This window comes from Lytechinus variegatus, chromosome 3 (genome assembly GCF_018143015.1).
Source record: "Lytechinus variegatus isolate NC3 chromosome 3, Lvar_3.0, whole genome shotgun sequence".
Taxonomy (NCBI): domain Eukaryota; kingdom Metazoa; phylum Echinodermata; class Echinoidea; order Temnopleuroida; family Toxopneustidae; genus Lytechinus; species Lytechinus variegatus.
Window position 1 is genome coordinate 744,982 of NC_054742.1, and position 144,179 is coordinate 889,160.

A 144,179-nucleotide genomic window follows, 5' to 3' on the forward strand; every position below is an offset into this window, starting at 1 on the left:
ATATTTATATTGTTATTAATACTTTACAAAAATTTTCAGAAAATTTCAAAGGGAAAGACTAACAAATTGTTATTCATTACTTAAAGGGTGCTAAGCAAAGTGAGGGTCAAATATTTCTGATCTCACTGCTTTTGCACTTTACTATTAACTCTTCATGCGTTCACCTGTAAACCCTGTGGAGCCGTGATATGTGCAAACGCCGGGATATGTGCAAAAAACGGTTTATGTGCAAAATGTCGCCGGGATTTCTGCAAACGCCACGCTGGGAAATGTGCAAATCTGTCAAAATTTATCAACGGCATCTGTGCAAACGTGACGACGGGATATGTGCAAATGAACAATTTTCAGGGGAAAAGTGCAAACCTCCGGGATATGTGCAAATCAGTTTTTATCCATATTAATGCTATTTCTCATGAAAAGTTTCATAACATTACTGTTAAAAATGAGAAACATGCCTGCATAAGGGAGAAGCTACAGTGCCATCGGCAATGAAACGCTTTTCAAAGAGGCAGTGGGGAGGGGGGGGCAGGCGTAAAGGGGTTTCCATGACATTTGCTCCGATGGAAAATCTACACATTTAGCGAAACATAAAAGCTAACCACCAAAACTAAATAAACCCTAATCGTAATCATGACAATATTCTGAACCAAAAACTCTATTACAATCCTGACACTAATCCTATGCCTTCTGAGATATTAATCGCAGGAGCATATGTCGTGTCACCTTAAAGGGACATTCAGTACTGTTTCGAACCCTGCATCGGGCAATTTATCAAGGGGGTGGGGAGGCAAGTATGATTTCCACTGATACACACATTGAACTTGATCTGTTGATTTAATTTCCAGATTTCATCAAAAGTTGTCGAATTTCTTTAAAATTTAATTATAAACCCAAATATCTTGATTACTATGGCATTTGATATTAATTTTTATGAATCTATGAATATACAAACAAGGCACTGTTTGCCATCTCTTTTTACACACCCAAAGTGATGAACAGACGGCAGCTATAACTACATGTGTAAAAACACTGTACCCACTAATGTACATGTATGTAATAATATTTCCCACAAATGTCATGGCGCACTTTACCAACAAGAGGCATTAACATATACCCACAGATGCGGTGCACTCTCAAAATGCAATATTTTTAGGTTGTAATTCATACACCTCCTCGATTTCACAACAAATGTTCCATATGATATGACTGCAGGGGCTGCGATCCGGGGGGGGGGGGGGTAGAGGTAGGGGTGAAAATTGCCCCCACTTTTTAAAGCATTAAAAAGTTTTCCCCTTTTAACCCAGGAACTTTGCCCCCTTTTTAACGTGTTCAGTGCCACTTTACCTTTTTATAAATATAAGTGCCAATTCTCGTATCAGATAAATTTCCATTCCTTAAAACCGCTCTTTTCATGCCCTATCATCGCCCGTTTTCCTTATTTCACGTTCTTATCCCTCCTAAAAGTGCATATTCAAATAATGAAAATCATTTTAAAATGTTCCTCTCGCCCATTTAAGTTGCCCCTTTTCAGAGTGAAATTCTTTTTCTCCAGTGCATGTGTACATTTTCACCTTTGATCAAGTGCCCCATATAAATATTCTGATAAATGCCCCTTCTCTTCTGATTTGTTCAAATGTCAAATTTGCTAAATATGTATTTGCAATTAGCGTCCTTTCTTTTATGCAGGAGCATCTGAGCCAGGGGAGGGGGTGGGAGGCACTTGCCCCCTTAAAAAATGGACCTCGATCCATGGACCCCCAAAAGTTTTCAAGACCAAGAAAAAGAAAAGAAAAGGAAATAAAAGTGGTAAAATATGATAGTGTTCTCTATGTCAAAATCTATCACAAATGCTATTTTTTTAATTAAAAGTTTCAAAATTTTGCTTGCTCGCTCGCAGCTTTTAAGAAATTTTGCCCCATACGCCATGTCTGCCCCCCCCCCGCAATCATTTTGCTCATTACCCTACTATGGTACATATGCTATTTTGTTTTTTAAAGAGGTTTTTTTTGTTTCAAGTGCCCTTTTCAAGAGGAAGTGCCCCCTTTTCGCTGTGCCCTCACCCCCCCCCCACTATCAATTTCGCTCTGCCAACCATGGATGAATGCTTATCTATTTTCTCAGACCTAGTCGAAGGTTCTGTATGAGACAGAGGGTGCTACTCTACTTTTGAGACCCTTTAATTTGTGACAAATCCATATGAAAGAATGCTGGTAGTCTCCTTTTCCAAACCCATTGAGATCTTACCATACAAGATGAAGGTTATTATAATATTCAGTCTTGGCCATATATTCTTCCAAGCAACAGGATTAACCCTATACCTGTTGAAGTTGTTGTTTTAGCTTATACTGGGCGTGTCATTGAGTAGTGAATATTTTTGCGCCAGTATATAGCGCAAATATATTTGCTAAGCGTAGTCTTTACTCAAGACCTGGTGGTTAAAAAGGGAAATAAACTTTAAAACTTAGACATCACCATAATCTAAAATCTAAACCATTGCCATGTAATCAAGCATGTGGATATAAAGTTATTCTTTTCTCCAGACCCAGTCATTTGAAATAAAATCAAAATCTTCAATATGACCCTATAATGGTAATGTAGCACATGGGTATGCAGCGTATACAGTGGGTGTACAGTGTATTTTTTCTCATAAATGGGTATGGAGTAGAGGCTATGCTATAAACCCATGCTTTATTATAAACTATGTTTGGAAGATGATGGGGTCTTAGTCTTTAATTTTTTTTTTCAAACACCACGTTTGGAGTAAAGACTACACTCTATATCCATTTTTTCCACAGGGATGAGACGGTGGGGTCTTCAAATTCACTAAAAAAACAGAAATGTTAACTTAACATTTGAAAGGTTGGAGGAGCGACAACATTTTCTAAATGTTGCATTTACCACTTTAAGTGGTTCTACCCAACTCTTAGAATATTGGTTTCAGCTTTTTACAAGGTTGGATGTAACATTTGGAAAAGGTTGTCACTCCTCCTACCTTCCAAATGTTGATTTAACATTCAAATTTTTGGAGTGTTGAAGATCTCCCAATTTTTTTATATAACAGCGTCTGGGGTGCAGACTATGCTCTTATGTCCATGCTTTATGACAGGGTCTTATTTTTTAATATTATAACATAATTTTTTAACGGGTCTGGACTAAAGACTACGTTATGTACCCTTGCTTTATAACGGAGTTTTAGTTTTGGTCTTAATTCTGAAGGTTTTTTTAATCAACGGTCTGGAGAAAAGACAACGCTTTATATCCATCTTTTTTTCACAGGAATGAGACTGTGGGGTCTTGAATATTTTTTTTTAATAAACGGGTCTGGAGAATTGAGAATACGTTATATACACTTTCTTTATAACACAGTCTTAGTAGTGGAAGATGGCAAGGCTTAAATAGTTTTGAATTTGTTTAATCACCCATCTGGAGTAAAGACTACACTTTAAACCTTATCTTATTCCACAGGAATTAGACGGTGGGGTATTAAATTTGATTTTTTTTTATTATTGATACAATAAGGTCTAGGGTAAAGACTACATTCTATATTAATTTCTACAAGGTCTTAATTTGGTAGACGGTGAGGTGTTGCAGTTTTTAATTATTTTTGAAAGGCTGTGCTCCTTATGTATTCTTTAGTACATGATCTTAGTTCAGAAGGATCTTCAAATTATTAAATGACCGGGTCTGGAGCAATAAAAACTACACTCTACTTCCATGTTATTCCAAACGATAGTGGGTCTTAAATTTTGGTCTGGTGCCCCCCCACTGCCTCTCTGAATAAAAGTTTCATTGCCGATGTCACTGTAGCTTCTCCATTATGCAGGCATGTTTCTCATTTTAACAGTAATGTTGTGAAACATTTCATGAGAAATAGCCTTAATATGCAAGATTTGGATAAAAAACAGTGATTTACACATATCCCGGAGGTTTGCACTTTTCCCGTGAAAATTGTTCATTTGCACATATCCCGTCATCACATTTGCACAGATGCCATTGATGAATTCTGACAGATTTGCACATTTCCTGGCGTGGCGTTTGCACAAATTCCGTTGTTTGCACAAATCCCGGGGAATTCGGCACCTATACCGTTGTTTGCACATATCCCGGCGTTTGCACATATCACAGCTCCACAAACCCCATGTGTGTTGCATTATTTTAGCATTGATCCCCTCTACGCTGTATAATACACTCTGTTATTTAGAGTGCCAGAACGTTTTATCTGATCATTTTGAAAGAAAATGTTGTGTAGCAAATTTGTAGAGTGTTTCCTGGGCTTTCTTATCGTTCATTGGATAAATTATGGAAAAATGTATAGTAAATTACATTTTCTAAATGCTTTCTCCTAATACTTCCAACAAAATTTAGCCCCTCTTTTACTTTTAGTCAGGTCCAGATTTGAGAAAAGTAGACTGCCTTAGGCAAATCGTGTTAATGCTGAATTGAGAAGTGTTTTAACATAATTTGAGGGCGCTGAGTCCAAATTTGCTGTTTGCCAACCTTGATTTTGATGTTAAAATCCTCAAATTGGCAAAAACAAAATGGCCGCCATTCTACACCCATTTTTACTCTATTCTGACCCCCAAAACTTGTAACAAAAATGTTTGTCAACGGTTTTTGGTAGTATTTGATCTAAAAAATAACATAATAAAAATCCACCATAATCCGTATCCGGGAAAGTGGTTATTTTCAAGATGGCGTCTAAGATGGCCGCCATTAACTGAAAATTACAATAACAAGCGCTTTATCTACCCTAGACACCTTTTCCGGTGCATACATGTATTCAATGGTGGAAGGCGAAAAGGGAAAGAGGGAACATAAGCACTCCAGGGTACCTGAAAATCCAAGATTGCGTAAAAATGGCTGCCATGGTCTAAAAAATCATATTTCATCTTTTACGTATTTTAGTGTCTTTTATTTGGGTTGTATTCATTGGTAATTTCAAGGGTCAAGAAGTAAACCGGGACAAGTTACAAGGACAGTCAACAGCCCACTATGTCAAAAAATCCAAGATTTCTTTCAGAATTGGAGTCTAAAATAGCTGTTGTTATCTAAAAAAAACCCAAATCCGACATATAGTTTAATTAATACCTGCCTTGGGCATATGATGTTGGTGTCTAACCCATAGTTTAATGGGTCAATAAATACGTTGGAACAATTAAGTAAAAAGACAGTCTATGGTCCTCCATGTTAAAAAATCCAGGATGGTTTGCAAAAATGGAGTATAAAATGTCTGTCGTTAATTAAAAACCGACAGTTTGTTTAATAACCGCCTGGAGAATATGATTTTTTAGTATGACGCATGGATTAAAAGGTCAAGTATTAGATTGGGACAAGATACAAGGACAGTTAGTAGTTCCATTATGTCCAAAAATCCATAATGGCTTCCAAAAATGGAGTCTATATAGGCCGTTCTCACCAAAAAACTGACATAGTTTGTTTATTATCAGCCCGGGTTATATGATTATGGTGTTATACCCATGGTTTAAAGGGTCAAGTAATAAATAAGGACAAGTTACAAGGACAGTCAGAGATCCAGCATGTCCAAGAATCCAAAAAAGGCTTCCAAAATTGGGGGTCTAAAATGGCTATTGTTACATAAAAACTGTCATAGTTTGTTTTAATAATATCCGCCTGAGGTATATGATTACATGTAGGTTGTCTAACCCGTGGTTTTAATAGTCAAGTAATACATTAGGATAAGTTACAAGGGCAATCAATGGTCCTGTAGGTCTAAAAATCCAAAATGGCTTCCAATTAAGGAGACTAAAATGGCTGCTGATACTCAATAATTGACATAATCTATTTAAAATCCATTTGGGAAATATGATGTTGGTGTCTACACTATGGTTTCAAGGGTTGAATAATACTTTTGGATTAGTTACAATGGTATGAAGCGGTCCATTTTTCCTATTATTTAAAGTTGGCTTTCAAAGTGAGTCTTAAAAGACTTCCATCAGCTAAACATAGTCATAATTAGGTGAACAAAATCTACACTACATGTATTGTGGTTTGAAGGCTGAAATAATAAATCGGAACTAATAAAAAAGATGGTCAGTTTCCTTTTCGTCGTAAAAAGTCCAAAGCGACTTCTAAAATTGCGTGAAAATGACTGTTGTCCTCTCATCATGAAACCATATAGGATAGTCCTGAGCACAAAAATGACGTGTCTTGAAATACTTATCTGTGAATTATGGAAATTTTTAGGTGAAAGTGAACCTTATTTTTCAAAGTTTGTTTTTGGATGTTTACTTATTGGTGCACCACCACCTAATTATTCACTAATTCTTGTAAAACATATTTTCATGAGTCTTAGAAACACAGACACCAAAACAGTGGCAATAGATGGAATATGAAGTATTGTCATTTTTGTAATAATGGTGGCCAATTTGAATGTAATTTTTGGAGCGTTCTTCAATCTTTTGACAAAATGGACATCTGTCTTCACCTATATCGACCCTTGAAATCATGAGAAAGGCCCAAAAATGTCTTTACATTGTAGGTAGATAGTATGTATATGAACTTTGCAGCCAGATTTTTAAGAAATAGCAACTATTTTTTAAGCCATCATTATTTTTGGGAGGCAAAACTGCACCACTGATAAACCTTGAAATGTTTCCAATGTACATGTAATTTTCCCCTTTGGAATCATGATTTTTTTTTATATGTTTTATTTTATTCTCGGTAGACCCCAAATTTATTTCTACCAGGTGGATATTATATGAATTTGGACCATTTCAAAGTAACAACGTCCATTAGACGCCATTTTTGGAAGGTAATCTTGGATTCTCTGACACACTCACTGACTTTCTTTCTTGTAAACATGTCCTGATTCATTATTTGCGTTGAAAGCTTTTTGATTATTTTGATTTTGAGGATTTACTTGATTTTTGGAATTGATGGTACAACGACTGCCGTTGTGGACGCTATGTTAGATTTCCAGGTAACCTTGACAACGTTTTGTAACTATAACCTTTGTCAATAGACTTTGTTTATTCCTAATATGCCTAAGTTTCATGAACTAAACATCTAAACCCTAAAAGTTATAAAATTTCAAAACCTTAACCTAGGTTAAGATTTGATGTTGACTTCGCCGCCGCCGTCGGAAAAGCGGCGTCCATGTCTTGCTTCTGCTATGCAGGCTAGGAAAAAATAGCGTACACGTTAAAGATATCCAATGTGAATATGCCAGCATCGCCCCCAAATTATCAAACATTTTGCCATAATGTTTATCAATCATAAGCAGCTGTGAATCATGGCAGTCATCTTGGAATTAAAGATGGCTGACGAATCAATCGGACACATTATGTTTGCAACCCTGGGTATAAAAAATAACGCATAGATCCCAATTTTTTTAGATATAATCACCCATAAAAATCGTTTAATATGGGAAACTGCATTAAAAATGCCGTCATTTTGTTTTTTGCCGATTTGAGGATGAAAACGTCGGAATCAAGTTTGGCAAACAGCATTTTTGGGTTCAGCACCCCTGAATTACCTTAAAGCAATTGATAAATCAGCATTAACACAAAATGCCTAAAGCACTTTTTCTGAGCACATTTTCTAAAATCTGGACCTGACTATTTGGTTCTTGTGTTAGTGGCATGACTTTCATTTATCCACTTGGACTGTTCATTACATTGATTGTATTGATACCAAAATCATGATAATCTGATAAAAATAGCCCATATATATAGTGGAAAATAAAAGAGAGTAAATTTTTGCCTGGTCAAGGTACTCTACTCCATTGAAAGGGTCTCATTCACATTCGTGCAATGAGTCACAGACTCCTAACAATAAACTTGGCTATGGTATTGTTTGTGAGGAGGGTTTTATTGATTTTCTCCTCTCCTTTTTCAATTAATGAACTTCCTGGCTGTGATCAGGATGTATTGATTTTTTTTGGGGGAAAATAAACGCGATATAAGTACTAATTTTCAAGGAAAACTCAACGATTCTGTAATTTGTAAACTGCGATAATCCGTCGAGCGCTAAACTAATGTCGCACGCGGGATCGATCGATCGGTACACATGTACGGTATACTGTACACAAACGCCGGCTATGCATTGTAGCTAGGCAAGCTAAGGGGCATGTAATTGTTCGAAAAACAATGGGACAGGGGACGTCTATGGGAAATGTGTGGTTGTGCAAAAATGCGAACGAAACACGCCTACGGATGTGCAATAATGCGAACGTAACGCATGAAGAGTTAATTGGGAGCTTGTAAAGAGTTGTTTCCATCTCCTTCATTTTTTGGTAACATACATATTTTATTTCAAAATAAGTAGTATTATATCATAATCAATATTTCAAGTTTATAATATGTTATACATACATGTATATATTTTCTTTACTTTATCTATGACTTATTTAGTATCAAACAACATTTATCAATTTACTCATCTATTCATTCAACCTATTTGATGTGGGAGAATTTTTAACTCAATCACACAATGGACAATATAATAATTTCCCCCTGCACATAGGGGCAGAAGAAATTGATTTAAGTGACGGAAATCATTCAGTGACGTGATATACATAAAAAATTCACCTCTTTGTAATAAATTGCTGTCTAGAATAAAAAAGAAAATTGTCTCTCATGACATTGCACAAGAGTACTGGTTCAGATTAGAGTACAAGATTATATTTTACAATTGATTTTAAATGGTTAAATATAAAATCTCACATGAAAGAGCTATTATTGAAGAGCTAGAAGAGCAAGGTTTTGAAGCATTATTTTCCATCAGAACATATTGTTGACTTGAATGCCACAGTCAAGAAGTCTTCCAATCATTACATCATTTACCTAATGTTATGGAAAGAAAAGAAAAGAAAGATATTGAGAGGAATTAATGAAGCAAAATTCATTAGGGTATGTTATGTTGGGATCGGTGATTATTGGAGGGAACTAAGCATAATAAGGAAACTTTGCAGAAAGTTATACAGTTCATATCACAAAGTATTTAATCATCAATATTCATCTACAGTTCAAAGTACATGAAGATTCAGATATAATAGGAGACGATGTATGAAATAGTTTCGAAGGATCAGAATGAGATTCGAAGTGAAGTTAAACTAATACTGGATGGACGTCTAAGTCTTGAAGTCGGTCAGTCATGATCAGTGTGGTCTAGTATTCTATCATTGGTATTCTCTTCTATCTCTAATAATCAAGAAGTCTTATTTATATCATTTGTTTTGGGGGTGTAACTATTTAAGGTGGGAGTCATCTAAACTTGTTCTGATTGGTCTACAGGTAACTGTCTATCAAACTTTCTCTGGTATAAGGGGTGTTGTTATTTTCTGTGCAAGTGACTGGGGCTGAAGTGTGAGTCATACTTCTTCCATGAAGTTAGCTGACGTCACTGAGGGTTGGTCTTTTTATGGTCAAGGCTTAGCAGTTAAATGGTATTGGGGGTTTAGGAATTCTTAGATGACATTGGGGGAGTTTGTAAACAAGTGAGGGTGAATGACTGAAAGGATAACAGGAAGTTAAATTCATACTACATAACAGGAGATGATTGATAGAGAGTTTAGAGACATAACCATACAAAAGTCAAATAGAATATCAGCAAAATATTTAAACTTGAATCTCAAAATACTTTGTTATTGTAAATTAGGCATACAATATTTAAACAAGTGGAATGCCTCTGGCCGTCTCACCTGCATCACGCGGTTCAATATAGCATCAGTGCTGACTTTGAAAACTACTCTAACTCGCACAAGATGTTCAGTGATACATGGTTACTATTATGTCCACTTCTTATGAACTAGACCAATAAACTTACAGAGATATGATGGTTATTCAACAAAAAAACCCAACATGGCCAAAGTTAATTGACCTTACATGACCTTTGACCTTGATCATGTGACTTGAAACTTGCACAGGATGTTCAGTGATACTTGATTACTCTTATGTCCAAGATTCATGAATCAGATCCATAAACTTTCAAAGTTATGATGGTAATTCAACAGATACACCCAATTCGGCCAAAGTTCATTGACCTTTGACCTTGGTCATGTGACATGAAATGCGCACAGATGTTCAGTGATACTTGATTACTCTAATGTCCAAGTTCAACGAACTAGACCAATAAACTTTCAAAGTTATGATGGTAATTCAACAGATACCCCCGATTCGGTCAAAGTTCATTGACCCTAATGACCTTTGACCTTAATCATGAGAGCTGAAACTTGCACAAAATGTTCAGTAATGCTTGATTACTATTATGTCCATGTTTCATGAATCAGATCCATAAACTGTCAAAGTTATGATGGGAATTCAACAGATACCCCCAATTCGGCCAAAGTTCATTGACCCTAAATGACCTTTGACCTTGGCCATGTGACATAAAACTCACGCAGGATGTTCAGTGATAATTGATTAACCTTATGTCCAAGTTTCATGAACTAGGTCCATATATTTTCTAAGTTATGATGACATTTCAAAAACTTAACCTCAGGTTAAGATTTCGATGCTGATTCCTCCAACATGGTATAAGTTCATTGACCCTAAATGACCTCTGACCTTGGTCATGTGACATGAAACTCTAATAGGATGTTCATTTATACTTGATTAACCTTATGGCCAAGTTTCATGAACTAGGTCCATATACTTTCTAAGTTATGATGTCATTTCAAAAACTTAACCTCAGGTTAAGATTTGATGTTGACTCCGCCGCCGCCACCGCCGCCGTCGGAAAAGCAGCGCCTATAGTCTCACACTGCTATGCAGGTGAGACAAAAAATGATGAATTATTCAATGGCTTTATAAGGCATGTTCTTTGCCTTGATGAAAGAGAAATAGATATTTTCAAAATATTGTACATACAGTAACAATATTTTCATTTTTTATGGGTTTTTACTCAAGATCATATAATAATGTATACCTCACCTTATGACAGGCCTTTATCCTTAGATTCTTCAGTGATGTTCTTTTTTCTCCAGTTTCCATGACAAATGGTTGTAGTCCTTTATTACTGACCCGATGGCAATAACTGACGTCTAATAGTTCTAAAGTATGGCATTTGTATGCAAGCTGACTTACACCAAAATCTGTTACTCCATACACACTTCCTACACAGAGTTCTCTTAATGAGCAAGCATTTTCAGCAAGGCCACATAATGTTCTATCCATGATCTTTAAATGCAAAAGAAAAAAGTAATATTAAACATATATCTTTTAATAATTGAAATGATGTAAGATGGTGTCTTGTCATTTGTAATCTTTAACATGAATGAAAAGGTCACATCAAACACATGTTAAATGAAAATAATAGTTTTCCGTCCAAATATCAAAGTGAAGAACTCACAAGATAAAGATGAAAGCAATTTGGAAATGAATAAATGAAATATGACACATAAATGAAATTGTTAAAAAATAAAATTTTTAATATTATTACAATAAAGAAGCTGAGATGAGACAAAAATAACAATTAATGTTATCTTACACAAAAATGCTTTATATAACAGAACTCAAATTTGATAACCAGAAGTCCTGCTAATATTACTTAAATATTTTGAGACTCATACAAAATGACGAAAAATTTGTACAGAAGAGGTCCAGGTTAAAAATGTTTAATGGAGAAATGGGAACAGAAGAGCGACAATGTAGCTTGCTGGCCTTGCTGGGGAAAGACAAACACAGGGTAGGCCTATGTTTATTTGGGGGATTGTTTCTTTGTGACATCCCATCCCTCATTTCCAGTTCCAACTTTGGTCTGTATCTTGTAGATACTGAGAGAAATTCAAACCAACTTGATAATCACCTTACATGTACATTTCACATCATTGTTTTGTGACACAAGGACTGTGACATTACAGAAACATTTGCCTTCTTTTTATGAAACATTCATTCTATCTTTTGAATTTTTCATCTGACATTAATAATTCATTTTTAAATTAAATATTATTTTAAAATAGTTTTAGTTCAATATTTAACTTTTCTTGGAGTTAGAGATTTTATTAAGTATACATACATGTATACACAGTAAATGCACACATAGGGTGGACATTTTATTAATTTAAAAAGGAGCAAACATAATGATTATATAGAATTGATACATATAGGGATACATGCATTCAAGAAACAAAAATTTAAGAAAAAGGTCATTTTGATCAATATGTTACATTGTTATTGAAATACTTCATAGTACCTACTTGATAACAGCTGCTCAGGTCCAACTCTTCCAGATGTTTCCAAGATTCTGCCAGCTGTATAACAGAGTCTTCCGTTAATTTTCCACACTTAGAGAAGGAAGCACATCTTACTTCTCTGCATTTATCTGCTGCTACATCCATGGTTTCCCTAACAACTGCCTTCCAACAATTATCTAACCTGAAAATACATAAACCAGCAAGAACTTTTTAAACTTAGCAGAAATATTTCAAACATTTGTATAAGCAATTGTATTTGTAGTTAAAAAAGACTAATAAAAGAATAATTATGCCACCCCCCCCCAAAAAAAAAAAGGGGAAAAAAGATTACATGTAGTTCATATTTGTATCAACTTTGCATGAAGTTTTTGTCAGTCTCCTCTCTCTTGCTTTAATTTTTAATACATGCAGACTGAGAGATTGACATTGTCTTAAGAATATCTAGTTGAAAGTCACAAAGGATGTGTCGGTTATAATTATAATCAAACTAAAAAATCTGCTGTTTCCGAGGAGTTGTTATCATTTTCTAATTTTTCTCATTTTTCCTCCAAAACAGACAGAAGTCTCCATTAGAACTCGAAACAGTGGTGGTTCGCACGCCACATAACTACAGTGTCTGTGGGGAAAAGAGTGAGCTGCCTCATCCTCTTCGATATCTGCTTAAATCACACTTTTGGGGATGGAAAAATAAAGCATCTGCATGCAAACTATAACCATCTTACCAGTTTCTTGAAATGTGTGATGTAAATGAGTGGAGTGAAATTGAAAAAAAATGAACAAAATTGAAAATACAAAATTTGATTATTCCAAACAGACAGGGTTCACTTGGTGTCATGTGCAGCTAGAACATACAAATATGCCAACCAATCATATTTGTGTTACATGATGTCTACCACCACCACTGCGGTACGTATGGGATACTTTGGTCTATGGAGGTAGAGGATGCTGCAAAGCCAGACAAAGCCTCAGCAGGAGCATACATTTATCCTGACCAAAATAGACTGATTTTTCTGTTTAACAATATATATTATAATGTATATTTACCTCAATTCCCTCAATGCCATTGCATGGGACAAGATACAATGGAGAAATTCTGGAGTTATTAGAAAGTCCCAAGGAGTAAGATCCAGCACTTTGAGCTGAGCAAAGTGAATGTTGACTAAATCAAACCACTTCTTGCAAACACCTCTCATAGCACAGATATCAGGCATTGGAAGTAATGGAATGATGTGATATACAATGATCTCTTCAGGGAGTGACAGAATTCTACACTGAATATCGATTTCATCCATAGCAAGGTCATTGGTCATTGGAGGATTCTACACAAAGAGAAAGAAATAGTTTATATTAGCACTTGGTGTAAGGAGTCTCTAGTATATACAGCTCAGCCGGAAGAGCGCCCTACATTACTTTTGAATACTGATCATACAGTATGTCATGAACACCACTCATTCAATGAACAAGGTTATGATATAACCTTACAATTAATAGCTCTATGATATAACCTTATAATTAAATATATTATAATATAATACAACATAATATAATATAATATAAAATGATATAATATATAATATAGGGACATTGATTTTCTGTTTTACCGGTAAATAGAACTGAAATTATGTTTGGTTCTTATACTTTTCATGTAAAAATTCATGGAGTTCACCTTTGCAAAATGGAATTTCAGTGACAAAACAGAATTTATATTTTTTCATCAAGTTGAAACAAAATTACAGATTTTCAGAAATGGAAAAGACCATTTTTTAGGGCCCCACTCACAAGCTCTGCTTTTTAGGGGTCCTCAAAAACCTCTCATATGTGTTATTTATCCTTTTGTATTATCTGTTCATTGATTTGTACTTATACATCAGTCAGTCGGCAAGCCCTGAAAAAGTAGCTTCTTTTATCCAAGTGATATTCATGACTATAGGGTTTTTGCATTATTAATGAGCTTGGTGCGAACCAAAACACCTTTTTTATTCTGCCACTGCTGCTCTAAATATTAACCAAATTTCATGTTTTTGGTATCTTTGTAAAGAAGAAGAATCATTCTTTCAGGTCATGTGTTTGGAATTTTTAAAAAATGTTGTAATATAGGGAAAACTTTTGATATAAAACATGAAACAAAATGATTTTTTTCATGCAACAAATGTTGTTGTTTTCACACTTGATTTCTGTTTGAGCACAAATGATTTTTAGATCATAATAAAGCTGAAGATCTACGCTTTAATATGATATAATTTGTATAAGAAGATGTATCTTAGATGGGTCAGCAGCCAGCTTTTCATAGGCCAAGTACATTTAGCAGCTCAAAAACAAGAATACTGCACTCTGATTGGTCACAGAGACCACACACCCATGCAAATTCCAATGTTCCCCACACTGGGCCTCTGCAAGGTCACACTCACCATGTGGTAATCTCTTCAAATAACCCGCGCCTGTTGTTGTGAAAACATTATTCAGCCAATCAGAACTCTGGATTTTATGTTACTCAGATATTTTAGAAATCTCGTCTTGCATCTTGATGGAAAAAGCTGGCTGCTGACCCATCTAAAAGATGCCACATATCAAGAGTGACATTGTAAGAAAGTATAGAGTTTGAGCTTTCTGATGATATAAATAATGTTGGTACCTAAAACACAAAATGTTGCACAATTTGCAAGTGAAAACAGAGGAAGAAAAATCTGTTTGATGCATCTTTTCTCTTGTAAAAAATTCACTTCTTTATCAAAATATTTTATTCAAAATAACCAATATGAAAGAATAACATTTACTCTTCCCAATGGTACAAAAATAATCAATTTTACTCCAGGAGAAAGTGGTTAAATTCTTTGAGAAAAAAGTCTCACAATTCACGAGATTTTGCAGGGACATGAATTCAGCCACGAGAGGACTTGGATAAATCTTGCCCATTTGCTCATTAACACAGGGGCTTGCCGACTGACTGACATGTATGTCTAGTTTTCTTAATAAATTAATCTTGAACTCTCTCTAATAATGATTCATGACATGGGATATTTCATCAATGCATATTTATGATTGCACTGATTTATTTTAGCATGTTTAGTGATAGAGACTACCTTTTTTATAGGTGTGTAAGAAAAACTGCATGATTTTTTCATCAGACTTCATCTAGACTAGACAGTCGGGGGGGGGGAGACTCACATATATTGGTGGTACGGGGAAGGTTCGCTTTGATGACACCACCCCCCCCCCCTGCATTTGATGACAAAAATCAGGCATTTATACCTAGGGATACCTAGTTTCTGATTGTAGGCATGTTATGCCTCTGTATTCAGTTCTTTTTCCTCCTCAAAATGGCTGGCTCACTTCCGGGAACAGAGGAGGAAATATGCAGTGCTATCAGTGGCGTTGTAAGAAACAACCCATCCTCGGCCATCTGGATCTCGGGTGATCTTAGTTAATTTGCCAGACATTAACTGGCAGACTGAGACTGTGACGGGCCATCAGTACAACCTCGGCGTTAACTCAACATTCCTTGCAACCTTTCAAGACGTATGCCTCAGCCAAATAGACTTTCCAACAAGAGGTCAATCAATCCTAGATGTCTTCCTCACAAATCGTCCATCTCTAATCAGGAAATGCATCCCCTCACCAGGTATCAGTGATCATAATATGGTCCTCACGGTTGCTGACATAAGGGCGAAGATACAGAGACCAATCAAGAGGAAGGTCTATCTTTGGAAGAAGGCAAACATGGACACCATCAGAGAAGCAATGGCAAGCTTTGCTGACAGCTACTTGGACCAGACTTCTCTAGATACCCCGGTCGAAAGTCAGTGGACAGACATAAAAAGTAAGATCTTATCTGCACTTGAGGAAGATGTACCATCGAAGATGACCTCATGCAGATTTAGCCAACCCTGGATCACGACAGAATTGAAACGTCTCTCCAGAAAGAAGAAAAGATCATTCAGGAGATCGAGAGCTGCCGCAGCCGAGATTGACAACACAGAACACCGTAATTACAAGGAACTTAAGAAAACTATGCAAAGGGAATGTCGTAAAACCTACCAGACCTACATCTCAGATCTGATATGTGGAGAAGGTCCCAGTGGAGGCAAGAGATTTTGGACATTTATTAAGAATAAGCGTTGTGACAACTCTTGAGTATCCCCACTCTTGAGAGATGGTGTCCTCCGATGTGACAGCAAAACAAAGGCTGCTGTCCTGATCGATCAGTTCTCTTCAGTCTTTACAAAAGAAGACATAGTCAACATTCCTGACATGGGAGCTAGTCCACACCCGAAGATCTGCAACATTGAAATTGGTTCTGAAGGAGTCTGGAAACTGTTGTCCAAGATCAACCCATACAAGGCACCAGGACCTGACGGCCTTCCTGCACGTATCCTGAAGGAGTGTTCATTTGATAAAGTACCACATGAAAGACTCTTGAGAAAACTAGCCTTCTATGGCATCCAAGGAAATCTTCTTTGTTGGATCAGAGCCTTCCTTAGAGATCGTGTTCAACAGGTGGTGCTTGAAGGAACTACCTCTCTCCCAGCTGATGTCAACTCGGGCGTACCTCAAGGGACTCTACTTGGCCCACTTCTCTTCTTGGCCTACATCAACAATCAGCCTAGCTGTGTCCAGTCCGAAGTGCGGATGTTTGCCAACGATTGTCTTCTCTACCGACACATCAGCTCGCAATCTGACGCAGACGCACTCCAAGAAGATCTCACTAACCTGCAAGATTGGGAAGCCAAGTGGCAGATGTCTTTCAATCCATCGAAATGTGAAGTTCTGAGAGTGACCAATAAGGTGAAAAATGTCATCAAATCACCTTATTCTCTTCATGGAGTTGAACTTCCAGCTGTTGACAATGCCAAGTACCTCGGAGTACACATCAACTCCAAGCTCAGCTGGAAGACGCATATTGACAGTACATGTAAAAAAGCAAATAGTACACGAGGATTCCTCCAGAGAAACCTGTATGGCTGCCCCAAGAAAATCAAGGACCAGGCATACAGGACATAGGGGGGGCACTCGACCAAAAAAGTGGTGGGGGTGTGCCGCGGGCGAGACAAAAAACGGGAGCCTTGGAGCGGGCTTATTGTAAAAAGGAGGGTCCTCGGAACGGGCTCCGGAACGACAAATGTTTGTGAAAACGGGGGTCCTTGGAACGGATCGCCAGCGTGTGAGTGCGTACATGCATCCCTATGGAACGGTCATGCGTGCATGATGCAGCTAGCGTGGCCTCCGCCGGGGAGCTCTGCGGCCGCTTTTCACCCAAATTGCAGCTCATTTAATGCGATCGGAGCGGCGTAACGAAAAATATGCAAAGCTTTGGAGCGGATTTCTCTCTTCTTTTTTCTCGATAAGAAGAAAATGCTATGCCTTGGAGGGGCTTTCTTTGTTCTTTTTCTCAACAAGACAAAAATGCTATGCCTTTGAACAGAAATTTGAGTGTAAAAATGGGGGTCCCCTCCGCGGCACATACCCACTATGCATTACATACTGAGTGCCCCCCCCCCCCCCGGGATATGTACCTAGGCTACATGTACACCTTAACCTCAAAAGCATATTACTGAGGTTTGGCAATGCAGCATGACACACTAGTTTTTCAGCACTGCACAAAGTACGAAAATACTCTACCCAGATGTCTTTACTGTTTACTACACCCGGAAGAAGAAGAAGAGCTTTTTGTAGTCATATTTTATTGGCTCATTTTTCCAGCATCTATGGATCTATCCAGGCCAGGGCAGCTTAAAAACTGCACACTTGGGGCAGTGACAACATTATTTAGGCTATTCTATGTCTTACGTATTCTAACATTTAAAAAAATCCGATATTTCTGGGTCTCTGTCCTTGGTATGAACATCTTTTAGTGTGACACCTCTGCTCTGGACAGGTATGTTCACTGTAAATTCTTCTAAATCTTCAACTCATGAAGAAAAAGTGAAATGAGCCAAACGTTGTCAATTCTAATATCTATTTCAACAAACAGAGAGCCCTAACACCCATAACAGAGAAAAGATATACCACAACTCAAAATCTAAGTTGCATTCTGAATGAGTGTCAATGTCATGTCACGTCACGCAGGTAGAGTTCTAATACATTACGTCAATTCCAATACATGGGACTTAGGATAATAATAGGTACAGTATGAACGTTTATGTAAAGGATTAAAACTAGTGAAACATAAATTTCTCAAATACTTGCATTATTTATGTTTTGTACAATGAAAAAGGATCATTTATCTCCTCAAAATGTCTGAAAGCTAACAGATATGGAGCGATAAATCAGCGGATAGTCAACGATACCCCAGCGATACGGACGACGTAAAAAATACGATTTAACGATCTTGCAACTGCAGAGGGCGTAGTACCGAACGTCAAGCTGCAAGGTATTGTCAGAAATTCTGTGATATGACTTGACTTTGTGAGGTTATTTTCTATGGAGCAAATTCAGCACAGAATATATATATATTGGCTACAATCTAAGCGAATATCAAGAAGGCATTAGGACCCAAATTTACGTATTTTCGTTTGACTTGACGGCCGACGGAGAGACCGAGAGCTCGGATCGACTTCCAGGTTCCAGTTGCAATTAGGATAGGAGCAGCAGAGGAGCGGGGATCATGGATGACTTCTCGGGCCCCAGTCCGCTAAGGATGCGGTGTCGCATTGCCTTCGCAGTCACTGGACTTATTGTTGGGCTGGCCATCTTTATTTGCTTCATCGCTGCTGAACAATTTTATAATCTACACATCGCTCTGTGGGGATTAGCAAGTGGTAATCTTATTTGTATTTTATCTGCAAGTGTCAGGGAAGTTTAATACTTGATAGCAATAATAATCTGATAAACAGATAAAATTAATAAATGTCAATCCAAAAATGTCTAATGTTAGGACACACAAAAAAAGAAACAAGAACACCATTCTACTACTAGTACTAAAATGCATAGCAATTAGCATTATCAATATCACACTCACAGACATTGCTCAAAACTTACCTCAAAATTTCCTACATAGTGAGTGTGTTTAAAAAAAAAACAGGACATATTTGAAAACTATAAAATTTTTGTTTCAAATTGTGATGTCTATATTTTGGTGTACATGCTCTAGGCCTAACTTCTAAGCCTAAGGTCTTGTCTTTGAAATGCAATTGAAAAAAAATAAATTTTGTTCATGCTCGAGCGAACACTGGATGTTTTTGTTGAGGGTTCAAAAAGAGGCTTGCGCCAGAATTGCAGAATATAAGTATTAAGTAATATGATGATCAAACTTCTTGCTAATCAGGAGACTTCCTCTTGACCTTTTCGCTATGGCACAATTTTTTATTTATGCTGTCAAAATTTATCTATTAATTTACTTGAATTATTCTTTTGTTTTTTTCACTTAAACTTCTCTTTTAATTCTCCTTCATAAGTAACTGAGAAAAGAAGATTTTTTGTCAACCCAAGCAAGAAGATTTGCATTATTAATTGGGAAAACTTGTGATTATTCAAATCCTTTTATTATTTGAAAGAAAAATTATGTTTGTACCTTTGAAAGAAATGAATCTATTTTTTCGAAGGGTCATTTTTTTGATTCCTTGACCAAGTTTAATTGCTTGAGTTTGACAGAGAACACAGGAAGGGATTCATGCCTTTCAATGACAATTGGTGTATTGAGTCAATTTTAAGCTAGATATGGCAGATCGCGTAAAATATGAGCGAGCGAAGTGAGCATGCAAATATTCCCACTTTTTTATTCCAATATCAAATTTTGTGATAGATTTTGACTTACATGTAATATTCAGAAAATATCATATTTTTCTTTCTATCTTTCCTTTTATTTCCTGTCCACTTTTTTTGTCATGATATTTTTAATTAAGGTGTGGGGGGAGAGCATCCCAAGCCCCCGCCCATCTATGTGGCACTGTTCAAAGGTACCATAACCTTTGTAGTGCTCACACAATGAAAGGATTTGAAAAGAATCCACCGCTCTCCCATAATTCAGTTGAAAAAAAATTGTTTTAGCCTGAAGAAGGAATATTTAAAGCTAACAGAGAGCAAAATAAAAAGAAACAACAGGACAATTCAAGTAAATAAATAGATCTGAAAATCAATTTTGACCGCATGATTTGAAAATTATGGCACAGATAATGAAAAGGTTAAGAGGAAGTCTGCTAATTAGCAAGAAGTTCGATCATCATATTTATAATTTTATGCCATTTTGGCGCAAGCCTCCTTTTTAACCTCAGACAAAAATATTCCGTATTCGCTCAAGCATGAACAAAACTGAATTATTTTTAACAGCATTTGAAAGATAAGACCTTAGAGCACCTATTAAAACCAAAATATAGACATTAAAATTTGAAACAAAAAATTTATTTAGATTTTTCAAATCTGTCCCGTTTTTTATACGCACTGAGCAGTATACTGTTTGGGCTAGTGGCCCAAATAGGCATTTTAAAGACTAAAGTCTTTATGCTGAACTAGACTGTTTGAGCCTAAATACTACTGTACGTTTAGACCAATACATGTAAAAGAAAATTTGAGGCCAACTTGTCTACCGGTATTGACTTTTTAAACACATGTCTGCAGCACAAATCTAGTACCATTACCTACATGTACCCTACCAATGAAAATTATGCAATGCATGACAATGCCACCAATGTGATGCAAAAACAAGAATGTGGATTGTTAGTATATAATAAGGTTCAGTTCTTCTGTTCCTCTATGTATGTCCAGCTCCTGGTGATAGCAGTGACGTCTGAACTTGGCGCGGTTTGGGGAGTGAACCTTATGGTTATGTCATACATGTACAGATCTAGATACACCAGTAGGCCTCATAAAAAATTGAAATTCTGCATTACATTACAAAAAATCAATCCTCCTCAAATTGAACAGTATTCCTAGACGCTGCTACAAGTACAAGCTCAGGAAGACTATTCCACAAGTTGCAGATTCTCTATCTTGAGTGCATGACCCCTTGTACTGGTGAGACATGCTGACATAGGGTAACATCAGGGTCATATTTGTGAATATATTAAAGGTCTCATCACCAATAGCTCTTCTATAAACAAGAGTAGGCAAATTAAGCTTCTTCAGTTTATCAGGGTATGAGAGCCCTTTCAAAGATTGAACGTAGGGAGCAGCTTATCTCTGCACATGTGCATCACTAGGTGGTTTCAGACCGCCTCGAAGTTCGCCAGTTCCAGGTATTCTCTGATCGGGAAATTTACCCCGATCAGAAAATACCAGGTATTTTGGTAATGTGAAAGCAAACTACGCGTAATTTCCCCGAAAGAAAATACCCGCTAAATAGTAGGTACTTGGCGAAATTACGAGAACTTTCGTGGGGATTTTTCCAAGGTCGCAGGTATTTTGGCGATGTGAAAGCAAATTACGGGAACTTTTATCCCAGCGTGTCGTTGGGCGCGGCGGCGTGGGTGGCTGCTGGGCTAGTGATTTTGAATCTCCCGCCTTGCCTGCTTATCAAACCACACTGCGCATGCTCGTAACTTCGAGAACTTATCCCGAAGGATGTGTTTCGGGGCGGTGTGAATGCAGGAATAATTAACGGGTATTTTTTAGCCTTAAAAAGTTCTCGTAATTTAACGGGGATTCTTGTGATCGAGGCGGTTTGAAACCGCCTACTATGCTTTACTTTGTTTGGATTCCACACAGTGAGACTGAGACCATACTCTTAGATGAGTCCAAACAATACAGATAAAATATAAGATAACTTCATCCAAAAACACAAATGACCTCCTTAACAAAACCCGGTAGCCTGTTTACTTTTGACACAATTTTTGTATGTGGGTATCAAAAGAAAGCCTGGCATCTACATGTACATTTAAGATCCATGCCCAGTTCCTTCATTGTATGAACATGCTCTAGATTGCAGCATTACCCTTCTTTGAATAATATGACCTGGGAGGGCAATTTGACACCTTGTTAACAGGACCAAATGTCAAAACTTTACACTTCTCACTCTCTAGATTGAAGTTCAAAAGCCTCTTATCAGACCAACTCTGTAATACATGAAGATCGTCTTGTAACTGAGAGGAATCACAATCGCAACTTCGCAAGTAATCTCACTAAGAAAAGAATCTTAGTACCAGTAATCTTGTCCAACATAGTAAGCAATTGAAGAGAAATGGACCTCCAGGAATGAAGCTATACTGTTTAGGACTAAACAAATCATTGCACTTCATGTGGTCAATAATTTCATCTTGGAGTATTCAAGGACTCAAGTACTTTACAAAGAATACAAGTTAGACTTATAGGCCGGTAGTTATTAGGCAAAGCTTTGTCACCTCTCAACAGCTAAAATATGGGCCTTCTTCCATACAGGGGGAAGAATACCCATTCTAATTGATGTGTTGTAAATGATGCTTTTTTAAAGGCTTAGCTAAGGAGAAGCTAGATATTTAAGAATATATGCATGGAAATCACATGGGCCCGAAGACTTGGAAATATCCAACTGAAGCAACTTTTTTAGAATCGTATCCTCACTAATCTCCATGGTATGAAGCATCTAAGTGACCACACGGTCAGACGGAATAGGAGCATCTCCCACCGGTTCATTCTTTAAAATCACTTGAGAAATGATTTAACAACACTTCAGCCTTCCCATGGTCATTCACATTGAGAGTTAGCCCACGCTCAAAATCAGAGATCCCAGACTGAACTTTAATCTTGGCACCAAAATATTTCCAAATTTCTTGGGATTAACCTGAGCTTCACATGCCACATTCTTCTTTTGTTTCGGGATATTTCTTGTGGCCTGAAATTTCTACAAGAATCATTTCATGTGATGTGATGCATAACTTGCATTGTATCTTAAGATGGTATCTCAATGTATTTCCTCCACTATGTCATTTAAAAAAACATGAACAAGCAAGTAAAAACATTAAACATTCCATGTGACACTCCTTATTATTTTATCATATGTGTGGTCAATATTGTCATAGATCTAACTTAGGCCTACTGCTAATTTCCAAATACATACATGAACTTTGTTATTTTCTGAAACATTAATATCCATAGTATATTCTATAATCATTAGAATACTTAATGTTGAGATGAAAGCAATTATAAATTCATGAATAATATACATCAGCAACATGAAACACTATTCCAATCCAACTTACTTCGTTGGGTGGACTACTTAACAACTTTAGGCAGTTGACAATAACAAAAGAATCAACGAAGACCAAAGGAGAGTCTCCTCAAATCAAATTTATGCAAAAGTGATAAAAATCAAACTGAAATAGTTATTCTTTGTTGCTATGGTACATGTAGCTCGTAGCTTATGCACAAGTGCATTCTCAAGGGCATGGCCAGGGGTGTGAGTACGGTAGCTACATGTTGACCTAGCCGAAACTGTGGGCAGCCACAGGTAAAAGACATACATGTAGTAGTAAGTAAAACATTACGACATCCCTTTGAGTGCAAGGCCCCTCATAGAAAACTAGGCCTACTGTAATTATTAGAGAGAGACCTTACCCATCTGTGTTGTAAATTATTTATATGTACTGCCTTTGCTGAAACAATAAATAGGCAGAAAAGAACAGTATCTGAGCACATTCCAATTTCATACATTTTTTTCACCCTGCACACACACACACATACTGTATGGTTCCCTCTTTCTTGTCTTCAGGAGTATTTGCTTTTCTCACACTCACTGTTCACATCCAACATATGAGAGGACATCGAGACCTGTGGGTTTATCGACTTAAATTCTTCATCGTTCTTGGATTCTTTGTCCAGCTTGGTTCATTGATTGCCTTGGTTACATATGTGGTACTTGGAGCTGTCAGAGGACAAGGTAAGTGGATGAGCAAAAAAAAAAAGGAATGAATATTTTCATGAGCATTACATTTTACTGAGTAATGAACTTAAGCTTGACTCCCTGTAGACCTTTGGTATTGCACCCTAAAATGAGTTTGTCAAATGATATTTCAGCCTTTTAGTTTTATTGCTTTACTATCATTTTTCATTTTGGGGAGTCATAGAACAAAAAAAGGGCATTGGCCTTTTGAGTCTCTTTCATATCATAATTTCTTCACATTGTACACCACATGATTTAGTTCATAAGAAACAAATTTTACAGACCTAAGTAAATTTATTTTGGTGATGTGCAAATGATAGTTGTTTTGTAGTCTCTTTGAATGATGTGCAACTCAACTTACCATTTTCTCTCCTGGTAAGGTATGTTTGAAGTGGATATTTACACACACTGGAGTGGAATGTAGAGAGTAGTACATTCAAACCAACCTTTAACATACGATGTCCAATAAATTGTAACTTTACACAATTGCTTGGACAGAGATCTAGATTTTATGTGGGGGTTGCAAATCAAAATGCAATAAAACGGGGGACTTGTGATGATTTAATTAATGCAAGGTCAACTGAACACCAGGGTTGGGCTCAATTACTTTCAATTACAATGACATGTACATAATTGAAGAAATGTTCAATTACAATTACTTTTCAATTAAATTACATTTTTTTATTATAATTAGGCTAATAAGGCCACCTATTACTTTTGTCAATTACAAATACAATTTCAATTACTTTCTATAAAGTCATAAATGAAATCAATTTAATTTTGTATGTAGTGCTGCCCATTTCAACATAATTCTAAGTAAGGAGAAACTTAAAAAAGGATGGTTTATTAGTTTAGCGAGCAATTGATACTGTCTATCGCTCCCTTTAATGATGTACAACATGTAAACTTGACTTGTGAGACGTGACCTCATTCATCAAGGACGGATCCAGCTTTTGCCTATAGAGGGGCAGAAAAAAATATTTTCATTCACATTTTCCCTGTTCAGCCACAAAAGCTGATTTTTTTTTCAAGGGGGTAGTCCCAACTTAAGTCTAAAGAACATCTTACATTTATTCTCACAAACAAAATGAAGCCACTGCATGAGTTTATAAGGAATGTAACTTTGCTAGTATGAAAAATTACATTTCTTGTTGGAACCTACATGTATGACCTTTTGCAAATTTTTGTATATATTTTATTTGTGCACTTCTTTATAGCAATAGTGTCTCCTCTTTCCTCCACATCATGGAAAAATTATTTAGTTGCATGCAAGAGATAAATACAGGTAGTTGCACTTTACAGAAAAGAGAAATAGGCAATCCACAGTAAATTGAATGATAATGTGATTGACAGTAATTTAAGTCAATTTCAATTACAGTTACATGTACTTTCCCTTTAAAAATTTCAATTACAAATTACAATTATTTGAAAAACTGTAATTAATTACCATATATAATTGATCAATTACAAGTAATCGATTCCAATTCTTCCAATTCTGCTGAACACCCTTAGATATTCATATTAGTATGTATTGCTTTGTAATCTATAATATTCCTTTTCTTTTTTTTCAGATCTGATGCCAGTAAACGGAAATGACAAGGGATTCTATCTTGCAGCAGTATGGGTGTTCATGACCTGGAAGTGGTCCTTTGCTCTGTTCATATACTCAAGGTCATACAGAAAAGGCTATGTTACAAGGTATGACACCATTCCATGAACTGGCTGTTAACCCATTTACTTCTGTATTAGAGTGTCTGCTGCACTTAAAATGTAGGTCTAAAGGAATAAAAGTTGCATAGCAGACTGGTTAATGGACTAAGTGGATGTCATGTTTATTGCAGGTGTGACTTTAATTAAAAGAAATTGTGTGTGCTTTCAAGCTTGAGGGTAGTTGTTAGTACTGACAAGCTGGAATTGTCCTGTTTGTCCTTTACAAACTTGTATTAAGTCTACATGTATAATAGATAACAAGAACACAAAGTACTTCTGAAAATAATGACCTGTTTGAATGTTCCCAGATATAGTAATATATTCAAATACTCAAATCCAATGATCTTTTATGTCATTTTCATTATGTCATGATTTATACATGTAATTGCATCACAATGACTGCCAGGGCATTCCATTTGTTATTCAAGTCATTTTTTATTTATTTTTTTCTTTAATTCACAAGTACATGTATTATATTGAGGGATTGTTTTTTTCTTTTTAGATCAACTTTGATAATGTGATTTTTTTTTGTGACACTTTCTGTTTTCATTCTCATTTTTCTTACTTTGAGGTAAGAAATTGATATTCCTGAATTACCTTGGCCAATTTATTTGGCACCCATTTGTCCCTTATAGCACTACCTTTGATTTTTCCATGAAAAATTAAAATTAAAAACAAAAATTTAATGTATTCTATAGAGCCCCTATATTAGTCTTGACTTTCTGTGAGAAGCTTTCAAGTAGAGTGATGTGGAAATATATTTTATATAACACTCTATGTCAGAAATTTATAATTCACAGTGCATTACATCTCAAAGATTGTACATGTAAAATTTAGAGATTTTTTGCCTTGAATTTTACCATTCAATACAGTAATTCTATTGATTTTGATACCTTTGTTTTTTTTTACTCAACGTTTTTTACGAATCAATTCGTTATCTATCAGAGATGGTCATTTTGAAAATGTATATTTCAGCATTGTGAAGATTCCTTGCATTAGACTGGTTTTGTGTTTTCTTTATTGTGAATTACTGTGATTGTACATTTCATGTTTTCTGTAAAAAGGACAGATCATGTGACAGAGTGAAAAGCTTTTGTAATATAGACTATTGATTGTATCGCAGTATAACCCTAATCATGACCAAGATGCTATTTATTGCATGTCAAAAGGTAAAGTTTTAAGAATATTTTGCTTTCATAAAGGTGTTGTATGGTTAATGTTATTAATTTGTGATTTTGTAATACATGTACCAGGTATTTTGTTGGTTTGGTTTCTTAGTTGGTGAAATCGTGAATCCATGAATCCAGCCAATTGATAATTGTGACAAAATTTTTTGTATATTTTGATTGATGAGAAAAAAAATATAGAAATTAAGTGAAAGATATTTATTAGACTGTGTTTATGCATACAAAACGTTTTTTGCTACATGAATTAGATGGAATTGATTCAAAATTGCAAATCAATAGCCCCTTCTTTTGTCGACATTTGACATCGAGTATATTAAAACAATATAAATCGTTGGTGATTACCATACAAAGAGATATTTAGTCTCCCATTTAGGATCCCTGTGTGTGATTTTCTTCAGTGCAATTAACAATCAATGATTTGAGATTTTCAACTCTCCTGCTTGTCTTTTTTTTGTCACTTTCCTTTGATGCATACAGTATATTATCTAGTCTAAAGTTGCCTTTATCTTTATTTTGTTTTATTTCAGTGATGAGAATCTCTTGATTTAAAGGATCCATTAAACAGGGTATGATAAAAACATGTGTTTATATAAAAAGGAAAGCATCCTTTACATCACCTCATGATACCATTATACAAAAGTTTATTCAAATGCACAACATTCTTGATTGATGAGGAATGATTCTCCAAGAAATTGGAAATTCATATATTTGGCATTTTGCTGTTGATGTGTGTGTAAATACTACATGTATTTAATGTGCATGTACACATGCTCATTGGATTATCACAGATGCTACATAAAGGTTTAAATGTTCTCTCAAAGTATCTTCCGCCATGAAAAAGGGAGTTTATATGCAGGAAAGGCAAAAAGAAACATGCCTTTTTATTATGCAACACTTCAATCATTGATCACCTTGGATATGTTCCTTGTGTATTACAACTTTGCTTGTATGCACTCATTCATCCTGCCATGGTTAAAGCAACTAGCTATATGTCATTGCCTTTTACTTGATCTGTATTGAACCATTATTTCATTCATTTCATAGAGATATAATTTTCATTAGAACATTTCCAAGGGGTGTTTCTTAAAGCTGTTTAGGAGTATATTAAAGCAACTAAAATGAAGTGCCAAGAGCCACAGTTATTTACTGAATCAATGATGCAATATATCCCATCATTTCCTGTGCTTGGGTTATATTTTTAATGCATTTCACAAACAGATGTGCACTTTTCAAAACAATCTTTTGGTCTTTCTATGAACTACCATGCAGCATTACATCTGTTTTGGTCAGTCCAAGAATTCATAGCATTTCAGCAAGAACTACAAATTTTTGTCATTTAGAATCTCTTTATGTTTGTGTAAAAGAGCTTTAAGCTATATAAAGAAAGAATATAACAGTAAAATTGTGTGAAAGTCTCAAGAGTATTATTGCTTAATATTAATGAGATATGCAAACATTTTGTTTTGCAATGTAATTTTTGTGTTTTTTAGAGGGGGTAATGTGAGACTCAATACTAAGATGTATGTGCACCTGTATTGTAATAGACAGCCAAGTTCAGCTTATTTTATCACTATGTTTTTTTTATACGCAGATGATTCTATTATTGACCTATGGAATGTATGACGTACTTTAAATCACATGATGGGTCACGGCATGGGGGGGGGGGCAGCAGCAAAAAATTTTGAGTCACTGATTAGTGGGCACACAAGATGTGCTCAATAACCAGGTATAGGCCCACTTACCTAAAACTAAAGACATTTTGAGGACTTTGCCATTAAATGCATATGTTTCTCACTGATTACATGTACATTTGTAAATTATGCCATATTCAGACCTAAAAAAGATAAATTTTGAGCAAATTTTTGTTATCATGATACGTACCTGTCTCATTAAACAAGCGTGAGCTAAAATTTTGTAGACCTTTATATTGAACCCAAGCAGGGACATTATTTTTTAAGGAATTCATGAAGAGCATACATTTCTCACCAGTCATCTCATGCGAGTGCCAAGCTCTTGCAGATATTTTTAGAATTACACTTACATTTTTCATATGAAGCACATTTGGTAGTCATTGTATTCTGACGTATCTCATTAATAAAATATTATGAGCCCGAAGTGCGAGCTGAAATCTTTTTTAATTTAGACCTGAAGAGGGGCATTCCAAGGCTTGTTTGTAGGAGGAATTCATTAAGACCATACATATTTCTCTAATAAATGATGTGAGATGTGAGCGCGAAGCGCAAGCTGAAAACTTCTGATACTCAGACTAGAAAAAGGGCCATGAGAGCAGAATATCTCACCAATGTGAACATAAAGTTATGAAAAAATTCTTATGTAACAATATTTCATATCATATACAATGATTTCTCCCACTAGGCCACTACCTTTCTCTTTTCCTTTTTTTTCTGTCAGCCGATGGGGGGATGTAGTTATGCCACTGCCTTGATGTATCTCAGTCATCATATGATACCCTTTTGATAGTCCTTTAATAACAACTCTTTATTAAAAATGTATTGTGTATGTTTTGTTTGGGAAAACTTTGGCTTTGTTCTGTTCTTTCATTTTAGTGGTTACCTCACATATGATATGATTCTTATGCGACATTGAATTTTTGTACTTTGTTATGCTCTAGAATTTCCATCCAAAAGTAGGCCTATCATACACTTTTCAAGTACTTCATTACATGTATGTGTTGCATATCATCAGTAAGCACTTACATTGAGTACATTATATAATTGCAGTCTATATGTACATACAAAGTATTTTTTACGTTTATAAATTTGTAGGCACTTGTGTATGTATTATCAGATTATTTAATGGCTGGTTTTTATTTTGGTTAAACTCCTTAGAAAGATCAAATCTTCAGTTGAAAAAGTATATTATGTAAAAAATTGTGATAATTTTCACGTTTGAGATGTACACGTACTTGTATGTATTTGTGATTAAATATGTGTCAGGAAATCTCTTGTTTATTTTGTCTCATTTTGTCCCATGTTCACCATATGCACTCAAGGTTCTTACACTTTTTATGCATAAGTATATATATATATATATATATATATATATATATATATATAATGAAAAATTACAGAACTCCATGGGTTTTAAAAACTGGGGAAATGTACATTGTAATGGGAAAAAAATATCATTTTGGTTAAAACATATTATCAAACAAGATAATTTTTTGAAAATCACATCTTGAAATTCTATAATTTTGGGAGAATTCAAAGACTTTCCAGGCCTGAAAAATGAAAAAAGCAAAATTTAATTTTCCAGGGCCTGTAAGAATCCAAGCAGCATACCTTCTGTTTCACAACTAAATGGATATGTACTTCAAACTAAAATTCATACAAATTGAATAATAGGTTAATTTAGTTGAACAAGCAAAATACCAACTTTCATTTAAATTTGGATTATAGCATATTTTGTATCTTTTAGAGTTAACTTTTAATACAAAAGAGAGCTGATGATATCATGTTACCTCGTTTTTCTCTTTGAAATTCTAAGCACTGTTTGAAGACATTTAAAATGTCTTCCCAGCAGATGCAAATACCGACGCTATACAAAAAGTTATGCAAGCTTAAAACTTGTCTTTTAAAATCTTAAATTGATCATGTATGTTTATTGGCCAATTTGATGGTATGTCTTTATTCATGATCTGGTGAGAACTAGTTGTAATTTGCAATATTAAAGGTCAATTCCACCGCAGTAAAATGTTGATTTGAATAAATACATGTAGGGAAAAATCAAACAAACATAATGCTCAAAATTTCATCAAAATCGGATGTAAAATAAAAAAGTTATGGCATTTTGAAGTTTCGCTTATTTTTCATGAAATAGTGATATGCACAACTCAGTGACATGCAAATGGGTCAGTCGGTGATGTCCGTCACTATTTCTTTTGTTTTTTATTGTTTATATTATACAATATTTCATTTTTTACATATTTGACAATAAGGACCACCTTGACTGAACCAATAGTATTAAACAATGCTAATTCCACATGTTCAGGGAGGAATTAATAGTTGTTTCCCTTGACAATATAGAGAAAATTATAATATTTCATATTTCACATAATAAAATACAAAAGATATACACTGTACATGTAGTGAGTGAATGATGTCATCAATCTCCTCATTTGCATACCGACCAGGATGTGCATATAACTGTTTTGTGAAATAAAGCAAAACTTTAAAATATCAGAACTTTCTTATTTTACATCCGATTTTGATGAAATTTTCAATGTTGTGTTTGTTGGATTTTTCTCGTTTTATTCAAGTCGACTTTTTGTTGGGGTGGACTTGTCCTTTAATTTTGATACATTTTGTTGTGCAAAGTATTTCTATTTCCTTTTCCTTTCATATTTCCTTTCTCTTAACCCCTTAAAGGCATTTTGCGAATTTGCAGTATATAAAATTATTATTATTATACCTTCCGGTGTTGGCTTTGTTAGTGTGATTGTCAAGGAATCCAACCCATATGGAATTTCATTCTTAAAATAAAATAAGTTCAAATAATTTTTCAAACAAAATAAGAAAGGTATCAGTTTCAATAAGTTTCATCAAGTTTTTATCTCTATTGCTATGGGGATTTCAAATTTCCTGCATTGATCAAATCATTTTGATGCAAGGTAACAGCAGCTTTGCTCCAATACACAATGACTACAATCTGCTTTTTTTTCTCAGAAGTTCTGATCAGAATGCATTAAACTGTATTTTCTTTTATGAAGACATCGTATACATGTAGGGTGTCCCGAACAAAATGCCCCTCTCATTTACCAGACCAAGAACTTACAAATTTCATTTTTATATGAAATTGAATTTGCATAAATAGAAAGGTCAATTTACATGTACATTCTAGCACCTGTAAAAATGTCACAGGTTTTACTTCACTGGTTAGAATTCACAAGCCAAAAGTAGTACTTTTCAGTCCATTCTAAGTTTGATAATAGGAAATGAGCTAACGGAGGCCCTGTTACAATCGGTTTGTGGCAGCGATGCCTAATGTTACAACAATGAATTACTTCCACATTGAAATAAATGTTTTGACTTCACAATCCAAAAGGTGTTACCGGGCTTACTGTTCGAGCTGTGTAAGGCTTTAAACGTTTTATGTGCAGCCAGCACTGGGTGTTAGAGTGCTAGGGAGAGAAATGCTGGTTTCTCATTACAAAAATGGGTAAGAAGACCTAGTCCCTGTCATGCCACAATCTACTCTCCAAATTCACAAATTGAGATGCACACAGAAAATGGTGATCTCATAAGGGCTTCTACTTTTGTTTAGTCCTGCTCTGATTCCCTTCAAATTTCACTGTTTTGTTTGCTTTTGTTTCACACAATCATTTCATTTTCATCACAACTGTTGGATTCCTTGATCTAGGATTGAAACAAATAGAATTAATTCAAAACTAAAAGCATTTGTTTAAAGCTACTTGGGAGATGGTATGCTTTAGAGTTGACAATTGCCGACCACTTATCTGTATGAATCAAACTGCAGAACATCATCATAATTATGGTAGTCAGACAACAATTTCCTCGTTTCAGTCCAGTTTACATGTATGTAAAATTGAAGGCTTCATCATGATAATGAATGCATCACTAATACATATTCTGAATAATCTCGAATTCCGTTTTCATTCCGATGCATCAATAAGAGCTTTTTGTAGGAATCATTGATCATTTTATATTACTTTATGGTCAATGGCATGGTCCCACATTATATTGTCAACTAAAGGCACTATGTGGGAAGTATCTTAATAGTAATATTCTGTGTAGTACTTGATATTAGAACTGTGTTTAGGCACTTAATAGATAACATTCATGAACATTAGCCTTTTCACATGAATCTGGCTTTAATCTACATAATGTATGTGGAAATGAAAGACGTGCGTTTATTTTCAAGGACTGTTTAGTGTGTTGAAAATGAAATCCTTACAGCTAAAAAGGGTCAAAGTCTGAGTAGAGGAAGGATCATGGTCACATCTTTGGAATAAATCGACCACACCAGGGTTTTGAATTCACTTGTTTAACTGTTAGGAAAATTCAGTACACAGGATATTTCAGGAGTGGATTCAAATTCACTGAAAAGTAAAAGCATATCCAGACAAAATAAGCTGTTACCAATTTAATTCATTTTACAAATAAAAAAGAAATGTGTTTCACAATTTCACATGTGTTTCTTCCAAAACAGCAACACACATATTCAAAAAGAAATGAGAATGTGCAATGGTGATTAATGTACAAAACTAGAACATCAAAAATATATACTTCTACATTTCAAATAATGAAAATTTCTTTCAATCCTTACATAGATTGTGAGTTTTTTTTATGACTGGAAGAAAATTCACAAAAAATTCTGAACATTACAGTAATTTTATTACAATATGGTTTCATTTAGTACTAGTATTAAACTCACATTTGAAAATGTATCACCACTGAAAGTCAATATACAGGGCATGAAGCTGAAAATACAGCTCATGAATGCACACATTACATGCATAAACAAATTCAACAAAATAATTTCCATTTTAAAAAAACTTTTCTCAATTATCATAAATGTTTGAGAAGCTCCTTTGACTAGTAATACTGTGGGTAAAGCTTAGTAGTACTGCAAGCTGACCAACAAACAAACAAAACAAAGTCTAAATTCCTTATGTAAACCACAAACCAGACACAACTACAGTGCAATGCAAATTCCAGTGTATGAATCAATTGAATTACATATGCCTGTTGAGGTAATAGGCTTTTTAAATGATGCAGCATTTTCCCAATTTAACATGGCAGGACAAGAGACGTTAATAAAGCAGAATATTGATTTTCACATATAAAATCTGCTTCATGATTGGACTTTGAAAATAATTAAATGCATCCAAATATGAGGAATACATGTATATGCCTTCAATGACAAGCAAAAATAGAATGATAAAGAATTAGATTGATATGTTGTTTTGGTCTTGTCAGTAATCATCAGTAAAATAATGAATGTGCTTTTTTTTTAAACAAAATTTATTCAAGTTGGTCATAAGAACTCCACAAACCACTGAAAATTCATCTAAGGGAAATGATAGAATGAAGAGCAAATACTGGTAAGCCTATTTCCTGCTCAAGGTGACCACATATTTTATTTGGAGTTTTATATGCTGAGCCCTAATCATACAAATACACAGGAAGAATCATTTGAAAAAAAAGTTCTGCATTTTGCTCTAAAAATATGCACAAGACTTCAAAGTAGAAAGTCGTTGAGCGGGGCGGTCAAAAAATGGTCACAGAAAATGTCGTGGGAGGGGTTGATTCTATAATAATAATAACAACGCAGTTCTTGTATAGCGCATATCACAGTATGTCATATCTCCCCCCCCCCCCTGGGTAAGGGTTAAAGTGAAAAGATTAGAAATGATAGAAAACTCCTAATTTTGTCGCATGAATTATTGATGTTGATCAAATAAGCTTTTAAACTATTCATTTTACAATAGGAGAAATACTGGTCACTTCAATTTTCTTATGAGTCAAAGAGCATTCATAGGTAACCTAATGAAGCTCAGGTTAGTACATGTGGGGTCAAACTCCATTGACATACATGTACATATAGATACTTGGATAAAAAGACCTAAGTTTATTTTTGTTAAGACATGACATTTTGGCAAAGTGATTAAAGTGGGTAGGATGTGAACGGGCACAGCTCAGCAACGAGGCTCAATATTTCAAAGTATACATGTATATCACATGGTGACAGCTGTAGGATTAATTTCGAACTCCTAACAAAAGCTGTGCAACAAATAGGTTTAAAAATCCCTTTGTCATGTAAAACTTTCAAAGAGAATCAAAGTGTTGGTATGCCAAGCTGGGTCTGAATATTAAATATGTTACAGACATGATGTGAAGTCTTGTTATATTATTTCTGAAGATCCAGACATGGCTTTACAGTCATGACTGGCTTTACAGTCATGACTCAATTTTATATATTTAAAAGAACTTCAATCTTGCTAACAGTCATGGTCTTGTACATATGAAAAGTATTTCCTTAATTACATACACACATTGAGATATGAAAGTATCAGATTATTCAAACTCCAATGTTCATCTCTATAATACACATTACCAGTAATTAAAATACAAAATGAGTGGACTATCACGAGGATAAAATTTCCAAAGCAATATTAAGTTAAGCATTGTCATACAGTAACTCCATTAAAGATACGTATTGCCATAATTTTCTTGGAAGACTAGTCATTTAGAACCTACAGAATGACCTGAATTGTGCATAGAGGTTGAATACATTCAATTTTGATTGCAGACAACTTTATTCAGTATTCACATTTTAAAAAATATAATTGCTTTGGCCATACAAGATAACAATGGTTTTCAAGGTGTCAAGATAAATGCACAATAACAGTACTTTTCATTCATCATTCAGATTTATGTATGAGACATCCTCTAATATGTACTCCAATACAAACAAAAGAATTACAAATATGACAATGGCAATTACCTTTTCAAGTCTCTATAAAAAAAATTATCAAATGCATTTATATACAATCCATAATCATTACCATTTTACAATGTTGATCTGGCAAATTATTTGGTTGTAGGCCTATTGATGGGCATTTAAATCTCAAATGCCCGTTACATGATAGTTTTTAACATTCAGTTATGATTAATTTGGTTGTCGCAGCAAAAATCTCTATTCTCAGTATTCTCAATACCAACCCTGATTTCTAAAATGAAACCACAAATTCATCAAACTCTTTGTAGACTGCTGCTGAGCAAACAAAGGTGCTTTTCACATAACAGACATACCTACTAATTATTTGGATAGTCAAATGGTTTAAAGCTGGAAGAATTATGTTTTGGGCACATTTAAAAAACTTAAAATGGGATTACAAGTTGTGATGTCATAAGAAAACCTTGTTCAAAATTGTTTACTTCTGATGAAATTGTGCAATACATACATGTATTTTCAAAATAATTGTACACTTGTGTTTATATCTTATCAAAAATAATTTCAATTTACTCTGTCAACTTATTCGTACAATTTCATTTTTGTGCACAAAGATATGTGTGAGTGTTTAATTGCAATTATTTTGTAGGTGTTAACAGGTGTATAAGTATTTTTTTCATAACCAACACTCAAAAATGTTCAATTCACATCAAACTATGATTGGCAAAGTTCATAAACCTGATCGATTGATACAGTAAAGCAAAACGTCTACATGTAAATGTCTCATGAATAAGGCATGTTTACCTAATCCATCATCACCCTAATTCTAGCTTTTTGAAATTGAAATAAAACATGCCTTTATCATCTCAGCAAATCCAGTCATATCATAACATACATAAATTTCAATCACTTTCTTTTTTTTCTTGCAAAACTTACTTCCTTAATTCAAACAAATTTATTACTCATGTCGTTAAACAGTTCCTTATCATAATTGAAGCCTCATCGAAAACATGGCCAACACATCAAGGAATGTAGACCAAAAAAAAAAAACGTGTAAAAAGATAGCATAAGGTATGAAAACAGAAATATTCTTTAAATCTTTAAATGCTTCTTAATGCAATTTTGTGTCAATTACAAAAATCACAGTATTTACATTTTTTTAATTGTGATATTTTGATATACTTATTCTGTGAAATACTTTAGTTTTTTATCATTTTAAAGGTGGATATTACCCTGCTATTTGATAACTGATAAGGTAGGTATGAATATGCCATGAAACTACAATACAAACCAATAATGAATGTGCATCAATAAAAACATGTCTAAGTTAGTGTCTAAATCAGTGAAATATTGCAATGCAATGGTCATCCTAGCTAACATTATGACTGATAACGAAATAAAACAGTTCAAAACTACTGAATGGAAGGGAAGCTGAGAGACGACGGGAAGAAGAGGAAAACACAGGAAGAGGAAAGAGAAAACAATCTTCTTTTATAACCTTTAATATCAAATGTAATGGAGCATAATTATGGTTATTGTTGTTCCGGATCTGTAGTACTTGCTTAATATTATGATGGTGGGCCCCAAGTCTGCACACCTAACAATTTGAGTTAAGATTTAACATGAATTTCTTCTTATTTCACAAAATATTTTGGTTAATATTGTTCCTTACATTATTAAAAGTGTACCAAATTTATCATTAAAAAATGAAGAAAATATAAGATTTTCTTGAAAAAACCTCGGGCAGTCACTTTCAGATTGAAAAAAAAATGGTACCCCATGTCTGCGCACTCATTCGCTTTGCACACGATTTGGGGATTTTGATGACAAAGGCTGCATTTTGAGGCCGTCACATGAAATGCCCTGAATTCGTTATTTTTCCACCATTTTGAGTCGGATTTTTTAATGAATACCTGCCTATGTATTGCATGTGCAAAGTTCGTGCCTGTTGCGTATCTTCTTTTACTAGAATCGCGCAGATACGCGGGTGTGCAGACTTGGGAGACCGCGCAGACATGGGGGAACTGACCATAAATAGTATGGGAAATCAAACCATCAAAGACATGTGCATTGAATACTGATTAAAGCACAAATGTTCACAATTTTTCACAACTGAACTTTACTAACAACTTGGTGATGTTTCAAATACTAATTCTGACTAAGTGTCATGCTCAAGAGCTAATGTGCACATGATATAATGCATAATCTCATTGATTGAATATGATGAATTATGAGGTGACATGTTATACACAAAACATAGCATGCGCAAATGGGAATTCAAATACAATATTTAGTCATACTTTTCAGATTCAAACATCTTTGTGAAATATCCCCCCAAATGAATTGCCCATTTAAGCCTTAATATATTCTGTACAAAATCACTTTATAAACAAATGAAGTATACAACTAAGTTTCAGTGGTAATAAGTCCCAAAACTATTTTATGGGAATGCTCTTAAATTCAAGATCTAGTGGATCATAACAATGATGGCTTGAAATGTGCTTCATGGTAACAGCAAAAACAAAAAAAAAGCAGAAAATAACGAAATTCTTTTTTTGTTATCTAATAATATCAATGATTGTGCATTTATCATGTTCAGTGTGTAGTCAACCTCAATATAGACGATACAGGTAATTTTTTTACTCTCAAAAGCATTCATAATGCATGAAAGGAATATAATTTATTACTATGGCATTACAAATTCTTTTTTTTTTCTACTGAATAGCTGAGTGGAGAATATTGAACATTTGGAAACCAACAAAGAAAAACATATTAAAGCCCAAAGGTATTAATAATTTCCCTTCAAATTCAACTACCATGATTGAGGATTTGTTCTCCATCAAATTAAATCAGTAGAAAAAAAAATATTCAGGAACAGACACTCTATAAGCCAATTTTCCCCAAAACATTCACTTATCTTCTTCACAAATCAGTGCTGCCCATTACGCATTAATATTCATAATTTTAGTACATGTATTCTATGAATTATGAAAGATGGTGTCATTGGCACACTCACAGTTATAAAACAAGTGGAACACCTTTGGCTGTCTCACCTGCATCACGCAATTCAACATAGCAGCAGTGCTGACTTTGAAAACTACTATAAAATAATTATTCACAAAAAACATTCATATGATAAAATACTACGTTAATTGACAATAAATGACATTTGACCTTGATCATGCGACCTACATGTAAGACTTGTCAATGATACTGGATTACCCCTATATCCACATTTTATACACTATTGAAAGTAATGACAGCAATCTTATAAGTCCCTCCATAATGGATAAAGTTCAATGACCTTTAATGACCTTTGACTTTGGTCATGTGACCTGAAACTCGCATGAGATGTTCAGTTGTACTTGATTAATATGTTTTTCATGAATTTTCATGAATCAGATCCATGAACTTTCACTTAAGTTATGATGGTAATCTAACAGATACCCCCAACATGGCCAAAGTTCATTAACCTTTGAACTGTGTCATGTGACCTGATATTTGCACAGGATGTTTAGTGATACTTGATTACTCTTATGTCCAAGTTTCATGATTCAGATCCATAAACTTTTAAAGTTATGATAGTAATTCAACAGATACCCCCAACTTGGCCAAAGTTCATTGACACTGAATGACCTTTGACCTTGGTCATGTGACCTGAAACTAAGGCAGGATGTTCAGTAATACTTGACTAACCTTATGTCCAAGTTTCATGAACTAGGTCTATATACTTTCTAAGTTATGATGTCATTTCAAAAGATTTGGTGTTGACGCAGTCGCCTCCGCTGTCAGAAAAGTGGCGCCTACAGTCTCAATCTGCTATGCAGGTGAGTCAAAAAAACTAGTTGGTAAACTCTCATTTTTGAAAACCCTAACCAGCAGATTCATGGGTGACGAAGAACAATATTTTACTACTCTCTTCTACCCATCACTCTGCGCTTGGTAGGTTTCCCTACTAAACGTATCTTGCATCTTACACAGGATCAACAAGTTGGTGATACTCGTTAAATAGTATTCAATTACCTTTCTTCTAACAAAATATCCAACCACAAGAGAATATCTCTGCACCACAGCAATACATCTGGAACTTTTATCCTTTTCAGGAAGGTCTAGGAATGCAGTAGGAAAATATATCAGCTGCTTAACACCAAATGGCAAAATCCACTGCTTCCTAGCTTACAGTCTATTCAACATAAAACTGAAGACATCCGACACAAATCTGTATCCAATTAAAGTGCAATCGTGCAAATAAGTTTGACATGACCCAATTAGCAATATCAGGATGATTTCATGCTTTAGGACAACAGTCATCAAGTGTGTACGTACACACACTTACTGCTGTGTAAAGTCAATGGACGATATGAATCCTCATAGGCATTACACATAGTAGCTTCCATTATACAATGCAAATATCAGCCTCCAAAATTTGGAAAATACTGCAGGGTTTTTTTTCAACACCAAAACACAGGTTGAATCAAGCACCACAATTCAGCATTTCAAAGATATCTTGGCTAATGGCATTCCTATCCATGGATTCCTATCATCGCACATTAGTTGGTGTGATTTCTTGAGACTGTGAGTCGTCACTAACACCAAACTGTGAATGTGAACCAGAGTCGTCTGTAGAAAGGCTCATTCTTGAAGACGCTACCGATAGACTACGTTCTTGGCCAACATCAACCCCCTCATCATCATCCTCTTCCTCCACTTCGGTATCGTCATCATCTTCTTCCTCCTCATCACCCTGTTCATCGTCAAAGTAACTGTGTGACAGGCTTTGCTCAGCTGTGATCCGATGGTCTGGATTGAAACATAGCATTCGCTAAAAAGAAACAAAGGTGAGAATGTTTAAAATGGAAAATACAAGATTGTTTTTCAATCAAGCAACAAGCAATTTTGAATTTGGGTGCATTTTAAAGTCAGTTCATAACAAAACAACACTTGTGGAATTCTTGAACTGAACATGAATGGCACTCTGTGAAGAATGTTGCAAATGGATGATCTCAGAACTCTATCAAATGAGTCTATTTGTCATCAGGCATATAATTCAATAGCGCCATCTTGTGTCAAATATGTAGTTATTTACAATGGGTGTTGTGGCGTGCGCCTGTAATCCAAGCTGTGGGGAAGTTACAAATTGATGCAGAGGTTCGAGGTTCAAGCCCTGGTCAGGTCTTTCGGATGGTGACGTTAAAGGTCAGTCCCAGACGTAAATAATCATATCTGATTGATACACGTCTGACAAAACTCAAATACATACACACACACAATGGCAACCAATGCTATTCATATTCCTCTTATCACACAGAGTATGGGTTAGGAAGATACTCAAATTTCATGAATGATAAGTTATAATTGAAAGATTGCCTTGATATTTTCAGTCTAAAATATGTTCAATGTTTTTTTTTAAATATGTAATTGCCTTGTTTACGGCAAATTGTGATTTGAAAAAAAATATGATAAACCCTTTGTATCACTTAAAATGTGTGGGAAAAGTATGTTCAAACCACATAGGACCAAGATTAATGTAAAGAGCACACTACCCCCTACTCCCAATTCAACATACATGCAGAGAGTTGAAAAATACAACATTCATCAATGATAGATTAGTCCAATTATAATGAATTCTAAGAAATTACATGAAAGCCCATCTCCAGAATCTCTTCCTGACATGTCTTATCACTCCTAAGAATATTGCTTTAAATTCCCTCTCTTACCTCCAATAGATCTAGGCCATGATTGCATATCTCCTGGACAAGGTCTAGGAAAGATCGCTGTCCAGTCTGACGAAAGGAGCTCCATGGAAGTGCAACATCTGGCCATTGATCCTCCGGTGGAAGCCCAATAACCCTAACAAAAACAGAAAAGAGTTAGTTTAATCAGTAGTGCCTTCAGTAGAACTCACATCATCTCTACTGGAAGAAATATGATTTCACTCAAAACAGCAAATAAATAATGTTTTCCACAGGAGTGTGTAATAGAATTATTCAGAAAAGTAATAAAATAATATCAAATTAAAAGCAGAATTTAAAACTTAAAATTCCGAATTCTTCAATTCAAAATGAAAATTCAAATTAGAAGGCCTGCTCTTGAAAAGATTTAGTATCACACACTTTCAGTTTAATCTGGATATATGTAATCAATTAGAAATCATTTTACACACATGAAAACTGTTTTTATTCTTTATCTAAAAAAAATCATTAGTTTTTCATGAATTTAGTTTAGCCTTTGGCCAAATTTGGAACAAAGATGAAACATCTTATTCAGTAAATCATGATAGATTAATTTGTAAAAGACAAAAATAGTTTCAATCTGAGCAAAAAATGACGGGGGGGGGGGGATTTCATCTATTTTATCATACCTCTCATTGCTGATGTCACATATCTGTTTTTAAGTGAAGGCCTTTGCATAATGGTCGATTGCAAAGGCCATTTAAGTGGTTTTAAAACTTTATTAAAAGAGAAAATGTCTTGAAAATCTAGAGCTACTTCAGATAATTTTACAACAAACAGATTGAGTAAATAAGTAATTCCTTTACAATAATACACTAGAAATAAAATAGGCTCTATTTTGACGTACTCATTTTTAATCAACTTCACTGAAAAAGAAACAGATCTTTTTGGGAAAATCTACTACTACTAAGAAGAATAGTGTGTGTTTTACAATATGTTATGTACATGACATTGTACTGTAGGTCCAAACTATCAAAACCTTCATTCTTCAATAAAAAAATAAGAGTTTAATTTTTTTTTGGAAAATCTACTACTACGAAGAAGAATAGTGTGTGTTTTACAATATGTTATGTATATGAAATTTTACTGTAGTTCCAAACTATCAAAAGCTTCATTCTTCAATAAAAAAAATAACAGTTTAAATTTAAAACTTGAACATCAATGCCCAGTTGACACTGTAGTGAATTACATTGGTGAATTGAGGGAACAAATTGAAACTGATGAAGAAATGACGGAGAAGAAGCATTTTTTGTGATTTATAAATAAATTTCATGTAAGTTAGCATAAATAATTTTCTAGTCAATATTGCTAAATTCTGTATAGCACCTTGGTGAACCTCATGTAGCTCTCAGATGGAACAAAAAAAAATCCAAATTGGTCAACAAATACATAAGTATCAGAGTTTTGGAAAATATGTATAAATTAGCATATTAAATGAGTTTCAAATCTCCACCTAAAGGTATCATATAGAGCAAACAAAACTGAAATTGATCAACAAATGAAGAAGAAAAAGCATTTTTGTGATTTTTAAATAAATTTTGCATGAAGCATAAATAATTTTCAGGTCAGAATTTCAAAATTCTATTTGGAGGTTTGATGACCCTCAAGTAGCTCTAATAGATGGATGAAAAAAAAATTGAAATTGGTCAACTAAGTATTTTTAAAGAATTTTGAAAAATGCGCATAAATTAGCATATTTCCAAATTCTGTGTAGAAATTATGAATCCCCAACCTAGTGCTATCATATAAAGCAAACATAATTGAAATCAGACTTGAAATGACTAGGGAGAAGCATTTTCAAATTGTGGACGGACCATGAACGCAACGCCATGGCATAAGTTCATCTGGCCCTTCAGGCCGGATGAGTTAAAAACATTAAATAACATTTCCCCCAAGTTAATCAAACTATTGCACATATGTGAGACAAAATAAGCTGTCAATCAACTTGATGGGGGGGGGAGTAAATCAAATTTCACTTACTCAAATATTTTATGAAGTTGATCCTTGTCAGACTGTCCCCTGAACAGAGGCCTGCGGAGAAATAATATGAATAATTATTACATTTTAACTAGAAGGTTCTTCTCCAGTGGCCTGCTGTATCATACAAGACTGACTATACTTTTCCACAATAGTAAGTATCAGAGGGCTAAACAGCTACCTGTAGTCAAAACTGAAGTTCCCATGGAAAGTACCACAATGGCAAAGTGAGCATAATGTCTTTGTATAATAGGCCCAAAGGGTGTAGCACAGAAAATTTAAATGTGACTTCACTTTGCAATTAAATTTCCAGTTCTGTTCAACATCTAGTGCACAGAAGAATAATGCAAGACGATCAGTGATGCTTGATTACTCTTATGTCTAAGTTTCATGAACGATACTTTCAAAGTTATGACTCTTCAAAAAACTTAACCTTGGTGAAGATTTCCATGTTGATTCTCAAAACATGGTCGAATTTTAATGACCCAAAATGACTATTTACCTTGGTCATGTGATTTAAAGCTCATTTAATCTGATCATTGATACTTGGTTACCCTTAGGTCATATACTTTCTAAGTTTGATGACATTTAAAAAACTTGACCTTGGTTAAGATTTCAATGTTGATACCATCACTGCCATCAGAAAAGCGGTGCCTATAATCTCTCTCTGATGTACATGCAAGACAAAAACCAACTTGAATTTATGGTGGACCTCCCTTTTAAAAAAGTGAAACACTTCTATGTCCAGTACTTCTTTTTACAACCATCTACATGCATATAATGCAAGTAATTGAGATTAGCTGAAAGGTTTAATGCCTTGAACGTCACAATTTAATGTGCAGTTTATGATTACTTTTTTATCATGAATCCATACAATAGGAAAAAATGGATTGTTTTAATGACTAATGAAAAATTATCAAAATGTGACATTAATTATCAACGAGTCTTCCTGATCGATTGAGAGTATACCATTTCTCGATTTTGTGCTGGCAGGGCAAAGAACTTTTTTGCTTTGACTAAAAGTGACATAAAAGTGGATAAATGCCTGCATGTTGTATGGTAAGTACATTTCAGGTTCTTCTATCAAACATTATTTCAGATATTATTGGAAGGGCAAAAACCTTTAACTTTTGCTTGTAACCAAAAAATATTATCATATTTGGTAACTGCATGAAAGGTTTCTTCCATCCGATATTAAATGTTTAAATATTATGACAAACTGATGGTATTCTGATCATTGAAATGGAAGTCCAACCTTTGAAGTAGGTTCTTTATTATTAAAAAAAATGAGAAAAATGAATGAATAAGGGATTTGGAAGGAAAATTCAAATTTGAAAACAACCATAAAGAAATGGCACAATTTTGAAGTTTTCAAATTTTTGGTTTGTGAAGGTAAAAGCAGGAATCTACCAAGTAAATGTATAAATCTACAACATAAATTCCAAATTTGTAGTTCATGACTGAAATAAATTCTCATAGTAGCATGTATGAAATAAAATATATGATAAATGCACAGGGTAAATCATGGCAATATAATATCCAACACATTCTAGAAGTAGGCCTATACCAACCTTCTCCTATGAAGCTCAGCAAATATGCATCCAACACTCCACATGTCAACTGGTGTTGCATAGCTAGCCTGTAGAAGAACTTCAGGTGCCCGATACCACATTGTGACCACCTGCAGTAAGCAATTGGTAAAATGAGATTTATGACCTGCATAATCTTACATTACACTTCTTCACAAGATTCAGCTCTGTGTAGAACTAAATGCAATCACCATTTCCATACTGTACAGCATGATCATAACACTTTATTTTAAAGCCAAATAAGAACAAACCAGTTAAAGAATTTTTAATGGTCTCACTTTCATTAACAATTTCTACATGTCACTTTCATACAAAAAATTGTTACTACTGAATTCTATATAAATCTTTGCTTTATAAGCCACATTGTTATTTATGACTATAACAATAATTACAATTATTATCTTGGATCAGGGGTGGTATTCTGAAAATTGATTTAACTTTTCTTGTAACTCAGCAAGATAACAGCTCGCTAAAATTCTCTTAAATCGGTATTCTGAAAATTGTCTTATATCTGTAAAGACATCCCCCATTTTCTGGAAAAAGTTCTATTATTATTTTGATAAACATATTCCATACATAAAATCATTTGATAAGAAAAAAGGGAAGCGGCCTTGGATTACTGCTGGTATACTCCAATCTATAAAAAAGAGAAATTGTATAAAAGAAGTATCAAGAAACCATCCCCTGATAGTATTGACAAATACAGAAAATACCGCAACAAACTTACATCGATTATACGTTGCTCTCGAAAATTGTTTTACTCTAAGAAATTTGAAAAGGCTAAAGGCAATATGTCTTCAACTTGGAAGGTTGTAAAAGATATTTTATGCAAACAGGAGAAAAGTAAAATCCCAGAGAAAATTGTGATTGAGGATAAAGAATTGACTTCTGCAGAAGATATTACTAATGCATTTAATGTGTATTTTGCCAGTGTTGGCGAAAATCAAGCCAAAACAATAATTGGGAACGGGTGCAATTATAGAAATTTTCTTCATGAGCCATCTACAGTATCTATTTTCCTCAGACCGACTTGCAGTGTTGAAATTTTCAATATAGTCAGTTCGCTTAAAGCTAGTCACTCTTGTGGACATGATGAAATTAGCACAGTTTTATTGAAACAAATTATTAATTCCATAGTGACACCAATTGTTTACATTTGTAACATCTCACTCTTAACAGGAGTGTTTCCTTCTTCTTTCAAACTAGCCAAGGTGATCCCAGTTTACAAAAGAATGATGTAAATATTGTTTCAAACTATAGACCTATCTCCATATTGCCCACATTTTCTAAAGTTCTGGAGAGGATTGTGTATAATAGGCTATATGACTTCTTGGATACACACAAGTCTCTAAATCCTGAACAATATGGATTTCGGCAGTCACATTCTACTGATGTTGCCTTGTTAAAATTTTATGATCATGTTTCCAGTGCTCTTGCTGGTGAACATGTGATTGGTGTTTTCATGGATCTTAGTAAGGCTTTTGACACACTAGACCACACAATCCTTCTCTCAAAATTGGAACACTATGGAGTCAGGGGTGTAGCTTTAAAATGGTTTACAAGTTATCTAGCTATGAGAAAACAATTTACCTACTGTAACTCATTTAAGTCAGATATCTTGTCTCTGAGATGTGGCATTCCGCAAGGATCCATCTTAGGCCCTTTGTTATTCCTTGTATATATCAATGATATTTGTGATGTTTCTAATCTTTTTAAGTATACTTTATTTGCGGATGATACAAGTGTGTTCTTATCTCATCGTGAAATCAAAAGTCTTGAACGTACAATTAACTCTGAACTGCCAAAGTTGGATTCTTGGTTTAGAAGTAATATACTCTCTCTCAATGTTCTGAAAACGAATTTCATTCATTTTAGTGGTAGGAAATCTAATGATAAGCATTCGATAAATATTTACTTAAACGGCACCCCAATTGAAAGAAAAGCATGTACGAAGTTCCTTGGTGTATATATCAATGAAAAACTTAATTGGAAAGACCAAGTGAATCACATCAGTGCACCAATCTCTCGAAATATCGGTGTGTTGTACAAAGTTAGATATTACGTTGCCACCAATGTATTATTGATGATATACAATACTCTTGTTTTACCTTACATTTCATACTGCAATATTCTGTGGGCAACAGCTAAGGGTTTGACAAATAATATTCTTCTTCTGCAAAAGAAAGCTATTCGAATATGTACTCGATCTGGTTTTAGAGACCACACAAATCCTCTGTTTTACAACTATAGTGTTTGAAAGTTGACGACATACATTTTCTTCAAACTGCCATATTCATGTTTCGATATAACGCAGGACTCCTGCCGGTCTCTTTCACTTCTATATTTCAAACGAATAGTGCAGTTCACTCACACTACACAAGACAGGCATCTAATATGCACTTAAACACCGCATTAGCCCATAAGTCGATAAGGCATAATGGTCCAGATATTTGGAATTCTTTACCGCAAAGTATTCGCAATTTACGTAAAACATATTCCTTTAAGAAGGCAGTTAAGAGCATGCTCATCTCGAAACTATGATGAAAATGTAGGCATATAATGTTTTCTTCAAAGATAGTACATGTCGTTGTATTTGCTCGACAAATTATGCATATATTCTTATATAAATTGGGGTACCCTCCTTTCTATTCTTGTTTCATCTTCTCTGTATACTTCTATGTAAATATTGTATATACATGTACCTGTATACATACATACCCTTTCATCAGTTTTTTTTTTTTCTGGTTAGTGTAAAATAATGGTTTTGTAATGACTCAAGCTTCAAGCTTATGTTGCAAGACCTTTGTGTGCTCTGTTAATGAGAGATTATGTAATATTTTCTTTACGTAATATTGTCTTTATGTAATAATCACTAATGTATCACTCTATTTTCATATATGAGATTGTGGATGATGTGAACACACATGAAACAATAAATAAATAAATAAATAAATAAATAAATTTTATCTCTGACACGCCTAGTATTTTATCATCATCCAATCAGTAAAAATTCTTCTAGAAAATAATAAGGCGGATTGTTAACATGTGGCGTAATATCCTTTGTGCCACCAACGCTTATGCTTGTACACTAATGTGCTAAAATACATGTGGCTTTTCTCATATTTTCTCTGAAAGATTCATCATCTCGAATGCCAATTTTCAACTGCTGAAAAGTCTACCAATCCATCATTATGACGTCTTTGGAATGTCTCCTTTTGTAAACATGATGTTCTTGCAGCATGCAGCAAGAAATTATTATTGTTGATCGAGAAATATCGCATTCAACATTAATTTAAATAGACCCCAATCTCTTGTAAATTTTCTTGTATTTTGCAAATAAGTTAACAGAACGCAAAGATAAGATAATTTTCAGAATATCTTTTATCTCGATATGTTATCTCGCGCACAGAGATATATGCGCCATTTTTTACTTTATGCATCATTGTAACTGTGACGTCATAAGCCCTTAGTGAAAGTTACAAGAAAAGATACACGAATTTTCAGAATACTGATTTTATTGTAACTCTTTAAGATACAAGAATAATTCTCTTCAGACAATTTTCAGAATGCGGCCCCAAGACTCTTACTTTCAATGGCCTTTATGAGCTGTTGTTCCAGCAGGCAATGCATACCCTCATACCCTTCTAAATTCTTAACATGCTGAGCGCCGGGCCATTGTTTATGATTACCATCTCCCATTAATGAATTCTACCACCTGAATTTGGCGTTAGTTTGATAATAATAAAATTTAGAAAATATACCTGCATATTTGCCTTACACTTGCTTAAAATCAGAAGTCTGTATTGTGCTCATCAATAATACAGCATAGCTAATAACCCTAAAGGACTGGGCTATTTGAGATGCATTGAGAACTTGGGGGGGCATGATGCCCCTTCTGACCTTTGACCATGGTAATGTGACCTGAAACTCGCACAGGATGTTCAGTGATACTTGAATACTCTTATGTATAAGTTTTATGCGCCTGATCCATAAAATTTCAAAGTTATGATGGTAATTCAACAAATACCCCTAACTTGGCCAAAGTTCATGAATCAGATCCATAACTTTTCAAAGTTATGATGGTAATTCAACAAATACCCCTAACTCAGCCAAAGTTCATTGACACTAAATGTCCTTTGACGTTGATCAGAGAATCCCTGGTAAGACAGAGATTTCTCCTTGCTCCTTGACACTTGTACAAAATAAAATGTACTCATCAAGCTGCCAATTATGAATATTAGCGGTCTTATGCTTTAACAGCCATTGAGCTTTTTTATTCCTTGTATGATTACATGAAAATTATTCACCCTTAAGTTTTTGTCTCACCTGCATAGCAGAGTGAGACTATAGGCGCCGCTTCTCCGACCGCGGTGTCAACATCAATTCTTAACTAAAGGTTAAGCTTTTGACGTGACAGCGTAACTTAGAAAGTATATGGACCTAGTTCATGAAACTTGGCCATAAGGGTAATAAAATATTACTGAATATCCTGTTGAAGTTTCAGGTCACATGGACTCTTACAATGTACTTCTACAATGTACTTTGGGAATTTGTGGTTTTCTCCTATAAAGCACTTTTCCCTCATTCAGTAATCAAAATAGAATTTTCTAATATTGTATGTCCTCATACAAGAAAAAAGTTAATCAGTGTAGGCTCTTGAAAAAAGAGATTTTAGTACGCTACATATACCTTAAGTTTGTATACCTGAGTAAATAGACGAGATATCCATCCTTTATAACATGACTTCACTTACATCAATTTGAAATCCCTATAGGCATAAAGATTACAAATTTTCAAACGAAACAAAAATGATGACTTTCTTATTTTTTTTCTAATTTTGTTCAAAATTCCACCAAAATTTTTCTCTTTCTTGTTCAAGTAACTCTCCACCCACTTTACGATAATTCCCCTGTAACAATAGTTAATAGTTTAATGGTTTTATTACTGATAAAAATGTTATTTCAAGTATATGGTGTGAAAAATTCTTTATAAGTTAAGCAGGAAGGGAGAAATGATCTTTTAAAATGTTTTTGTTAACATGTGCACTTTTAATTATTTGGAGAATGGAAATAGTGAATTCTTACCACTGGGGTCAGAGCCATTTGAAAACTGTAAACACGTGACAAACCAAAATCAGTGAGCTTGAGTTTCTTATCACAAGCAATGAGAATATTCTGTGGCTTCAAATCTCTGTGAGTCACACGGTGGGAGTGAAGATATTCTACACCACTAAGAAGCTGTTGCATCAATACCTAGAAGGAAAGAAGACACAATGCAGTTCAAAATATGCAAACAATTACATGCACATTTCATTGGTATCAGAAATATCTACATGTATGACTAGATCATAAAGCAAAGGCAAACAAGCAAATTTGGGATTCATGACACAGGTATCAGGGCATTTCCCAAAGGTACGATAGAAGGTGGTGAAACTGATGATGAATGAATTACAAGCCAAGGAGTTAAACAAAGCTTCTCATCACAGTATGCATGACTTTACAAATCACTGAAATAATGAATACAAAGTGTGAGCCTACAGTATCTAAACAACCAATCCCAATGATTTCATGTAAAACTGACAATGGGATCTGAATATGTATTAAAAGTTAGAATATTGAATTACAAAGTTGTACTTCAACATAACCTGGGGAAATTTAATATTGAATGACTGGAAAACCCATTGGCTTGTCGTCTTGATGTTACTTGTGAAGTCATGCATAACCTCACAAGCAGCTTTATGAAACAGGTACCAGATTTAGTTCTCTCTGACTTACATTGTGTCATCAGATCACTTATTACTAACCTTGGCATGATTGGACAGTCCTTTGCTTCAAATGTTATATTCTTGGACCTACCATCACATCCTTCAATACTTACATCCATAGCATAAAGAGTTTAACTCTCAAGTAGAGGGTAAATCCTAATGTTATATTTCAATTGCTGACACATTAGCTCAAAGACCAAAGTCAGGTTGATCCTTCCTTGTTCTACCAACACACCCTTTGCTACCTCTGATAATAACATCCATAGTGCAAAGACTTTAACTCTGATAGTACAAAGACTTTAACTCCAATAGTAGAAAAACTATGGAGTAGTAAGAGGAGGTGGTAGAATCCCAAAGTAGATCTGTAAGTACTAATGGACTATGGTAGCAAACAGACCAGCAGAGTCAGGTTGTTCATTCACATTACTACCTTCATATTACTTGAAAATAATCCTGGGGTTTGGAAGGAGGGCATCTCACATGTAAATGTACTGGACTAATTCGTGAAAAACTAAGTCACTGACCAAAGTCAGGTAATTCTTTAATCTTTCTTCACATTAACAGTTATATAACATTTGATGTTACCATTAATGGTTACAACGTACAAATGGGAAGTATTTCATGAAATGGTTTATCATATACTTTATGTTGACAAAGTCTGTTTTATCCCACAGCTACCATAGAAACAGTCAGAAACCTGTCCTTCTCAGTCTATTAAAATCATAAAATGCTTTAAATGAAATGCCCTCCAGGAGGCGTATACCAGCTATATGACCATTAAAGTCATCATAAGCTATCAGATCAATGTCTAGATGGTGGCTGATCAATATACCATCACATCACTACCAACATTGATTATAGATTAAGAAATTAAACTCAGTGTAAAGTTATAGAGAACATATCTTTCAAGGTACTGGGCAAATTCTTACATATCAGATTCCGGTTAATAATTGATCTTCCATCACAGAGGTTGATACGAACTAGAAATTAATCACAGAGATCAAGGAGAAGGTGGGGGCATGATATGCATCTACAAAAATATTGGGCCAACTCCTGACTCATTAGGTCAATTATCAGAGTCAGATTGTTCTTAATTCTCTTACTACTTTAAAACTAACCTTGACACTACTAGAACATAGTCATGGAGGTCTAGGAGAAAGAATAAGGTACCAAGATACTGGGCCAACTCCCCACTCATTAGTTCACTAAATCAGAGTCAGGTCGATCTGAAATCCCCTACCACTTATCGTAGTCAAGGAAGTCTAGGAGATGGAGGAAAAGGCATACACTGAGATACTGGGCCAACTCCCGACACATCAGAATCAGGTTGATAATAGATTTCTTACCAAGTCATACTAACCTTGATAGTACTAGAACTTAATCCTGGGGGAGGACATCTCTCAAGATACTGGGCTAGGTCCTGGTCTACAAGCTCAAAGACCAAAGTTAACATCATCTCTGATCTTCCAACATCCATCACATCACAAACGTCAAGAAGTCTGTAAGACAAGGAGAGGTTATACAGAAAAATAAAAATATAAATCATTTCACCTAGTGTAGTAGTTATTTCTAAATTTCACTGTCTAAAAATTACAGTGTATCTGGTAAACAAATAAGTCTGATATAGAATAAAATGATAAAGCAATACACATTATCATTCACATGTGGTTTCAGTGTGTTTCCTATCTTGTACATTGCCTCTTGTATGATCTACTCAATTATGATAATACAAAGAGTTTAGGCAAACAATTTTTCTAATCATTCTTGAAAGCTTTAAAAGAGAGGGAGTAAAGCCGTAAAACATTCAACTAGCCTGAATATGAGAAAAAGCCTTCAAACACGAAAGGGTGAGTATATGTTCCTTAACACTTTTATCCATTCAACCATTTGATCAAAATTGTTTCTCCTGCCGTAAATAGTTCATTATTATGAACATGTAGAAGCAATTAAAACATACAAGTAGGCCTATGGCCCAAGATATATATAATCACTATTTTCATCCTTTAAATCTACCAATATTCAACCATTTGATAACTGATTCACTGGTTAATTCATCTTCACTTACACTATGTTTTGCTAACACAACACAAATATCCTTCTATAATTCTATCAAATTCAGTTATATTGAAATTAAAAGATTTTTTAGAAATTCAATAGGAAACTGAAACATGGGTAGAAAAGAATGCTATCAAAGTATATGAAAATGAAATTCTGAAGTCTGAAGCACTGTACAATATTAATTCCTTCCCCTCTTAAACATGTATCTATAAAGTGCATCACCACTCTAATTAAATACCAAATGATATTTGACAATCATTAACAAAGAAAAAATCTACACCTGCAAAAGCTGCAATGATCATTTACGAGCTCCTGAAACAGTTTACCGCCTCGCTATATGACAGTGATTAATCAAGAGAATTATCAGTGTCATTACGAAACGAGGGGAATCACCTAGTTTCTGTTTTGGTCTTGAGGCACATATGCTCAAAAATTTCCAATTGGGTATTCGATTTATGTGAAAATAGATATGCCATCCTCCATGCTATTGTGAGAGCTTTAGCGGTGCTTAAAACGTGCCATGCAGTATAACTGATTCTGCTATCTGAAATGCAAGCAACTACCTATTAATTACTGGTAAGTTTCTCTATTATTTTCTGCACAATTAACCATGATATTTCTAGACTAATTCAAGCTCTTATTAACAACAAAACCGTGTGCATAGTCTACTTGACAATGATAGCACATACTTATAGTTTTGCAACTGCAGGCGACTCATTGTTTTGTTTTCATTAAAAATGGAGAAATGTAGGTGTTGTTATGAGTCAGTAGAAAAAAAAGTTAAATTCCCAACTGAAATATTACAGGGACATGACATAAGTAGTTGGATCTCTATTAGCCAGAGTTGCTTCAAAGGCAAGATTCTTGTCTCAACAGCTCTTAGACCCCGTTCTCATTACCGCTCAATTTACTGGAAATTTTACTAGAATTTTACTGGAAAATTTATTGGAAACTAGTTTAACATGTAATGAGAACAGTGAAAGTGGTAAACCAGTTCGGAAAACCTTGCCATGTAGTTTTCAAGATCACTCTGACTCATTAAACTGGTTTTAGCATACATGTAAGTGAGGACACAACCGTTCTTCAGGAAGCAATCTTCGCACATTTTGAGTGCGCTACTCCACACACTGTCTGTAGAATGCTCGGTGCTGTTTCAAATTTTGTGTGAAACATGTCACCCCAACTGAGAGCAATCCCATAGCAATAAGACCACTTATCGTGAAGTTGTTTTATAAAACCACTTTCGGCTGATGCTAGCAAAGCAGTCCTCTCAACTGGTTTCCTGAACCGGTTTTCAGTAGGTTTTCAGTAAACTAGTTTTAGAAAGTATAATGAGAACGGTGTCTTAGACCCTGTTCTCATCTAGGTTCATAAACTAGTATAGTTGAAACCAGTTTTAGTGGAAACTTGTTTAACATGTAATGTGGATGCTCGAAGAGATCTTGCAAGTGATCTTCCAAATCAGTATTTAAAACTAACTTGCAATGTGGTTTTTAAAGAGCAACAAGACCACTTTACATGAAGTGGTTCTGGAAACCATTTCAAGAAATATTGATCTTCTAAACTGGTTTCCAAAACTGGTTTGAGGGAAACTGGTTTCCTAAACTGGTTTGAGGGAAACCAGTTTAAGTATACTGAGAACAGGGTCTTACACACAAAGTGCTTGATTATGAAGATGATTTTTATGCTTCATTACATTGATAATTATACATGTATGCACTCAATCAATCAATATAAATAAACCGTAGGATGGATAGCTAAATGCAAGCTTTGTGTTCTAGACCCCCTGATAACTAGATAATTTTTAAATTGGGGCTGATGCCAATGAGCCTAATTATCATGTCAAGGAAGTTTACAGGATGTGTATATTATAAATGTTGATGATATAATTACACCTCCATGTTATTTCTTGGGTATCTTAGGAGCATTGGCCTCCACAAGCAGCATATCAAATTGAAAGAAATAAAAAAAATCTTGATGAGTTCCCCTAACATGCATAGAGGGTGTGACATTAAACTTTATTGCTATAGAAACTACATACAGGAAGAGTCAATCACTAATGGAGTAAAAGAGAGGGTCCCATCATATTTCCATTACCGGTACTCTGCTAATTATCAGTGCTGGAAAGCAAGTTGGACGCTTCCACTGCATCCTTTTCATCAATTCCCTTATTGTTTGATTATTTGATACTTTTTAAAAATGTGCTTAAAAAACTTAATGCAAATAATTTTCTAAAAAGACAAAAACATGTATATTATCAAAAGATTCAATGACCTAACAATATTGTAAGATCGGAATATTACATGTAGATGAAATCTTCACCAAAGCTTTGATCAGTCCTTTAGCATGATAAAAACCTGCATTCAATCCTTAATAAAATTGCATAAATCAATAAAATATATTAAATCCTTGATAAATAGGATACTGTGTCAAGATCAAAGCCTTCAAAGTTTTCTCTCTGCAATGGTTATTTCCCTGTTCCCTCACAGGAAGTCATCAGTGGTTGCTTTTACACCTGCCAAATCACCAAAATACCTGTTATTTTGCAAGTGTCGAAGCAAGGTCCCATCATGTATGATATACCCTGTGGCCAGTTGCAGTTACAATCAAACTCATTTCCAAACATCAAAACAACTGGATTTTCAACTCATTGGAAGGATGCAAGTAGTTAGAACTTTATGATTTTCTGAGTTGCTTTCATTCAAATGTAACTCTTTTCTTCAACAGCCCCTAGAAAAAGAAAATGCCTGGAAAATTGTGGGTACTACATGTATTTAAAATTGCATCAAATATTGCAAGGAATATCTCCAAAAGAGCAGGTGTATTTGCACTGTGAAAGCAATTACAAGAACATAAGGTGTGAGGCAGGAAGAATGTAGATCATACGTCTATGATGTCACAATACAAGTCTTTTTGCAAGTTCAGAACTTGTTACAAAAACTTCATCTGGTTCAGGCTAGAGTGAAAGCAGAGAGGTCTGGAGAGAATTTATTAGTATTTATGTAATTGAGTGGGGGTATGAAAGCACCAACACTTTCTATTTCCCTCTACGGATGATCTGAATTTTTTTTTTCTTGATCACCTGACAATCGTTTTCAAGTCTCATAACCTTGGGGGGTTTTTTCCCATCAGTAATAAAATTTTATGGTCGTCCTCAAAAATCGTTTTTAAAAAGAGAAGTCACATGTATCTTATCTGACAAAAAATCTTAAAACACATAATTTTTTTTATTACTTTTTTTCTTCTACATTTAAAAACTAAAATGTTATTCAACCACCATTTAAAGAAAAGAACATTCTGATGGAAGCGCCATGCAGCTGCCAATTACAGCTAACGCAACAAAAACAACTGAAGATTTAAAAAATTTCCCAATGACAGAACACTGATCATTCTAGATTAAACACTGACTGTAATGACTAGATTCAGTGAAACAAATATGGTTTTCACACTGCATAAATTTTCCTTAACCCTGGGAAATAGGTGGGGCTAAGGGGGGGTGGTCTTAGCCCAACCTATTTCCCAGGGTTAAAGGAATGGTCCCGGCTGGAAGTATTTATAGTTGAACTAGAAATGCTCGGCGGGGTGCGCGGCCGAGCACATGTATCCCCGAACGCACCGCGCCATTCGTCATTGCGATATATAGAGCTCACACAGAAATTTAACAAATAAATACAATTATTAACCGTATCAGACATCTGAGCAGGGCAACTTTCAAACATTGTTGCCTGCTTAAGACTGGGATCAAATGGCCGGTCATTTAAATTCCAATTGTTTATCCACGGGCCCAATTTATTGCCCGCTCAGGAAAGTCAATGAGAAAATGCGTGGAAATGTAGCGGGCAATAAAAGACAGCGCAAATATCCGGGTATTCTACGAGTTTTTTGTACGCGTCCTTGAACCGCGCAGCGCTATACGTCATAATGGTAATCAAGTTGAGACAACGCTTGATACTGCATCCCTAGGCCAGGAACGCGTCATTTCAATTACGTCACAATGGTAAAGTTCAAAGGCCCAGTCGATCTGCTCAACATGAAAAACTAGATTCTCATTCTAAAAATTTTAAATATCGCCCGCAGGCCAGTCAATATTGCTTTATCATGGTGACAATGACCCTGCCCACATTTTGCCTATAGGTACCAAATTTGATGACAAGAATATGATGCGACACCTGTTGGGGAATACAATTATAGAGTAATCTGGATATATTTTGCAAACCTAACCCTAAGAGTACTACCCAAGACCCCCCACCAAAAATGATAATTGGAGAAGAAATGCAGACAGTACAGCACTCAGAAGGAAATCTCAGCTATTTCCACAAAAACTCTTGTTACCATGGCAATGATGTCTCCACCCACACCATAATCAATAGGTAGCTTTGCTTAACCATAATGGACCTTCATGCAACATTTGATGATGATCAGAGAAGAAATGCCGCTAGTAGAGCGATCACAAGGACATCTCTGCTATTCAAAAAAAACTCTTGTTAACATGGCAGCGATGTCTCCTCCCACATCGAATTCAATAGGCGGCTTTGCTTAATCATAATGGACAGGGTGACCAGATTTCACAAAATGAAATACGGGACAATTGACAAACGAAGATCAACAAAGAAGCCCACACAAAGTGTTAGACTTGTGAGAAAAATATAAAGAATTGGAAGGGAAGGTGACGAAAGAATGAAGGAGAGAAAGAAGAGATGATTGAGAAGGAAATAAAGGAAAACAGACAAAATAAGAGAAAGAATAAGATGAAAGAAATAAAAGAGATAAAAAAAGGTTTCCGTCATTCTTTGAAATGAATATAGAAAGAAAGAAAGAAAGAAAGAAAAGAAAAGGAAGGGGAGATGAGAAAGTGTCTGAAAGACAAAATAAAGGAGAGAATTAAAGGGGGAAAAGGGTAAGAAAAAGGAGGAAAGAGATAATGAAGGAAATAAACATATGTTTCTTTGAAAGAAATTAGAAAAAAGAAAATGGAAGGAAGGAAGGATGGGAAAGATAGAAACAAAAGAAAGAATAAGGGAAAAGAAAAAGAAGGGAAAAAATAAAGAAAGGAAGAAAGAGTGGAAGGGAAGAATGAAGGGAGGAGAGAACGAAAAAAAAGAGAAAATAATGGAAGGAGAGAAAGAACAAAAAGAAACAGGAGACGAAGAGAGAAGGAAGCCAAGGTAATTATATGGAAAGAAAGAATGAAGGAAATAAAAAAGGATATTTGATAAAGAAGGAAAGTACGAGAAAGAAGGAAATAAAGAAAAATGAACAGAGAGAGAAAAGAAAATGTCTAGGAAAGAAAGATAGGAAACTAATATATAGATAAATGGTTTATTAATAAAAATCATGACATCATCGCAGCTAAGGCCGAAGTGCGATGTATTCATAATTAATAAAGACACAAAAAATATTCAAACAATAACACAGATAATTCCAAAATAAATAATACGAATAAAGTATCGGGTATTGGAAATAAAGATAGATGGAACAAAAAAGGGCAAGCAGAAAGGATAGGGTATATATAAAAGAAATAAAAAGGGAAAAGTTCAAACTTCAAGTAAACAAAAAAATCCAATCATCTAATAAAAAACAACTAGATCTATAAAAACTCAATAACTTGTTCCTCTGATTACATCTTCATATCATTAATCTTAGAATCCATAGCATAATTATAAGAATTTCCCGCCGATTTTGTGATTATTTTGGTGGAAAAACTGTTTATCATGTGAGACTGTTTCACCATTGAGAATTTGCTTCGATCCTACATCGTGTACATGTCTCGCTAGTAGCCTGCCACACACAGGCAGGAGACCAGTTCGTTTGCAATGCATTGGGTTAGCAAGAAATCACCGCAGAACTTGCAAAAGTTTACAGTAAATATTGATTTAATTGTTGTCCCTGCTTCTTCAGCTGTTTGTTATTTAATGAAAGTTCGTCACTTTTAAATGTATTAACTACATTCTGTTCAATATTCTGAAATACGGGACAAATAGGCGTCCCGGGAAGGGTTTGTCGGGACGCCGGGACACAGGAGCAAAATACGGGACGTCTGGTCACCCTGATAATGGACCTTCATACCACATTCGAAGAAAATCGCAGAAGAAATGCAGCTGGTAAAGTACTCACAAGGACATCTCTGCTATTCCACAAAAACTCTTGTTACCATGGCAACGATGTCTCCGCCCACAGCAAAATCAATAGGCAGTTTTGCTTTACCATAATGGACCTTCATGCCACATTCAAAGAAAATCGGAGAAGAAATGCAGCTGGCAGAGCACTCACAAGACTTCTATGCTATTTCCACAAAAACAATTGTTACCATGGCAATGATGTCTCCGCCCACCCCAAAATCGATAGGCGGCTTTGTCATACCATACTTGATCTTCATGCCAAATTTGAAGTTGATCGAAAAAGAAATGCACCTGATAGAGGGCTCACAAGGAAATCTCTGTGGCGGCGGACGCGGCGCGATGAGGCCAAATCCATTATCCTCCGAACTCTGTTCGGGGGATACAATAAATAGAGTAGAATTCACTGAGCAAAATGCCAAAGATTTCATAAAAATCGGATAACAAATAACAAAGTTTAAAGAATTTTAAAGTTTAGCAATATTTTGTGAAAACAGTCGTCATGAATATTCATTAGGTGGGCTGATGATGTCACATCCCCACTTGTTATTTTGTATTTTATCATATGAAATTAGGTTTATTCAAATTTTTTCCTCCAAGAACTAGAAAAATGGGATTGACAACTTATTTAGTGCATTAGATAATTATTGCTGCAATTTATTTCATTATAAGGGAGACATATTATTCACACAAGTATGAAATGTCATATTTGAGATTGTTCTTCTCCTTTGAAGGTGAAAGGCCTAGTGCCCTGAAATTATATTCATCAAAATTCGCGATAAACATGTACTGTAAACAAGTATTATACTAGAGATGCTCGGCGGGTTGCGCAGCCGAGCACATGTATCCCCGAACCCACCGCATCATCCATCATTTTGACGAAAAAAATAATATAATAAAAAAATTATCATGGCGACAATGAACCTAGCATACAGGTCCCCCAAGTCCATCTACCATCCAAGTGTGGTTGAAAAGTGACTTATGGTTGCGGAGAAAGAGAGTCTTGCATGTTAACTTCAACACTGACCTGAAATGACCTTTGACCTTACCATGCGACCTCTGACTGCAGCTTAACATGCAGGTCCCCCAAGTCCATCTACCATCCAGGTTTGGTTGAAAAGTGACTTACAATTGCAGAGTTAGGTTCCATAAGAGAGTCTTGCAAGTAAACTTTAACGTTGACCTGAAAATGACCTTTGACCATACCATGTTACCTGCGACTGCAGCATAGTCATGCAGGTACCCCAAATCCATCTACCATCCAAGTTTGGTTGAAAAGTGACTTACAGTTGCAGAGTTAAGTGTCATAAGAGAGTCTTGCATATAAACTTTAACGTTGACCTCTAAATGACCTTTGATCTTTCCATGTGACCTCTGACCGCAGCATCACATGCAGGTTCCCCAAGTCCATCTACCATCCAAGCTTGGTTGAAAAGTGACTTACGGTTGCAGAGTTAGGTGTCATAAGAGAGTCTTGCATGTACATGTAAACTTTAACGTTGACCTGAAAATGACCTTTGACCTTACCATGTGACCTCTGACTGCAGCATAACATGCAGGTTCCCCAAGTCCATCTATCATCCAAGTTTGGTTGAAAAGTGACTTACGGTTGCGGAGTTAGGTGTCATAAGAGAGTCTTGCATGTATGTATGTAAACTTTAATGTTGAAAATGACCTTTGACCTTACCATGTGACCTCCGCCCACACCAAAATCGTTAGGCTTCTTTGCTATACCATACTCAACCTTCATGCTAAATTTGAAGACAATCAGAGAAGAAATGCAGCTGATAGAGCGCTCACAAGGAAATCTCTGAAATATCTTGAAAATTCACAATCTTTAAGTTTTTCTTGACAATTTACATTCATCCAAATGACCTTTGACATTCGCCTGGTGACATGAAATTTTATTCATGTACATGTATTTGCTGATAACAATTTTCAAAATTTGAACTTTTGTTGATACCAGTTTATTCCCCATAAATGACCTTTGACCCAGGCCTTGTGACATGAAATTACTGCACCCATTTACTGGTACTTAGTGCCCCCCCCCCCCCCCAGGGTTCTGGGAGTACTGTTTATGCTTCATTTTTCAGAGGCAACACAATCTGCAGCTGGCTTTGAATTGCAATTTTCATTGAGGAAAGCGAGGTCACATTGGAAGCACCCTTCATCAAATTTTTTTTTTATATGGTTGACTATTATTTTAACTTCCAACAACTTTCAATCTTTTAGTAATTGCATGGAGCTAGTTGACATACATGTAGCCATAGAATTTCCATCATGGTGAGGGTAATAGTAAGACAAAATTTTATAAAGCATATATAAGAAAATAATAAGAAAACAATTTGTTTATGCTACTGCAGGGCTTCTGGCTCAGCGATGTCTCTTCATCATAACTCATGTTCCACTTTTTTTATCCCTCAACATTCATCGTGATAGTACATGTACTTTTATTTAATTTTCACATGCGCGAATGTTCATTGATCATTATTAAAACCAGAAAGTTGAGAGGTAATTCTGTAGTCTATATAAATCCCTGTGATAGAACCATGCAACGGTATTTGCCCATGGATTTACATCTCATTGGAAGCATGTACCAAATGACATCATCTACTTCCCCAGCACCCCTGATTCATCTCAAACGACTTTTAGAAACGCACCTTTTTGTGAGTTCACGATCGGTGTTCTGAAACATTGTTTAAATGAAAGTAAGCATGGAAATTGGACGCAACCTTAATTTTGACTAATCAGAGAAGAAAATGCTGATTTTGGCCTGAAAAATGGAAGCATAAACATGCCCTTTGATTTTCAATACTATTCCACATTAATAAAAGTGGAACGCCTCTGCCAGTCTCGCCTGCATTACGCAATTTGACAAAGCAGCAGTGCTGCCTTTGAAAAGAGCTAATGAATAATTATTCACAGAAGAAAACACTAATATGAAAATATTATGTCCAGTCCATTGACCCAAAATGACCTTTGACCATGATCATGTGACCTACATTGTAAGACATGTGCAAAACAATCATTCATACTTGATTATCCTTATGTCGATGCATCAAAGTTTCTCAGTAATGATGCTAAGTCAACACATACTCCCAACATGGTGACAATTCCACAAATACATGTACCCCTGACATTACCAAAGTTTGTTGACCCTAAATGACCTTTGACCTTAATCACGTGAGGTGAAACTTGGGCAGGATCTTCCGTGATACACTATTACATGTACCCTTATGGCCAAATTCTATGAACTAGGTCCATATACTGTTAAATTTATGACAACATTTAAAAAAATTAACCTTGGTTAAGGTTTCGGTATTGATTTCCCCAACATGGTCTAAGTTCATTGACCCTAAATGACCTTTGACCATAGTCATGTGACCTGAATCTCGGGCAAGATATTCAGTAATACTTGATTACCCTTATGTCCAGGTTTCGTGAACTAGGTCCATATACTTTCTAAGTTATTATGACATTTCAAAAACTTAACCTTGGTAAAGATTCCAATGGTGATGATGCCGCCGCCAGATAAGCAGCGCATATAGTCTCAGTCTGCTATGCAGGTGAGGCAAAAATCTACCCTGGTTTAACAAAAAAAAATTTAAGTTGATAACTCAATGTGATCAAAGTTCATTGACACTAAATGACTTGTCACATAATGATCAGATCATCAGAAGTTCCATTTCAAAATAAAACTGAATATTCAAAAATCTAAAGCTTATCCTACTTCCATACCCTGTCAATTGCTTAAGCTATTTCACTTTTGTACCTTAGTTACCTGACAATAAATAAAATTGCATGCCCACACATTTTTTCAGTCAATGATTTCTAGGAAAAACTGAACATAAAGCAATCTATTAAAGGCTCAGAAAGCATGATACAATCAATTTTTAGCTATTATAAATTTAAGGGTATGTACATGTAGATGTATCTTAAATACATGAACATAAGGAGGGACAATCAAAGTGGTGTGAAAAGTCCCTCAAGTTGGTCCCAGAATTACAGAATCAAGTATTCACATGTTCAAAATTTCACAGAATGCTGAAAACCAGGCCCATTCACAGCATTTTAATTAGAATACTGGGGCCCGTTTCTCAACACCTGGACAAGTTAGTCATATCTTTATCCACCAACCACTGAGTTAGTTCCAATCTTACTAAACCCGTTTCTCGAAAGGCTTCCTAACTAAAATACCTTGATATCGATATTATCGGTAAAAAGAGCAGACGAGACGTAGCCTTAGTCACAAAATAGCATAATTTTCAAAAAGAAAAATTATAACAAAATTGCAAATATTGTGATGAATTGGGAATTTCATCTTTTAAGAATGATAGCACAGGTATATACCATACATACTTGGACCATGAAGACTTGAGCATTCAATTGCTGAGAAAATGGAATTATGAATAATTGATCTCGTGACTAAAAAATCACATGTGGACGTTGAGATGGGTACCCCCGGGATATCCAATTTTGATAGTTTACGAAAGTAAAACCATAACGGTTTTTGTTGTAAAATGATGATAATTATACGGTATTTTACGATTCCAAACATCATCAAAATATAGTTTAACAATTTTAATCTTTTAAATCTTAGATACTGAAACTTACTATTTGACAAATTCTATGCATAAATTAGAGATAGAATTTATCAAAATGTTAATAGGGGTCTGAAAACGACAAATACGAGTCCATTTATGGATGGCCTGACGTGGTAGAATCTTTATCAAATGAATTATTTTACTATTTCAAAATGAATGGTTTTGTGGAGTATTACCAACAGTTTTTTGTAGATTCTTTGTATTACAATAATCATAGAATGCATTATCCAACTTTTTTTTTGATGTAATTTCAACATCTTTGATTGATTACGTAAGATTATAATTTTCACATTTCTAGGCACTTTTGCATGTCATAGTCTACCCACGTGATGCCACTACGTCATTAAGAAATAAGTTGTGACAGGTTCGGAGGTGTCATAAATATTTAGTGAGGTTGTTGTACCCGATCTTCGGTAAAGAGGGCTTCGTGAAACGGTTAGCGGACAAGTTGCTCACTATGTCCGATTTAGTCAAGAAGTTAGACTTATGACGGTGTTGAGAAACGGGCCCCTGCTTCCAAGGATCCAAACTAAATGGGTCAATCATTTTGTCAAGACTTGGAATGGGAAAAGTGAGGGGTGAAAAAATTCTTTGAATTTTTTAAAGAGCATTCTACAAAATGTATGATCAAGATGAACTTATTATTTTCAAGATGACAGACATTATATTTCTGTCAAATATATCTCACAAATGTATGTCAATTCTATTTGAAAGAACAATACCAGTAATACTGCATTGTGCTTAACTGCCTGCATACATGAATAATCACACCCATATCTCTCAAGCAAGATTTGAACCTGGGTCAAAGTGGCAGATTGTGCTTCTAAAGATGAAAAAAGTAGCCACAAAGGGCAATACTCACTTAACAATATTAGGATGGTCTAGCTGACAAAGATGTCGGAGCAAGGATATCTCTCTTATGGTAGAAACAGGCATGCCCTCCTCACCAATTGGTATCCGCACACTCTTCAAGGCCACAAAGTGACCAGTTTCTGTGTCCCTGGCTTTGTACACGATGCCATATGCTCCACTGCCGATCTCTGCAGCCTGAACATAACGCTCAGGGGATGACTGGGAAGGCACAGGAGATGCCATCCTCTTCTCTGGTCCCTTATCAAAGGTTAGGCAGGTATCACCTTGGCATCATCATCATCTTTCTCCTACAGGTACAGTAATGACCTGAACCAGTCCACTCGTTTCTCTCACCAGACGTCACTTGTACTTCGCTAGTCTACAAAGAAAAAACAATAAAAGAATCATCCCTTGGTTACAATAAACTGAATTACCAATATCCAAAAGGTTTATTTTGTTTGAGTTCTTTCTCTGTTGAGGCACTGAGCTTTTGAAAGGTACAAACAGCTTTAGAGAGAATCAGTGCAAACACAACAGATGACAAGATAAAAATGAATGATTTATTGCTTTTATCATACTTTAAAACATGGGAATTCCAATGTTACCAAATAAGTTTTCCTGTAGTTCATGGGATAGTTGCCGATACTTTGATGCTCACATGACTTGAAATTTTAGTATCCAAAAAGAGACCAGGATCTTTGGGAGGGGATTTTGTTCAATTAATTTCAAATCATTATAATAAGGGTATTTGATAAGTTTTATTTATGTCTTCTAATCTACATCCTCCCTAAAGCCCCCCCCATCACACTTATTCTGAATCAAGCAGAATTGGCCGGAATGAAAGAACTATTGTTCGACCACCAGTTGGTCATTTAAATCTACTTCGAACACCGTTCGAAAATACCCCTCGAATGTTTGAACATGACCAAAACCTTCGGGATGGCCAAAAGAAATGACAAAAATATTTCAAATGCAATCAGAATATTTAGCATGCTCCTAGAATGTCCAAGAATGTAGCACAAATTATCAATATGACTCCATTGCGGTTTATTTTCACTAGTGTATGATGATTCACCTGGTCAATTTACTGAATTTCAACTCCAGTTTGGTGAATTCATAATTCATCCCAAAAATGTCGAGATTATTGAATATTTTTATTGTTCCAGCTTCTGCTTGATTCCTGCTGATTCCCAATATGTGATGGGGGCTTTAGTCTGCATCCCAGGGAAACAAGAATCAAATTAACTAAAAGAAAAATCTGTTGTGTCATTGTGGATATTGGTAAAGTATATTTTCATCATGGATATCCTTCATTCTACATGTATTGCATAACAATTGATCATTAAACATGAAATACAGAAACTGTGACTCCTTCATAACACATTATACAAGGATATCAAAAGCAAGGTGATTTATTTGGTATTCCAGTATCCTCCTTGCATTCTCCAAATAGAAAAGTAAAAGAACACCTACATGTATCAAAGTGAAATGCCTAAATATAGGCCTGGATATTCAGCTGTTGCACATCTAAAAGTTTTAAAAATTTATAACTGAAACCAGTATGCTGATGTATTGCATGTATCGTAACAACAGCAAGGGTATTTTCATAGTGCTTGTCTTCAAAATGTATTACATTTCTATTCAATGCTTTCTCTTGCATAAATAACCAAAAATGCTCCTGATGACCAAATCACTGTGTGTAGAAAACAATATCAGCACCAAGACCAAATCTAAGACCAGAAATTAATGTAGACACTAGAATATCGATTTATCCTGACCCTTTTGATTTTTGAGTTTGCTAGTGATTAGTAATTATACCACAATTAAATAAATGTATATAATTATTCATATGAGAATTTTCATCAATCAGGGATGTCACTCAGGTTTGATAATGAAGTCTGAAAGTCACAAAGAATGACATCTTTCCTCCATGAAAAAGGTGTTTTCTATGGCCAAAAATGTATTGAAAAAATCTGAATTCAAACTAAGTCTGAAAAATTGGCTTCTCTGATCAATTGAGAATAATAAGAATAAAACAGTTTGTTCCCACTGGAAAAAAAATGAGCAAGATTTGTTTTATGGAAGCTCATCACCACATTACATCAATAATGGAGAATGAAAAGATAAAGGAATCATACAGTTTTACAAAAACCATCACTCTCTGTATGATTGAGACTGGTATTTTCAAATTATCTCAATCAAAACAAAATGGAAATAAATGTTCTTGATCAAATATTTCTTTAAATATGTCTAGCAAAGGAATAAATACCATGATTTAGGGCCAAAATTTTATATCCATGTACTTGGCAATTCCATGGAGCTGCTGATAGCTCCATGGCAATACTCTTTGTGGAAATTTCAGTAGAGTGCAAACAGACAACATTTTAATAGAAAGGAAGTTTTTATTCTGATGAAAACCCTCAAAATGAACAACAAGCATCAGGTGACAGAAGATGGCGCGATTTCATTATTTGCTATATGGCTTCATATGTTTATAGGGAAATGGTTTATGCTCTTCTCTATGCACTGTTTTTCCTAAAAAGAGCCATCGACTAGAGTTTGCAACCCAGGTGAAAATGTGTATGTACTTGGATTGGAAGTTTCATCCTACTTGCATAAAAGTATAAGTTAAATGACAACTTATTACTCTCATAGAAAGGGAGGATTATCCTTAAAATAATTTGACCTAAAATGCATTCAAGAAGGATGTTTGAGCATGTTGCATTCAAAAGAGAGAACGATCTGCCATCCAATGAATTCAAAATGATCTAAAAAAAATGCACGCAAATAAAAGTACATTTACACAACTAATTATCAGAAACATCTCTATCACTAATGATACATTTAAGATATTATAACTTCTCACTCCAGTAAAGAACGGCAAATTGTGTCAAAGACAAAGCATATTATTAAACCTAACATACGATTTATTGATGCATGATTTCTGGGAGAAAAATCTATCAATTTAATCATGAATTTAACAATTTTCCATTTATTTATTGAAATAAATTTGAAATGTATATATACATGTATATCTGAAATTCATAGAAACTGTTCTTTTATTGATCAATTCAACTTCTTAATTTTCATAAATAAGATTATGAAATTTATTCCAGGAAAGTCACCAAATAAATATTACTCAACTATTTTGAAGAAGCCTTTTTTATCAAATGTCTTAAACTTACAGAAGATCTATTTCATTTCCTTTTAATGCACTCTTGATCTATTCATTCTTTTATTATGCAAACTATTCCTTCTTTTAATTGGTCATTTTCTCTTTTATTTTCATCTGACAGGGCTAAATTTGTATTTCTCCAAAATTGACTTTTTGTCCTAAATCACTCCTTGTTATGGTTGAGTAGTGATAATGCCAAAAAATATATTTTTGAAATCAACTAATATCTTGTATCAATACACTGAGCTCTCTACTCTGTTTGAAGTCCCTGAGGATTGGTTTACTGTGTAATTCCTTCACTTTTTCTTCTCATAAATAAAGTAATCTGTCATAAAGTTTTGCCTTAAATCAAAAGTAAATATAAAAGCACTGGTCAAATAATTCTCTGCCCCTCTATTTACAGACCATTTCCCTCTCAGTTAGGATATGGACTTAGGGATGGGAGTTGAAAGGAGCACTTCTCTCTCATTACATTCTAAGCAACCTATACGTTTAACAATAACCCTCCACACAGGCCTGATAATCTTGCTCATGACATGATTGGGTTCACTTCTCTTTCTCAATGAAATAAATCTCTCAATGACTGGATCATGTAGGAACACAAATTTAATAAAAGTGGAATGAATGAAAGATATCATGAAAGTCAAAAGAATTACAATTTTTCCCACGTACCATTTTTCATTCAAATGGAATGCCCCTGGTGCAGTCTAATCTGCATAAATTATGCAAGTCTATATAGCAGCATAGCTGACTTTGATGCTTTCTTTTTTTCAAGTGAGGAAAAACCCAAAACATTCATTTGATAGTAAAATCCTTAGTTCATTAACCTAGAATGACATTTGATCTTTACCTAATGATGTGAGATTGAATTTGTCCACTTGCTTATACCAAGGAAGCTCCTTGCGGATACGAGGTAAACATTATTTGAAGGTTTTATTAAACAGAGGCATACACATTGCAAAATTATTCGGACATTTCAAAATTTTAATCTTGGTTCAGTTTTTTATACAACATGGTCAATGTTTATTGACCTGGCAAAAAAAATATTAATGGATCATGTGACCTGCAACTCAAATCAGATGGTCAGTGTAACTTTATTACCCTTATCTCCAAGTTTAATTTTTAAATAGGCCCTTAAACTTTCAAAGCTATGATGACATTTTGATACCCCCAACACATCAAAGTTCATTGACCCTAAATGGCATTTGACCTTAATCATTTGACCAAAAAGTCAGAAACTTGGAATCAAGGTCAGTGATAGTTGATAACCCTTAAGTCCAAGTTTCATTTCTAAAAAATAGGCCTGTATACTTTCAAAGTTATGATAACATATCAAAAACTTAAAGGGGAAGTTCACCCTTAATTAATCAGTCTTAATTATTTGATTTGTGACATCATATTCAAGCAAATTCCTACATATCGTATGGTAAAAATATCAATGAAATGTCAATTTCTCAGAAAATTTAAAATGGTTTTTATTGTACCTTCAGTAAGTCAATACACAAATAATTTCACACCTGCTCCTGAAAATAAAATAAAATGAGTAATAAAGAATCATTAATAAGCTCATCTGGCCCTTCAGGCCAGATGAGCTAAAAAATTAGATTTATGTATTTTACATGGGGAAGCAGGCAGCTGCTTGTTAATGACTCTTAATCTTTAATGGATTTTCTTCAAACATTCACCAATATATTTTATCATTTTTCTGCTATTTTACAAGGTTTTTGCCAGGATGAACTTCCCCTTTAACCTTGTTTAAGATTTCCATGTAAACAATGCCATCATCTTGGTGCCAAGAAAGCCAATTTAAAAGGGGGGGGGGTTATAAGGTTAGCAAATAATGCATAATGTAGTGTACATGTTTTTTTTTTCCAAAACAAAGTAACTTCTGAATTACATCATCAATGTCTCATTCGCTAGTAATGATTTTTTCCCCCTCTTGATTTTATTTCATTGTGACAGGTAGGCTGACTGATGTTTCCCCAACATTTAGTGAAAACCTATAAGCTGAAATCAATAAAATAACTTTCGTTTGTAGTTAGTCAAAATGAGTCAATAATAAGGTTTATACATGGTAAAATTATAGGCCTATATAAACCCCTCAAAAAAGTTCTGCAACTAAAGTTTGAAGGGAAATAAACATATTAGTGTGCCATCATCATATGTGAATATGGTATCACTAGAAAGCATGATTATTCCTCTTTACAATGATGTGTCATTTGTAATGCTAACCATGGGATAAATAAATAAGTAGCAATAACAAAAATTAAAGGTCAAGTCCACCCCAGAAAAATCTTGATTTGAATAAACAGAAAAAAATCAAACTAGCATAACTCTGAAAATTTCATCAAAATCGGATGTAAAATAAGAAAGTTATGGTATTTTAAAGTTTCGCTTACTTTTCAGAAAACGAATATATGCACAAATCAGTGACATGCTAACGAGACAGTAGATGTTGTCCTTCACTCACTATTTCTTTGTTTTTATTGCTTGAATTATACAATATTTCATTTTTTACAAATTGACAATTAGGACAAACTTGACAGAACAATGTAGTAATAAACAATGCCTATTCCACTTGTTCACTGAGGAATTAATCGTATTTCACTTGACAAGAGGGAGAAAATTAGAATATTTCATAATTCATATAATAAAATACAAAAATAATGAGTGAATGTCATCAGTCTCCTCATTTGCACACCGACCGGGATATGCATAGTTATTGTTTTGTGAAATTTAGCAAAACTTTAAAATGTTATAACTTTCTTATTTTACATCTGATTTTGATGAACATTTCCGTGTTATGCTTGTTGGATTTTTCTCTTTTAATTCAAATCAACCCTTTGTTGGAGTGGATTTGTCCTTTAAATGTTGCAAATTTGTTAATACTATTCATGAATTTCTAATTGATTCAAGGATGGTCTGAGTTTGAAAGATATTGATGTACTGATGTGTGAAAGTCCACACATGGTGTATTATTCTCATGGTAACGGATGGGAAGTGTTTGGAATAATGTTGAACCCTGTCATTTCAAAAAGTTTTTTAAGATGTTGAATTTACAAAAGATAAGAATGTTGGTTTCAATGTTGTTGAACATTTTAAATTTATGAAAGCTTTCACTTCAAGCAACCACTAAATCATGCAAACAGTTGATACACATCTCTTCAACAACACAAACCACTCTTTTCAACCTTAATGACGCACTAGTTAATGAAGACACCCAAACATTCACTGTCACCTGCATCCTTGGCAGAATTCTGAAGAAATTGAAACTGGTTAAAAAACAATGAATTTTGCAACATTTCACTTCTGACATTGCCCTTTATTCAGGATAATTGCACATTACATGATTAATCACAACAAATGAAAATGGCAAATCATTTGAAAAAGGAATGATGAAACTTTCCAATAGGCGGTGCTGCACTAGCCGAGGTTTGCTCAATCTCAAGATTCAAGCCCAATCAGCCCTCTTCTCGATTAATCTCGAGATTCAAGAAACCCCATCTCCACCAGTGCAAGAAGAACAATTTGTGCTCAAGCAAGGCATTGATGCATTATGGTCAGAGGGCGTGAATGAATAATCCCAAGTCGAATCTCAGGTGCGTCTGCACCTGCAAATTAGCGGGATAATTTGAAAATATGTGCTAATTTGAAAATAATCATAATTGACTTAGGATTGCAAACTTGAGATTAATTCAGCAAATTATCACAATGATTACGTCTCCATTACAAATAATCTTGAGTGTTCAGATCGGGATAATTTGCAGGATCAGAAATAGCATGATTATTTGAAAACTCGGGCTGGTGCAGATGGCACTAATGGTACCATTTTCACCTTTAATACTTCAGTTCTAAAATATATCATCTCTCAAACTTGAGTTGCAAAACTTATTTGAGGGATTTTTAAGATCAGATTGTGTTCATTTTCATTATGAAACATGAAATAAACAGGAATATTTCAAACATAGATAGAATAGTTGAGTAGGGCTAAAAAAAATTACATATAAAAATCCATGGTTTTTCAGAGCCTAGGAAAAGTCTAAATAGCACTTTTTGTACTGGACCATTTTAGTAAAAAAGCAAGGTACAGGGCTACTGAAAATCCCCATACTAAAGAAGTCCACAGAAATGCCAAAATGGTGTAAAAGGGGCTTAATGTGATCACATATTTGACATGATTGCTATGTTTAGTTTAATAAGCAAAAGGAGATCAGTGTAAAAGCAATTAACAAAAGACCTGAAGAACATATGGGTAAGCACTTCCCATGTCATAAGAATGGGGCAATCATACAATTCATTTCACTAAAAGAAAGAAACATTGCTAATTTTCATATCTTAGTGTAGTCTCTCTTGTAATGAAACAAGTTTCAGCAACAAATCTGACGTCAATAATATTTTTTATATTCTAATTATGATGTCACGAAATTCTGTCACCACTATATTAAGATGACAATTAATTTTGATTTTGTGAAAGGGTACATGAGATGAAAGAGTATTCAAGCTTGACCTTGGAATAAGCACAGCTTCCACAAAATAATGTGCTTATCACATGATCATTATAACTGACCAATGATAATCTTGTTATTCTTGTGGGCAGAAAAAAATAGTCCCATTTAAAGAAATTAAACTGTCCAATATTCTTGTTGATATTGGCATAACAAATCACATGACCGTAACACACCTGTAAGTATTGTTGCCTCTAAAACCCAACATCCAAGGTCTTCTGATGATCAAAATATTGCGACAAGATCAAGGCCAAACATGTGCATGCCTTTAATTGAATTTCAGAAAATTAATGACATCCTAAAAAAAATTAACAAAAAACTGTAGTTCATATCAAATAAAAGTGGATCAATTGTGCTTGAAATGCCACTGCGGTTAAATTCTTTCCACTGATGAATTAAATTATATGTATGGGAGTCACGCTCTATTGACTGGAAAGAAAAGCTTTGAACAGATCATTAACTCTGACTTGAATGGTTGCGAATCTGTCATTGTAGATGCACCGCCAGTGGCACCTTTTGTAAAAGAAAAAGACTAAACCATGTGCTTCAAATGAAGCAAGGATTTCTTTTGATTGTCTATTGGATTTCCTGCTCACCCAGGGCCAGGGTACAATATTCTTTTAAAATGGAGGATTCCAATGATTTGGGATCATTGTCTAAGCTCCCTCTATTTTTCTTTGTCAAATCACAAAACAATTCATTTTCTTTCTTCAATGCAAGGTTCTATAAATCTCCTACTAACTAGATTCATATTATAAAGATTGGTAAAAAGTGAAACATTGCTAAGCTAACTGGTGTCTTGGGTGCCATGCCTGGTAAGTTTGATCATGATTTCACTTTTCCATTTATCTTACCTTTGTTCATGAACACACACAAAAACCTTATCAATAATCTAAAGGGCTTTTTAGTGTACTCTATTAGTTCTCCAACCTTTCGCTTTAACGCGAGTTCTAACAGGTTCCCACAGTTGAAATGGAAAGGACCTAGCCCTGTAAATAGTGCTTGGAATGTGACCTGAATGGCCCTTTCAGTCTCCCACATTCCTCACAAAACAAAGCCAACAATGGTGAAAGATATTTCCTTACAATCAATGCTCACTTTTCTTTTCTTTACAAAGGAATCCTTATACACTATACATCATGTAATAATGGGAATCAAATACAACTGTTTCTCCTTCACTTTCCAAAATGAAGCTCTGCTCTCCTTGATCCAAAAATGAATATACAGCATTTCTTTATATAATCGAGCCAAATTATAGACCACATCAATCTTATTATCCTCCTTCTATTAACACCCTGATATCTTATTTTTAATTGCTGGTTTTGGTCTGGATATGCTTTGATCTATTCTAGTCACCTATTGTCCAGTGAACCCAGTATTAATCTTTGTTTTTTAGTACGCTCAGTTCCCTTGAAAAATTGATTAATCAATCAGTTAAAGAGAAAGGTTTCACTGACAGCCAGTTCATTAAATCAGTTTTTAAAAATTAGATAAATAAAATGAAAATTTGACTATATCCCAAGTGCATAACAAAGATTTTTTAAGTTTTAGTTTTCTGATGTCACATGCCAAATTCCATAGATTGGGAATGGAATAGGCCTACCTTTTCTCCAAATGATCAGACTTATTCTACATGAACAAAACTCTGTTCATCTTAACATTATTTGATTTAAAAAAAATGCAATATACATGGGGTTATGGATTTTTTAACAATTTTTTCAATGTAAAGTTAATGCTTTGACAGATTTATGTCAAGCCTTCATCATTTATTTCTTTCTGGTTTCCAGGTAAACTTCTCCTTTAATTCATTATAGTGATCATTTAGCTAAAAGATACTGCACAATCAATATTTTAATAAACACCTAAGTCTACATAAAGGACTGTTCCACAAGTTACAATTTTTATGGTAATATTGTGCCATTTTACAAATCGTTCATGTTGCCAGGGGGCAATTTCAGGTATCAGCGGTTCAGCACTTACAAGTTGTTAACAGTCAGATTCCTGTGATTCCTAAACCAATACAAAATGATGATAGTTATCAGACCTATTAATAAACCTGGTAGTAAATGCTTAAAATCAAAATCAAAGGCTAGGCATCTCCCTATTAAGTGTTAATGATTTGCATTTAACCTGCTACAATTAAGTTGTAATTAATGTGACCATTGTAAAACAGATCACATTATTTCATTCTTTCACTCTTTGGAGTACCGTAATATGAAAACACATTTAATCATGGAAAACGAAATCATGGCCCTATACTCTAAAGTCTAAGCAGTACAAATTTTGTCCCTGCAGTTTATAAAATGACCTTTACAGAGTACAAATTTCTAGCTTCATTTTACGAAACAGCACCCTTTGATAGTCTACTCAATAGACAAGTACAAAGTCCTACCCATTATAAGAACTGCTAAGAACATGTACTAGTATTTATAGTAGTAGATTGTAATGTAGACTATTATCCCATGCTTTGTTTTATTGATCTACATTTCAAAACATACACTGCAAGTGCAAAGGAAAGTTTTCTTTATAAGTAATCAATTATTGATGGTAAATTGAGTAACTATAACCATTAAATCCAAAGAACAAAAAAAAGGTTGATAGACAACAGCTTTAATTACTTTTTTTCCATATTTTCATTATGGGGGGGCAACTTGGTGTTTGCAATTACTTTTCTAAAATATTTCAAGCCTGTATTAAAATTCAGATAGGTCAGATAGGAAGGGGTTGTCTTAAATATTTTGTCAATTCAGTCTGTGGCATGATTGGCTAGAGTTGTACTTGTAGTAAATCATGATGAACTGAATGAACCAATATTATAAAAATATCCTGGGTATGCAGGCCTTACACTGGATACAGTTATAATATATAAGCCATTTAATACTAATAGGCAGAATACATTTTTATTCTGAGCAATTTCCAATAGTAATTGGACTAAACAACTCTAAGAGCTCTGGACTAGACCAGAGTCAAACATGTCCACCACATACAGGTTCATGTACAGTAGCTTACCAATTGGCAATAAAACCACGTGTATACTGGAGAACAACCTAGCATGCATGCCCGACTTCATCGAGATTCTTTGTTGACAATTCTCCCCCTGCACAGCTGATCACTCAAGCGAATTTATCGTGCACTGCACTGCAGCTGCCACACAACTTTGAACGTTACACTATACACAGTTTTGTTAAAAACCTCTCGAAATCATCTCTGAAAAGGAGAAAGGCAACACGAAAACATGATGTTGACTCAATGATACAGTATGACATGAATCCATGGTAAAATTGAAATCTCCACTTACCCCTCCGAAAAAGAGCTAACCCCTGTTCCGACACTCCGAAGTCCGATCGAAGGAAGCACCTGTATTGATTGTAAAAATCGCAAGCTTCTTTTCAGCAGTGCATCTCTAGCTCTGCGAGTTTGAACAGCCTCATGATTGAGTCCTGTTTACAGGATTCTATCATCCTACCATATTACATTGTAAAATACCCCAAACTCAACAATTTAAAATCCTATTCAAAAGACACTTGAATATAAAACTCCTTTCTTGATTTTACAAAATAGGATAATTTGGGTTCATGGCAATGAAATAATTACGTAGCAACATTATTTTTGTGTTTGCGCTAGAAGACTATACCATGACAAATCACACTACCTATGCCCTCTCCACAGAAATGTGGGGGGGGGTCTAAATGTTACAGACTTACAGATAGTGAGAGGGTTTACAAAAATCTGAGCGAATTGGCTGACTACAAGGGCGGCGATCCTGGGGGCAGGGAGCACACCCCCCCCACACACACACACACTTTTCGAAGCATTGAAATAAAAGTCCCTTACAAACTTTTTTTTAAATCCTAACAGGAATTCTGAGCTAACGAATGCCCCTTTGCCTAGACCATATGAAGTGCCTATTCTCGTATCAATCAGATAAGTTGCCCTTCAACCATTCTTTTTCATGCCCGGTCAGCACCCGTTTCCGTTCCGTTCCCTTCAGCGAGAGCATTAGTTACTTTATTAATACTTTTCAAAATTGGTTTTATTGCCCCCTTTAGTTTCATTTTTCATGGAAAAATTTATCGTTTGCAGGGTGCCCCTTTTCACATTTTACCACGTGTCCCATTTTGATAAATTATGCTCTTTTTAAAAATCAAACTTGCCCTTTGTGAGGTTAAAATATCTTTTGGGGGGGATTCTTCCCTGAACTTAATTCACTATTTCATAACTGCATATTGTGAAATATTTCATTCCTTTTTTTTTTCTTTGGTATGTATTTCTGGGGCGAATCCGCCCCCTTTTTCACGCTCGTATATCGAATCGTAATTTCTTTAGCAGGAAGGTTGTGTTTTAGGATGTATAGAGGTCTAGGTAATATCTACCTTATAACTTATTTTCGTAAGGTTTTGGTAAAAATGTGCGGTAAAAAAATTATCGCTGCAGGGCGAACCTGCCCCAACCTGGGGCAAGTTCACCCTTAAAGGTATTGTTTAACTTTGTGAGCAGCTGATTTAAAAAATTCTCAAACCAAGATGAAACATGTGTACAAGTGCATGTATTAGAACTAATAAACCCTGAAAACAACCATTATTGAGAATGAAAAGCCAAAACTACAAGGCAAACCTCGATTTTGTAAACAGGCGTCTTATAGACACCTAAATAGTACACATAAGTGTATGGGATGAAATTAAGACGGTGTTTCCGGTCACTTTATATTTCAATTTTTGAAGCACTAAATAATCATTTTCGAACGCAATTTTTTCTGGGCTTCATTTTTGGAACATATCACAGACACAGGTGACAAGTGTGACCTTCTAGCTCAGATTTTTTAAAAGTCAAACCAATGTTAACCAATCACTTTAAGGAAAAATAGCGATATATGAAACAAAATGATAATTTCACCAAACATTTTTTTTCATATTGGAACAACGACTTCTATATAGTTCGATAATCTATGATAAGTTACCATGATTTAGCACATATACCGACATACTTGCATGTTATGTCATGTTTATAAGGATATTTTTGTAGGCCTATATTTATGTAGATAAAAGTGGGGCGGACCTGCATGCCCCCTTGCAAAAAGAGCGAACTAGCCCCCCCCCCCCCCGGCAGCTATTTTCTTTTCTCTTGTTTTTCGCAGTGTACAACATATTTTGAAGTATCAAAGGCATATTTCAGGAAGCAAATATCATAACGTTCTATAACAAAAAATATCATTACTGCATTCATGAGTGTCTATATCAAAAAGATACAAGAAATCTGAAGAAAAAAAAATGGCCTCAAAGTTGTCGAGTCGCCGTAATTTTCTGGAATTCCGAGCAGATAAACTCTCGCCAATTAACATTACATCATCAACAAAACCTACATCCATCCAGTCACAGCAAAGTGGAAAATCAAGTGGTGGGTGGACTTGCCCTGGGAGCGGATTAGCCCCGCTCGAGTCCCCTACCTGATGATGATAATGGTTGAATAAAATTGAAATGAAATTGAATCGAAATTGAAATGAAATTGAATTTTTCATTTATTTTCGTTTTCTGCACCTGAAGGGATCCGTATACAGTACAGAGCATAATTGGGTGAATTATATGTCAACGAATATTTTAAGTCTAACAAGGGCATTTGGCCTCTTGCCTTACAGTGCCCTCTGGGAGCAGAAAATGGCTCCCTTTGTCACTATATAATTATGTTTATCAGCAGTTATGTTCACTTAATTCAAGTGATAAAACTGATTTCCGTGAAAGAATTTTCCTAAGATCACTTTTTTCGTTAACTGTTACAAACTCATTTCAAAGAGATGAATTTTCTATACCTTTTTAATGAATTACAAAAAAATATCAGAATTGTAATTACCGCTAAAATAGATCACTCAGACCAGGGGAACAGGGGGCAAGTCCCCCCCCCCCCCCCCGCCCACACACACACACAAACCCATACATATCGAAGTCTTGTATACATGAATATTTCGGCATCGCTGGTTTATGCTGATACAAACGTATCAGCATAACGATTTCCCTAAATAAAAAAAAAATTGTTACTTTACAGGACTGTGTATATTTTTTATTCAGCGGGTGCGTGCGCATCATTATTTTGATTAGAGAGACACTAAAGGAATTCCTACAAAGAGTCCTTAAAATTGTCAGGTCCGAGTGTAGTAAAACTTTAAGCTCGCTCTTTGCGCTCGCGTTTAGGTCATATGAGATACATATTTTTACTTATACATATATACTCTTGTAAGTCTTGTTAATGAACAGAATGCAAACAATTCACACTTTAAAAAGAGTGAATAAAGAAATACATTTCAGCAAATACGAGTATTTACACGTAAATTGTTATGCTTTCTTGATTTGAAAAAAATCAATGTTAATTTTATATATATATAACATTTTATTTTATTTCATTTCAGAAGGGTATATCCCCATTAGTAACTGAAATACTGTTTTACATGGGCGCTCTGCATAACATAACATTTATATCACGTGGAGCGTTGTGGCCCAATGGATTAGTCTTCGGAATTTGAAACAGAGGGTCGTGGGTTCGAATCCCAGCCATGGCGTAATTTCCTTCAGCAAGAAATTTATCCACATTGTGCTGCACTCGACCCAGGTGAGGTGAATGGGTACCCGGTAGGAAGAAATTCCTCGAATGCTTTTGCGCCCGATCAAGGTAGCCATGCTAAGCCGGGGTAATAATAGCAGGGCCCGCTGGGAGAACAGTTTTCGGAACTGAAGTGGCTACCCTGGGTAAATATGCCGCCATTATTATCATTATTATTAATTCACAAACATTTATATATACAAAATAAACAGAAGATAGTGATAGAAAAATAACAAGCCGAAGTAATGAAAATCATTGACAAACTTTAATACTTGTAATGCTGATAAATGTACATGTATGCATTAAAATAATTAAATGGTCATAAAAGAAACTAAATAGCGCGAATTAGCTCGAGAGACAGAGAGGGGGCGATGGTGGGGGGGTATAACAATATAGGTATAACTTTTAAAGTAGCTGGAAAGCCGACGAGGTGATGTGTCCCCCAAGTTCAAGTTTAGATTGACGCCTATGACCATAAATCAAGTTTTACGACTAAGCATTTCCCTTTTTTTCAAAACCGCTCACAGTAGTATAGTAGTAGTAGTAGAAGTAGTAGTAGTAGTAGTAGTAGTAGTAGTAGAAGTAGTAGTAGTAGTAGTAGTAGTAGTAGTAGTAGTAGTAGTAGTAGAAGTAGGAGTAGTAGTATAAGTAGTAGTAGTAGTAGTAGTAGTAGTAGTAGTAGTAGTAGTAGTAGTAGTAGTAGTAGTAGTAGTAGTAGTAGTAGTAGTAGTAGTAGGAGGAGTAGTAGTAGTAGTAGTAGTAGTAGTAGTAGTAGTAGTAGTAGTAGTAGTAGTAGTAGTAGTAGTAGTAGTAGTAGTAGTAGTAGTAGTAGTAGTAGTAGTAGTAGTAGTAGTAGTAGTAGTATAGTAGTAGTAGAAGTAGCAGTAGTAGTAGTAGTAGTAGTAGGAGGAGGAGGAGTAGTAGTAGAAGTAGTAGGAGTAGTAGTAGTAGTAGTAGTAGGAGTAGGAGTAGTAGTAGGAGTAGGAGTAGAAGTAGTAGTAGTAGTAGTATTAGTAGTAGTAGTAGTAGTAATAGTAGTAGTAGTAGTAGTAGTAGTAGTAGTAGTAGTAGTAGTAGAAGTAGTAGTAGTAGTAGTAGTAGTAGTAGTAGTAGTAGTAGTAGTAGTAGTAGTAGTAGTAGTAGTAGTAGTAGTAGTAGTAGTAGTATAGTAGGAGTAGTAGGAGTAGTAGGAGTAGTAGGAGTAGTAGGAGTAGTAGTAGTAGTAGTAGTAGTAGTAGTAGTAGTAGTAGTAGTAGTAGTAGTAGTAGTAGTAGTAGTAGTAGTAGTAGTAGTAGTATAGTAGGAGTAGTAGTATAAATAGTAGTATTAGTAGTATAGTAGTACATAACCCTGGGAAGCGGGGATGCTGAAGCACCCCAAGATTTTCTCAGGGGGGGGGGCTACTGCAGGGGGGGGGCTACTGGATGTGGTAGGTGTTAAAATTTTGTTGTTGTCTTTTGTCACATTTCTCTGCGAAACAACCTCCGTTTTACACTCCCCCCTCCCCCTCCTCCCTTTCTTTTTTTGGCTTGTCAAATATCTCAGAATCAAAGTTACCTTCATTTTTTAGTGGACCCCCCCCCCCTTTTTTTAATACATTTATACAAAAGTTTTATTCAGGGATATTGTTTACTGATCGGTTAATTTCATTGCCAAGCAAATGGCAAATGCGTACAGATCTTTCCCTAGTTAGATCTCTCCCCCTCCCTTCTCTCTTACCCTCTCTATTTCCCATCCATCTCTCCCTTCTCTCTTCTTAAAATACTAATATTCATAAATACACCACTCCTTCTCTTTTCTCTTTATATTTTATTTATCTTTCCCTTTTAGTTTCTATCCCCATATGTCGATTGTACAATCCCCCAATTGTAGTTTAATGATAGGCATATACATTCCAAATTTCCCAATTTATATTTGTATCTTTCCCAATTAAGATTCCATTAAAGCGCTCCTTCAGTCTATATATATTCCGACCCCTATCTCCGTATCCTTGTTATTGGTTGCAATGACAGTCCTATGGTCTTTCTCATTCTTTCCATCCGGAACTTTGTTGAGATTCCCCTTCCACCTCCGTAATCCTTATTGACAATCTATATACAATATGTATTAATTACATTCTGAACAAACACAACCTGCCACGCGGGCCCCGCCCACGCCCAGGGGATGTTTGATGAAGCAAGACATTATGAACGGCACACTCATTCACTTTCATAAGAGATGGAGTCCTAGGCAGGGGCGTCGATCCATTTTTTCAGATGGGGGGGGGGGCAAAATCATAAATAGACATTCCAAAGGCACTCGATCACACAAAACAAACAAACAAATGAGATTTAGACCTAAAAATGGGACACTTATTCATGTTTTGTAAATCATGAAAAGGATAGGTAATTTTCCCACTTTATTAATGGGAGCACGAGAGTGGATGATTAAGCGTGTTACAAATAAAGAACAAGCTGTGTATCTCAATAAACAAGCATTTCTTTTATTGTGAAAATTGATTATGCGAGCGCGAAGCGCGAGCTGATTATTTCAAGCACTGTGTGGGTAAAGTTTGAAGTGGTTGCGGTTAGCATTTAATAAACGGTGCGAGCTGTTTTTTTTTTTTCATTAGTATTTTTGACCTAGGGTCGGGACAATTTAAGGACATTTTGTCATAACATAAAAAAATGACTACTTTCCTATCCCTGAGGTAATTATCATATTCATGGATATGTTATTATCTTATTCATATATCTAATAAGCCTTATGAGAGCGCGAAATTTGTTAATATTAAGACCTTTTTAAATTATGAATAGGACGGGAGCATATATTTTTAACAATGCGAGCAAAAATCGCGAGCCCGAAATTTATGATAAAACTGTCTGTGAAAAGCTGAATTTTAAGTAGTTTTTTTTAAGCCAACTTATACGTATGCATACAACTCACCTGGATCAGCCTATAAAAAAGCGTTTGCCATTTTCTTGTTTATTCATTGGCAAAAAAAAAGAATTCATAGGCCCTTTACATTGAAATTCCTGCGAAAATGTACTTTGATAAAAGTTCCAATGATAGATGGATAGATAGATAGATAATCATTTCCCGCGCGCGGAAAATCATAATTTTCTTTTGTACAATAAAATTTGCTAATTTACGGAATTATTGGGGGGGGGGGCAAAACGCTGTGCTTGCCACCCCCCCCCCCATATTTTCGTGGGTGGGGCGATCGCCCCCCCCCCCCCACTCCCCCAGGATTGACGCCTCTGGACCTCGGCTGGCCTTGACATTTCGTTACAGCCTTGGCCTCGGACCGAGCCACCTCTTACAAATTAAAACTATCACGGACTCGAGAGAAACTTTTATTAAGATCTCATGGTTGGTTTCCACCCCTCTCCTACTTTTCATTGGATTGTCCATGCAGCTGAATTTGAAAACATTTCTAAAAGTAATTCTAAATATTTTTAATAGGCCTACCAAGCTCCTGTACACACTAAGAAATCCCGGTGCAAATGGGGTGTACGATACGTGCGTACACCAAGTTAGCTCTCATGCGAGAGTACGTGTCTGTTGTACACCCATGTACTCTTTTGTGTTCACCCCATTAGTCTCGCTGATAAACGCGTATGGTGGGTCCCTATAGATAAAGTTGATTTGTGATAGATTACCCGAAATAATAATGCGCTAACGCCACACTTTACCAAAGTGAAATGATTTGTTAAATATTTAATATTTTTGTGATGATAATTGTTTCAAAAGCACATTTGATTACACCAAAGCTACTTCAATGCATAAGTCCAGTCTCAGCGCTTTGATCGCTGGCAGAGCGGGAAGAATCTTGACTACAGATAATACGAGGCGAATTCGAGTCCCAACCAAGGTAACTAAAAAGTCGATTCAGAAAGTGAATGGATCGGAAGTCTCGACAATCTTTTAGTTATTTTAGAAGGGGGTACATTATGCACCCTCAGGGGTAGACGTGTACTGTACACCCTCTAAGGTGCAGATGGACACCCCCAGATAGGGGTGCCCACTGTACACCCCTATTCTGGGTGTACGTGTGCACCGCTAGGGGTACTCGGAAAGGGACAAGCCTGTGCACCTATGGGGTGTAAAATTGAACCCGAATTTCAATAGTGTGTAGAAAACAGAATGTAACAAGTAAAAAAAAATGGAAAAAATTGAGCCATATGATTTGTTCTGCTGTTCATAAAGCGGGCGCCTATGTAATATAGTTCCAACAAGTATATGATTTTACCGAAATTTAATTAAATATACTAATGATATGCTTTTGTAAAGTTAGATTGTGAAAGCTATCTAAAGGGATGCTCCGGGCTGAGGATAATATGATTTAAACAGATAAAGAAAAATCAGACAAACAAAGCACTGAAGATTTGATCAAAATCGGACTAGGAATAATAAAGTTATGGCATTTTAAAGATTTGCATTATTCCAGTGAAACATTTCTAGACATGTCTTCATGATTATTCAATGAGCTACTTTGATGATATTCCCCATTTGCTATTTGGTATTTTATTGTATGAAATTAAGTTTATTCATTTTTTAACTAAGTACTTAAAAAATTGTTTGACGACTGATTAAGTGCATTAGATCATTGCTGTAACTTATTTCATTATCAAGGAGACACGTTATTCACAGATGTATGAAAAAGTGAAACAATATTATGAATCCAGGTCAGAGCATAACAAAAAGGAAGGTGGGATATGACATCATCAATCCACCTAATGAATATTCATGATGACGGGTTACCAAAGCAATGAATTGTTAAAGAGAATGAAAGAAAGTTCACGAAAAAAAAACATTTCCAGGAACATAAAATGGAAGGATAAACAAAATACAAGTAGCAATAATTGTTTAGCCAAAAATTGTGCGACATTGCATCCATAAATATTCACATTTGGGGGATGAAATGAAATTAATAGCCTGTTATGATATTAAAGGTCAAGTCCACCTCAGAATAATGTTGATTTGAATCAATAGAGAAAAATCAGACAAGCACTATGCTGAAAATTTCATCAAAATCGGATGTCAAATAAAAGTTTCGCTTATTTTTAACAAAATAGTTATATGAACGAGCCAGTTACATCCAAATGAGAGAGTTGATGATGTCACTCACTCACTATTTCTTTTTTTTTATTGTTTGAATTATACAATATTTCAATTTTTACGAATTTGACGATTAGGACCTCCTTGCCTGAAGCACAAAATGTTAAAATAATGGAATTCCACGTGTTCTGGGAGGAATGAAACTTGATTTCACATGACAATGACGAGAAAATAAAAATATTTCATATTTCATATAATTAAATACAAAAGAAATAGTGAGTGAGTGATGTCATCAGTTCCTCATTTGCATACCGACCGAACCGTTTAGTGAAATATAGCGAAACTTTAAAATACCATAACTTTCTTATTTTACATCCGACTTTGATGAAATTTTCAGTGTTATGCTTGTTGAATTTTTCTCTTTTTATTCAAATCAAGTTTTTGTTGGGATGGACTTGTCCTTTGAGATTGAAATATATATTAATAGCCTATTAGAATAAATTCTTTTTTTTTTTTGTTTTTTTTTTGCTGCATGGATATAAACATGTTTGTGTTGTGTAGGCGTGCATGATGGTGAGTTTAATAAGACATTTCGTCTATATTTTCAATGTAAAAAATTACATTTGTCATGGGTTCATATACCAATATTGGATAGAAAGGGAGCATGCATGTTAGCAGGGTATTTTCTTTTTGTATCCCATATTGGGCTATTTCATTGCAACATTGCTTAAAATTTACTCGATTTTTTCACCCAACCAACATGCATGTTCCCATTTTATCCAGTATTAGGTAAACCTATTTTAGTTTGTATTTATGACCAAAAATGGAAGAGGGTTATAATAATATATTTGTAATATAATTATAATTTCATAATTACCATCATAAAAATCTACTTTTCTAGAAGGTATAGGATTACATAATTAATAACAATGAAAAATCGCATAAACGTGAGCGTTCATTTCAATACTTTTGCCATTTGTAATAAAACGTATCTTCTTTTCTGTCTTTTTTCTATTTATTCATTCATTCCTTCTGTCGTCTTTGTTCCTTCTTTGTTTTTTTCTCTGAAAATCCATCAGATAATAAGAAATGCCAAAACGTTATATAAAGAAGATATCTGCTGGTCAATCGAATCATCATCTTAATTCTGCATCATTAAATCGTTGGGTATGATCGACGAGTCGAAGAAATGACAAATTGAATTAAATTTTGTTGTCAAGTTTGAAAAATATATCTGAAAATCTTATTCTAAAAAAAAATGTATGAAGCGAAAATTCATGCTCGTCATCTAATTTTGAGAAAACAAAATACAATAAACAAATTGATTTTTTCTTATTATAGTTCCGGAGGAAATTTTTTTTCTATCCGTACTGTATATAATATATACTTTGCTTGTGATTTTTTTTTTTTTTTTTAGATTTGGCGAATATTATGCATTGAGAGCTAGAGACGAATAAAACTAAATCAAAATGAGTAAATAAGCGGGAATGAAGGTGAGAGCACTGGATTATGTTTCACAGAATGTGTAGAATTCACTCGAATCGGCCGGCCGGCGCGGGGAGTAGAGAAAATAAAGTACTTGTGTTGATCGACGTAGATGGCGCTATGTCTAAATTAGTGCATTACTCTCTATTGAGGGACGAAAGTAATGTTCTCGTTTCGCCAAAAACAACACTCATGAGTAATGTCCATAAGTACAGAGATCAGCAATCATAAAGGACGTCCTTACCTCCTTCCTGGTGATAAAAAGATAGGAAAATTGATAGATGGACTCCTGTCTATCTTGAACAGACAGAAAAATTGAAAATTGATAACAAAAATTCGCACGACTTTATCCTCAACATGGTTATAAGAGGGCCGGCGCACCGTGGCGTTTTATCCGACAATCTTCTTGCTTCTACGGTAAAATCTTTGCATCTCAGCCAATCAAAAACAGGAACGTTGCCAGGCGAAAAGATGATTAAACGCTCTTCAAGAGAATATACGTGCAGATCTTAAATCTACAAGATTAGCTGTTCCGATAAAGGATCTGATTTTATAACCAAGGACAGTTCCCCAGTCGCTCGTAAAGTTATGCTTAACAGTAACGAACGGCTTGATTTTATCTCTATTGCAGATAGTGTAGGTTTACACCGAAGATTATGATACCGAACCAATAGTTCCACCCCCAAAATCTTAAAACTAGGTCGTGTAATACAAGACTTATAGATTGATCTTAATATTTTACAATATAATTGATTGCGTGTAGTAACCTATGCAATCAATCATAAAAAAAACAATCAACCCGACAATCATTTGACAGCTCTTTGTAACACTAGCCCTGATCTCTAACTGTCAACGTTCCTTGCATTTGAGAATGGGGTCTATTTTACAATTTTCAGCATTTCTACATGTTACAATTACTCTATTCTCGTGTGTCTCTGGTCAAGCTGTTGGTAACCCAGTAATCACTCTTAATGGAGGGGGTAAGTTAGAAGGGATCACCATACCATACAGTGAATCACAATTTTTAAACTTGAGTAAATCGATCGATGCTTTCCTTGGGGTGCCGTTCGCTCACCCTCCTGTCGGAGATCGCCGGTTCGCCAATCCGGTACCAATCGACATCCAGGGCACCTATAATGCGACTTATAGCAGGGCAGAGTGTCCTCAACTAACTCCTTTGACTGATCTACCTGGAATTGAGATAGGTCGAGAAGTTAATGAAGATTGCCTCTATTTGAGCATCTACACACCATCCCCGAAGGTAAGTGTTGCAAAACACTTGTCCTCCCTAGTAATGAGAGTCGTTTAAAAATAAAATCGTCGTTTAAAACATCGTTGTGAGTACTGGAAGGGACCAATAAGAAGATTAAGTCAGTCATTCCAAAAGCTCACTGTAACAGATGCCACCGATTTATAACATCTTACAAACAACAAGGCAGGCATCGTTTGCCTGTATCAGTTTGTGACAAAATCTGTTTTATTTTTTGTTTGTTTATTTGTTTTTTAACAATTTTTTTTTCGTGCTCTGTGTACTTCAATTTATGCGTTATCGTCAACGATCGTCGTGGTCGTTGTCGCCACCCCCCAAAAAAAATCCACCACAAAGAAAACATAGATAGAAAGAGGAAACGAAAAGAAAAGGGGCAAATTGTAATTTTTTCGGTATATTATGTTGAAATCATTCACAAAATTTTATTTTGAAAAGATAAATTCGCTCGTTTTTATCGCTCGCGACTATTCAGACAATTTTCCCGTGGCCCAAATGCTTCCCCAATTATTTTACTCATTACGCAGTTTTCAATATGTTAAAGAGACTCAAATTTGAAGAATTTGACGTTTGGACTTTTTGTATGCAATCTTTAACAGTATATAATTATATTCTTATCTGCTTATTACTAAAAAAAATCCGTAACATTTTTTTGATATAAATATTGTATATACATCAGGTAAAGCTAAAGAAATGAAATATTCTCTTCATTCATTTCTTTCACAATGTTAATATTATATAAACTTTCACCCTTTTCTTTCAGCCAACATCCTTGGCTCCTGTGTTTGTATGGATACATGGAGGTGGCTACATGATCGGGGGTGGATCTGAACTTATTTATCAGCCTCTACCTATGGTCGCACTCTCAAATATTATCGTTGTCAATGTCAATTATAGACTGGGAGCATTCGGCTATTTTACATCAGGTAAAGTTAAAATTGTACATTATTAAATTAATTAATGAAATTGTTGTATGATTCAGATAATTGTTTTTCTATATATATATACATGGTGCAAGGTAGCTCCGCTATCACCTGCCTATTTTGAATTGGGACATGATGTCTTTTAGAGTGAAATAAGAGAAAAGGGGTGAAAAAAATGAGAGAAAAAAATCTAGGGTGCCAGTCATAATTAAGAATGGAACGAAGTACACGCAGAAATAAGATAAAGAAAGATGCTTTGTAAATACATGTAGCTTATATGGATACGTATATGTTTGTAAAACGAAGGGGGAAACCACATGAAATATTAGAGTTCATAAGCCTACATTAATTTGTACATTGTATATGCTATCTTGCTGTGTGGGAGGGGCACGGGATTGGTTTTGTTTTTAATCACGAAGAATCGTTTCGTTTACAATCAACAAGTTGCATTTTAAGAAGTAAGGCATGCATGCACAATGTAGATTAATAGATAAAAATTTGATATGATGGTCAGTTTCAAAGTTCATTGTTGGTGTTTTGACAACTAGCGAAACGACTGAAACGCTGACTTGACAGATAAAATGCTTTATCTGTTTATAGGAACAGGATACACAAGATGTAACAGGACTATTATTTGGCCTATTTGTAGTATGTTTAATTTTTGTTGATGAATTTATTTTATGTGATTCCGATCGCTTAAAAAGTTGCTAGCGATTACGATTTTATTACGTTTTCAAGTCATAGTTTTAACAATAAAACTTCTTGTCGGTTGTTTAAGACGAGTTAAATACTTCATAAATGAATGTCATTCGGCTACATGAGCAAAATGCTTCTGTTCCATTTGGAAACAAATGTAAACACAGGGAAATTGAGAAGTTGGCCAATTTTTTTTAATGAAAGATTAAAATGATTCATTAACTACCCTATCTTATATAAAATGTTTCTCTTCCATGTGAGAAAAAGGTAGACCTACTCAAAGGAAACCAAAACCCAAGGAGAGAAGCAATCTTATTGGAAAGAGTAAAATGAGAGGAACAATTTAAAAAAAGTTTCATCAAAATCCGTTATGAAATTAGCAAGTTATGGACGATTTGAAGTCTTGTTGTACTGACTATGTGGATCCTCAAATTGGCAAACGTGCTTCAAAATGGCTGAATTTGTGGACAACTCTCCATTTGTTTTGTACACATATTTTCATATTTTCCCCTTTATTTTACATATTTCACATTCACTCCTGACCTTGACATAAATGGTGTGGATTATATTCTTCCATGACATATTTTGTGCTCAATAGGAGACAAGATGCAATTTGGAAGATAATGAGGAAAATCTGAAAATTTGTGTACAAAACAAATGGAGAAAAATCAGCCATTTTGAAGCACGTTTGCCAATTTGAGGATGCCCATAGAAAGTACAACAAGAATTTTCAAACTCCCATAACTTGCTTATTTCGTAACCGATTTTGATGACATTTTTTTTTAATTGTTCCTCTTATTTTACTCTTTCCAATAAGATTACTTCTCCTCTTGGGTTTTGGTTTCCTTTAATGTCAAATTGACGACTTTTAAACCTGCAGGTGATGATGTGGCTAAAGGGAATTATGGGATGTTGGATCAGGTTATGGCTCTTCAGTGGGTTCAAGATAACATAGAAGGTAAATAAAATTATTTCTACATTCATTAATAGATGAGTGGTTTATTGCATGACTGTCACGGTCTAACTTCTGTATTACATAGTCTTCCTAATCTCCGTTTAGTAGCTTTATTCTTGCTCTTTATAACCTTTTCCCCTCCTGTATGAGCTATTCCTGCATATATACATATTATATTGTGTGTATTTTATATTGTTTGTATTTATGCTGCATTTTTTTTTTTAATAAATGAATTGAATTGTTTTGGATGTCTATCATCGTCAAAATAAATAAACAATCTTTGTTCCCCCAGTTCAGTATATCCCATAGCTCCTCACCCTTAATCGTAAATTTCGAATATATAGCTTTCGGTGGAGACCCCAGGAGGGTAACGATAGGAGGAGAAAGTGCTGGTGGATCTAGCGTCAACCTACTGTCCTTATCAACTCTTACTGATGACCTTTTCCAACAGACAATAATGCAGGTAAAATAGAGGAATTTAGATACTTCCCATGTAGTATCGGTAATTTAGATTATAATGTTATTACTGTTGTTTTGTTAATACCATTAGTATGATAATGGTGTCATAATTGTCATTATGGTAGGATATTGTTAATACTATCATAAATGTCATTGTTGTTCCTGCTGTTTTGAAAGTGGTTTGTTTTCATTATCAATCAATCTTGCCAGATGTCATGCAATTGAATAATTTATATAATGTGTTTTAATTATGTTTAATTTCTGTCTTACATAGTCATCTGATATTGACCAATAGATGGATAAATTTACAGATGATAATCAAGGACATTTCGTAAGGATTACAAGCACGATCTGGGAAACCATCCTCATTTCAGAATCATGACCGGGCTGTGTATCATCAGTACAGCGCATTAGAATCTTTATGTTAGCTTACTTACTTGATTACCTGTATTGTCACATGAATGATTTCAAACAATCGGGTCAGAATCCATGTCACCGATCTATCATAATGTTGGGAAATTTCTTTATAAATTCGTATCATTTCAACAGAGTGGCAACGCACTTTGCCCTTGGTCTTGGACGACAAATGAACATGGAGCAAGAGCAGGTCGAGAACTCGCCATGTCTCTAGGGTGTCCGACTGAGGACAGTTCAACAATGGTTGCTTGCTTGAGAGAAGTACCTCAACGAAACCTTACCGATGCTATGGTTGTAAGCAACAATGATGAAGAAAAGAATTATTCAAGTAGAAGTGAAGAGTTTGATTGCAAAGGGGTTAGGTCCACTTTGGACCATTCCGAGAAAAAACATGTTTTTTATTCTCACTTAATGCAATATTCTTATGAATAACTGAATTGTTACGATGTACTACCTTATCATGTGAACATAAAATTGGGTATAAAAGAAATCTACCTGTCTTGATTTATTTTTCTATATATTTAAAAAAAATAATCATTGTGGGCCTAACCGCTTTTGTAAGCAAACAGAAATGAATCCAATCTCTTTTGATTTTGATGCCCCTTTTATTCATGTTTTCATTTGAATATCAAATTTTTTTGGTATCATCAGAGCGACTAAAAAGTTCGAGGTTTTGAGACAGAAAACAATAAAATTTACGAAAAATGGACCTAACTTCTTTTGACAAATGAGCTCTTCAGAAGAGTTTGGTTGCAAAAGGAGTTAGGTCCACTCCAAGAAAATCATTTTTTTTTAATTCTCCCCTATTGCAATATTCTTATGCGAAACTAAATTTTCACGATACCCTACCATGAGAACATAAAATTGGGTATAAAACAAATCTACCTGTCTTCATATTTTTTTTTAGAATATTCTTTTCCAAAAACAGAGTCTGTGTGGACCTAACTCCTTTCGCAACCAAACTGAGATGGACCTAACCCCTTTTGAAAGAAAAAATCTTTGCCATTTTAGTTCACTTTTAAATTGCTATTTAATCTTTTCTTTGGTACACTCTTAAAAAGAATTGGTCAAAATGACCAATCTGTTGGTTAATATGTGTCCGACCGATAAAATTGGTCAATATCAACCAAAATTTTGGTCGATTTGAACCAATAATTTGGTTGCTTTTGACCAATTTTATCGGTCGGACAAATATTAACCAACACATTGGTCATTTTGACCAATCAATTTTTAGAGTGTAGCATCTTGTACAGAGCATATACATTGAGACGAAAAATCAAATTTGATGAAAAATGGACCCAACCACTTTTGCAAGTGAGCTCTTCGAAAAGGTGGAGGGATACTTTCCATAGTAAAATTTGCCAAGCCAAGACCCCCCCCCCTCAAAAAAAGGTCTCCGCTTTCAAGGGGGGGGGCACACTTGTGCTAGAACGAAATATTTGCATTACAAATTTTGATTATGCTTCTCATAAGGGCTGGATATGCACCCCCAGTAATCTAAACGTAGATGGAGAAAAGGAAGGAGTAGACATAGAAGCAGAAGAATCAGTAGTAGACGTAGAAAAGTAGGGATAGACATAGATGTATATGCACCCAGAAGTCGTTAAGGAAGGAGTAAAAGGAGAAGAAGAAGAATCAAGAATAGACGTAAAAGTAGACGTAGAAGTAGAAAAGTAAATGTATTATACCAATAAATCGTAAAGGAAGGAGTGGACATAGAAGAAGAAAAATCAAGAGTAAACGCAAAGGAGAAGCAGAAAAGTAGAGATAGACACAGATGCATTACACCCAAAAATCGCTAAGGAAGGAGCAAAAGGAGATCAAGTGTAGACGTAAAAGTAGACGTAGAAGTAGAAAAGTACATTGTATTATACCAAGAAATCTTAAAGGAAGGAGTGGACGTAGAAGAAGAAGAATCAAGGCTAGACATTCAATTAGAAGCAGAAAAGTAGGCAGAGAAACAGATGCATTACACCCAGAAATAATAAGGAATGAATAGACGTAGAATCATCAGGAGTAGACGTGAATGTAGAAGCGGAAAAGTATGGACAGACATACTAAATTAGAGGTAAAGGTAAATGTAGATGCATGTAGGAGTATGAGTGGAAGTATACATTTACACAACTAATTTCTTTATTTGCATGACGTCGTGTTAATTCGAATTCATTAAGATGACATCGTGTTTTTATTTCTGCAAATCCCGACGTTATCATGGTTATACGTCTGTTTTAAATTGAAATAAAATACTAGTGTATGAAAGAGGGCATCCCTCATTATTAACGTCGTGATGTACTTCTGTTTGCAGCACGATGTTAAATATTTACATCGTGTATCGAATCAATGTGATTTCGACAGTCCCGTCATGAGGTCATGATTTTGATGGGTTTCTGATTCCATACATAGGCTGGAACTATAAGATGACTGTCAATTCATGGGAACATTTCAAAACACTTCACCGTAAGAACTCTGATATAAATAAATGATTTACAAAAATAAACTTTCTCAACTTTTCGTACTCCAACTTACTCTATTTCAGACCATCTCATCAGCGCTTTCTTCGCCTGTAGTCGATGGTTACTTTCTATTGGACACTCCCTTGGAGTTGATCAACCGTCGTCAATTTAAGGTACAACCAACCCTGATGGGTACAAACGAGGATGAGGGTGCAGGTGGCGCCTTGAGTCTGTTTCCCGGCACAGCTCGTTCAGAAACGCCCCCTCTCATGAACATCTCATTCTTTAGGTAGGACAAGTCTCACTTGACAGGTACTAGAAGTTAGTTGGATGTAATTTCTTTTGTTACACATCAGTGTGTACATTTTTACTGGTAGTCATCTGTTACAAGCTATATTTGGCCCTGACACAAGCTCTTAAACCCCAACGTGACTTGCTCATTTAAGAATATTACTGGCGGTTAGTTGAACACGATGTTTCGCACTCCATTAAGATGATAAATTTTCTGCTATACATGAGACAGTGATTATTTCCATTATTAAATGCGGCCAATTTATGTTTGAATTCAAAGTTTAATGAAGTTTGGATGTTTCCCTCTCTCTCTCATTTGTAGAGGAGCTTGTTTAATCAATTATTATATAATTATCTAAATTTTGAAGCCAAGTGTTAATTGCTTTAGTTGTCTGGAAAAAGGTCTTATGATTGATTCATGCACGGATATATATAAAAAAAATCCAACTGTTAAATCAGTAGGGTTTGACTGTTTACCATGACATCTTACTGATTGCTTCCGGTTTGTTAAGTAACTTTTGAACCACATAAGTGTACCCGATACTCCATATATTTTTCTAATTTAAATAACAACATTTCATGATTAATTGTGTCAAAACATTTAGATATATCTAAAGAAAACAAGCGCCTACCATTTCGAGATTATTTAGTGCATCATACCAGTCATCAATAAAACGATGGAGACAAGTTACTGTAGAATGTTTTAAAAAAGCAGACTGATCAGAAGTTATCAAATCATTTTCAATTAAATAAGAATGAAGACATTTCTGAACTAATTTTTTCCATAATTTTGGCAAGATGGCATACAACTGAAATCGGTCTGTAATTTGAACATGAATCCTTTGACCCCTTTCCTTTATAAATAGGTGTTACTCTTGAATACTTCCAGTCATGAAATACGATTCCATTTTTTAAAGAGTAAATAAAAATACAAGTCAACGACGAAAGTATGAGAGGTGATGATATATTAAGAAATTTACTATCAAAATCTAAAATGTCTAAGTTGCTAATGCAACTAAGATTAGATAAAAGCCTCAAAACCTCACTCTCGGATATAATTTTCATATCAAAAGTATGAATACATTTTGGGTTTTTCCAATTCGGTAATTTGCAATGATTAAAAGAATTAGTAATATTTCTTCCAACATTAGCATAGTGTTCGTTGAGGTTTTCAGGACTTAGGTCATTATGAACAGAGTTTGAATATTTCATATTACCAGTCGCCATATTAAGTTCTTTCCAAAGCTTCAACTTAGATGAAATTTCAATAAAGTATTTCCATTTTGCTTCACGAATAGACGAGAGAACTTTATTTCTGACTTTACGATATTCATCTTTAAAGTCATCATCATCATCAGACTTGTCTATCACGTTGATATATAAGTTCGAGAATGTCATTAGTCATCCAAGGATTATATCTATTCTTTACCCGTACTTCTTTAATAGGAGTATGTTGATTACATATTGATAAAAAATGCTTCCTTCCATTTGAACCATATCTGATCATTAATAACTGAACTGTCATATAACGGACTTTTCGCTGGAATACGCGGACGGACCTTTTATACGATGGTTGTTGATTTTGGGAGAGACTTTTGGGGCCGTGGTGAAAGACTGGCCTATAATGCAAGTTGTGTGACATAAGAATTTATTTTCCTTTCGCATCCACAACGGAAGCTTTCAATCTGCTGTTCGTGTGCAAATACTATGGAAGCAGCGATATATCCGATTTAGGATGAGTTTCTAGAGCCACATTTGGCTCCTCCTAGAGCTCGAGGTAGCCACCCGGAGGTCCACCATTGACGAAAAAAACACTTTCTTATTCATGTCATAATCTGTAAGCCTAGCGTTTCTAATATCTCCAGCCGAGCCCAACTGCTAGAGTACAATCGCGGGCTCAGGGGGCATGGTATGGTGACTTGTCGTACGTATACATGAAAACACGGAATTTAATCTCTCAACTTGGAATGACATAATTAAAGGTGTCGCATATAAGTATTTTGCACAAATCTAGGGCATGTAACACAAAGCTCAGCAATGATTTTAGAACAGTTGTCAACGATTGATTCCATTGACTTTAAGAAAGCGGTCCATAGCAAACTTAGCAAACAATTTGCTGGTTTTGATTTTGCAGAAGCCTTATACAATCTCAGACGTACAACGACGCAACCGACATTGAAGTTGCTGCCATTGAGAACGAGTACGTTGATTGGTCCGTGGCCGATGATCCAAACGGAAATCAAATCGATGGGTTCATACGACTAAGTACCGATATTGACTTTGCCTGTCCAACGGAGTATTTGGCCCGAGCTTTAGAATCATCCGGGGCTGATGTTTATCGATACGAGATGACACACGACCCATCATGGTCGATATATGCAGGTATCCTTCTATCTCTTACCGTCATGATTTGCTAGAATAAGAATAAATATATATATAATGCATGTTGATTGGTTGCCAGTTTGAAAAGAACGGTTGTAAGTAATCATGTTAGAATTTTATCACGCGGTTATGATATTGTGTCTGTAAGTATAAGTCAGTGATGTGTGGGAAGGGGATGGTTGTCTTTCTGGAGTTGCCTTATTCACTGGATAAAAAAAAAGGTTCAAAGAACATTTGAAAAGCAAAACAAAAAAGCGATAACGTCAATGCTACGTTATGAAGCACTTTTCTGTTTAAAATACAAAAATCCGAGGGTAGGGAGGGGGAATATTTGACTACTGCCCCTGCCCCCCCCCCTCGGGTATGCCAACGGAAGTTAATATTACCTGATTTCTCTAGCAGTGAATATACAGTATAGAATGAATTCTCCGCTTATATTCTTTCTGCAGGTATTCCAAAGTGGTTGGGGGCAGCACACGCAGAGGATCTTCAATACGTCTTCACATGGGGTTTGAATCCTGCACCTATCGCCCAAATCGTTGGTCAATCAGACGAAGAAAAGGCATTGTCCGTTCAATTTGTTCGTTACTGGGCAAACTTTGTGATATCAGGGTGCGTGCAGTCCCTTTCAGTGTTAGGTTTACTCATCTATTTTGAAATATTTAGGAATTAAACTTATTTGTCCTCGTTTATAATAAGTACGAACATCATTTTCCTGTATAAGAGTTAAATTGAGTAAGATTATGATTGTTTCAGAGTGCACAATCGGAAGAATGATCTTTCACATGAATACAATAAATAACAACAATATCAGTAGTATGAAGAATGGGGAGGGAGAGGAGGAGGAGAAGAAGAAGAAGAAAAAGGAGAAGAAGAAGAAGGAGGAGGATGAGAGGAGGAGGGACAGTGGAAAAGAAACGGGAGATGATCGCCACTGTCTTTTGTATTGAACAATTTCAGGAACCCTAATGGACCATTAGACACTGGAGACTACCCAGAATGGCCAAGGTATACGATGCCTGGTCAAGAATACAAGAAGTTATCTTTGGATATGGCAAATGACCGTGCGATGAGAGCATCGCAGTGTTCGCTATGGAGGAACTTTCTTCCAGGTCTCAGAATCCAAGCAGGTGCGTGCATGATTTACATTTTTAAGTAAATCTATAATAACGTTCACTTAACGTCGTCATCGGAGCCATCATCAACGTTTATGTCACCATTGTTATCATCATTGTTATCGTTACTGTAATCATTAATATACTTCAATATTAACCTTCTTTCTTTATTTCTTTATTTCTTGCTTGTTTTAATAGATTAGTATTCAGTAGTAGTAGTCGTAGTGGTGGTGGTAGTAGTAGTAAGAGAGGTACAAATCGTAATATAAGTCGCTGTGGAAAAGAGGAAAAGAGGTGGTTATAAAAATGAAACCTATATCATATACTGGTTTCATTACCCAAAAGGTAAATATAATAGCCGATTATTAGCCCCCCCCCCCCTCCCTAATTTGGCGTTATTTTTCTTCGGAATCAAGCTTTTCAATTTGAAAAGTAACTTTTATTCATATTTTTCAAACATTTTCTATTTATTTATCTTCAAACCCAGATCCTGTTGATGATATCTACGAAGATTGGCAGGACCAGTTTGAAAGATGGAAGACTACTGATCTACCATCCTGGACGATTGAGTTTGAAAATTATAAACAAAGTAATTCTTGCAACACAGAAGTGCCATAAAATATCGTCCATAAACTATTTGATGAAACCAACAATAAAATACTAGTAAATGAAATTCAGATTCGGTTATTGCTTTCATTTGTAATACATTTTCATGTTATTTTTTGTAAACATTTAGATAATCAGCATCTATTTAGGTCAGCACTGAGGCAATCGTCGTTATGTTTAAATAATTATTATTGTAGTAATTATGTACATTGAAATATAATTCTGATTTTCAGAGAGAAGATAGGCAGTGATGACTCTTCTGTTCATAATTCAAAATTATTTGTGATAGTTCTCATTATGATCAGTACTTAACTTCGACTTTCGTGATTCAATCAACACTTTGTCATTTGATTTTTAACCCTGAATTCAAAATGAATGTTTCTTTCAGTGCGTATTTTGGATGGTCCTATCATTCATCATTCTCCTCAGATTTTCTTCCAAAGCGCCCTCATTTAATTGAAATGGTGAAAAGCCATGTCGTGCTAAAAGCCCCCTCACACCTAATCGAATGTAGGTGGACGAAGAGAAAATGCACGAAATGCACGCGAATTCAAATAAAATTTCCGTCAAATCATGCGATCAGTAACTATTGTAAATTTTATCAACGAATGGTAAGCGAAAGATAAATATGACATGCGAAGGATATCGATTTTTCGGTTCACCTCTTTTAGTAAATTGCAGCCGGAGGCGAGCGAAGGGTTGCTTTAACCCCAAAAGAGAACGAACAGTGAGCAATGGTTTGATATGGCGTGCGATTAGAAACGAAGACGAGGGAATAGATCGGGCGTTCTTGTACGTTTGTGTGCACTCCTCGGGGTGTAAAAAGCGACCAGGTCCAACCGGATTTCAGTACGGCCAGAGAAGTCATCCACGTAACATGCCATATTATTCGTCTTCTCACTCGCTCGCATTTGCAATCCATAGTTTGTCTTAGTATAATTTAGCCTTGTTACAACCGATAATCCCGACCTTTCGTTTGAGGACGCGGACGCTTATTTACAACGGTAGTTGACTTTGGAAGGGACTTTTTGGGCCCGTCATCATGGTCGTAAAACTCAGTCCTGCAATGCAAATTGTGTGACATGAGATTTTTTTTTCGTTTCGCATCTGCGACGGAAACATTCAATATGCGTTTCGTGTGCAAAATTCTGGTTGCTACTATGGTAACAGCGATTTGTCCGATTGAGGACGACTTTCCAAAGCCACATTTGACTCCTCCTAGAGCTCGAGAGGCCGCCCGGGGGGCCCACTTCCATTGATTAGTGGATACCAGTAGCGACCACCCGTAAAAGGGGACAGAGTGGGCAGGTACGTTACGTATATAGGCCTATGTAACGTTATAAGGGTGTCAAAACGATGTTTAAAATGCTGAAAAAAGGGATATATATCCAATACTTGTAGGGTTTCACAAGCCAAATACTTGTTAAGAGATGCATTTTTATAATCTGGAAAAGAATTGCTTCCCTTGTTTAGCATGTTTAGGGTACTTTTCGAAACCCCATGGTCGTGCCTGGTATCCACTCATCAATGGAAGTGGTCCCCCGGAATTTGAATCTAATCCCATTTCTGGGGAATGTAAAACATAATGCCACTCACATCGTGTGCGAGAGGCATATCGTTTGTGTATAAGGAGTAAACAAAAGAAACAAAGAAACAAAAGGAAACGAGTTCAAAGGTATCGCATATGATGTGTACATATCAACGCATGCGAAATGTTCGGCTGGAGAGGTTGATCTTATCCATGAAATCAATTGCCAGTGATCCACCAATAATCCACATTAAATGTAATATTGATTCGATGGACTGTAATGATCTATATTTAAGCCTTCATTCAGTAAGTTTTTCCTCACTCAATATGTTCTCGGTTTGTTTGAAAAACCACTTTCTTATCCATGTCATAAATCTATTTTAGGTCCTGCATTTTGAATATCTCCAGCCATCAGTCGTAATATACATGCATGAATGCGGTACGTGTGTCGCGGAAAGGGATTTTGCACACGAAAAGCAGATTTGTCGGGCCTGTAACCCCCCTGTTACACAAAGCTTAGCATTGATCGTAGAGCAGTTTTCTACGTTTGATTCTATTGACTGTAATGCACAATCAATCTTAAAAATCAAGTGTGTGATTAAGCGTTAACTTTTGTGTTAGGGGACCCTAATACTAGCGTCCGTGATGATTGCGAAAGGTCCCAAATGTCGCACCAACGCATAATGTCGTAGATTGCGACATTCCCGACCTTTCGTTTGAGGACGCGAACGCTAATTTACAACGGTAGTTGATTTTGGAAGAGACTTTTTGGGCCCGTCGTAAAACTCTAGCCGGCAATGCAAATTGTGTGACATGAGATTTTTTTTTCGTTTCGCATCTGCGACGGAAACGTTCAATATGCGTTTCGTGTGCAAAATTCTGGTTGCTACTATGGTAACAGCGATATATCCGATTGAGGACGACTATCCAAAGCCACATTTGATTCCTCCTAGAGCTCGAGAGGCCGCCCGGGGGGCCCACTTCCATTGATTAGTGGATACCAAGAGCAACCACGCGTAAAAGGGGACAGAGTGGGCAAGTACATTACGTATAGACCTATGTAGCGTTATAAGGGTGTCAAAACGATGTTTAAAATGCTGAAAAAGGGATACTGACATATCCAATACTTGTAGGGTGTCACAATCCAAATACTAATTAAGAGATGCATTTTCATAATATGAAAAAGACTTACTTCCATTGTTTAGGGTGCTTTTCGAAACTTCATTGTCGCGCATGGTATCCACTCATCAATGGAAGTGGTCCCCCCGGAATTTGAATCTAATCCCCATTTCTGGGGAACGTAAAACATAATGCCCCTCAAATCATGTGCTCGAGGCATATCGTTTGTGTAGAAGGCGTACACAATAGAACAAAGAAACCCGTTAGCTCAAACCATGGACCCTATAGGGTCCGCGTGCTTAAACGTATTGTACATGTATATGCTGTGTACAGAAATGGTTTTGGCTAGAGAGGTTGATCTGACCCATGAAATCAATTGCCAGTGATCCACCAATAATCCACATTAAATGCAATATCGATTCGATGGAGTGTAATGATCTATATCTAAGCGTTCATTCAGTAAGTTTTTCCTCATTCAATATGTACTCGATCTGTTTGAAAAACCACTTTCTTATCCATGTCATAATCTATTTTAGGTCCTACATTTCGAATATCTCCAGCCATCAGTCATAATATACATGTATGTATAGTGCGGGTGTCGCGGGAAAGGATTTTGCACACGAAAAGCAGATCTGTAGGGCCTGTAACCCCCCTGTAACACCAAGTTTAGCATTGATCGTACAGCAGTTTTCTACGTTTGATTCTATTGACTATAATGTACAATCAATCTTAAAAATCAATTGTTATTGGCAAAGATACCAAGGTTTCGGTATAGTTTTTAAAAGCTAGTGAAATATTTAGATTTATTCAATTTTTAAAACAAACTGCACACAGTTCCTAGTTCTACAAGCGGGGATGACCAAGAAGGTAAATTATAGTGGTTAATCATCCGCTGAGTGTGGTATGTTTATGGGCCACAAATTAGGAATGTATCAAGAAATGAAACCTTACCAAACAAATCAGGTTGCTCAATCACTATATTACCCAATAGACCGTCTAACATGATATATACTCTCGTTGAATTATGCCAAAATCTGCCCGGTCAAAAGTCAAATCCCTTTTTTTCAACAACTTATCTTATGTCGACCCAACACCATAATGAGAATCATTAGCAACATTGCTGAATTCAAACTAGTTCTTAAACTTTTGACGAAGTTGGCATATCCTGCATGAAAGACGGAAAGTTGCAGAACTTCTTTTAAACAGAACTTACCGAAATGAGGCAACGACATGAACAAGATCTTATAGATTTAAGATAAAGCAGCTATAACATGTCTACATCTACATCTGAAAATAAATACATCGCAACTAATTTTTCGATGCCTGAAAAGGGAAAATTTTTGTAAATATCGGTAGCTGGTCTTCCTCCCATAATTCCTTAAAGAATCATCAGAATCACAAAACATCTGGAATCGTGATCGATTTTCTCCTCCTCGTTTGTCTAATTCTCACTCTCGACAATCATTTAAAGCTAGGGTTACACCGGAATTGAACAGCTGCGAATTCATCCGAATGCACGTATTCGGGTGGTTTCGTGAATATTCTGTTCTCCCTCCGCGAATGCGAGAAAGGTCGGAAGGGATTCGGGAACGTTCGAATTCACCGAAACCATCCGAATCAGGCCGTACTCGGGCAGAATCGGTCCGAATTTATTCGGGAGAATTCGGTTTGGTGTCGCTAACCCTATAGTTTAAGGAGAATTACAGTCTGAGTTTTCCTTGTAGTTTTCAAATTCTTCTGACCACTCTGGCATATGGACATTCTTCCATTCTGCATACTCTTGTCTCCATTCTTCATACAGATCATCAGAGTTTCCTGCATTACAATCATAAACATACAAGAATAATGACCATACTGTCATAATTAGCTGGGATCGAGAGCACCATATGCAACTAAAGGAGAAGGACAGAGAGATGAGAACGTTGATCAATTTTGATAGCCCATTTTTTATACAAATATTTTCAATTATTCATCTGAATATATACGCTTACACTAGAAAGATCGATTCAAATTACATTTGAGAAAAGAGGAGCCTGATAAAGAATCATAAAAATCTATGATAACATGGGACTTTGAAATATTCTGACCTGCATTTTGCTTCATTCACTCTTAACATGCTTAACTTGAAGCAATCGTGGTCAACAGTTTGGTACAAATATTTTCTAGTCACTTTGACTATCGAAATATCAGTAACTATTTATTTTATTTTATTGATATGTTCCACAATCATCAAAGTACATTTCGTAATCATGTTTACAATGAAAAAAAAATGCATAACATATGCAGGATTGAAACGTAGCAATGAAATGAAAAAAAGTGGAGGGGTCTACTAAAAAGCAGAGCTTGTAAAATGTAGACCCCCTATCAAAACACAAATAGAGTAAAATAATCAGCGAAATTCTATAAAATTATATAGATATAAACACTGTAACACAAATATATTTACACTATATACAAAATTAAATATTGACTTCAAAAAATAAATCAATACTACTGTGGATAAGTATGAAGTTCACAAATATTTGATTGAATCAATAAGAATTCAGTATACAGTATATTTTCATTTGAGGTTCAAATCAACTGAAAGAATACCAATATAACCATTCTGGATGGCTGCAAGCGTATATTTTGGAGTAAAGGCCAAATTAGTTTCAAATCGTAGCCATCCGTACGACTATTTAGATGATTTAGAACTTTAAGCTAGTGTAATTAGACCGGAACCGAATCAGCTGCGAATCCATCAGAATACTCGTATTGTGGTGGTTTCGGGGATATTCTGTTCACCCTCCACGAATTTTTCCAGATCCATCCCAAAGTTCCCGATTTCGGCTCGTTTTGAAATGTTCAAAACCAGCCGAATACCCTCCAAAATACTCCCGAATGTGACCAAAACGAATTTCGTTAGGACCACGTTTGGGATGTGTTCGGATTTGATTCGGTTGGATTAGGGGAGGCACTCGGGCAGCTTCTGGGCAGATTCAGACTTATTCGTATTATTCGACGCGTAACGGTCTGAGCTCGGCGATATTCGCTCCGATTCGGGGTCAGCATTCGGTTCTTCATTCGGCTGTAATCGGAACAATCGGGTCATATTTGGCTCGATTCTCGCGACTATTCGGGTGGCTTCAGGCTTTATTCGGAATGACAAAAATGTGATTTTGGTCGATTCTTTGCGATTCTGCGTTAAATCGGGATCTATTCCCGACCCATTCGTCTCTATTCCGGGAACTCCTCGAATCAGAGACGAATAGGTTCCGAAACAATCGAATCCATCCGAATCAGACCATATTGGAAAGAATTCGGTTTTGGTGTAACCCTATATAGCTTTATACAGTAAGATATTCTTCTTTTTATTAAATATCAGCATCAAATTCTACTACGCTTTATCCAAAAATCAGGTTGCAGACCAATCGTAAGGTGTGCTATGGCCTTTACTTAAATCTTTGACATTAAAAATCGAATTTTACTCACACAGCGCACTCTCTTGTAAATCAGACATTTTTACCATCGACAATGACACCCCTCTTGAAGACTACTTCACATATGACTTTATTTATTCTTTCCTAGTTCAGCTATTTTGTTCTCATGAAATAAATAATTTATTATCATACATACCATAATTATAGAGACTAGGGGCGTGGTTAAGCCAAAACGAACAAGTATCCATTCTCATTGCTTGGTCGTTTTCCATGGTTAATGACAACTTCTTGTATTCTAGCTCTGGTACGGTAAACCGGGGCCATTCGGGATAATTTTCGTCTGAATCCGGTGTGTTTGGGTCACTTTTGTAAAAAAAAAATCATGGATCGTTGATACAATGAATATTAATCTAAATCACTGCCAATTTATGTGTGTAGAATGGTGCTTTATTGATGAAGCATCCATGAATGCTTTTTGGTATAATTATTGAGGGAATTAACGCAGAGTCGAATATGGTTTATTTAGAAGTGATTTTATATTTAGAAATCATTCTTTATTAATATTTATAAGGCATTCATGAGAAAAATTAGAGAATAATGCATTAGAATGAAAATTTACATCAGTATAAGTAAGGGTTCTGTTCTGCTCGAAGTCCAACAAACTAATTTAAACCGAATAAATTGCTATTGTCAACCAAAGAATGTGAATCGCTTGTGATTAAAACAGTGTTGTCCTCCATATAGGGGCAATCATATATCACAAACATGGATCGGCGAGGTAGTAGAACGTGTCTCTCTGAAAGACGACTGATTCCATAATACTCTTCCTATATAGTCCCTTAACCCTAAAAGGAATGGGCTATTTGATGTACTGAGGACTCCAGAGGGGAGAATCATGTCCCCCTTCTCTTTTCTGTTGCTGTCCGCCCCATCGCACCAAAATTTGACACACACAGAACTACAAGCCAGTGGAAAAGATAATTACTTTAAATAAAAGAAATTGAATACATTTATGGAAAACATTAATTGCGTATACAACAATTTACATTTTGAGAATTTTTTTCATCCTTTTTTTTTCATTGTGCTTGTATGTGGCGAATTTGGTCAAGAAATTGCGTGAGACTTAATAAGTAAAAATGATCTCCCCACAATTTTTTCAAATATGTTTTGTAAAAACTCCTCCATACATGATTACCCAACGAGACAACGTAATTGTTATCATCTACCCCTAACCCGTACTCTTTGAGCAAAAAACTCTTTCGTCTTTTTTGGACCAGTGTATTGGAATTCACTGCCTAATGACTTTAAAGAATCACCAAGCATCAATATTTTCAAGCGCAAACTTAAAAAGATATTAATTTGTCAATACTCCACACCAACAAGTCAAGCTAATATATAACCGTAACTAAACGTATTTACAATTAGCATTTAATTATAAACAAATTTGTCTAACATTATATATTCTAAATAATGTCACTACAGTGCCCTATGACCTGTGCACCTGTCATGTTCCTCTTTTCATTTTCAGTTTATTTGCACCACCCCTTTCTCCTGTCTCTTTCCTCTGCCTCCCTTTTCCACTCTTATAATTTCTATCAAAAAAAAATTATCATTATCATTATCATGCCAATTATTATCCAAATTATTTTCCACTTTTTTGTTGTCGCGCGCTTATACGCTCTATTTTGGTATTTTGTAGATTATGTATTTTAATTTCGTTTTCCACCCGTCTCTTTTGTATAGGTTATGTTAATTAGTGTTGGAACTATGTTTGGGGACTTGCCTATTTTACAAGCTCTGCTTTTCTTGGCAAGTCCCTCCGTTCAGATAATTTTATCTTCAATTTTTGAAATGAAATGTTATAGAACTGTATTATTTTGAGTATGTATTATTTTGAACATGTATTACACTGTACTTGGATTATATCTTTTGTTTGAACGGAAATAAATAAATAAATGTACGTGCCCAAACAAAACCAACAAATGCGCGAAACGTCGGGGGGGGGGGGCATGGTAGCCCGCTTCCCCAGTCTTTTGATGATTATTCTCAACGGCACCATCGTTAATGTCGTGTTTGATTATCTTTAACTCACCCGGTTCTAATAAAATTAGTCCAGTAGCGCATAAACTGTACGGTCATCTCTTTTTCCTCTTCAGTCTGTCCCCTTACTATATTAGAAAGATTTGGGCTGAATGCCCAGCCAAAGACGAATTGCAGTTCCTCGGCATGACCGGCACCGAGCCACCCTGGTATCCCAGCTATTATAGACTGGGATGGATCATGCGTCATCTCGTAACGGTACACCGGTACTCCAGTATCTGCCATCGCTCGAGCCATAGCTTCAGTTGGACAAGCAAATGTCTGAAAGATATTAAGTCATCGTTGTCATAATATTATTAATTACGAACCAAACATAACAAAAAATCTTTGCAAAGCTACAATCTTTGAAATATAGTGTCAAATGGCATTACTCACCCCGTATACGTTTGGAATCCCTCAACATTCTAGCTAACTAATGTGATGGGGTTTCTTCAAAGTCTATCGGCAGATGTTCTCATATAGGGAATAGCACCATGGAGTCCAAGAGAAAGTTTAGGTTTCAGATAGCAGAGGCCCTCTAACACTAACAAGTTCAAAATCAATAAATCTCCCTAATCAACCGATCAATATCAACAAAGGGGCTTAACCGCTAACTAATCTTTCTAAAACAGTCAGGATGTACAAATGATATGTTTTGTGAAGAAAAAAGTGTTGGTCTACCACATAAATTTTAGTTTAAAGATGAACAAAAATATGGAACAAATGTATATATGCTCCTCCAGATAAAAGATGATATTTTGTTGTAAGTTTTCACCTGATCTGTGTTCCAATTGACAAATGAGCTGAGATGGCTTTCTGACGGGTCATCTGCCTTTGTCCAGTCAACGTACCATTGCTCTACTGCTAAAGCCAGCATCGGCGAGTAATAGAAAAGATAAATTGGTATCAGTTCCTTGAATTCACTTAGAGACATTTCTGGTGGTATTTGTCTTGCTACATATGATGGGTAAACTTTAAGCGCTATCAAAGTTCCTTCATCTTCGTTCGTACCGATCAAAGTTGGAACCTTGCTGAACCCACGTCTCCTAACGATCTCCATCGGGATGTCCGGTAGGAAAGCACCATCTACAACGGGTGCATACAACAGTTCCGCGTTTGTGAGATACTGTGCTGTCATCTGTTGAGTTAAAGATAATGTTGATCATAACACCGTTCATTAGATACTGTATTTTTATGTGTCCACGTCATGAATACTTCACAGAACAGTTTTATCGAATCATGTGATTCATGTGGTAACTTCTTTATTGATAACTAATTTGGATCAGCGCTCAGTGATCAAAGAATTTGAGTTCTCGGACAACTTTTCGGTAATATCATATTATATGATGTTCAGTGAAAAATGGCGAGTCAAAAACAGTCGTTTTAAAATATTTTGTACCAGCTACATATTAAAGTGGTCACTATAAAAAAGGACTCGCCGTACGGCCGCCGTATTACTGTGACATTAACTACGTCACCCATCCATGAAATAGAGAGATTGTGTGTGGGGGAGGGGAGATGCAGTGGCGAATTGTTTTTTTTTTTTGAGGGGTAGAACATATTAGGCGTTATGAGAAATTTCCAGATAATCGCGAGCGAGTCGACCCCCGTCCCCATCAGTACGCGAGTGGGATGTATAATGAAACTTCAAAACTCATGATATCTTAGGGACAGTGGCGTACCGTGGGTCACGGCATTGGGGGGGCACCAGCAAAAATTTTGAGTGACTTAGTGATCGAGCCTATAGGTCCATGGGTATACTGACCTAATATAGACATTTTTAAGGAAGCACTTGTAGTCATAGTAATCATAAATAAAAATACGCATCTCAGCAATCAAATAATGCGAGCGCGAAGCGCGAGCTGAAAATTTTTGATATTCAGACCTAAGAAGGGACATTATAATCGATTTTGTAATCATGATACGTACCTGTCTCGCTAAACAATGCGAGCGCGAAGCGCGAGCCGAAATTTTTGTATATATTGACCCCAAACATGGAGATCTTAATGACTATATATTAATAGTATACATATCTCACCATAGTCATCTAATGCGAGTGCCAAGCACTTGCTAATTTTGTTAGAATTACATCTGAACACATGAAGCACTTTGTGTAGTCATTGTAATCATGATTACCATACGCATCTCACTAATCAAATATTGCGAGCGCGAGCTGAAAATTTAGACAATTCAGACCTGAAGCGGGGCATTCTAAGGCTTGCTTGTAGGAATTCACTAAGACCATACGTATTTCACTAACCAAATGATGCGAGCGCGAAGCGCGAGCTGAAAATTTTTGATATTCAGATCATAAAAAGGGACATTTTAAGGAATGATTTTAGGAATTCACGGAGAGCAGACTTATCTCACCAATCCACTGATACGAACGTAATAGCGGACAGGAAATGTTTTATATTAATACTTTAACATGGGGCAATCATTTTAAGTAATCATTAAAAAAGAACCATATGTCACTACATAAAACAATAATATATTTGGTGTATGTTGACTTGAAACGGGAGTTTTTCGTACAACAGGTTTATATATCTCTCTAAACAGACAATGCGAGCACCAGGAACAATGACAACATAGGAACTGAGCAAATTATGTTTCATATATAGAGTTATGATAATGTTTCCTATGTAATATAGCATAACATGATTATAATGTAATATACCATTAGATTGAATAATAATTTCTTTCCCACTACGTTACTCTTCCTTTCTCCCTCTTTTTCTCCTTTTCCCCGTTTTTTTTTTTTTTGGTCAGCCGATTGGGGGGGCACGTGCCCCCATGCCCCCCCGTAGTTACGCCACTGCTTAGGGATACAGTTTTACGAGAAAAAAATTACCATTATCTGTGCCCTTGTCAGATCTTTCTCTTCAACTCCTCTAAGACATGTCATCATGGCTTCAGAATCGTCCTCCGTACAGTTCACCATGGTTGCTATTTCTCGGGTGAACCCAACCTGTCGTTCTATATTCGTATCAACTGCCCAAGGACAGAGAGCATTGCCACTCTGTGAAAGCAAATTTCACAATTGTCGTGCACGGTGAAAAGCGTGGCCAGTATACCACTAATAAAAAAAATCTCTCCCAAGAGATAAATCTCGTCATGCGTAACGATAATCATTAAAGTTTTCACTAAAAAAAAAGTTTGAGAGGAATTAATAAGGCCTACGGGGTCAACTTTTGAATAGTGAGTCAACGAAGTAAGAAAAAAGACAAAAAAAAATTGACCCTTCTAAATGAAAATATACAATAATTTCATATGTTATCCTTATCCCTTTCGATTCTTTTATTTTTCTCCATTTTGTTAGAAGCCTCCGTCTATAAAAACAAAGAAATGCAAATTAAAATTCATTTCGACTGAAATATAAATTAAAGTACGGAATTACTTAAGGTACAAACAAACAACTTTAAGAAAATGGCATCTTCTGAAAATTGAAGATGTCATAACATTAGAATTGTATCAGAATGTCTGAGAATTTTATTTGAAAATGAATGTGTAAATCTTAAGGGGATTTTGTTATTTTGATTAATATGTGTCTCAAACCCTAGGAATATTTGTATTTAACTGGTAATTTTATTCAAATTTAATATAACATTAAACAATTAAGCCTGCTTTTCATGGTTCATAGTTTCAAGGCCCTGGGAATCGGGGGTAATGAAGCCCCCAATATTCATCTGGGGGTGCTGTGTGTATTATTCATTATACAGGCACCACCCCGGAATTCATGGAAATCTGTTACATATGCTTAATAGTCAAAATGTAACCAAAATCACCTTTATTTTGTCGTATTGTGTGTGTGTGTTTTTTTTTTGCTTGTCAATTTAATCCAGCACCCCATGTTAAAAACCATTCACATGGACCAGATTAGGTTTAAGATTTTTTTCATGTTTTTGTGAGATCTAAAACTTCTTTTAAAAAAAATAAAAAAACGAACTGAATTGTCGTACGGAGTATTTTTCATTTGTTATTTTTCTATTTTTGAATATTTTTAAGTTATTAAACATTAAAGTTATTAGTCTTTTTTCTGCATTCACTTTTTGGCAAAAAAATTGGGACATTCCGATAATGCATATCCTTTTTTGGGGAGGGGGATTCACTAACTCACCTCCATAATGGCTTGATGGAAGAGCCCCTCACTTAACGGAGATAAAAGGTGAAGTCCAACGCTACCGGCTCCAGCACTCTCCCCCATAATCGTGACTCTATCTGGATCCCCACCGAACGCTCGAAGAAATTAAAAATAACCAAGTGCATACATAATTTATCAATTTAAGGTATATGTCTGTAATGAAATCACTTGAGTACTGGTATATCGTGCACTTTATAAAAATCTTTAAAGTGATAACATTATATTTATGACGCTATTTCTGACACACGGACTTTAAACCTAAGACGGTTTATATCACATTTCAACTTGAAGTCAAGTCGAAATAAGCACAATACTTGTGACTTCCTTAATCATTAATAGATATATCGCATATACAAACTGAAATTTGATAACTATTTTTTAAATAATATTGCGCTTTAATACATTCAGAATGAAAGTATACCTCCAAATTGTATTTTCAAGTAAGTGACACTATCATACAAAAAATTGATTGTTTGGTATGCACGATACTTATAATGATACCTGATTTTGGTTGTTGTTTCTTTTCTATTTTCTTCCAAGAATTAACAGGGGCCACGAAAATTTGAATAAATGAATGAATGAAAAAAAATATTCTTACCAGCAATGTTTTCATGCACCCACTGTAGAGCCATTAACTGATCATACATGCCGTAGTTACCAGGGGCTACACTGTCACCTTTTGATAGAACATTCAAAATGGGCCATTAGTAATCCTTTTGAAAAAAATAAAACAAGTGAAAGGCCTTTTGAAATTTTATCCCCTTCTCTCCTGTTTAAAAACTGTTTCCATCTCCTTCTATCTCATCAATCAAATAATTCGAGCGGAGCACGAGTTTAAAAATGATATTCCGACCTGAAAACTTGAAAAAAACATTTTCCTTACGTAGGCATATCACTACACATATAATAAGACATTTCTCGTGATTGAAACTACCACTTTAGCCTAAATATACATTACGTAATACAATATATTGCGTTATAGCACACGGTATAATATTACGAAATGTAACTATCGATGACTACTTGCACATAAAAACACATCCTTTGATAGAAAAATGTAATGTCAGATATAACGGCCATTATAGGCGTAACTCCTCTTTCATTTCTCTCTGTTACCCCTGATAAAGTGGTACTTTTCTCTTACATTTATCAATAATGAGAGTTGTCTTACCTGATGTCATGAATCCATAAACACCAAGACGGTAATTGACCCCGACGAAGACGATGTCGGGAGCGAAAGCGATGAGAGAGAGGGGTTCATATACAGTGTCTGATCCAGCACCGATCGAATATCCACCACCGTGTAACCAGACCACAACAGACACGTTATTAGGCTGTTTCGGGAAATTTAGGACGACACGCATTTTAAGTAAAATTGTACTTTCTGTATGATTTTATGTATTGGGGTAATAGAAAGTTATCTTTGTCTTGTCATATAACCTATAAAACAAGGCAATAAGAGCGAAAGATATATATTATGTGTCGAGGATAGACAGGACATGATTCCTCAGATGAGACAATATTCTAATCGAATTGTGAAGACGATACTGGAGATTGTAACAATTGCAAAACGCTTATTTTTATTTCATTATAGGCCTACCACCATTGAGAAAAACTTAATAAAATAAGCATAGTTATATAAATGTTTTTTTTATTCAGTCAACTTCTCAGTTGCTTACTTAACAAAAATCTTGTTTCGTTTCCTTTGCATATGTGATTCGAATCGTGCACTTCTTAAGTGATTATTTGGATCTATAGTTATCCTTGGTATTCTGTAATCTTGCTAATATAGTTTATGCGATAGCAATTTACGCTCCTATTACAAACAATTTATGGCAGTTGGACTACAATTCCTGACGATAATAAAAATAAAGATGGAAAATCAGACGTGTCTCTTCACAGTGTTCTATCTATCTGATATTCAGTTTCTTCCTGTCAGAATATTTTATTTCATATGATATCATTGAATCCAAACCTACTCTATTATCATCTTACCCTTGGAGACGAAGTGTGTACACTGAGATATAGACAATCCTCATCCAAATCCCTTCCCACAAGAGATATATCATCAACGGGACTGATCTGCGGACACATAGATCGGTCATATGTAGCGGGGTAAGTACTTGGTAGGTCAACCATCTTGATAGGATTCTTGAATCTAAGTTCTCCTACCGGTGGTTCAGCAAACGGGATGCCTAGAAAGGCTTCCATCCTGGTATCGACATTGAGGTATTGAGATTCATTGAAGGATAGGTAGATCCCTGTCAGCATTGTGTTGGTTCCAGGGAGTACAACCTGGGGTCCTTCTTGTGCGTCACACTGCCCCATCAGCACACCAACGACCGCGACAAGCAACGAAACTGCTGCATGATACCATAAATGCATCTTTGCTATGACTGATTTGTGATGACTCGAGAGAAATTTCGAACACCGTACACTTCGTTTATTATTATGTTTTAATAGAATATTCCCGCTCCTTAGCTTGATGGTCCCTCGTCAGATGAACAAACTGTTTGATTACTGTTGAAACCAACAGCCCTCTAAAAATTATCTTCAGCAAATTTTAATTGTTGAGAGTCTGATAACTAAGGTCGAGTGAGGACCAATGTTCAACCTCAGAGTAAGGTTCAACAATATTGATGCACTTATCAGATTATGTCTTGTTTTGGTTTCCCGTCGGCCCCTTCAATCCTCGATAAAATACTTTTTACAAGTCTTTGACAGACCCTCTACCTACAAAAATTCGAAAATTCTTAAAGTTAAAGTGAACTCTTAATGATGAATTGATTGCAATAAATAGTTAAGAAAAACGAAGAAAAAATGTGGTATAACATAAGAAAGTTGTATTTTAAAGTTTTACTGATTTTTGCAAAACAGTTATGTTCACAGCAAATGTGATATGTAAATGAAAGAGCCGGTCCTACACACGCACACGCACACCCGCACATGCCCACCTATAGAAAGCACTGAAATCATCTTCATTTGGTGTACTGTAATTATTTTCATTTTGAAATTCATAAGAGTACAGACCTATGTGTTGGACCTGAAACTCTTGATCCCTTTAACATAGTTTAAAATTTGAATGTCACTCAATAAAATACAAATATACAAAGTAATCCAGTGATATAACAAGAGAAGATAATGATATCAACGTCTGTTTAATGAACGATTGAAGTTAATGTGCTATTAGACGCATTTCCAGGTATGCTAAGTAATATTTTGAAAATCTGAATCCCCGAGTTTCAAAGATTATCAGAAATTGACATAAGTTAACCCAGTATAGATTGTCATCATCCAAAGTAGAATTGCGTTTTATGAGCAATAGGTGTTATGATGCCCCTGGTATTCAATTTCTCGTGTCAGTTTTGCAAAGGCATTATTCAATTTACATTGCTCGACATTAATGTCTATGATGGGACGGCTTATTTGGCTGAACCCCACGCAGCTACCATATTACTGCAGGTAAATTCCAACATGTCCAATGTAAACAAAAAAAGACGTCGGTCCCATTAAGGGTCTCCACATTGTTCGTTACTCTTGTATTCGTCAAACGCATCCGTCCATTGGACCATATGGACATCTCTCCACTGTGTGTACTCCTGTTCCCATTCCTTGTATAATCCAGAAAAGTCTCCTGTAATTTATATGTACATTATTTTTTAAATTACAAATCATAATTTGAACAATGATCAACACACTGTCGAAAGAAGGCATCACAGTTTATGTTAATATTCGTCATACCACTATTTCAAATATAATACAAATGTACAAAACCAAACTAAGAGATCGTAAGGAATATGACTTAACTTAAAATTAGAGTGGGAAAAAAGTAGGTCTGTGGCACCAAGTTATCAAGTTTGATACAACTACTAACATGGCAAATGGATAAAGCATATATGCACTATAGAGTATAATATCGTCTATCTAGTTTCACATTCATCTATTTCACATATCTTTAATAAGATACAAACATACGAAATTACATATGAAATATTGAGAACAAAATAGATAACAGGGATTGACAATGGTTGCACTCAGATGTGCACCAACACTGAGTAAAAAGATTAAAAAATAATTTAAATCATATTTATCATCTCTATACAAATGGTGTTAAATCTTCACAATATTTTGCTACTCTCGAAATACATACGTATGTGCTTTGAAAAAAAGCAGTTACTCACCATACGAGTTTAGTGCAGGGGCATAATGAAGCCAGAAAGTACAGTTGTTCATCCTCATAGCGCGACCGTTCTCCATGCTAGGTGATAGTTTCTTGTAGTTCTGCTCTGGTAAAGTGTATCTTGGCCATTCAGGATATTCACCAGAAGGTTGTTCTCCATTTGGATTTCTGAAAATTCAATGAAGTAATGACGCAAAAATACTATACATAATTTTCGAATTAAAAAAAAATCCACTTACAGGCGCGTATCCAGGGTTCTGCACCCCGGGACCTGATCTAATCTTGGCACCCCTGTGAACTTTTCGGAAAATTCCCCCACCCCCGCCAGGCAAACATAGGTAAATACATGTTGAATTATTTTATTTCAACTTCAATTCGGCACCCCTCGGTCGAACATCGATTCGGTGCCCCCTATGTCGAACATCAATTCGGCACCCCTAGGCAAAACATCAATTCGGCACCCCTAGGTCGAACATCCATTCGGCACCCCTAGGTCGAACATAAATTCGGGTCCCCCTAGGCATGCTAGGTCGGACATAGATTCGGCGCCCCTATATCGAACTTGAATTCGGCACCCCTATGTCCAACTTAAATTCGCCGCCCCTAGGTCGAACTTGAATTCAGCACCCCTAGGCAGAACATCAATTCGGCGCTCCTAAGTCGAACATCAATTCGGCACCCCTAGGCAGAACATCAATTCGGCACCCCTAGGTCGAACATCAATTCGGCGCCCCCCCCCCCTAGGTCGAACATCGATGCGGCACTCTTAGGCAGAACATCAATTCGGCGCTCCTAGGTCGAACATCATTTCGGCACCCCCCCCAGGTCGAACATCGATTCGGCACTCCTAGGCAGAACATCAACGGCGCCCCTAGGTCGAATATCAATTCCACACCCCTAGGCAAAACAGCAATTCGGCACCCCTAGGTGGAACATAAATTCTGCACTCCTATATCGAACTTGAATTCGGCACCTCTAGGTAGAACATTGATTCGGTGCCCCTCTAAGTTGAAGATTAATTCGGCGCCCCTATGTCCAACCTTGATTCATTGTCAGCTTTCGTACACAGCCCGCATTCGACCCTACATAACTGCCAAGGTGTGTGAACATGCTGTTCCAGCCATTGTATTGTCACGCCTTGATTATGCAAATTCACTCTTGTATGGAATCAACTCGTCACAGATGCAACGTCTTCAGAGGGTCCAAAACCGTGCAGCCAAGCTGCTTCTCAAAGCTCGTGAGAAAGATCATGTTACTCCTCTGTTAAGAGAGTTGCATTGGCTTCCAGTGAAGCAACGTGTTGCCTTCAAGACTATGACCCTTGTTTTCAAGATTATCCACGATGAAACTTCACACTACATGGACTCTCATCCGTCCACATCAGTCAGAACGTCCCGGGCTTCGCTCCAGTACAGACATTACTCTACTCCATGTTCCACGGACAAATCCCTAAGCTGGTGACTATGCTTTTCAGACATGTGCCTCAAGACGCTGGAATGACCTTCCAAGATATATGCAACTTCTCCTTCTTTGGAAATATTTAAGAAGCATCTCAAAACTCTGCTTTTAATCATTAATCTTTACATGTATTAGTTATTATCATTTTCTTTTCCATCATTGCGTAAAGCGCTGTGAAACGATGATATATTGTAAGAGCGCTATATAAATGAACACCTTATTTTTATTTATAATTTGGCGCCCCCCCCCAGGTCGAACAACGATTAGTCACCCCTAGGCAGAACTCCGATTCGGTGCCCCTGGGTAGAACATCAATTCGGCGCCCCCTTAGGTTGAAGATCAATCCTTAAATCTTGGACAGACATTTTACCCAGTTATATAAAGGGGCTGAGAACCTGGGTCATTTTAGGTTAGAATTACTTAAGCTCATGGAAAAGCATGATCACAATTTTTCTTTTAAAATTAATGGAAGACGAATTAAATACCTATTCCGCGCCATTGCATAAGATGTTGCCTCATAAGCTTCTTCATACATATCATTAGGCGACGAATATGGGATTACGTAAGATGTTGTCTCTTTAATAGGTAGATACTGCATGACATTTGCTCCTGCAAGAAATTAACTCCCATGGAAAATCATGTCCAAACATAATAATCTCACATCTAGCATTTATCCACATAATTATTATGTCTATCTCCAATAAACCGATCCACCCACACATGCACCCACTTGTCTTCAAAGACATTAAAAGTAAATATCATTACCCAAACTTCTTTGCCCGGTGTTTCCTTGGCTAAACTAAATTCATGCATACTGGGTCAAAATTGTGGTATAATAAAATTGATGGTAGGTCTTTGAGTATTCATTTTAAATATTCAGGGTAGATATTTGGGTATTTATTTAAAGATTCTGTTTCCCTGATTACGTTTAATGTCTAAGTAAGGGGAGACAAATTGCCGTTTCGTCTACTGACAAATCGTCCACCTACCACTTGGTCTACTTTCATTTAGTATAATGCAATTTCGTCCATCAACAGTTCATCTAACAAGCATTTGGTCCAATAACCATTTGGTCAATCATCACTTCGTCTAATCATCATTTCGTCAATGACTATTTCTAAATCATGAGAGACAAATTGCCGATTCGCCTATTGCCAACTCGTCCACCTACCACTTGGTCTACTTTCATTTAGTATAATGCAATTCGTCCATCAACAGTTCATCTAAGAACCATTTGGTCCAATAACCATTTGGTCAATCATCACTTCGTCCAATCATCATTTCGTCTATGACTATTTCGTTGATCTAATATCCATTCCATTTCAGTTCACTTTGCACAACTAGCATTCGTCCAATTAGACCAAATGTTATATGGACTAAATATCTATTCGACCAACTGGTTATTAGGCAAAATGGTGAGAGGAAGAATTTGCAATAAGACCATGTGGATAGTGGACGAACTGATGGTAGACAAATGATAGTAGACGAGTTGGCAATTGGAAGAATTGGCATTTAGACGAATTGGAAATAAACCATCAGGAGAGACCATGGGCTTACCCAGTTCGTATGAAATTGGCCCAATACTGCATAAATTGAATAGACATTGACTTCTCCTCATTGGTCTGCTCCCGCAAAACATCTGGTAAATCTTGATTTAGTCCCCAAGCGAACACGTATTGCAATTCTTCAGCGTGACCTGCTCCTAGCCATCCAGGTAGTCCTATGAATATTGACGAGGTAGGGTCATGTGTCATTTCATACCGGTAGACAGGGGCTCCTGTCTCCAACATGGCTCTCGACATTGCTTCTGTTGGACATGCAAACATCTAGAAATTAATGAATAAATTAGCAAATGAATAAACAAAAAAATGAATAAACAAGCGAATTTCGAAAAAAAATAGGTATATGATATGAATAACTATCTCCACCTACTAAAGTTTGGATAGCCAGGACAAAGTGTAACTTAATTTATTTGAAAAAAAAATCCTGTTCCTATCTTTTAAATTTTTTTAAATAAGCATACAATGCGTAATGAATTTCTTTAAAATAATTTAGTATCCCCAACCCCCTCCCCCTAGAAAATGACATTCACTCCTTACTTTCTTTCTACTATTGCATTTAACAAAAAGCTGTACTTTTAATCAAAATGAAAACATGTTCATTGCAATCCAATTCTAAAGTTCCCAGTACCTGATCCGTGTTTAAGTTTATAAACGCGTTGACTTGATTGGATGTAGAATCATCGGCCTGTGTCCAGTCAAGGTACCACTGTTCTACAGCTGTAGCAAACATCGGCGTGTAATAAAAGAGATAGTCGGGCAAGAGCTCGGTGAAGTCCTCTCGGGTCACCGTTGGAGGGATCTGTCTCAAGACATAACTAGGGTAAGCACGGAGAGTTATCAGGGTTCCTTCGTCTTCGTTTGTCCCAGTGAGCATCGGGACACTCTGAAATTCCTGACGTTTGAGGATTTCGACGGGCAGGTCGGGGATAAAAACCTGATCCACGACGGGGGTGAATAGCAGCTCGTTGGTAAGATACTTTAAAGTCAGCTGGTGGATGAAAATAAAGTATAATGATGAATAATCCAACTCAAATGTACGGAATCAATTAGGCATACAAACAGGATACACACAATATAAAGTCAGTCATTAAATGAGAATTCTAGATTATCACTTCGATAAAGACTGTAATTTAAAATCTACTTCATGTCAGCATTTTCTATTGTTCCTCCATCATTAGAAAGATTTCAAATCGTGTGTATTCCGATCAAATTCAAACCGCTGGGTCCCATAAAGTAAAAGTAATTTGTCGTTATTTCGGAGGTATATAACAATAAAAGTAATAAAGTACTCAAACTGTTTTAAGGAAGCAGATTACATAGAAATCCGTGACAGAGATTATTGATTTGTTTGATTTAATTCGGGCATTTGTCATACCTAGTTGAATGTCAATAATAGCAAAGTTTTTATCCTACAAATGAAAAATATTTCTTACGGATGCCTGAGCTTGTGTCAAAACAGGTTCATCTACATCTCTTAAACACTCGATTAGCAGTTCGCTGTCGATGTCAGTACAGTTGACTTGGTCCGCAATCTCTCTGGTAAAACCGACTTGACGGCCGATGTCCGTATCGACCGCCCAAGGACACAATGCATTACCACTCTGGAATGTCAAATAAAGCGGGACTTGTTCGAAAAAGTATACTTATCATGCATATACAACAAGCATTTAGCTCTTTAAATTTTGAAAACTTTTCATACAACTTGTGTGGTTGGACTCTCTAGTCAAACTTGCTTTGATTGCCAACATTTATGAATACCCGCAGTATTGCAACATTTCATTATCAAAGCATCCCTTTTAAACTATAAATAAGAACATTCAGCGTTCATACTACTTGGATATGAAAGCATTGGTTATGAAATCCTGACATAATCGAGATTAATCAGGTGTTTTCTTCTTGAAACAAACAAACAAAAAAATAAACAGAAATTGTCAGTCATACCTTGTTCTGTTATCGACGCATATGCAATTCAACACTATTACCTGTTGATTTTCTATGTTAGGGTTATTTTTTTTCCTTACCATGCTTCCTGTCTGTCATTTCTTCAATTTGAATACAAATTCTACAAAAATTATCATAAATCTTTAAATTGCGATTAATTCTAGAGGTATTTCTCATTGCTCACTGACCTGCATAATAGCTTGATGAAATAACCCAACACTAATTGGTGACATCAGATGAAGTCCAACGCTAGATGCCCCAGCACTTTCACCCATTATCGTCACCCTACTAGGATCACCACCAAATGCTGTGATTTTAGACGAGATATCATAAGGAAAGGTACATTATACTTCCTTGGAGATATTTCTTTAGTTGAATGGCAAATGGACCATTGACAAAGGTGAGGTTTTGGTCATAGAAACACATTAATGTTTCCAAGGATCTAAAAAGTGTGATAAAAGACGAGTAGTTTGCACATTGTGTTTACTATCATTGTTTATTAGAATTATACTTTTTTCAATCAAGCGATTTATTTGATACCGTAAGTCTTTTTCTGTAATTCACACTAGATAACATATGTGCAAATTTTGTGGGTTATGTTAATTATAGATGATTGTAATTGATAACTTACCAACAATATTATCTTGAACCCATTCTAGAGCCATCACCTGATCAAACATTCCATAGTTTCCCGGAGAAACGCTGTCACCTGCGTTAAATTGACATTTGATAAAAATGTAGATTTTGTTTTTACTGTGTTTAAGCTTTAAAAGATTTACCTCAATCATCCACCGTTTTCAATTTCGAATATTAAAAAAAAAAGAATCTGCGTATCAGAAACTCAACTTCGACTACAAATCCATAAGGGAACTGTCTTGACAAGACCTCAATGGTCTATTTAACAGCTGTACTTAATTTCAATGCACTATCTATACCAAGTTGTGTGTGCATATTATTTAATTGCTTTATTTTATTTTGAATTGCATGTTTTGTTTCAATGTGTTGCAATTTTTTTTTAATTGGAATTGAATAAAGTTGAACTGACCTGAATTATTAATTTCACCCTTATCTGGATTTCAAGATGTTTATTCAGTTCTATTTTCTATAGCTGATTACTCTTTAAGATTTGTAATGATACAGTTTTATAAATATGCCGAATATGACAACAACAATTATAATGATAATCACCACACACGCACTCACACAAATCTTCACGTTCTTTTGCTCCTCCTCATCATCTCTTCCCTACCTAGAACCTACCGGTTGTGAGAAAACCATATACACCTAGTCTGTAGTTGACGGTAACAAAGACGATGTCGGGAGCGAGTGCAATCATTGGAAGGGGTTCATAGAGGGTAGCAGAACCGGCACCTGTGGAATATCCACCGCCGTGAAACCAGACTACAACAGGTGCAGTAATAGGCTGCAAAAAAGATGAGTGGTAGAGGTAAATGTCCACCTAAAAATTATAATACTCAAATAAATCAAAATGAAGCAAAATATCTCACATTCAACCCAAAAAACACTCATCCATAACCTACCAAATTAGTTTTGAAAACCATCAAGTATGTTTTAAAAGCACCCACTGGGCACAAAAAAAAATGATTATTTTTTTTAATATAGTAAGAGACAAATGAATTGGGCGTGTACCTGACATTTTTTAAATTATTGTTTCATGTCATGACGAATTATAACACCGATCAGGTTGATTACATTAATCGACAATAAATAGACCATGAAAGCAAGAAATCCACTTGAATTCAAATTCTTAAACTTTAAGGTGTAATACATTTTGTTTAGAGACGAAACATGAAATAAGTTCATATAAGGATAATGGCATCACACGGAAAGGGCCACTGTAAATGTGACCTATATTCACTGAGTTGGTTATGGCTATAAAATCCTACCCGAGGAGAACTTGTGTGAACAGCAAGATATAAACAATCTTCATCGACGTCTCTTCCAATACCTGGGTTGCCAGGTATATCATCAAGCGGAGATGTCTGTGGACACTGTGGTCTGTCAGTTATTGCCAAATAGGTCCTACCTAGGTCACCTTTCTTAATAGGATTTTTTAATCTAAGTTCTCCCACCGGTGGTTCAGCAAACGGGATGCCTAGAAAGGCTTCCATCCTGGTGTCGACATTGAGGTATTGAGATTCATTGAATGGGATATAGATCCCTGTCAGCCTCGTGGTAGTTCCAGGGAGTGTGATTTGTGGTCTTTGTGCTTCACCCTGGCCCACCAGAAGACCTGATATAAACAACATGGAACAGGTAATCCGCATCAGAATCTCCATGGTATCTTCAATAAATATCGCTCTCTACGATGCGCTTTGTGTTCAGGAAACTTGCTCTCCTTGTCAATACATTTAGATGTGGGCTGAGTAGTATATTTTTCAAACTGCTTGAACATGCATGCTTCAAAATAAGAAACCAGAAGCCCGATGTTTTAGTCTTAATGATGTGATCTTTATGACCTCACTGGAGAGACTCAAACGCTGGTATGCACCATAAAGTATAGTGCTATAGGTTCCCGATTAAATACTTATTACATAATATCGAGCAGGGACTGGCGGACTTATATGAAAATCAAACACAGAAAGCAGGCTGTAATTATAATTGCTATCTTTTTTTTATTGTGGCCCTATTCTAATCAGTTACCTCGTGTGGTTTAACCAGACGATATTAGTCTCTATATTGTATATCCTTTGTGAAACACCTCGCACACGTTGGTATTTGAGTTGTGTAAGAGGGAAAACTAAACCGTCAATGTTCGCAGATCTTAAACTTAGAGAACGAGTAATGAAAGATCAAATCTAAATATCTGAAATCATAAAGATTTAATTAATCACTGACAATGCATTTATTTGGTTTGAATTCCAAAGAAATGTTACAGTATTAATAATTCATCTAAGCGTCTACTTATTATGAATTGGAGAAGTCTTAATGTGTTCTTCGCGTCAAACTCAACCAAGATGGTTTCGTGTTTCATTATCTCTAATGATAGGACTTCTGGCATTTAGACTTTATGCCAACAAATCTCAGTGATACAAGGGAAGGCGTGTGCCATTTGATCACGTGTATCTATATAGCTTGTTTTCAAACAAAGAGAGGTCGTCAAACGATATCTTCTTAGAGTAAGCAAATTTGATGGAACCAAACTTACTTGATATATCGAGATTCCTTGAGTCACGTAATGATTTTTTGACTTTTGAAAGATAGCTCGTCGAAGAATGATTCAACAGACATGAAATGTATTTTGCACCGACAATCAGAGATTAGCATAGTGATCAAGTTGAAAGATCTATAACAGTTTTATTCCAACAGGATGGATAAAGTACAACTTTTTAGTTTCTCAGTGAATATTGTAATACTGATTGCAGGACATGCACGGGGTCAAGGGCCACAGATTACCCTTCCTGGACCATCAAATACTGTCCTTCGAGGAACTTACGTAACTTTTAATGAATCGGAGTATCTTAATGTGGATATTACCATCGAGGCTTTCCTGGGTATACCGTATGCTGAACCACCTGTAGGAGACCTACGGTTCAGAAACCCAGTCAAGAAAGGAGATCTTGGAATGTTTTATCTGGCAGACAGGGATAGGTCGACTTGTGCTCAAGTGAATGGAGGTGAAAATGAAGATTGTCTCTATCTTGGAGTGCATACATCGTCACCTCGGGTAAAGCCTTCTCGATTAATACACGTTCAAATTCACTGACACTGAAACAGATGATTTCCTAAGTTGTCAAAGTGATGTATTATGATAAAAGAATATGAATATTTAGCTTCGTGTTCATCGATATTATCCATTGCTATATTTAATTCATGTTATATTATGTAATGGAGTGGATTCAGTTGTAGAGCTTATATTATTAATATTAAAGTATTTTATGTAAATATACCCATTAACCATGACAATAAATTAGAAAAGAGTAAAAACAAAGCACGCATCTTCTATAAACTTGTTTTATGTCTAAAACAATAGAATATGAAAGTGTAGAATAACTTTAAAACAAAGTTAAAATCACCCTGATGTGGAATGAATGGATTTTTTCCAATTATCTGAAGATATATTTCTGAGTTCGTTTTCAAAGAATGATGGTCGAAATGGGATCTTATACACTTTAAAGGATAATATTGATAAGGTATCTAAGGAAAACCATTCGGACTTTAGCTGATTATATATATATATATTTTATTTATTTATTCACGTCCATTAAAAAACATTGAGCATACAAAAACATCAAAAATACATTAAAAAAACAAGGAAACAAAGACACATAGCAAGATGCAAGTAAGATTTTAAAAAGGGTTCAGATTATATAAGGATAATTACAGTACATGCATAAACAATGAACATGAAATGGGAAGCTGCAAAAGAACAAAGCAAAGTTCTGTCGAGGCAGTCCCTATGGACAGTAAAATGTAAAATTCAAGACTTGTACTGATAATATAAACATATAATAATTAGGAAATATGATGGGATAAGTTCAATTAAGATGTTTGATGGTTTAAAAGAAAGTTTTTTAACTTGGATTTAAAGGAATTTAAATATGAGATCTGTTTGATGTTACGGGGAAGAGAATTCCAAATGCAAGGTCCTTTGAATTTAAAAGAAAAGGAAGATGCTGCATTTTTATATTCTTCAACATAATAATTTTCAGGATTTCTAGTGTTTTAACTGTGCATCAATATTTTACTTTTGATCATTGAGGCAAGATTATACGGCACTTTATTTTGTTTATGTTTAAAAACCATAAATGCTACAAAATATTGATTCAATCGATATACATTTAGGAAATTAAGTTTTTTTAAAGTGGTTTTGAGGGAGCATTAAAATCAGACATGCAACATATTCCAACAATCTTCTTTTGTAATTTGAATAATCCAAGGAGACTTGTGCAGGCGCGGATCTGGGAGGGGCCGAGCCGGCCCCGGCCCCCCCCCCTATTTTTTTGGCAACCTGCAGAAAAAAGTGTACTCTTTATCTTAATAGTTACTACGAAAAACAGAAAGAAAAGAGGTATTATACCCATAATATGCAATTTACAGCCTCGTAACGGCCGGCCCGACCCCGAAAGGAAACAAGAAAAAGATGAGGGAAAGAATTGAAAACTAGACTTTATATAAAAATTTTCGCTCGCGCTCGCATTGCCTGTGTAATGAATCCCATTTAAAAGGATTAAATGACACTTCATATATCTAATTCTGAAATCAATTTGCACACAGTATTTTAGCTCGCACATTAGGCTTTCATTATTTTGTTTGATTTACACAAATTGTTATATCAACATTTTCAGCTCGCGCTGCGCGCTCGCATTGCTTGATTTGTGAGATACCTATCCTGTTTGTAAATTCTTTCCAAAATTTGTCAAAATGCTTCTTTATTATGTCAGTTTATTAAAGAATTAAGCTCGTGCTTCGCGCTCGCATTTAATTGTTTGAGACACACAGCTTGTTGTTTATTTAAATAAAAACGCGCTTAGACTGGACATCCAGTTTTCAGGTCGGAATATCAAAACTTTTGAGCTCGCGCTTCGCACTCTCATTATTTAATTGGTGATACTTGTATCCTCTTCATTAATCATAAAAAACAGTCCTAACTGAGTCCCTTTTCAGGTTACTATAATAAAATTTCGGCTCGCGCTTCGCGCTCGCATTGTTTAGTTGGATACTTATCTTTGTTCATGATTATAAAAACTGCTCAGAATCTTCAGTTCTAAGGACATGAAATATCAAAGAATTTTAGCTCGCCCTTCGCGCTCGCGTTATATATCAAGACCACATGGGATACCTTATCTTGTTAATAACAAAATAATAAAAACTAACATATACTTAAGACTTCAGTCTTTAGTTAGGACTACCCCCCCAAAAAAAAAATCAGATTATAGCGGCCAATCGAGAAAAATGTTGATGAAAATATTTTTCGCCCCCCCCCCCCTATTGGCGAAAGCTGGATCCGCCCCTGTTGTGGGATATGTGTTCGCCCAGACTATTATTACTTTCGTATGAGGTATGCAAAAAGAAAACACATCATTGGGCATATACATTAGTAATATTCGGCCAAAGTCAATAAAATGTAAGCGTGAAATCTGAATGTAAAGTTGAATAATTCTTATACACATTGATGATATTACTATGAACGTTTCAGCCTAGAAATGCATCTGTCATGGTGTGGTTACATGGAGGTGCGTTCACACTGGGAGGAGGTTCGTGGACAGCTTACGACCCTTATCCTCTTATTGCTATCTCACCTGACCTCATTGTCGTCAATATCAATTACCGCCTTGGTGTGCTTGGCTTTCTTACAACAGGTAAATATATATCACAATACATTATAACGATGCTAATATGCGCAGGACATTTGAATAACATAGAATTATTCATTTCAGAGCTATTTTTTTTTAATTTGCAACATATTTTTAAGTAATAGTTAATTTCTTATCACATTTATGCTTTATCTCAAATGATGTCACTGTGTCATATCCTCGTACATCAGGAGAAAGAAACATTTATTCATCTTTTGTAATCATCCATAGGGATTTACATTAGTCTTCGTGTATTTTGTCATACCCATCCTCGCCATAAGTAATTTTTAATGGGTTAATTCACACATGAACATAGTATCGGGGCCCTTTGGCAGAAAAATAAATTCCGAACACAAGCCCCGAATACGAACTTCTTATTTGTGACTCGTCATACCTAAATGAGAGACAAGTCGGAATTTTTCAAATCCGATTTTTTTCGTGATTATTATTTCCCATTTCTTTACCTTTAATTTGATATATCACTCGACCCTTAAGAGTAAATATTAGTGGAGATATTAGCCTTAGAATGCAAGAAGAATCGGGCTCTTGAAAATAAAAATCAAGAGAAAAACGCCTTCGAAGTTTGACTTCCGTTAAATCTATTTTGCCACCGCCGCGCCGAGCTAACCGAAATGCCCTAGTAATCGCTTGCCAAAAAAGGCGAAACGATTAACCAATGAGGAGGCTGCATTGAGAACAATAGTCAACTTGCAAGTAATGCGCGACTGCAAGACGAACGTTCCATGTCAATCAGTTATCTTCTACACATCATTGGTTAAACCGGGGTTTTATAATAATCTTCGTGAAATAAAAAGAATGTCATGATCTCCCTTATTAGTGAAATAAAAGGCGGGATAAAAGGTTGGCCCTAAAACCATGGAGGAGGGAGTATTCCAATGATTTTCATTGTGCCATCGGCTTGTTTGAATATCGATGGTGTTTACTCTCACCCGGACTCTTGACATGTAATCTATCAAGCGAGTCATTAAGACCTGAACTTAAACCGCATGGTCTAAAAAAAACTATCCCTTGTAAAATGGTACGATGGGCCTTCAAAATAATTCAAGTTATATAATGTTTTATTTTCATTTCTAGTTATGTTTTGATTGCATCTCTTTGTGTAACTGGTCTCTAATATATAAGTTTAAAATGTTTATCGGTGATTAGTTCATTGAAATGAAAAGGCCAATACTTTCCGTTTATGTGTTATGGATTAATTTGTTCAATTTACTCAGGCGACGACGCCTCAGTCGGTAACTTTGGAATGCATGATCAAGTGATGGCTCTCCAGTGGGTGCAAGAAAACATTGCAGGTAAATATATTTCTCATCATTCGTATTTTACAACCTTTTACAGTTGAAAATAACGGAAGGTGTAATTCAACTTGTACCTATAAGACATATATTTTTCCGGGGGAGAATGAAGTCGGAATACTTCCTCACAACAGGGACGACCAATAAAAGAAAATTACTCTAAGAATACTTGCGACGAGTGAGTTTCAAGCTTTTTTTACACTTTCATCGGCCAAAAACTAAACTATATTGACTTATTTATGTTAAGGGATTTTTTTAGATAATCGATGTCTCGGACATTATGTTTTGTTAACATGGCTAGTAAGAAGCATCGATTGCAAATAACTATAATACTAAATATATTCATTGACAAAATGACATCAGTATACAGAAATAAGATAAGATTGTATAATTTTATAGTTGCTGAATCCCATTTTTGCATTTACGTATACTAAACAATATATGTTTCCCATACTTGTCGATTTTTTTCTGCAAGTGAGCTCTTACTCATTCAACAATATGGCATGCAAACTCATGTACTTCCTGCAGTAAAAATGATGCATGTAATTCGAAACGGTATTAATTAGCTTATATCTGTCATTAAACTAACATCGGGCCTACTTATGATAGACACACTCCGTTGTAAAGAAAAAAAAAGATTTTATCTCTACTAAAAAAGAAATTACGAGGCTAATTACACTTATTTATCATGGTGTTATCATATCGTGTAAACAGCGTTTGGTGGTGATCCTAGGAGGGTGACGATCATGGGAGAGAGCGCCGGCGCCGCCAGCGTAGGTCTTCATCTTTTATCCCCTCTTTCCCAGGGACTTTTCCGCCACGCCATAATGGAGGTAAATAAAGCTGTGTCACCCAGATTTTTTTTCGTGATTCTGTTGATTAAAGTGCAAAATTGATTAGCTAATCTTATCAATGTTGCACTTTAATCAAAAGCTTGATTCGTTTTGTAAGTTTGTGTTTATCCCCGCTTTTAAAGTTGATTTAATTCTGAACGTAAATCATAAATATATAAATTCTTAATAGATAAAAAATAAAAAATCAGAGAAATATTTCTAAAAGAAAGTAAGGTGATAAATAAAAAAAAAACAAAGAAAATAAAAAAATAATAAGAGAGTACACACGTTAATTATGCCATGATGAGCGGAGATGCCAGACGCCATTATCAGTTTGTTCCATTATTGTTCTTGATTAGATTAGAATATTGTATGAGTATTGCAGTAAATTTATTTGTTTGGTTTTGAAAATTTTTGTATTTGTAAATATATTTCAATTCAGATTGATCTTTTCTATTAATTGTAGAGTGGAAACGCCCTATGTCCATGGGCAGTTGATACCAACATCACAAGGCAGGTCGGTTTCACAAAAGAGATTGCAGACAGGGTCAATTGTTCTACTACCGACAACGAAGACCTGGTTGAATGCTTGAGAAATACCGATGTTATTGTCCTGTTGAGAACACAGGCACTTGTAAGTTCATAAAAGTTTATAAAACAGTGCGTGTTTCACAAAGACATAAAGATCAACTGTAATTGCCATTAACCACTAATTACTGTAGTTGTATTAACCACTCTGCGAATATGCAAAGTAAATAAAGATATGAAATTTTAGTTTTTTCAACGATTATAAGCGCACTCGTTTGTTAATAGCAATAATCAATAAAATATTTTCATTTATATGGAAGCTTAAAAGTGCCACCCAGATGTTCAGATAACCATCTTGTCATGTCTACATCCTGTGTGAGAGATGATCAGATGACAAAATCTCGGATCTCGTCATGTCTACATCCTGTGGGAGAGATGATCAGATGACAAGATCTCGGATCTCGTCATGTCTACATCCTGTGAAAGAGATGGTCAGATGACAAGATCTCGGATCTCGTCATGTCACATCTTTTAGAAGAGATGACCAGATGACAAGATCTCGGATCTCGTCATGTCACATCTTTTAGAAGAGATGATCAGATGACAAGTTCTCGGATCTCGTCATGTCACATCTTTTAGAAGAGATGATCAGATGACAATATTTCGGATCTTGTCATGTCTACATCCTGTGGGGGAGATGACGAGTTCTAAGGTCACGTCATCTTATCATCTCTCCCACAGGATGTAGACATGACGAGATCCGAGATATTGTCATCTGATCATCTATCCCATCGGATGTAGGCATCATCGACAAGATCCGATATTTCGCAATGTCATCATTTTCCCTATGTGATGTAGACATGACGAGATAATCTGAACATCTGGGTGGCACCTTTAAGCTTACATACATTTATTTTTAAGACTTGAGTGTGTTTTTGGTGAACCAAACATCGTATTTTTTATACATGCATTTAAAAACAAATGTACTGTCAGGTTATTGATGTTACTGAAGCCTCTGATTCCCAATTTTATCTTCGACTCCGGTCTTCCACTCTGCAGTTGGTTGGACAAAATCTATTCAATGAACTCCTCTTCGTTCCAGTGGTTGACGGATCATTCCTCCCTGATATTCCTATTGACATGATCAAACGAGAGGAATTCCACAAAGTACCAACCCTACTAGGTACGAATGAAGACGAAGGGACTCTTATAGCACTCCGAGCTTATCCCATATACTTGAGAAGGACGGATCCACCTACTATGACCATCCAGGAATTCAGAGAATCTTTACCAAATTACCTATATTATTACACACCCATGCTTGCGTCTGCTGTGGAGCAATGGTACATTGACTGGAGTTTGGCGGATAACTCGTCAGCTGATCAGCTTGAAGCTTTTGTTCGTTTGAACACCGATCAGGTACGATTTATGTCATCGACGAACGAGTAGGCCTAGGCCTACCAATAATGACAATGGTGCAGTATGATTATGAGTCGGTACAACGATTTTTCTATTATCAAAATATCTACCAATACTCTTTCACCAACTGTCAATGCGATGGATAGGCCTACTAACAAAATGATTGTACCAAGAAGGGTATCAGCATTAGATAGCAAGTTGTTGTGCCACTTGACGCTCACTTGACGCTTGTAGACCCAAATATCATTGCTACATACATTTTCTACAGTCCTTTTATTGTAGTTTTCTTATTTTCCCTCGGGGAGGGGGTGCTAGAGCTATTACTGTTTTTAAGTCATTATCTTGAAAATCAATTTTCTTTTAAGGTATTTTCGTGTTCGACTGAAATAATGGCCCGTGCTTTGGAAGGAAGTCAAGCCATTGTATACCGGTACGAGATGACCCATGATCCATCTCGTTCAATCTGGGGTGACAAACCCGGTTGGATGAGGGCAGGACATGGTGAAGAAGTTCAGTATGTCTTCGGTTGGGGTATCAAAAGCAGACGTAACCAGCCTCAGACACACGAAGAGAAACTTATGTCAATACAGGTTATGCAATATTGGACGAATTTTATCCAGAATGGGTAAGAAATTTGTGAAATTATTACTTTTTTAGTTTATGATTTGATTTCAGCATAAGACGTTCTTTGTTGTTAACATAAATCAATACGGGCCATAAGGTCGTAAATGACTATCATCATGATCGGTAAATGTCGGACCAACTAACTTGGCAGACAAAGGAATACCAATTATGTTAGTACAGGGAATGTCACATCTTAACCAGATTTAGCCAGCTTGTGTCAACATGAATTATAGCAAGTCATTTGATCATTCCAGTTTATCATTTCTGTCAGAATTCAAATCTTTTAGAAATCGAATTCTTGATATCCAAAGTACATTGATATCCAGAAATCATTGTGTGTTGTTAACAAATGGCAAAGAATAGATGATAAAATAAGTCTAAAAGGTCCAGAATGTGACGTACCCCCGATGCGACAGAACATTTAATGCTTTTATATCATTATGTTTACTTTCAGTGACCCAAACGACCCCGCCCCAACAAACAATCTTCCATTCTGGCCAAGATACACAATTCCTGATCAAGAATACAAGAAATTATCACTGAGCATGGATAATGGTCGAGCTATGAGAATGGACTCTTGTTCATTCTGGATGAACTACGCTCCTACCTTGTACAATCAAGGTAAAACTGAAATTTTCTGTATTGATTCATTAGTTCCATTCTATTATGCTAATTCCGTATCGAAAATTCACTTGTGACACTATTACACTATAATGTTTCACTACATCATGTGATAACATCCCGCTGGAACATAAACTAATTGATTTCATTGATTTAGATCATTGTGGTATAGTTGGTGGAGGGGCTTGGGGAGTTTGCCCCTAAATGATTCATGACCAAGACAAAATGGAGAAAAAGGGCAAATTTGTAGAAATATTGCCACTATGCACCATGTCTAGTCCCCTCAAAATTATAGGATCATTAGTCTACTGACTCAGACCCGGAATCATTAACAATATGTTCCTATGCTAATTGACCAAGTTTTCGATCATGATAACATTGGGCCTACTGGATTTGAATATATTAAATTATTTTTCTCTTAAGTAAAAGCTTATATCTAGGCGGAAAATAATTTTATGAAAACTGTGACATTTCTGTTTTCTTTTCAGATAGCCCCGAAGATATGTATCAAGAGTGGAAACAAGATTATGAACATTGGAGAGACGTTGATATGGTCGAATGGAATGAAGTATTCAATGATTACGTCAATGACTGCAATGCTCCGTGAATTCAATTTCTAGATGTATAATATCTCATGACAGGTTCGCTGTGGTTGTCTCATCATGTCAAAGTAGTTTATCATTTTATCTTATATTTATGTTAATGAGATCCTAGTTTTACTTTAGATAGCACAGTTATCTGTTAATGACGTGCCATAGAGTCTCGTTTAGCCCTGATCATAGAATATGAAGTCCAGGGGCGGATCCAGGATTTTCAAAAAAAAGGGGGGGGGGTCTTCATTTGGGTATGTCCGACATTTTCTACTCAAATGGAGGAAGGACCAAAATGTACCCTACCTGGATCCACCACTGACGCCAGTGGTGGATGAAGAGAACAATGGTAGGCGTAGCTTAAATCAAGATTTCCCAGAGCTATCTGCCCTTTGGAAAAATTGGTGATGCCGAAAAAAAATGTCTCTGCCGGGAATCGAACCCGGGCGCCCAGCTTTGAACGGTTTGAACGCCGGTGCCTACCATTGTTCTCTCCATCCATTTCTTTCACATGATATTTGAATAAAAGAGTTGCCAAAGCTGTTGTTCATGTAAAATTTCACACATTTGTATACTTTCACCCATATTTGTACTATATCAACGCAAGCTTTGATCCAGCTGAGGCATGGCGGCTTGTCAGTGCTCAAAACCCACCTACATCAGACAAAAGGAAATTATAATTGTATAGTGTCGAAAATCTGTCTATCTGACGGTCAATCGGATCGGGGTCGCCCTAGCCACTAACCTCTCTCTGTGGTCTAGTGGTTAAGGCACTGGCGTTTAAAGCTGGGGGCCCGGGTTCGGTTCCCGGCAGAGATATATTCGGTGATAGCTCATACAGGCGTATGAGCCGATGTGCTGTGTACAGTACTAGTATGTTCATTTTAATAGGCCTACATCGTGCATTGGACAACAGTAAACTAATGAAATAATGATATACACGTCCTCTGTACCCAGGAAAGCCACTCAACAAAACAACTGTTTCAACAAACCCCGCGAATTTTAGTTTATCGTCTGACACATCGTGGATCAAACCCACAACGTCCAATTTATGACGCGAGTGAGCATGCCCAAGATCGCTTTATGACATAGGGTATATAACTCGGGGGGGGGGGGGTAAAGTCCCTTCTTAAACACATTTTCTTTTGTTGTTACCCTCCTTTTGTCCGAAGTCTCTTTCATTGCATTCATTACCTCATATTAGTATTTCTTTTGTTTTAATAGGTCGCCATCTGCTTCAAGCTATTAGCTTGTACGGCGGTCCTTATACATTTCCACCATGCTTTATTCTGAAGTAGAAAAATCAAAACATGTAGTATAAGCGTGGTAAATAGATCATTTTTGTTTCTGAATTGTTTTGCTATTTGTTCATTTGAATCTATTTTTTTTAAGTTTAATGCTAATGTGAAAATAAACACAAAATATCAACCAACAACAAAGAAGGAGGCAGTTTTTACAATCGTGGTACTTTAAAATGTATGTATATCTATATATTTCATTTACCTACAGGTCTTATTTAGTATACCTCTACATCAGGGGCGTCGATCCACGTTTCGGATGGAGGGGGTAACACATAGTATTGCATATTATGAATGATGTAAGTCGTCATAGGGGCGGAAGAATCTAGATACGCTTCCTCCCAAAGTGTACACTGGTGGCGATCCCACCTCCCCAATCGACGCCTCTCACTCACCTTGCCCTTTAAACCTCATAATGAAAATAGAAACTTTGTTTTGTTGTACTTCTATTTTTGACACTGATTTATTTACCGAAGGAGATATAGCTAGAAGATTTTCACGGCGACTCAATCAGTAATCTTTAGTTTAATTGTATACCTTGCCTCAGATAGGTTTGTTATCAAGATAACGACATTGCATAATTATCTATCTGCTTCGAGCAAGGAAAACATTTTTTCTTCTAATATATCATGAAATTCATTCAGTTATCAAAACCAAAACCCAAAGATGGCAGTTGACCTACCGATGACGTACTTTATATGATTTTTAGAAGTTAAGTCATTGTATAAAGGAGGTAAATTTGCAAGCATTACAAATAGTCGAGCAAGATTCAAATCTAAATATTTAAAATGTCTATCATTGCCAAACATCCATAGCAAATATTTCCGGAAGAGATTTAAGAAAACCAACATCTATAGTGATAAAGAATCGAAGAGGTAGGATGACAATTCTGCCGAATGTACAAGAATATTTGACAATAAGATTTTTAAAAAACATATGAATATACATGTAAATATAAAAATAATTTTGCAATTATATAATATCTCGTCTAAGACAAAATAAATATACTTTTTTCGACCTGTTAAAGAACTACTGTAGCAGTAAATTGATCTATAAAACTTTAAAGAGCGTTTTTACTTTGTAGCATCATAATACTGTATGATCAAATGCACCTTTCTGGGTTTGGAATCTGCATTAATTAGGCTATACACTGAGACATCACTATTCAAGGTAAAGTTCTGGCATACTGCCATGGAAGAACTTGGAGAAGGTGCACATTATTTTGAAGGAGGTTCCACCAGCCTGGTCTAACGATTTCATGGAAAGTGGAATGGATAGACCCATATGGAAGGAAACGTGGAGCTCTTGTGGGTTAACCACTAGAACTGCTACCAATAATATATATAAAAAAAACAATATTAATTCCACCCATTCCTCTTTCTATTATAATTTTTCTTCTGTATTTCGAATCTAGAGTGGATGCTGTAATTACTGCTAATTCAATGAGTCATTGGAAATAATGTTTTAGGCGAGTTATTTCAAATTGTTCCGAAAACTTGTTTTGCGTATCCCATGAGTTAGATTGTATTTAAAAAGAAAAATCATGGTCGATATTGTGAGAAATATAAAACACCTTTCAAACGAATATTTGACGGATCAAATAAAATAATTCTACTCTTTGACGATTTTCTTAGAAGGTGAAAATGAACACAGCGACAGAAAGATATCACTCGTGCAATCACCTCCTGGAAATCTCATTTCCTTAGCTAACAGTGGTACCGATGATCCATCTCCTTTGCTGAGTTCAACTATGAGATCTGGATCGAGGGACATTCCACCTTCGTCCTGGTTGACATTAATCATGACCAGTGATGAACCATTCCTATCAAAAGAGATATGAAATGATGAGATCATTGTTAACACAGATTCATTTTAGTTGGCCTATACATTTCAATGTGAATGGGAATATGACTATATCCTGATGGTGATTTTCTTATAATTGTCATGTTTTACAATTACAATTTCCATGGTACATCAAGAAGAGATCAGTGAGAAACAACAATTGGAGATAAACATAGACGTTGATCCGAACAGGGGGGGGGGGTCGGGGGCTGGGCCCTCCCCCGTGAAAATCTTGGGGCAAAACATATCGATTTGCATCCCCAATGCAATACAACTTGAAAAGTTTATGATATGCAATGCCAAAATATTTCTTTGAATATTTGAAATTATCATAGAACCGTTAAACTTGGCAAACGAATAATATGAAACATAAGAAAAGAAGTGGCGTGAAAAATTGACGTTTTCACTTTTGCCCCCCTCCCCATCTGAAATGTGGATCAAGGTCCATGGGCCCTGGTTATCTTTTATATCAAGATTGTTTAGGTTTAATAGCGTTGTATTCTGGTGATTACAAATAAGAGAACGTGGGTTGTCAATATTTTGTTTAAAAAAACCCCCAGAAACAGAGAGAAAGGAGGTCGAGGATCCACAGCATATATATTGCGCAATATTTCAGCTAAACATTCATAGGCGCAGGTTCACCAAATGAAGCTAATCTGCTGAAATAATGGTGTAAGAGAAAATGAGAGTGGGCAACAGAAAATAGAGAATAACAGAGAAACATACTTGACTGTGTCAGGATATATCTCAGCATCCCATTGGCTAAACAACGATGTCGTCACGAAGAGACGTCCTCCATCTAAACTCAGCGTCATGTTATTAGGGCCACCATAGATTGTTCGACCTTTGTCAGAATTCGCATTCATGTCATGATCCCCGCCAATACGGACCTGTAAGTATGGCAATTTTATTGATTTTCAGATATCAGGTGGGAAGAGGAGACTGTTATACACATTTTGCTCTACAGATGGGACAATGATCGATTTACGTGGCTGCAAGGGATGCACCCCTCACCCCCCCCCCCCATCCGCCCTCAAAACAAAATAAACCACGAAATGTGTGAAAATGGGTATAAATACATGAATTGAAAATTTTGACTGACCTGTCCAACCAATTTGGGGTTGTCCGTATCTGTGACATCATATTGACATACCTCCCCGTACATCCAGTTACTGCAGTACAAGAACCGGTCATCTAGTGATAGCACCAAGTCTGACGTAACAGCTATTGATAAAATAGTGGAAATGTGTGAATGGGAGGATAATATTCATTAGTTGATCATTCAAAAGTGCTTTAAAAATCACGATTATAACAACTAAAATTTATTGCTACATATATGAATATTCATTGCAAGCAGTACTTTACCTGGTAGGGATTTACAGCCATCACGTGAAAACTCCCCAGGGGTTAAACTGATAACTTTCTTAGCACCCCACTTGTCATCCTAAGAAAAAGGACAAGGATAATAATTATGTAAAGATTACAGTGCCAATTCCTTACGATGCTCCAAAGAATCATATTGAACAATAAACTAGACTTTTATGTAATTGTTCTCCTATTTAGGAAATTGTATGTCTTGATACAAAAGCTTAAAGTGAATTTCGAATGATGTATTGTTTACTAAAGTCAGTCCATGAATGATCTCTCTAAAACAGAGTGTCCACTTCTTTGCCAACACGCGATTTATGACATTTCTAATTTAGGTTGGACTCTCCTGAAAATTTAAACTACAATCAACTGAAAGCGATTAACAAAATTACTAAATATAATCCACTCACACTCGTTTTGAAGAATTTGTAAATGGTATTTCCTGTAGCAGACGATACAAAACCGACACTCTTCTCTGCATCGTGAAGAAATCTTACTGCTAGTGGAACAGCGCCATCTACGCCAAGGTCAATCGCCTGAATCACAGTTCGCTTCTCAAAGTCCCAAACATGAATGCTTCGACTTGCAGAAGCTGTAAGTCAAAAATATACAATGACCATGATCACGGGCGTATCGATGAGGAGCTTGGATGGGGGCACGACCAAAGGGGAAGGGAAAGGTAAAGGGTGAAATATAACAATATTTCATTATAAAATGAAAATTTGATTTTCATTTCAAAATGGTTAAAAATTTTCGTCGCTCGCAACTCTAAAGATATTTTGCTCCACTATACCTAAAACATTTTTGCCCCCTCAAATGTTTGACTCATTACGGCAGTGAAAATAATAATCGTATGAAAAATCGAGTAAATGCCAAGAGCATGTGATCATTGGAACCTTTATGTCGTCGATCGCCCCTTTCACGCCCAATCTGTATTCTGTGAGAGAATAGCTCCATGTCAATCAAAACAAAAATATTTTGCCTCCAAACTTTAAACATATATGAACTCTAAAAATGCTCTTAAATCAAGTTTCGAAAAGAAACATAATTATATCAATATAAACTGTTCGTTGCACGGAAGCTATGTCTGGATCCATCATTGTCAGTGGTCTCGATAGCATGAGAGTTTGATATTTTGAGAACCGTAAATCTGTAATGAAGAGCCCCCCAAAAAATCGGGTCCCTCTTCAATAAAAGGTACTATTTGCCTTCCAACTGTATCTTCAATAGAATCATTGATTGCATGAGCATCATTACAATGGTACTAGTGGATGGCCAAAAACTGTAATAGTAACTTTCAAACAACAGGGGCCGTTTCATAAAGCTGTTCGTAAGTATGACTTTAAGAACGACCGGTGATTCTTTCTTGTGGTAAATCATGTTCACCTTAATGTTCATTGGTGATTATGTAGCGCGTAAGAAAGGTTCTTCACTTGTCGTTCTAAAAGTCGCTCTTAATACGAACAGCTCTATGAAACACCCACCTGGCCCATGATTTCAGGTGCATATACCTTGGCTAATGGCGTCTTTGATCGATGTTTGTCCATTGAAGATATCACGACGCCCCCATCCGGTACTGCTGATGATTACATTGTGTGTTAGAAGCTGATACCAAAAATCATAGGAGACGACATTAGAATCATGGCCACTGTCCCAACGCTCTTTTACATCAAGATCATCACCCTCCAGTACTATGAATCCACCTATACATACAACCACATCAAAATACAGCATCGAGGATGGATATTTGAGGTCAAACTGACATGTTTATATATCATTCATTGATATCAATCATTACCTGATAAATATTTACTCATCAGCCAATCAGGCGGTTTTCACAATTTTCAATAAATTCGTTCTTGTTTGTACTCATTCACATCCATAGCTACTTATGTGTTATGTGTCAATAACTGGTAGAACAAATATATCAATCATAACTATGCATAGGCTGATACAAAGCACGATAATGGTCAACTGAACTGTTATAATCCACATTAACTGTCGATCGGTTCATTATCAGTAAAACTGTTTCGAATTGATTACATCATAATATTACATAATTTGCATTAATTTTTTCAATCAAGCTTATAACTATTAATAGCCGTCATTAGTGCGGCCCAGGAAGCTCTTGGGCCTTTCTGCTGGCTGATATTGTTCAAAATTGATACTCATTTGCACATAAAACACCCCCAACAATGCTTGGTCGGTTTCTCTCGCGTATATGCAAATTTGAACATAATTTATTTTACTGGGAAAATGCCAGCGTACGCCTATATACGTTGTCACATTTTAAAATCAGACCATATAATTCATGTTATGTTTCATATAGACATGTCGGCCTATATTTTTTATCATATCGCAATGTATAGGCCCTCATTAGTATAGTTTGCCAGGCAATACCTTTGTCGCATGTATCTTGTCCATTGTCATGTGCGCTGACCATCACTTGCCCGAAACCTAAGCAATGGCTTGTCATTGGACTAGTTAATCCAGATCTCTCCCGGATCAATTCATCTTCTATTATCTGTAAAATCAACATTTATAAATCAAACTACATGAAATACATAATTTTGTTAGGCCTATATAAAGTTTCTATACTATTTCTTGCTTCAGCTTTTACTTTGCAGTCCTTCGTTATTGTGTAACATACGAAATCTATTTCTTTATTATTCATTATAGATTCGAGATTTTGATATGTCAGTCAATATATAAAAGGGGATGATATCATGGAGGTTTTCCAAATTATTTTGCAAGAATACAGTTGTGGAATTCAGATTCAGATTTTATTTCCAACAGAAATTACATAAATAATGACACTAATTATTTTCATACATTTATAACAAATATTTACGATACAAATCATTGACATTATAATTATGTTCAACAACATCAATAATAATTAACATATAAAGATACATACAAAATATGGTACATTTTGTAGACGAAATAAAGACAAAATAAAGCCATCTATGGAACGCTAAACACACCCTTAAACGTCATTAATTTACAAAAAAAACGTTTTCTGAAAAGTTGTAGATTGTTGAATAAGGCCAGAAGCCATAAGATGGAATGCTCAACACACCCTTAAACGTCATTGATTTAGCAATAACGTTTTTGGATATAATTATGTTGTAGATTGTTGATTAAGGCCAGAAGCCATAAAATGGAATGCTCAACACACCCTTAAATGTCATTAATTTAGAAATAACGTTTGTGGATATGTTGTAGATTGTTGAACAAGGCCAGAAGCCATAAGATGGAAAGTTCAACACACCCTTAAACGTCATTAATCTAGAAATAACGGTTTGGAAAATGTTAGGAATAACTAGAGTTCGAACGGTTCGGAAACCTACGTAAATACTCTGATTAAAAAACACTCGAAATGAAAAGGGTTTTTTTAAGGGGGTGCCATGAACCTGCTGATTACACATCAGTTTGAAACTGAATATTTGGCTTCTTGAATTGGATCCAACGAAACCAAAAGTTGCGGCCTTCTTGATCGGTTCATCAGTGTAACCAAGCTACGTTCAACAAAAGGAATGGATATTGTCTCTTAGTAATATTATGAGATGTCAGGAATATCTGATAGTAGTCACTGACTGATTTTTTTTAAGCGAAACAGTGAAGTATTAAGGGGCTTTCGAAATTGCTCGTGTGACCTTACACGATTGGTCACAATATACAGTATTATCGCAACAGTGATAAGCAGTCGAGCCACCACACTGTAAAAATTGCGGTGTTAAAATGACACCAACTGGTGTTAATAGAGGACCACACCCTGAGGTGTTCAAATTACACCCTAGAGATTAAACATAACACTAAAGAGTGTAAATATAACAACAAAGGGTGTGGTAATAGCACCTATAGGTGTAAAACTAACACCACGGATTTAACACCGGTGTAAAATAACTGGTGTGGTCCTCTATGTACCCCGGTTAACACCACAGTTTTTGCTGTGCAATATCAATTGACGAGGCTTTATACCTTTTTAATAGCGGGAGCTCTTGGGTTAGTAGCTAAATCGATGATGTATATCCTGGATGATCGCAGACACGTGACAACTAACATCCCATGACTTGCACTTTCATCTTCACCATAGCAACTCATACAAGTATTCCAGCCAAGACGAGATATCTCATCACCTATATGAGGCATAAGAAGCCGATGGATCACCTGTAGACAAAATTGCATAAATGATATGTCAGGCAGACAGATGGAGATTGAATATTCCCTTTCATTCGTGAAAAGTTATATACCTTAATTTGCCTGTCTCTTAATTATAGTCATTTCAAATAGATCCAGTAGGCCTACAAATTAATTTGTACAAGGTTAGTCTTACCTAACTTATAGACGGTCACTATAATTATGCACGATGGATTGTGCCGAAATGTCTAATCTGAATCACTTCAAAACTTGAACAAACATGATTATTTCAAGGGTCCATGTGATAATGGTAGACTTATATGACAATATTAAACAGTTATAAATCTGTTATTGGAAATACTGTATATGTATGTGAAAATTGTAAAGTTAAAATTCACAGTTCTCTGTGGTCGCGACGTTCACCAAGCAACAGTGGCGCAATGACGGTGGAGCCACATAATTGTGGAATATCGTGTAAAATTTATTCAAAAATTTGCGAGCGAAGCGACCGAGCAAAAATTTTGACATTTTCATTCCCAAAAAAAATTGCGACAGATTTTTTGCGTAATATTCAGAAAATAATATAATTTTTCACCCTTCTTTCTTTCCTTTTTTGTTCTTGGTCTTGAAAACTTTGAGGGGGAGTGGCAAGAGTCTGCAAGCCCCCCCACATCTGTATGCCAGTGCCTAAAGTTGGCATTATCAGGCGAAGGAACACGTCCCTGATGTTTATTCGCCTGATGAAGCCAAGTGGACGAAGTAAGCAGTGGTTGATGAAACATCGCGACCACAGAGAATTTGGAGTTTTAACTTTCTAATTTTCACATATTTCCAGTAAAAGATTAATAGTTGTTTAGTATTATAAGTTTATTGGATGAATGATTCATAAGAATCATAATAAAATGAATCCCCTTCCTCTTTGCAGTATTAAATAATTCAATTTCGACCGAAAGGGCAACCCCCTGAAATACATACAGTTACTTTCGAACCAGGAAATGCTAGCAAGATCGAGGAAAACGAAAGGAAATAATAAGGAAAACAAACAACAAAAAAATACACAAAAAGAAACCAGAAACGTATTGTTTTCTCCTTTAGATAACTTTAAGATTGAACAAATAATAAAGTAATGAAACAAAAGGGAATTAATGGGGACTATGAGCATATGACATCATCAAGGAAACGGCAGTAATTATAATCCAATCAGAGAGTCTAATGGAAGTATGAAGAAGAGTGCGTTGTAATACGTAGTATACGGGAGTACTTAATTCAGTAGAGTGGACTTTGGAATCATTTTCTCCTATTGATTAAGGATGATACTGCAATATTTTGGGCGACAAATCATTTAAAATAAGCACCATTATCATTTATCTATTCCTGCCAAAAAGATACGGGGTCGACAAGGAAAGTTGTTCTCTTAGTCATATTGAACAAGTGTCTTCCAAATGTGAATGCCCAAGTCACGCTGCGTCGCTCTGAATATAGGAGGGTTGGCACAACAAGAAAGTGGATACTAGACTACCGCCACACCCGACCTCCATGATGTTTGCAAGTGATGGAGGGGGCATGGATGAAGGAGAAAAGATTTATCTTTTTTAGAAGAGTGTCGGTGGCGTAAAGTGCCAACCATGGTGTATGATGAAGAATCTAAACATAGTTACGACCGAGCTAACTATATTGACCCTTTTAAAACGAAAAGCAAATTTTGACAATATATTTATAAGATTGTTCTCCCCTCTCCTCTACTTTTCCTTTTCTCATTTTATTGTCTTCGTGTTTGAACTTTTTTGAGGGGAGGAGCCACCCCCCTTCATGCCAATGATGATAGTCTATTTGCATACCCTTTCGGTGATCCTTGTCTTACACTCGGGTTAAACCTCATATACGCCATATTCAGTTTCACTTCATAGGAAGAAGGTATTTGATTGTTATATCAAAGACAATTACACGGTGTGTATCATCATTGTCTTTTTAGCAAGTTATTTGCCCTCTGGATCTCTTTTCGGACATCATATTTTTTTCACATTTTATAACTTCAAAACATTTCCAGTGATAAAATAAGCCTATATGTGATTTTTTTCTGGCTTGTTCTTACATAAACCCTAATATAGAACTTGAAGTAGATCATATTGTTTGATTTTGCATGATCTTATGATCTTCCTATTTTCATGATATTCACAGGTAGGGACGCAATAGACCACGGGCAATTTTACCCTTCAAGCCATATTTCAATGTAAATTCAGGCCATGTTGCCTTTCTTATATAGCTTGTAATTACATTATATACATAAAGAAAAGACAAAGAACATCAGGTAAGAACCTAACTTTCTTTAAAAATATTGCACATACATATTAATTTCAATTATATTGATCAAAAACCCCGGTCAAAAACATGTACCCCTCGTATCGATTGACTTAATGTATCAATATTTAAGGTCACTCTGTGGCAAAAGAACAGAATGTAAACATCCAGTTAAAAAAATCAGGTTATTGAACTAAATCGTCGAAAGTGAGAAGGGGAGAAATCCTGTCCTTAATTCAATCTTAGCAGTACCATACTCTTTGTTGAGAGTCGTAATTAAAACCGCACGGCAAAAACTCCGGTGTTGATTTATTACACCAGCCCAGAATCTAAATATCCACACCAAAGAAGTATTGACACAACACCGGTTTGGAATCAAACCGATGCTGTTTTAATCATTATTGGTGTTGTATAAACACCTATCTGGTGCTAGACCAAAATTAAACTGTTTTTGCAGTGCATTTAAGGTTCATTAAATACAATCATATAGAGATATATATATATGTGTTTTTTAATGAGATTTCCAGCTTGCTCGCTACTCTCGTTCGCGTAAATAAAAATATATTGTAGGAATGCGAAAATGTTACCTTTCCATATGTGTCTGAATCTGAGTTGACATCGAGTGTTAGGAGTACATCAGGCTCTCCCTCATGATTGGAAGGAGAGCATGCAACATATAAAATCTCTTCTCTATCTCCATACTGCATAGCCTCAGTGGGATGACTGAATAGACGTCTTACACGAGGATTGGGTTTGGCTTGAGGAATTAATTCATTAATATAAATATTAAAATGACAACGCATTTCATATTCTAATTAATTAATGCTCACTCTGAACCCCTCTGGAGCCATTTGATAAAAAACGTTTAATTTGACCTATACATGTACATAATACTCAGCTCTAAATGGGCTGCATGCAGAGTAATCATGGTACAAACAAAGTTTGCCATTATCGTTTAAAAAGGACCCAAGATTCTAGACCTGTGTCAAAAATATGATTGAAACCATCGGGGACTAACTGGATTCCTAACCAATCATATAGATTTTCTAAATATTTTTTTTTTTCATTTTCATGATTACATAATTCTACAGAGTTAAATAATAGGGTCCTATTATTGAGTAGCAAGCAGTCAACTTCAATGCCCAGCAATGCCAACTTCATATAGTTTATCATTACTAGTTTATACTCTGTGATATGAAGAATCAAGCTATCCATATTTGTAGCAGGCTGCATATTTTTTATTTTTTTTTGGGGGGGAGGGAATTTTTTCGCCTCAGCAATATTTCTTCTGAAGAATGCATATTTTGCAGAGATAAAATTCATCCTCACATTTACCCCCCCCCCCCGTAACAGACATATAGGTTCACGATTTTCACACAGGTGAGAAGCAGAATAGAGTGTCAACTGTCATTTATTTTTATTTTTTTGTATATCAATGTGAAAACGCTTTTAATATCACAGATCATATCTCTTTATTTGGTTATTGGTTATAAGCCAATATACTATTTAAAATGTCGACAGGGGATCTATTAAAATCTTATAAGCATTTATATTTCAGTAGGTCCTTCCACTTTATTCATTTTAATGGTACACATAAAAAATGCATATTTCATGCAGGCGGTGTATTTTTATTAAATTGAAATGATTCAATGTGCAATGTTCTTCAATGATTTGTGGAATATGTATATCCTGGGATATATGTATGAATAAATGAATAACTAAGTATTTCCATATGTCATAATCATACAGCCAAGCAAAGGTTCTCGCAATATATATAGATCATTACAAAATATGCAGGTATGTATTGATACAGTGCTGTCTCCAAAGCGACTCTCGGTTAAAGTAAACAGCTATTCTACAAAAGAATGGTTTTCAATTACAGTTCAAGGCTGAAATATACATCGTCAAAGAACGTCTTGTGACAAAAAATAATACACATCCGGGATACAAAATACGACAATTTATCAATGCGTATTTATATACATACATTTACACTTAATCACACACATAATATTTGTAATAAAATCTGTGCAAACTTGAACTATTTTGATAGCTTTTGGATAATCTTAATCAAGCATTACCAATGCAATACAACTTATTTTGAGATTTTGAGATATATATGTTTTATACAGCACACATAACACAATTATGTCTACATACTTTCAAAAAAAATGTTTGTAATAAAAATCTGCGTAAACTTAATTGATTTTGATATTGGATAATCCTAATTAAACATTACCGTTGTAAAACATTTTCTTTTAAGATATACCTATATTTAGTAAATTAATCCAAATATATGCATGGTACGTGTAAAGCCATTATGTCTTTTACATCTTCAGATACCTGAAGAAGGTCCGACTAAATGGCCGAAAGCTTGTACTAATAAAAGTTGAAAAAATCCAGGCTACGTCTCTAGCTTCAATGCTTTTTGAGCTCCTTCGCCAATACATGTATATATATATATATATATATATAAATAGTCCGCTTCGGCATATGGAATAAAATAATCACAAATGAACAGACGTGTTTTTCATGACTGTTTCAGAAACTGATTTTGAATTCGCTTTTTTTTGTCACATCATTGGTTTATATATATATATACATATATATATATATATATATATATATATATATATATATACATACATACATACATAATACATATTCCCACAGCAGATTTAAAAAGATATATCACCTGTGAATATAAAATATATTTCTTTAAGTTACGCAACATATGTCATGACTTTTATAATTTGATAGTACTTGCACGTAACATAGTGCAATGATACAGGGTGGAAAATGTCTCTATCGCAAGTACGGTGTTCCGAATTGAATCTTATCTTCACAATCAAAACGTAAATGTATAGAAGAAGATTTTCAGCCTATAAAAAACTTACCCATTCTGTTCCCTTTCTCTTCTTCAATTGCTGACTCAATTACCTCCACACAATTGAAACGGTTATGCCTACACTGTGAACGTACTTCCTCGCGATAGCGAGGTTAAAAGAATAAAAACAAAATTAGGCTGGAGGAAGCAGGGTGTAATTTACAAAGTTTATAGATTGCCTGCGATTATGCTATTTTCTTATTTCTTTGTTGGACTGTGCTGAGGTATTTGATAAACAAAAATCTCTCAGTCAATGGATCCCTTTCCTCAATAAATGCACTTTGGATCCTAAATTGACATGGAGTGATTATAGACCGACAACGACAAACAAATAATAACTTTATGCGGTG

At 35.6% G+C, this 144,179-nt stretch overlaps 8 protein-coding genes across 10 annotated transcripts in view; 3 read left to right on the plus strand and 5 right to left on the minus strand.

Annotated features, from left to right (window-relative positions):
* Positions 1–7,835: 7,835 nt before the first annotated feature.
* Positions 7,836–18,462, minus strand: LOC121409917 (F-box/LRR-repeat protein 4-like). Its single transcript, XM_041601699.1, has 5 exons — positions 18,338–18,462; positions 13,199–13,473; positions 12,158–12,335; positions 10,893–11,138; positions 7,836–8,804 (listed from the first exon to the last, which is right to left on the minus strand). Exons 2-5 carry the CDS (start codon positions 13,462–13,464, stop codon positions 8,742–8,744), a joined length of 753 nt encoding a protein of 250 aa, XP_041457633.1. The 5' UTR covers positions 13,465–13,473; positions 18,338–18,462; the 3' UTR covers positions 7,836–8,741.
* Positions 18,463–18,508: 46 nt separating this feature from the next.
* Positions 18,509–29,785, plus strand: LOC121409918 (heme transporter hrg1-B-like). Its single transcript, XM_041601701.1, has 4 exons — positions 18,509–18,909; positions 23,769–23,936; positions 25,511–25,637; positions 27,364–29,785. Exons 1-4 carry the CDS (start codon positions 18,756–18,758, stop codon positions 27,383–27,385), a joined length of 471 nt encoding a protein of 156 aa, XP_041457635.1. The 5' UTR covers positions 18,509–18,755; the 3' UTR covers positions 27,386–29,785.
* Positions 29,786–39,387: 9,602 nt separating this feature from the next.
* Positions 39,388–75,018, minus strand: LOC121409919 (cyclin-dependent kinase 4-like). 2 transcript variants are annotated; one of them, XM_041601703.1, is made up of 8 exons: positions 74,943–75,018; positions 63,975–64,343; positions 51,695–51,833; positions 49,655–49,822; positions 44,553–44,662; positions 42,985–43,035; positions 40,990–41,122; positions 39,388–40,094 (listed from the first exon to the last, which is right to left on the minus strand). In XM_041601703.1, exons 2-8 carry the CDS (start codon positions 64,205–64,207, stop codon positions 39,813–39,815), a joined length of 1,116 nt encoding a protein of 371 aa, XP_041457637.1. In that variant the 5' UTR covers positions 64,208–64,343; positions 74,943–75,018; the 3' UTR covers positions 39,388–39,812. The 2 variants fall into 2 exon arrangements, with proteins under 2 accessions (XP_041457637.1, XP_041457636.1); XM_041601702.1 differs by lacking the exon at positions 74,943–75,018 and adding an exon at positions 74,654–74,923.
* A 9,817-nt stretch (positions 75,019–84,835) lies between these two features.
* LOC121409920 (cholinesterase 1-like) lies at positions 84,836–97,263 on the plus strand. The gene is made up of 10 exons (XM_041601704.1): positions 84,836–86,018; positions 86,788–86,950; positions 88,524–88,601; positions 88,943–89,061; positions 89,607–89,768; positions 92,011–92,216; positions 94,353–94,600; positions 95,050–95,212; positions 95,561–95,730; positions 96,203–97,263. Exons 1-10 carry the CDS (start codon positions 85,629–85,631, stop codon positions 96,331–96,333), a joined length of 1,830 nt encoding a protein of 609 aa, XP_041457638.1. The 5' UTR covers positions 84,836–85,628; the 3' UTR covers positions 96,334–97,263.
* A 2,787-nt stretch (positions 97,264–100,050) lies between these two features.
* LOC121409921 (cholinesterase 2-like) lies at positions 100,051–111,554 on the minus strand. Its single transcript, XM_041601705.1, has 9 exons — positions 110,603–111,554; positions 109,779–109,941; positions 109,206–109,283; positions 108,584–108,702; positions 107,318–107,485; positions 105,242–105,604; positions 104,480–104,748; positions 102,584–102,750; positions 100,051–100,783 (listed from the first exon to the last, which is right to left on the minus strand). Exons 1-9 carry the CDS (start codon positions 110,990–110,992, stop codon positions 100,659–100,661), a joined length of 1,842 nt encoding a protein of 613 aa, XP_041457639.1. The 5' UTR covers positions 110,993–111,554; the 3' UTR covers positions 100,051–100,658.
* A 169-nt stretch (positions 111,555–111,723) lies between these two features.
* Positions 111,724–120,267, minus strand: LOC121412162 (cholinesterase 1-like). The gene is made up of 9 exons (XM_041605069.1): positions 119,656–120,267; positions 119,009–119,171; positions 118,380–118,457; positions 117,937–118,055; positions 117,241–117,408; positions 116,436–116,795; positions 115,803–116,071; positions 112,789–112,955; positions 111,724–112,241 (listed from the first exon to the last, which is right to left on the minus strand). The coding sequence occupies exons 1-9, from the start codon at positions 120,046–120,048 to the stop codon at positions 112,117–112,119; spliced, it is 1,842 nt and encodes a 613-aa protein (XP_041461003.1). The 5' UTR covers positions 120,049–120,267; the 3' UTR covers positions 111,724–112,116.
* Positions 120,268–120,652: 385 nt separating this feature from the next.
* On the plus strand, positions 120,653–130,374 carry LOC121412163 (cholinesterase 2-like). The gene is made up of 9 exons (XM_041605070.1): positions 120,653–121,436; positions 123,909–124,071; positions 125,301–125,378; positions 126,093–126,211; positions 126,678–126,845; positions 127,799–128,158; positions 128,524–128,783; positions 129,237–129,403; positions 129,892–130,374. The coding sequence occupies exons 1-9, from the start codon at positions 121,080–121,082 to the stop codon at positions 130,008–130,010; spliced, it is 1,791 nt and encodes a 596-aa protein (XP_041461004.1). The 5' UTR covers positions 120,653–121,079; the 3' UTR covers positions 130,011–130,374.
* Positions 130,375–131,921: 1,547 nt separating this feature from the next.
* The window catches only part of LOC121409922 (methanethiol oxidase-like), a 12,271-nt gene continuing 13 nt past the window's right edge, over positions 131,922–144,179 (minus strand). The window contains exons 1-10 of one of the 2 annotated variants that reach the window (XM_041601706.1): positions 143,840–144,179; positions 141,530–141,699; positions 138,486–138,674; positions 136,902–137,025; positions 136,013–136,204; positions 134,912–135,093; positions 134,499–134,577; positions 134,236–134,357; positions 133,860–134,023; positions 131,922–133,113 (exon numbers count right to left, since the gene is read on the minus strand). The exon at positions 143,840–144,179 is cut by the window's right edge and continues 13 nt beyond it. In XM_041601706.1, the coding sequence (XP_041457640.1) occupies positions 132,903–133,113; positions 133,860–134,023; positions 134,236–134,357; positions 134,499–134,577; positions 134,912–135,093; positions 136,013–136,204; positions 136,902–137,025; positions 138,486–138,674; positions 141,530–141,699; positions 143,840–143,843 (1,437 nt within the window). In that variant the 5' untranslated portion in view covers positions 143,844–144,179 and the 3' untranslated portion in view covers positions 131,922–132,902. The remainder of the gene's footprint in view (positions 133,114–133,859; positions 134,024–134,235; positions 134,358–134,498; positions 134,578–134,911; positions 135,094–136,012; positions 136,205–136,901; positions 137,026–138,485; positions 138,675–141,529; positions 141,700–143,839) is intronic. The other variant, XM_041601707.1, reaches the window with a different exon arrangement.

Excerpts from the sequence above, each read along its gene's own strand:
- LOC121412163 (XM_041605070.1), top strand. The coding sequence starts at position 121,080 with ATGGATAAAGTACAACTTTTTAGTTTCTCAGTGAATATTGTAATACTG. Across the intron at positions 125,379-126,092 it reads GGTGCAAGAAAACATTGCAG|CGTTTGGTGGTGATCCTAGG; the intron begins GTAAATATATTT and ends TCGTGTAAACAG. Across the intron at positions 126,846-127,798 it reads TGTTGAGAACACAGGCACTT|TTGGTTGGACAAAATCTATT; the intron begins GTAAGTTCATAA and ends TCCACTCTGCAG.
- LOC121409920 (XM_041601704.1), top strand. The coding sequence starts at position 85,629 with ATGGGGTCTATTTTACAATTTTCAGCATTTCTACATGTTACAATTACT. Across the intron at positions 86,019-86,787 it reads TCTACACACCATCCCCGAAG|CCAACATCCTTGGCTCCTGT; the intron begins GTAAGTGTTGCA and ends CTTTTCTTTCAG. Across the intron at positions 92,217-94,352 it reads ATGAACATCTCATTCTTTAG|AAGCCTTATACAATCTCAGA; the intron begins GTAGGACAAGTC and ends TTGATTTTGCAG.
- LOC121412162 (XM_041605069.1), bottom strand. The coding sequence starts at position 120,048 with ATGGAGATTCTGATGCGGATTACCTGTTCCATGTTGTTTATATCAGGT. Across the intron at positions 118,056-118,379 it reads GGTTCAAGATAATATTGTTG|CATTTGGTGGTGATCCTAGT; the intron begins GTAAGTTATCAA and ends CTAAAATCACAG. Across the intron at positions 112,956-115,802 it reads GCCAATTTCATACGAACTGG|AAATCCAAATGGAGAACAAC; the intron begins GTAAGCCCATGG and ends TTGAATTTTCAG.
- LOC121409917 (XM_041601699.1), bottom strand. The coding sequence starts at position 13,464 with ATGACCAATGACCTTGCTATGGATGAAATCGATATTCAGTGTAGAATT. Across the intron at positions 12,336-13,198 it reads ATGGCATTGAGGGAATTGAG|GTTAGATAATTGTTGGAAGG; the intron begins GTAAATATACAT and ends ATGTATTTTCAG. Across the intron at positions 8,805-10,892 it reads GGATAAAGGCCTGTCATAAG|GTAAATGATGTAATGATTGG; the intron begins GTGAGGTATACA and ends CCATAACATTAG.
- LOC121409918 (XM_041601701.1), top strand. The coding sequence starts at position 18,756 with ATGGATGACTTCTCGGGCCCCAGTCCGCTAAGGATGCGGTGTCGCATT. Across the intron at positions 23,937-25,510 it reads TGGAGCTGTCAGAGGACAAG|ATCTGATGCCAGTAAACGGA; the intron begins GTAAGTGGATGA and ends CTTTTTTTTCAG. Across the intron at positions 25,638-27,363 it reads AGAAAAGGCTATGTTACAAG|TGATGAGAATCTCTTGATTT; the intron begins GTATGACACCAT and ends GTTTTATTTCAG.
- LOC121409921 (XM_041601705.1), bottom strand. The coding sequence starts at position 110,992 with ATGCATTTATGGTATCATGCAGCAGTTTCGTTGCTTGTCGCGGTCGTT. Across the intron at positions 108,703-109,205 it reads GGTGCATGAAAACATTGCTG|CGTTCGGTGGGGATCCAGAT; the intron begins GTAAGAATATTT and ends AATTTCTTCGAG. Across the intron at positions 105,605-107,317 it reads TGACAAGGGCACAGATAATG|ATGACAGCACAGTATCTCAC; the intron begins GTAATTTTTTTC and ends TTAACTCAACAG.
- LOC121409919 (XM_041601703.1), bottom strand. The coding sequence starts at position 64,207 with ATGGCATCTCCTGTGCCTTCCCAGTCATCCCCTGAGCGTTATGTTCAG. Across the intron at positions 43,036-44,552 it reads GCTGAGCTTCATAGGAGAAG|GCCTCTGTTCAGGGGACAGT; the intron begins GTTGGTATAGGC and ends ATTTCTCCGCAG. Across the intron at positions 40,095-40,989 it reads ATGGCCTAGATCTATTGGAG|CGAATGCTATGTTTCAATCC; the intron begins GTAAGAGAGGGA and ends GTTTCTTTTTAG.